At 40.0% G+C, this 124,986-nt stretch overlaps 3 protein-coding genes and 1 pseudogene across 4 annotated transcripts in view; 2 read left to right on the forward strand and 2 right to left on the reverse strand.

The window, feature by feature from the left end:
• The window catches only part of LOC139469543 (uncharacterized), a 131,607-nt gene extending 118,929 nt beyond the window's left edge, over window positions 1-12,678 (reverse strand). Inside the window, exons 1-2 of the mRNA XM_071251736.1 lie at window positions 11,494-12,678; window positions 11,349-11,397 (exon numbers count right to left, since the gene is read on the reverse strand). Of these exons, the coding sequence (XP_071107837.1) occupies window positions 11,349-11,397; window positions 11,494-12,616 (1,172 nt within the window). The 5' untranslated portion in view covers window positions 12,617-12,678. The remainder of the gene's footprint in view (window positions 1-11,348; window positions 11,398-11,493) is intronic.
• A 13,163-nt stretch (window positions 12,679-25,841) lies between these two features.
• On the reverse strand, window positions 25,842-52,936 carry LOC139469546 (E3 ubiquitin-protein ligase RBBP6-like). Its single transcript, XM_071251737.1, has 18 exons — window positions 52,271-52,936; window positions 49,712-49,814; window positions 48,621-48,651; window positions 40,498-40,548; window positions 38,846-38,934; window positions 38,246-38,348; window positions 36,671-36,813; window positions 36,277-36,452; window positions 35,334-35,892; window positions 34,897-34,975; window positions 34,700-34,754; window positions 34,049-34,163; window positions 32,968-33,170; window positions 31,868-32,027; window positions 31,372-31,482; window positions 30,107-30,835; window positions 28,291-29,544; window positions 25,842-27,806 (listed from the first exon to the last, which is right to left on the reverse strand). The coding sequence occupies exons 1-18, from the start codon at window positions 52,434-52,436 to the stop codon at window positions 26,903-26,905; spliced, it is 5,031 nt and encodes a 1,676-aa protein (XP_071107838.1). The 5' UTR covers window positions 52,437-52,936; the 3' UTR covers window positions 25,842-26,902.
• Window positions 52,937-53,526: 590 nt separating this feature from the next.
• On the forward strand, window positions 53,527-118,854 carry LOC139469549 (probable helicase with zinc finger domain). 2 transcript variants are annotated; one of them, XM_071251740.1, is made up of 24 exons: window positions 53,527-53,670; window positions 63,605-63,787; window positions 70,564-70,600; window positions 81,130-81,251; window positions 85,960-86,022; window positions 92,006-92,189; window positions 95,153-95,327; window positions 96,471-96,669; window positions 97,846-97,953; window positions 100,413-100,592; window positions 101,548-101,747; window positions 102,287-102,463; window positions 102,880-103,108; window positions 103,760-103,870; window positions 104,759-104,880; window positions 105,258-105,464; window positions 106,033-106,286; window positions 107,169-107,287; window positions 108,031-108,324; window positions 108,462-108,569; window positions 108,976-109,051; window positions 109,548-109,743; window positions 110,496-110,781; window positions 112,336-118,854. In XM_071251740.1, the coding sequence occupies exons 2-24, from the start codon at window positions 63,659-63,661 to the stop codon at window positions 113,707-113,709; spliced, it is 4,950 nt and encodes a 1,649-aa protein (XP_071107841.1). In that variant the 5' UTR covers window positions 53,527-53,670; window positions 63,605-63,658; the 3' UTR covers window positions 113,710-118,854. The 2 variants fall into 2 exon arrangements, with proteins under 2 accessions (XP_071107841.1, XP_071107840.1); XM_071251739.1 differs by having other exon boundaries at window positions 53,527-53,666.
• LOC139468835 (uncharacterized protein DDB_G0290685-like) lies at window positions 98,386-99,175 on the forward strand (annotated as a pseudogene).
• Window positions 118,855-124,986: the final 6,132 nt, after the last annotated feature.

The raw sequence follows: 124,986 nt of genomic DNA on the forward strand, positions 1-124,986 counted from the left end.
ACCTGTGAATAATCCTAAGCCATGCAATATCAGCTATATCATGGTTGCCATTAAATAATTCTGGGCCATGCAATATCAGCTGTATCATGGCAGCCATTAAATAATCTTGAGACCTGTAATATCAGCTGAAACATGGCAGTTATTAAATAATCCTGAGCCATGCCAGGGCTCGAAAAATTTGTTCATCCCCACTTGTCCTGCAGGGCAAGTACTTTTTATTTTGTACTCGTCCTGCCAAATTTTCACTTGCCCTATTGCTCAATGCTGAACAGACAATATCATGTATCATGTACCATATAACCACTGAAAACAAAGTAAATAAATTGAACCATCTGTTAAAATACTGACAAACCTACTGTTTTCCAGATCCTGAGCAGTTTCTTTCTTCAACACATCTGCTATAGATTGGGTGAATGCCTTGCAAGCATGATCATTCAAATAATTTGTACCAAGTATTACACCATTCTTAGACTGCACCTGACAAAAACTTGGAGATTTTGAAAATGGTTCCCCTTCTATTGCAAAATAGTAGGCTGTTGTGAATAGCTTTTCATAAACTTCACAGTTTTTTCTTCAACTTTTTGCATTGACTTAGCAAACAGCGCAGTCTGGGGTTTGTCAAACATTTTATCATGTTCACAGCACTGAATATGCTTCCTACTTTTAGCGTGAAATTTCAATGTTTCTTTTCTGAAATTATGATGTAAACCAGTTACGAGTCCACATTTGGGATCAGATAGTTTGCGGTATTTTCGACAGACAGTGCAATACAACTTGCAGTCATCATCGTCAAATTTTGCCCATTCAAATTCACTCAACCACGCAGATTGTACAACACGTTTATGCTTTTGTGTATCGTATTGTTTTTGACTTAGTTTTCGTTTTTCCGCCTGTGCAGTCACGACCCTCCGACAAGAAAGTTTTTCTCATATCCGCCATTTTGGTTTACCATATTTTCTGTGTAGAAGGGGGAAGCTGTGTAGAAGGGGGTGCGCATTATACACGAAATAATGAGTTTGATGTTTTTCCCCCCCATGGAAAGACATTACTGTGAGCACGTAACACCGGAAATACCATGTCAACAAATCCATACTGAAGTACGCAAATTAGTTATGTAATTACACTGTTTGGCTATAAAAAGTGTTCTTTGTATATCTGGACTTATGTTTGTAACTTATTTTATTAATTTTATTCAAAATTCCTTTTAATATTGTTTTTATTAATTTCGGCGAAGTCGTGTGTGAAGCGATCGGAAGATCGCACAACTCACCGTTATTAACAGCAACCACGGTCAGATCACCGCTATTGACGCCTTGAAACGATCTTTAGTTGACAGAGAATGGATGCATGTATCATAAATGCCATACTGTGACTTGTTAAAGGTCATATTTGATTTTGTTGGACGATTCTATGTCAAAACGTAATTCTCGCGATCACGTGCACGGGAGCCTTGACGGTGACTGGTCAGACTGGTTCCATGTAAAAAATGAAACCGGCAATAGCAATCAGCTGCTTCGCTTAGGGTTATTATTATTTTAAAATGTTATGTAAAAGCTGCACCTAAATTAACAAGATATTGGAATAGGTTATTCCTGATAAAAAAAATAGTTTCAGATACAAAAATTGCCGATTCTTGCATTAAAATCCTGTAAAGTTATATCATTGGGTGTGTCTTGACCGAATCACCGGTAGTTAGCAACCGGCCGCTTAATCAATAAATAAAGACTGGTTTCAGCGCAAAGCCTGCGCAAAGATACATCAAGAGACAAACCTCAGCCTAATTGTTAATGCTATACGCGACATAAATATCCATCGGCTGAATGGCCATGATTTCCTTGTCAATATATCGCACATCAAAACAAATATAAATTGAACTGCTGTAAGTATCTGCTCGTCCGTCAGGATGAGTATTTGATAATTTTAGCTTGCCCGACATCAGTTACCACTCGTCAATACGAGCGGACGAGTGGATTTTTCGAGCCCTGCATGCAATATCAGCTATATCATGGCAGTCATTAAATAATCCTGAGACATGCAATATCAGCTGTATCATGGCAGTCATTAAATAATCCTGAGCCATGCAATATCAGCTGAATCATGGCAGCCATTAAATACTCCTGAGCCATGCAATATCAGCTAAATCATGGCAGTCATTAAATAATCTTGAGCAATGCAATATCAGCTATATCATGGCAGCCATTAAATAATCCTGAGCCATGCAATATCAGCTATATCATGGCAGTTATTAAATAATCCTGGGTCATGCAATATCAGCTATATCATGGCAGCCATTAAATAATCCTGAGCCATGAAATATCAGCTGTATCATGGCAGTCATTAAATAATCTTGAGCCATGCAATAATCCTGGGTCATGCAATATCAGCTGAATCATGGCAGCCATTAAATAATCATGAGCCATGCAATATCAGCTGTATCATGGCACCCATTAAATAATCCTGGGCCATGCAATATCAGCTGAATCACGGCAGCCATTAGATAATCCTGAGCCATGCAATATCAGCTGAATCATGGCAGCCATTAAATAATCCTGAGCCATGCAATATCAGCTGAATCATGGCAGCCATTAAATAATCCTGGGTCATGCAATATCAGCTGAATCATGGCAGCCATCAAATAATCTTGAGACATGCAATATCTGCTGAATCATGGCAGTCATTAAATAATCCTGAGCCATGCAATATCAGCTATATCATGGCAGTCATTAAATAATCCTTGGCCATGCAATATCAGCTGAATCACGGCAGCCATTGAATAATCCTGAGCCATGCAGTATCAGCTGAATCACGGCAGCCATTAAATAATCTTGAGCCATGCAATATCAGCTGAATCATGGCAGCCATTAAATAATCCTGAACCATGCAATATCAGCTGAATCATGGCAGCCATTAAATAATCCTGAGCCATGCAATATCAGCTACATCATGGCAGTCATTAAATAATCCTGGGCCATGCAATATCAGCTATATCATGACAGCCTGTAAATAAAACTGAGCCATGCAGACCAGTGATTGGTAGCATGAGCAACAATTCAGACTGACACATATCCAGGTCACACAGTGTGACCACCAAATCCTTGTGGCCGTCATGACTGACAGCAGAAAAACAGACACGGATGAAAGTGATAAACTCCTTGTGACTCAAGGTCACTGACAAACATCCACAGAAATTCTGCAACTGAACTAAACGAGATTCCAACCATAACTTGTAGCAATTTGGAATATCTGAGATAATTTGTGTCTAGAAATCTTATCATTATCAGCTTGACTGATTGTATCATCTTGAATATCAAAGTGTATCATTTAACTAAAGTATTTATCCATGACATAAGCTTATGACATAAAACATAAATGTCATACCAAAATGACTTAGGTATGCAAAATATATAATGGGAAACAAGTACAACTTTCCCAACTGTTGCACAGGAAGTGGTGTTTATACAAACAACAGAACAACATGTAATCCTCCTCTCATGTTCTAGCTGGAAACAACGTTTTAATAGATAAAGGGGGGTAATACAGTGTTAACAGTGTTCCCAAATTGCTACTATTACCCGATTTAAGAACCATAGTATCAAAGTATATCATGTTATTACTTCATTGCATCTGTAATAACGCCTGTAGCAGTGTCAATATCTAGGTTTAATTACTGTGAATTCACAATAAGTTTTGCTTAATCATATAGGCAGAATTTGGTAAAAATATTGAAATGATTCTGATTCTGAGAACAATAAACATATGACTGTAATAATGCACCTAGTCACAAATACGCCCAGGGTCAGGTTGTGTTATTAGTCATGACGCAACATATTAAACATACTCACAGCTAACAGTTATTTTGACAAACAAAAAACTAAGATAATCGGTCAAAAACATTTACTGCCATGGATGGAATCATATCATCTGGAAAGAAAATTTTCAAAGGTACGGTCCATATGAAGAACGCTCCTGTCGCATGAAAGTACCTGGTCATGCCATGTAAGGGAGTTCAAAGTTCAAAGTTTACACCGTCTGTAGTGACTGTGTCCAATGTTGGAGGATTTGGCAGATGCCGCCAACATCACTCCTTTTCATCCCAGACATGTTTGATTGGTGATAGAATCTTACAGATTAGGGTACCATATTGTTACGCTGTTCTGAGTCAGATACTGCTGCACAAATATAGCAGCATGTAGTCCCCTGCTCCACGTCTGATGTCAAGACTGGACACCTGGTCGGGTGTCTCGAACTGATGGTGTGGTCCAGTGGTAGAGCATCAGCCCACAGAGCGGAAGGTCTGGGGTTTGATTCCCTGCCGCGTCAGACCAAAAGACGTTCCAAGATGGTACTTGTTGGCATTAAGGTGCTAAAACAAGGACTGGTCAGCTCGGAGTCAGTATACTGTGTCTGAGTGAGGTATTCATGTTAAACTGCGACATGGTATCTCAGTGGACTAGCACTATAAAATAATCATCAGTCCGGACTATTACAAGCAGCCACACACACACGTGTGACTCGTGAAGATCCGGGGTAGAACAGGTCTTCAGCAACCCATGCTTGCTGTAAAAGACAAATATGCTTGTTGTAAGAGGCGACTTATGGGATCGGGTGGTCAGGCTCGCTGACTTGGTTTGATGCATGTCAATAACCCAATTGCGGGGATTGATGTGCATGATGTCTATCACTGGATCGCCTGGTCCAGACTCGATTATATACAGACCGCCGTCATATGGCTGGAATATGGCTAAGTGCGGCATTAAACATCAAACAAACAAAAACATACATGCATGCACTTCCCTATATCAGTGCAATAACCTTAAACTCAACGTAAAACCCCATTTCATGGCACCTGCAGATTCATTGATGTCACTAGACTGTCGTCTCAAATACAGCTCTGTATAGTATGAGTTGTGAGAGTTGCTGTCTTGAACCTGTGTCAAAGATGCGTGTATCGATTCCATATGGATGTTGACTTGAAGTGCAATGTCCCACTGCAAAGTGCCAGATTCAAGCATTCCTAGGTGCGAAATTTCATCAAAACAATCCAAAGTGGTGTCTTTCTGAACTTTGCAGTTCCAAGGATTGTTTGGCAGTGTGGGTTGGGATATCTGGCCTTTGATAGAGAAAATATGAAGCTATTTCAACCGAAAGCAACATCTGTGTTTCTTCAAGCTTTTGCATAAACATTTTTGGGGCACGCGTGACCCAGTCGTCTCAGGCACCGCGATTCGCTGTGCAGAGTTACGTCCCTTGGACACAGCAGACCATACCTGTGCTCGTGGGTGGTAAACATCTGAGACCTGCATCACTTCGGGCTTTCCTCCCTCATTAAGCTGACATGCCATGATATAACTGGAATACTGTTAAAAGTGTCCTTAAATCTAACTCACTCACTCAGAGATGTTTTCCCTGTTTCAAATTAATATAAAGCAAAAGGAAATTTTAGTATGAGAACATGTTACTGTATAACAAATGGGAAAAAAATGGAAAATGGATACAACTTTGACAATTGGCAGTCAAATTTTCTCTCTGTAAGTTACCCTCTGTATATGTTGAAGCAGATGGCCAGTGTACAAAGGTCGTTGTCAGGACTGTCTCATAAAACTCATCCTAAACCGACTTTGATCTCTGATTGACAACAAATCAATATTTGACACATGTACACACTAGAAACTCCTACAGCTATATGTATCAAATATTAGCTTGCTTTCCTTTCTTCCACAAGGAGGTCAATTGGTGCTTTAACCTGGAATGACCATGGGGTACAATCCATCAATCCATCCATCCATCCCCCATCCTTCCATCATCCATCCAACCTCCATCTTTTCATCCTCCATCCATCCATCCATCCATCCATCCTCCATTCATCCATCTTGCATCATCCATCCATCCTCCATCCATCCATCCTCCATTCTTCCATCCATCCTCCATCCATCCTCCATCCATCAATCCATCCTTCCATCATCCATCCCTCCATCCATCATCCATTCATCATCCATCCTCTATTCATCCATCCATCCATCATCCACCCATCCATCCTTCCTTCCATCCTCCATCCATCCATCCATCAATCCATCCTTCCTTCCATCCTCCATCCATCCATCATCCATCCATCCATCATCCATCCATCCTCCATCCATCAATCCATCCATCCTCCATCCATCCATTCATCCATCCATCATCCATCCATCATTCATCATCCATCCTTCCATTCATTCATCCATCAATCCATCCATCCATCCTTCCTTCCATCCTCCATCCATCCATCCTCCATCAATCCATCCATCCTTCCATCATCCATCCTTCCTTCCATCATCCATCCATCATCCTTCCTTCCTTCCTTCCATCCTTCCTTCCATCCATCCTTCCTTCCATCCTCCATCCATCCATCCTCCATCTATCCTTCCATCATCCATCCATCCTTCCTTCCATCATCCATCCATCATCCTTCCTTCTTTCCATCCATCCATCCTTCCTTCCATCATCCATCCATCCTCCATCCATCCTTCCATCATCCATCCATCCATCTATCCTTCCCTCCATCCATCCATCCATCCTTCCTTCCATCATCCATCCATCCATCCATCCATCCTTCTTTCATCCATCCTTCTATCATCCATCCATCATCCTTCCATCCATCCATCCATCCATCCTTCCACCATCCATCCATCCATCCTTGATGATGATGATGATGATGATGACTATGATTATGATGAGCAATTTCACTATATCATAATGGATGCCTAAGTAGTTTAGCTATAAATAATCCAGTCTGAACCAAACAATCCTGTGATTGCTATAATCACCTGCATTCCTCACCATCAAGGTATGATGACGTGTAATTGACTACACATGATCCATTTAGTTACACAACATGTACAGGTAAGTAACGTGTCAGTAATCCCAGCTGTCTGTAGATCTTATTTCATATTCTGCCATTTCAGCGGTTTGATTCCAATTTGTGGCAGTTCTTAATTATGATAAGCATATGGTACCTACTTTATTCCCTACAAGACAAACCCTTGGACAAAATGAATATACAAAAGTCATTACATATACATTAACTATAATTTGTGATAGGATGAGGTATGATAACTTTCTCATGCATTAACATTTACATAACATAAAACACATCCCAGCTAACTGCATAACAATATATTACACCTTCCTATAGGTTTCCGGTGTTAAACGTGTTAACTGTTACACTAAACTTACCACAGCAAACTGCATAGCAACTGCTTATACATCCCTGCACATTGCCCGTGTCAAATAACTAACATCATCTACCCTTGGATATAACTCCCATCATACATAAAATCTACCTTCTGCCATGCCACAGGTTATCACATTTATCATCCTAGGGTGTTATTGGGTATAAAGCCTTCTAAATCTTCTTCTTCCAGCCTGGTTTGCAATATTGGTTAAGTGCCATAGCTATGTTTGGACATAAACCAATCACACTGCATTTTTATCCACAGTAACCAATGGGAATTGGCATGGTTTCACAGATGGAGGGGTACATGATCCACATGTAATTGAAACAATGTTGCACTATTCAGACTGTGTTACACAGGTTACACTTCGTCACCATTTTTCATAAATTCCTGATAGGCACTGAAAGATTTTATCTCATACAGCTCTCATGTCTAGGAAAAGAGTGCAAATAAACCAAGAAATTCTATTTTGCATGTCATGGGCTATCATTATTGACTGAGCTCTTCAACAATGACAAAAATGGCAGGCATACTGACACAAGAATTACTCATGTACACAAAGCCTAAACATCTTATCACAAACATAGTGAGGAACCCAAAGGCATATTTCCATTCTTGGAGAGCAACCATATTGTTTAACATTTAGGAGTTCAATTATTCTTAAAACTACAATCAGGTGTAACATCAGGTGTTCAATTACGTTTTATAAAAAAAAATCCCCCTGAAAATCAAATGTTATCATTTCTTGTTTAGGAAACACATTTCCAATTCTTAAAGTCCTGTTCACCAGAATAATCAATGATATAACCACTACATGGGTAAGACATAATGTAAAAATATCGACAGAAAAGTGCATTTGAGCGAAAATGGCAAATACACTTTATGCATGACCTTCACTGTGACTTTGAACTTATACATAGGAAACTCCTTTTCCAGATAAGCTGACCAGCACAGCCCCGACAAGTATGTGTGTAATGATTAACTGAACAGTTGGTGCAATGTCAAATTCCCCACCCGTGCTCCTCCTTACAACTGAGAATTGTATTGCATCACAACCTGACTATTGAGAATTGTATTGCATCACAACCTTACTGTTAGACATTGTATTGTGTCAAAACCTTACTGTTAGACATTGTATTGTGTCACAACCTTACTGTTAGACATTGTATTGTGTCACAACCTTACAATGTGTTATTTGGCAAAGAAGTGCATTGTTACACAAACAGATTTTTAGATTTTCAACGATACACCTTTTCGGTTTTTCAGAAGTGCAGTAATAATATTATCAATATTCTGCAACAAATATGTTGTCTACTAGACAAAAGTCTGTAAACATTTGGAGCGGCAAGGAAACGTCAGGTGTTACAAGGTGATTTCCAAACTGAGACACAAACGTTAATCAACAAATTGGTTCCTACAGAACTAAGTTATGAAATCAGTAAATGTCCACACAAGACCAATGAATAATTAACAAGTCATAATGAAACAAATCAATGAATAATTAACAAGTTATACTGAAACAAATCATTGGATAATTAACAAGTTATACTGAAACAAATTGGTTCCGACAAAACTAAATTGTGAAATCAGTAAATGACCACACAAGATCAATGAATAATTAACAAGTCATACTGAACCACAGTTTTAGGTTTACAGTTACAAAGGCAATACAAGGGGTCGTGTAAGTGGCAGCAGTCCTCTAGATGAGCCAGATTTAAGTCACTGTCAAATGTAACAGGCAGTCTCTGTTCTTGAATCCGGAATAGTGTTGTAAGCTGGCAAGAATTTGGTGTTTTCAGATACGTATCCATTCACACTTACCAAGTAGACAAGATGCAAGTCAAGTTGTAAAAGGGTTCGAATCGCCCTTGTGTCGCGAGGTTCTGTCATTTTTTCTAGTAACGGTCCCATCACAAAACTTCTCAAATGATAAGTCTGTCATGCTCAAGTTTACTCATGGCAGATGACTCTAAATCTCTAAATCACTCACTGCCAAATACTGCTAAAATCTTGCTACAACAGCACTCAACATTTTACAAACGCTTCAATCTCTACTGCCAGATAGATAACACAGTCCTTTGAGTTTGTTTCAGTGTGCCAGTCCTCTAAGTTGACTATTTGCAATTTCATGGTACAGAAATTGTTTAGAATTGTTAGAGCAATTGTACATCACACGTTTTTGAAGAACATGTTTGATAATTGAAAAGATCACATTTAATAATGTGTGTACAACTTGGAATTGTTTACCAAAACACACACTAGCAGACAAAAACATCAAACTTCTGAACCACACAGCTACAATTTTCTCTCCCTACATGCTGATATTTGGCACTACATAATAAGCCTGCATGTGACACATTAATAACAAAGTGGTTCTCATTACTGTTTTTACTGCGGTCCTTGCACACGTGTGGCAGTGACTAATCCCGAAGCCCCACCAGCACAGATGAAGGACTCAGGTTATCTCCTTCCAAACTATTGTTTGAATGAATATAACAAGACTTTAAGAGAAAACAAGACATCCTTTATAATCTGGGGGCATGGGTGGCCCAGTCGTCTAAGGCGCCGCGATTCGCTGTGCAGAGTTGCGTCCCTTGGGCACGCCAGAAACCTATGATTGTGGGTTCGAATCCCGGTTCGCCCCGATTATGTTTCTAGGTTTGTCAGCACCATACCCGTGCTCGTGGGTTTCACGGAAGTGGTAAACGTCTGAGACTGCATCACTTCGGGCTTTCTTCCCACATTAAGCTGACACGCCGTGATATAACTGGAATACTGTAAAAAGCGGAGTAAAACCCAACTCACTCACTCCTTTATAATCTTAGTGTTGGTGTTACTGTGCTGCTGTGTTCGTGTGCACTAGTGTTCATGTGTGCTAGTGTTAGTGTGTGCGTGTTAGTGTGTTCCTCGTCATTACAGTGCTGGAACATTGCTAAAAGCAGCATAAAACAATACTCACTCATTCATTAGGTCAATAAAGTGAACATTTCCTGGAAAAACAAAATTCACGCCATCTCCTTTGTCACTCAATAACATGCCTTTACCTGTCATTGATATTCTTCATGTAATAATCAATCAGGGGCATGCATACATGGGCTTCACAATGAAACATAGTTGTCATGTCTCATCAGACACATGACATGTACCGTATTCGACGTAATAAGCGCCCTGCTCTAATAAGCGCCCACGGCAATATTTGCCAATATATTGGCTAGTGAACAATCCCAATTAGCACCCTTCCGACTGATCAATGTACACAATTCATGTTCATTTATTCGTGTATAATACGCACTCGTGTGTTATATGCACCCTTAATTACGGGCAATTAAATTCTAGAAAAATATATCTGTTGTGTATAATACGCACAGACTTTTCTTGTGATCATTTCAGGCTGTCAGCAGAAACCATAAAATTTACGATCTTTCGACTCTTTCACTAAAACTATATTCTAATAACAGCCCCCTATTTCTAATTTTGAGAGCGCCCTGGGCGCTTATTATGTCAAATACGGTAATTGTTTAGCTAAATGCAAGCAGCTGTTCCTCTGTTTTCAGCAAACATTTTAGTCAGATAGGAATCAGAGAGAATTCCTTTTACTGCAAACTTTCAATCTGTAGGCCATGTTGGCAAGTTGGGTTTAACATGGCTTTGAACTGTGTTTCTGTTCTGTCATGGCGTATCAGCTTAAAGTAGGAAACAGGATTTGACCTCTGAGTGGATCCAAACAAAGCACCACAACTCTAATAGATCAAAGGGTTAACCAGCCAGACTACTGATCACCTTACAAAATACGTATTTGCTGTATTAAGTGCCCTGCTCCAAAAGCACCCACAGACCTACTTCTATTCCAGTCTGTAAGTCCTCTTTGTAAGTGCCCCAGTATAAGGCTGAAACTTAACATGACAGTCCATACTTCTTGTGCATATTGCAGATGATTACCTGAAACATCAGCGTGGTAGTGTCATATAACTGTCTGTCTAGAAACTATTATCTAAAAAGAACTGATATTGTTCACTCCCACTCAATCGCTGAAAAGAAATTTAACTTATTGTGTATGGTTTTAATACGCACCACCATTTGTCAATTTTCTAATAGCCTGGGGCAAATACATTACATGAACAAGCAGACAAATCTTACCTGACTGTGGACAAGGTAGTTTGAGACCCGTACTTGTCGGACTGTAAATCTGAAACACAACAGAGGATAACGTTAATGTTAAATGAGTTACTATTAAAAATATAAATGTTTTGAAAGACAAAATCAATAAAAGACAAATACTTACAATAATCCCAACGAGGTGCACTATGATCACGAGGCTCTGGCAGAATCTCTTGTGACCGAGATATTTTTGGCTTAACACGTTTAGGATCTTTTTTTCGACCTAAACGACTTTTAGAGCTGGCTTTGCTATCCTTACTTGGACCCACATCATTTTGAGTTTTACTTGACTTGACTTGAGACTTTGTGGCATTATCCTTTATTCGTTCTACCTCCTTCCCTGTTTTATTTGACCGTTCTTGAGGATGTGCTTGAAGATTAGCCCTTGTTCGATCCACACTATCTCGACTCCTCTTTAGCAGTTCTTGAGAATGTGATGCACTATCTGATTTTTTACGGAATTCCCCTCGGCTGTGACTTGACCTGTCTTTAGATTTGATAGAGCTGTTCCCAACTCGATGCAAATCATCTCGGCTTTGAGTTGCACGATCGTGCATATATGGCATGGAAACCCTGATCACATCATCACGACTTCGACTTAAGTAAGCATGATCTCTGAGATTCCCATCTCTGTGTCTTCCAACGCGATCTCTGGAGCCAGATCTACGATGTTGTACTGCATCCTCTCCTTTCCACCGTTCTGGAGTGGAATCATTGTAACGCAGAGGCACACGGTCGTACATCTGTGGCGTACGATCTCGAGGTCTGGATCCTCTGTGTTCCGATCTCCGTGACCTCTCACCGGATGTGTAATCATCACTGCTACTTGTATAAGACTGAAGAGCTATAATTTCAGGTCTTCGCAATTTTACATGGTTCATGCTTGGAATCTGATCCGATGTTTGAGACGAGGTGTAATCGTCACTGCTACTGTATGTCTGTGGTAATATACGATGTGTCCGCCGGGACTTATCATTGTACGAAGTTGGTATCCGATCTTTTGCACGAGATGATGTGTAATCATCACTACTGCTGTAGGCTGACGGTAACCTGTCAATAGTCTCATATGAGTGATCTCGGGATCTACTACCCTTTCGAGAATGTACATCCTGATCTCGAGGTTGTGAGTCTTTGTCCCGAGACTTTGATCTGTGTTCACGAAACCTTGGGCTATGGTCTCTATTCTTTGAACCGTGGTCTCGTGATCTGTCTTCCTGGTATCGTCCTCCACTAGCTCTGTTACTCATTATTGAGTACCTCTTGTTTAACAATCCCTTACATTCCAACCTGTTTCACTCCAGTGTCTTGAACAAACACCTGTCTGTGTAATACGGCAGATATCAACCTGCATGATGTGCTGTAAGCATTATGCTTGCAGTGTAAGAATATAGGTATCTCATAGAGCTGGTAACACATGGCACACACCGAATATCATTTCTATTCAAATTGTCAAGGCCATATTGGATAGTTTTATGTTTCATGACCGTATGCAAGCATACATGAAAATCGTGTATCTGAGATATTGATATTTTATGTAGGTCAAAAAGGAATTCCATTAGGAGAGAATTAAACACTAACAGCTTGTTCTCATAATCATAAAAAAATATTTAAAAATAAAAACTACATTTTCACACTTTATCTGGAAAGATTATATCTATTATAACAAATTTGTATGGTTTTTTTAGTGCTAAAAATTCAAACATCTTATATTCCATATAAACCTCAAATAATATAAAATTACATTTTCAATCTTTTATTCAAAACTAAAATACAAATTTGTATTTTTGTTCTAATGCTAAAGTTTCAAACATCTTAATACCCCATAAAACAGCTTCTGTAAATGGAAGTGATTATTGACATTAAATATTAATATAATATGGTTTTCTCATATGTCAGCAAATGTGAACGCACATATTCCACAAAATTCATTTTGTATTGACACACTGTTATGAATAAGGGTTGTACCTTCTAAGTCACCATACACTTGGACTATAAATTGAAGTGCTGCTGGGAGACTTAATGACACTCCCTGACTGAGCCACAAAGGCCAGCAATATTTCAGGAAAATGTCAATGTCGCACAATCATAATTCCGCTATTTATCATGGTTGGTGTTTAAGTATTGTATCCACATCTGTCAATACTGTGTATAATATCCTGAATAGCCGAGGAGATCAATTTGTCAATATGGCCATCAAACATTTGATTGACACTTCAAAGATGGCAAATCATGCTATTGATAAGTTAATAGATAAAAAACAAAACATGCGTACACTTAAGCATTACAGGTCCATTGGATTTTTAATAAATGTTCACTGCCTCAAAAGACTATACTGACATGATGTTCGACATGCAGCTCACCTGGACGTGTCAATTGTATCATATCATTGTATCACAGATGTTTACAAAATGGTTCAGTCGTTAAAGATACTTGACCGGAAAGGGATTTTCAATGCAGCTATCATGGCAGTTCATACAAAACTTTTGTATAACATTGGATAAGTCCCAAACGCACAATACCATCAACTATTACAAAGAATAATTCTGAATTTTATGAATAACACATGAGCGTATTCAATCTTATTTTCAAGGCTTGTTAATTTCCATGAACATAATTATCCTAATGATCCGCCACACACAGTGCTGATTCCCACTCCACAGTTATGAACATTAGGCCAGACCAACTTAATTACTTGTTTTACAATTTGTCATCCAAAAAACACAAAGGGAGGAGAAAATATATAACTAAAAATCACTTTTTGACAACTACAAAAACACAGGAAAAATCTTTTACTATATAGTATTTTCTTGAGTAAAAGACCAAAAGAAAAGTTTGTTATGTCTGTCAGTTCGTTATAAGCGTGTTCGTTGTAAACGTAGTTTACTGTAATTTGTTTTAGTTCCATTTAGTCAAAGTTAAGTGCCTTTTTCCCAGCGAAACATCAGTTACTGTCAATTTGTGGTCATACAATACCATAGCCTAATATTGGAAATTGATAACACCGTGAATAAAGGGTATTAACCAACATTCAATAATTTCATATCTTATTGTTCTTCCATCATTGAGAAGTAACACAATGTTTCTATTGCTTTTTTCAATCATTTTTTCCTGATGCTGCACTTTTCAGGTAATTCCAACCCTTTTTATTTCATTCACATCCTTGAGAAGAGGAGTTAGAGTGTCCTCGTATTATCTCAGTGATTAGTGAGTGAGTGAGTGAGTATGGTTTTAGGTCGCTTTTAGCAATATTCCAGCAATATCACGGCGGGGGACACCAGAAATGAGCTTCACACATTGTACCCATGTCGGGAATCGAACCCGGGTGTTTGGCGTGACAAGCGAACGCTTTGACCACTAGGCTACCCGACCCCCCCTATTTCAATGATTAAGAAGTATGGGACAGAAAAGGCAAATAACCAAAGATACGGACTGAGAGTCTTGGGATGAAAGTAGGGTTGACAGTTCTGAATACGACAATATTTCGAGTGTTGCAGTGTTCATTTTAACCCTATGATTTGTCTTCCTACACATCTGCTATCATCTGAACACAAATCTGTGTTCAACACCACACTCAGCAATATTCCAGCAATGTGATAAGATGGTGACCTGTAAACAAGCAAGTCTGGACCAGACAAACCAGTGAGAGATATCATGAGCATTTGGGGTATGATGACACGCAAAACACCACCTGATCCAATACGTCCTGGCAGGGGTTTTATACCTGAAGCTTGATTGATAGACTTCAGCTATCAACGTTTAGCCACTGATGATTGTTTTTAACTAGTAGATGTCCATGTAGCACCAAGACAGAAGGCAGGCAGCTGTGTTATACACAGTTAGATGTCCAAGTAGCACCAAGACAGCAAGCAGGCAGCTGTGTTATACACAGTTAGATGTCCAAGTAGCACCAAGATAGCAGGCAGGCAGCTGTGTTATACACAGTTAGATGTCCAAGGAGCACCAAGACAGCAGACAGGCAGCTGTGTTATACACAGTTAGATGTCCAAGTAGCACCAAGACAGCAGGCAGGCAGCTGTGTTATACACAGTTAGATGTCCAAGTAGCACCAAGATAGCAGGCAGGCAGCTGTGTTATACACAGTTAGATGTCCAAGTAGCACCAAGATAGCAGGCAAGTAGCACCAAGATAGCAGGCAAGTAGCACCAAGACAGCATGCAGGCAGCTGTGTTATACACAGTTAGATGTCCAAGTAGCACCAAGACAGCAGGCACACAGCTGTGTTATACAGAGTTAAATGTCCAAGTAGCACCAAGACAGCAGGCAGGCAGCTGTTATACAGAGTTAGATGTTCAAGTAGCACCAAGACAGCAGGCAGGCAGCTGTTTTATACAGAGTTAGATGTTCAAGTAGCACCAAGACAGCAGGCAGGCAGCTGTTTTATACAGAGTTAGATGTTCAAGTAGCACCAAGATAGCAGGCAGGCAGCTGTTTTATACAGAGTTAGATGTCCAAGTAGCACCAAGACAGCAGGCAGGCAGCTGTTTTATACAGAGTTAGATGTTCAAGTAGCACCAAGATAGCAGGCAGGCAGCTGTTTTATACAGAGTTAGATGTCCAAGTAGCACCAAGACAGCAGGCAGGCAGCTGTTTTATACAGAGTTAGATGTTCAAGTAGCACCAAGACAGCAGGCAGGCAGCTGTGTTATACACAGTTAGATGTTCAAGTAGCACCAAGACAGCAGGCAGGCAGCTGTGTTATACAGAGTTAGATGTCCAAGGAGCACCAAGACAGCAGACAGGCAGCTGTGTTATACACAGTTAGATGTTCAAGTAGCACCAAGACAGCATGCAGGCAGCTGTGTTATACACAGTTAGATGTCCAAGTAGCACCAAGACAGCATGCAGGCAGCTGTGTTATACACAGTTAGATGTTCAAGTAGCACCATGATAGCAGGCAGGCAGCTGTGTTATACACAGTTAGATGTTCAAGTAGCACCAAGATAGCAGGCAGGCAGCTGTTTTATACAGAGTTAGATGTCCAAGTAGCACCAAGACAGCAGGCAGGCAGCTGTTTTATACAGAGTTAGATGTTCAAGTAGCACCAAGACAGCAGGCAGGCAGCTGTGTTATACACAGTTAGATGTTCAAGTAGCACCAAGACAGCAGGCAGGCAGCTGTGTTATACAGAGTTAGATGTCCAAGGAGCACCAAGACAGCAGACAGGCAGCTGTGTTATACACAGTTAGATGTTCAAGTAGCACCAAGACAGCATGCAGGCAGCTGTGTTATACACAGTTAGATGTCCAAGTAGCACCAAGACAGCATGCAGGCAGCTGTGTTATACACAGTTAGATGTTCAAGTAGCACCATGATAGCAGGCAGGCAGCTGTGTTATACACAGTTAGATGTTCAAGTAGCACCAAGATAGCAGGCAGGCAGCTGTGTTATACAGAGTGTTTTTAGTGATTCTGTGATCAACAACACTGCAATGGATTGCAGTCAAGTTTTTAAGTCCTTCCTTTGTTGTCTCCAACTGCCATGACAGCTGTCTACACATCTACCGCAGTCTGTACAATGTCATACATTGCTCTTGCACATGTCATTGATTGGAAAGTATTAATAAATACACTTACAATGATCACAATTTAATAAAAACATCAACCTTTTATAACAGACAGCTCTACTGACATAAATTAAAGACAGATTACAAGGGCGGATCCAGCATTTGGTAATGGGAGGGGTCCAAAATATCGAAACCCTATCAGTCAATTTTACTGCCTACAACATACCACATTCTGTTTTTCAAAAGCTGGAGTCTGGACCCCCTGGACCCAAGCTCTGGATCCACCGATGGACTATTTAGTTTGTGCTTGTGAGTTGTTACCACCAATGACTCACGCCCAGTAGCTTTTTATCAAAGACTTGTAGAGTTACATTGACATTTTGGCTATGTTTTCTCTATGTTTACATAACAGAAAAGTTCTCTCCTGCTTATGCCAGCAGAGGTTCCATGGAGGATCCAGGTGAGAATAGATTCCCAGTCACCTATACTTGTTGTTAGACCTGGTGGTCAGGCTTTGGGACTTAAATGATTGCCTGTCATTGTACCCGACAGTGTGGATTATAGCAATCACTGCTTCAGTGACTTGATTATTTACATCATGTAGCTGGAATATTGCTGGATGCAATGTTAAACAAAAAACAAATGTTAGGAGACATTTTTTTTATGTCTTGGTTTATGGATTTTCAAACTCATTTCAAAGGTGAGGAAGGCAAATTAAATAAACAACCCAAAAAACTCACATTTTTTTCAAGACTTTTGTCCTTAAAGGGTAGTCATGGTGAAAAGCATGAAAGAACCCACCACTTTGGCAGCATGGGCGATGATTAAACTGGTGACCATTGCGCTTTGCGTTGACATGCTGTGATGGTATTAGAGAAGGATCACAGCGAGAAATATCAGAGTCAACCGTAAACCAAGAAATAAAAACAATGTCGCCTTATCATTCATATGCTAACTCTCGTGTCTTTACAAAGGCTTCCTATTGGTACAAAATGATTCCATGCAAAGTTTGGAAATATTTTCAAGAGATAATAATTATATTTGTACCCTTACTAGCAATGTGTGCTTATGTGTTCCAGCCAATGTGTAACATGAGGTAAATTTTTCAGGCAATTTATAAATTGATGCTTCAAGTCAGATTTTACAGGTGCTTCCAGAAACTGACTGATGTCAAGGTTTCATATTCCTTGTTGGAACACACGATGAGGTGGCGGTCCAACACAGACACTTTTTGCAGTGGGAGTAGATGAACTCATGATCAAAACTACATCATACTCAGGATGACTTAAACCTGAAATTAAAAAAAAATCTTGGGTTTTTTATATTTATAAGAAATATAATGCAAATACAAGCTTAGACACATATACAGCTACCTTATTAAAGCAGTGTTCCAACTGCCTTTGCCAACTGGTGGACTGCTAACTCTAAAAATTACCAGACCCCCTAATTTCTGTCAGTCCCAACTTCAACAAACGTATGTAAATGACCTTGTTATATTTTTTCAAGATCATGTTCAATACAATAATGTCATTTCTGAAGTAACTTAGTTAGATCTCCAGGTCATTCACACAAAGTTCAGTCAAACATCTCTCTTTGTTTTAATATTTATAGATGAAGTCACTACAAAAACATCTTAAACCTTGAAGAAAAGCAAAATGTTATATTTTTGCACTAACAATAGACAGGGGGAATCCCTGATGGTAACAGACAAGCTGAATTCTTTCAAACAATATACTTATATGAATATTACTGATGTTCCGTTCAACAACAAAGATTTATAAGATACTTTATTGTCACATGAATTAATAGTCCAAGCCTAATTTACCAGTAAAAAAGATTTAATTATCGGTAAACAGAAACACTGTAAAGTACATTCAGTAACAAATCACTTAGCAACAGAAACAAATATCCAGTTTATTGTTGCGTCTGGTATACTACTTAATTTGTCTTGGCATCCAAAAAAACCCCTCTTGAGTCATATCAGAGGACACTGCTGGTACAAGCACATTCATCCTCGATGTTCACATGCATTGTATGACTAGGCATGCTCATAAGCTTAGGGGTAAAAATATTTAAATAATTTGCAAGAAGAATAGGTGAAAAATAAATTTCAACATTGAATTGTTGGAATCCACGTAGCAGATAAACATTCATGGCATCCAGCGTGGCATCCAGCGTGGCATCCAGCGTACTGCACTGCATCATCCAGAATACTGCATAACAGGGATCGGCATCCAGCATACTGCACAGCATCATCCAGAATACTGCTGGATCGGCATCCAGCGTAAAGCACTGCATCATCCAGAATACTGCATGACAGGGATCGGCATCCAGCGTACTGCACTGCATCATCCAGAATACTGCCGGATCGGCATCCAGCGTACTGCACTGCATCATCCAGAATACTGCATGACAGGGATCGGCATCCAGCGTACTGCACTGAATCATCCAGAATACTGCTGGATCGGCATCCAGCATACTGCACTGCATCATCCAGAATACTGCATGACAGGGATCGGCATCCAGCGTACTGCACTGCATCATCCAGAATACTGCATAACAGGGATCGGCATCCAGCGTACTGCACTGCATCATCCAGAATACTGCATAACAGGGATCGGCATTCAGCGTACTGCACTGCATCATCCAGAATACTGCTGGATCGGCATCCAGCATACTGCACTGCATCATCCAGAATACTGCTGGATCGGCATCCAGAGTACTGCACTGCATCATCCAGAATACTGCATAACAGGGATCGGCATCCAGCGTACTGCACTGCATCATCCAGAATACTGCATAACAGGAATCGGCATCCAGCGTACTGCACTGCATCATCCAGAATACTGCATAACAGGGATCGGCATCCAGCGTACTGCACTGCATCATCCAGAATACTGCTGGATCGGCATCCAGCGTACTGCACTGCATCATCCAGAATACTGCATGACAGGGATCGGCATCCAGCATACTGCACTGCATCATCCAGAATACTGCTGGATCGGCATCCAGCATACTGCACTGCATCATCCAGAATACTGCATAACAGGGATCGGCATCCAGCGTACTGCACTGCATCATCCAGAATACTGCTGGATCGGCATCCAGCGTACTGAACTGCATCATCCAGAATACTGCATGACAGGGATCGGCATCCAGCGTACTGCACTGCATCATCCAGAATACTGCTGGATCGGCATCCAGCATACTGCACTGCATCATCCAGAATACTGCATGACAGGGATCGGCATCCAGCGTACTGCACTGCATCATCCAGAATACTGCATAACAGGGATCGGCATACAGCGTACTGCACTGCATCATCCAGAATACTGCTGGATCGGCATCCAGCGTACTGCACTGCATCATCCAGAATACTGCTGGATCGGCATCCAGAGTACTGCATAACAGGGATCGGCATCCAGCGCACTGCACTGCATCATCCAGAATACTGCATAACAGGGATCGGCATCCAGCGTACTGCACTGCATCATCCAGAATACTGCTGGATCGGCATCCAGCGTACTGCACTGCATCATCCAGAATACTGCTGGATCGGCATCCAGCGTACTGCACTGCATCATCCAGAATACTGCATAACAGGGATCGGCATCCAGCGTACTGCACTGCATCATCCAGAATACTGCATAACAGGGATCGGCATCCAGCGTACTGCACTGCATCATCCAGAATACTGCTGGATCGGCATCCAGCGTACTGCACTGCATCATCCAGAATACTGCATGACAGGGATCGGCATCCAGCGTACTGCACTGCATCATCCAGAATACTGCTGGATCGGCATCCAGCATACTGCACTGCATCATCCAGAATACTGCATAACAGGGATCGGCATCCAGCGTACTGCACTGCATCATCCAGAATACTGCTGGATCGGCATCCAGCATACTGCACTGCATCATCCAGAATACTGCTGGATCGGCATCCAGCGTACTGCACTGCATCATCCAGAATACTGCTGGATCGGCATCCAGCATACTGCACTGCATCATCCAGAATACTGCATGACAGGGATCGGCATCCAGCGTACTGCACTGCATCATCCAGAATACTGCATAACAGGGATCGGCATCCAGCGTACTGCACTGCATCATCCAGAATACTGCTGGATCGGCATCCAGAGTACTGCAATGCAGCATCCAGCGTACTGCATAACAGGGATCGGCATCCAGCGTACTGCACTGCATCATCCAGAATACTGCTGGATCGGCATCCAGCGTACTATAAGGGGGTTGGCACCCTCTATTTTTAAACTTGTATTTTAATTATGGCACCAGTGGGAAACATTAATATGAAAATAACATTGTGTTAACATGTTCACATAAATGTCATACAATACGGATTACCAACGGATTACTACCTGATTAACTCTACACTCAATATCTCATTGTGTACACAGCTACTGACAAATAGATTGCAACTTGGACGTCATCAAGCGTCGATAAGAAATGTGCTCAGGCGTAACCAAAAAGATTCCACAATGCCCGGCACAATATGTGGCTTATAGCACAGGAGACCCATTCCCGTCGGTCGATACATGGTATTAACGCCCTACGCTTCGATATTTGTCATATCTCACCTTCCACATCTTCTGGAGGGTCGACTGGCGAACTGGCAGCTCTATCTTCCATATGTGTTCTGGGATATAGTTGCAATTGTATTATAACTGTGTTTAATAACAGGCAACTAAGGAAGTAGTCGTCTGCTATTTTCGCCGAGGATGATGGGTGTTATAATATACAGCTTACGTAACGACTTCTTACAGATCAACAAGCGTGTGTGTTTTTGTTGTTGTTTTTTGAGTAATCGTTTAGCATTAGTGAATTCGGTTATTTTTGAAATATTTCTTTCGTTAACTTTTAGAAATCTCACATAGCTATGAGACAGGAGAAACTTACAATGTAAAGTTACTAAAGCTAAAATAAATGTAAAGTAGTATATACTTATAAGGAAAATACTATAAATTTCATTAATGAGATATTGTCTGTGATGTACCGCAATATTTGAAATATGTCCTCATTGTGTACATTCAGCCTTGTTGTGTGACAGCCTGCACTGGGTCAGCGGCTTATGGAGGCGACCACACAATGTCCGTGTCGGAGCGTACTTGTTGTTACCCTGCCTGGCGCTCGGCATTGCGAGGCTAAATCAAGGACTGGTTGGCTCGGAGACAGTATACTGTGTCTTAGTGGGGTATTCATGTAAAACTGCGGCATGGTATCTGAGTGGGCTCTCACTATATTTCGGCATCAGTTTGGACTAGTACAAGCACGCACACGCACACGCACACGCACACACAGACATACACACACACACACACACACACAAACGAATAACGAACCCACTAGAAATACGGTATCTTATATTTGTTACACCAAGTCTGAATAACGAACCCGGTGCTGGTATGTTTTTCGTTATTCAAAAGTACTGAATAACTAAACAGCTTTTGGATGATGATGTAAGACGAACCTGCTGTCATATATTAAATGAGTTTCAGTGTATTTGACCACATTACTCCAGTTGTTTAATATACAGCCTTTGAATAACGAACCCGGTGCTGGCTTGTTTTTTTGTTATTCGAAAAACGAATAACGAACCGGCTGCTAACTTCAGGCCCCTCAGCTTTCACCGAGTTTTTTTTGCTGTATAAGTATCAGTCAGGCAGATCACTCCGTTCTACAATTAGGAGATAAACATACTGTGTTTTCAATGTAGAGCTAGGTTACCTGTAGATTTAACCCCGCTAAATTGAATTTGAACCGAACGCGCAGCGTGAGGTTTCAAATGTTAAATTTAGCGCGGTTAAATCTACAGGTAACCTAGCTCTACATTGAAAACACAGTATGTTTATCTCCTTTCTACCATGACTAAATAAAACGCGAACTCTTTGGTGATAGCAAATATACTGAGTGAAGCGGCATGGGTTGAGTTCAGTGTTTTGAGTGGGTTATCGATTTGAATTACGGAATCACCGAACAAAATATGTTGCTGTATATACTCAAGCAGTTTGTTTACACCAATACTTCACTCGAACATATTACAGGCATTAAAAGCATACAAGCACGGCAACTTGATAAGCTAACATGAGGTGTGCATCCCTAAGGAAAACAAAGCAAGCTTTGCAAGGTTTTCGCTCTACATCGCACGTCAGCATTATGACGTCATATCGCTCATTGTGACGCAAAAAATATGACGTCGCAGTCGTATATAGAAAAGCGCCAAAATTCCAAGCTCTCTGTTGTCTCCAAAGCGTAAATACATTCCCTTTGTTGATTTCTGTCGTGTTTTTCTGCACGAAATGTATTGCCACACATCCTTTGAATATTGTAGTAACCGCATCTGTGCATTTTGTAAGCTGTAATTGTTGATATAGTTATTAAAATATGCCTGCCGACAATGACTGAAAATAGTACTATTCTATGAATATAAGCTTCCGCGGTGACGCGGCCGTCAAACCATCTGTTTCAATCAGAGGGGGTTTATTGTGATTTAATAGCCTCTGATTGACCAATCAGAATCGAGTAAATTCCAAATTCATGGTAGAATGTCAATTATCCATTGGGGGTAATACAAGTATATACATATATATACATATAGGAAATGTAAAGTATGTACAACATGTTGTAACTTAGTGTTGTTGTGACACAAAGGCAGTAAGTGGTGTAGGTGGATACGCATCGCCCGTGAAGATCCGGGTAGGTGTTATCGGCTTTTGGTTAGAGCTTGATGAAGAGGTGAGGTTTAACGTCGCGTCCAAGATTATTGCACTTATATAGCGACGTGCATGCACGTGTGTGTGTGTGTGTGTGGCTGATGATGCCTATTTATAGTGCTAGCTCACTGAGATACCATGCCGCAATTTTTACATGGATACCCCACAGACACAGTATACTGACTCCGAGCCGACCTTTCCTTGTTTTAGCCCCTCAATGCCGAGCGCCAGACAGGGTAACAACAAGTACCATCTTTTAACGTCTTTTGGTATGACGCGGCCGGGGATCGAACCCGGACGCTCTACCACTAGACCACGGGGGCGGTCAGCTTGATGAAGAAGGTGATGACACAATGTGTGTGCCTTGTACTCAAGGCGAAGGGACCCGTGAAGATTCGGGGCAGAACAGGTCTGCGGCAACCCATGCTTCCTATAAAAGGCGACAGTGCTTGTGAGAGGCGACTAACGGGATCGGGTGGTCAGACACGCTGACTTGGTTAATGCATGTCATCGTATCCAAATTACGAAGATCGATGCCCATGATGTCATTACCTGAATTGTCTGGTCCAGACTCGATTATTTACAGACCGCAGTCATATAGCTGGAATAGTGCTAAATGCGGCGTTAAACAACAAACAACATAGGCATCTGCATGGGAGTTGTATTTTCACGATGTTTGTATGTTTGTTTAACGTCGCACTCAGTAATATTCCATCAGTAAGCAAATCAGTAAGGAAACTGAATTTCTTAAAATATATTTGTCGGATTCTAAGTAAAATATTCATTGTGTTTATATTGCCATACCGATGATACGGTATTCATAAATGTTGTGAGATTGCTTTAACGCTGTTTGGTATTTCAGATGCATTGTGCTTGCGCTCGGGACTACCCACGTACACTTCACCACATAACAGGGTGTGTTCTAGCATAGGAAAAACGAACATTTGTTTATTTTACAAAATGTATCACAACCGAGTTTCTGCATATTCACGAAATGTGTTATACAAAGTATATACTTCTACGTACTCCACATACGTTAGTGCCCCGTGGGGATGCCCGGGTTCGATTTAACCATATTAAACATGCACCGGCAAGTGCAACCTGATACTGAAAAATGCAACCTATTATTTTTCTCTATAACACCCTGTGCATGTCAAAATTTAAAAAGATCCTGACTGACTTGTCAAGAAGGTTTTATTTCTATAGTTAACAGGTTCCGTTATGTGTGCAACCTGGTTTAGTCTGGTGCAGCAAGGCTGTGGTGTACATGGTTCACGCGCCGTCCGGGTACAATATGGCACGCCATTAAACCAAGTCGCCGCGCTTGATGACCATCCTATCGGTCTATTCGCCTCTTACGACCACATTTTCGTCAAATAAACACGTTCTAAACACGACAGAAACAGTTCATGTCGATGCCATGGAGAGAGTTCCGAATGAACGCGTATTTTGCAAGGATACACGTCTACATGGCACGCGATATAATGCTCAGTCATGTATACATGTAATGGACGCGCCATATGAATGTTTACAACTGTGTCCTTACAATGTAGCATTCAAAACTGAGATGCCTCGTCGTAATTCCGGGGTAGAATTGGTCCCCAGTACCATACGCTTGTCGCTGGAGTCGGACTATTATTGCTGGTTGTGGTTCCCGACGTTAAACATGCTTTGCAGACTCAATATTAAAATGCCGCCGTGACTATTGATGACAGCAGCGTAAACCATTTGCCTCAACTACAGCAATGTTCCAGCTTTATGACGACCGCCCGTAAATAATCCAGTCTGGACCAGACGATCCATTGATTGAGATTGTGAACAACCCACAAGCAGTCTGGGAATGATACAGTGACACTTAATCCAGTCACTTATAAGTAAGTAAGAACTTATTTTTTCAAACGTCGCATATTTTCTTTCAAATAAGGACTGGATCATCCAATCCAAAATTCAGGATGATCATCAATATTGACAGAGCGACTCATTTTCACCTAAAAACCCTTTTTTTCAATTCCATGATGTTCAAGTTCACATTGTCAGACTAAAGCATGAACTGCTTTAGTATTGGTTTATGCAGAATCAGCAATACAGCACATATCCAATTTTCAAGATACATCTAATGAAAATAATGAATCCTGTATGTTGAGCAACTCTCAGTAGAGCTCATGACAATATACAAAAAATAGCACAAAAAACATTCTTAAAAGATCATCTCTTTTATTATCCTCTCTGGAGTTCCATACAATCCAAGCATATCTCACACTCAGATATTTACACATCTTTCTGAACACGATTTGCCTCTCAAATATTTACAAAATATACATGTTCTATTTGAAAGTAATACTCTCTGTACAAAACATAAGCAAACAAACTTCTCAATACAAATAAATATATGCTTCAATGAGAAAATGCACCAAAATTAATACTAGAAAGAAGCATTTCAAATCATTCTCTGACCATGAACTGTTCATTAGAATTGGGTGTGAACCTGTCATATTAAATGAAATAAATTGACTTTTTTTGTTGACTAAACATTTCAGTCTTCTAAATTAGAACTGGCCAAATAGACCTAGCCTTAATAGGACACAGGTAACAATGTCACAGTATGCCAATCATTGAATGCAAAATAGAAGAAAAAACCCAAAACATTTAACTTCTTCACAGATATGTAAACAAATTCATTTGGTTTCTTTTGCCTAAATAGAATCATTCATCTTGGTACACTGTTTAGAAGAATGTAAATCCCTGGATAAGTATGTGAATAATGAAACTAATTAACTGTGTATGTTATAGTAAAATTTGTGATTCTACATGTGAAGGCTTCACAAAGACTTAACACACTGATCCATTTTTTTTAAATTTCTGCAGAATCATTGATTGGTTTCAAATTTCAAGAATGAAACAAAGCACTCAAGTGAACAAAAATTCAGGATTTGAAATTTCACACTTCAAAACTTTCACATGTGATTGAAATACTTTAAATTGATGCAGTTTATAAAATCAATGCATACACTGGATTTGAACAAAGAAATTAATAATCTACCTGAAAATGCCCAATTTGTAAACAAATATTTTACACACGCTTCAATGAATTGCACATATCAAACAGAAAGTTTTACTCAATTCATCCCATCCTCCAATAAAAATCCTCACTTTTTATCACAACTTCACCCACGTTTTTAAAGAACTTTTTTTGGTCAATACTACCGTGACACCCACTATCAACTTCATATTATGTCAACAATTCAAGATTTTCAGATCACCCAGATATTGTAATGTTTATTTTTCCTTCTCTTTCCCTTCCTTATGTTTCTTGTGTTTCCTTTTCTTATGCTTATGCTTATGTTTGTGCTTGTGTTTCTTATGTTTGCTTTTCTTATGCTTTTTATCTTCTCCATCCTTATTCTTCTTCTTTGTTGGGCTGCTGTCATCGTCCTCGTCATCGTCATTCGAGGAGTCATTCCCACTGTCATCTGCATTCTTCCTATGATCATCTGCTGTGGATGCATTATCAGAATCAGTGTCGGCTTCGTCGTAATCTGGTTCAAATGTTGCTTCATCAATCATAGATTCTTTACGATCAACAAGTTTGCCGCCCTTCTCAGATTTTCCATCTTTCTGAGAATCTTGTCCACCATCTTTTGTCCTATACTCCGACCTCTCCTGACTAGCACCATGCCCCCTGGAGTCGCGACTGTCTCTGCGTATCACCTCCCTGGTCCCTTTCCCTCCCCTCCCCACATCTTCCTCTCTGCTCTCGGTCCTCTCCAACTGACGACGGTCTCTATCCCCACTTCCCTTATCATAATGAGTACCTTCCCGCTTCCCAAGCCTGTCCTTAATACTGCCAGTTGAACTATTTCTAGAACCCTTCCTCTCATCATCTGCTCGCAGTTTGCTAACACTAGACTTCCTATCCACCCTGCGTTCCTCCCGATCCCTTCGGTCAGACTTGGTTCTCCCATCTCCCTTCTCACCCCTCTCTGCCTGAGATATTGTGATTTCTATTGATTTCTGTTTATTCATGACTCTACGGTCATCATCGTCAGCTGCCTTTGGTTCATCCTCCAGATACACACGCCGATGGGGTTTCGTAGCAACTGGTGCTGACACAGCCGAGGCAACAGAAGTTGGTCGCATCGGCTTCTGGGACAGAACTTTCTCAGCACTCTCGATGATTGATCTGGAGGAACAAGAACACAATTTTGCTAGTCATATCATGAGTGAGTAAGATTGGTCAGCTTGATGTGGAAGGAAAGCCAAAGTGTTGAAGGTGTTTCACGTTTATGACTTTTGATGACAAGCCTAAACAAAATCAGGGCCAACCCAGTTTAAAAACCCACTATCATGGGATGCAACTCTGCACTGGCATTTGCTATACCTTAGGAGACGGGGCCTCCTGTGCCCATTTATCTTATGAAACTACAGAAATTTGTGTCTGAAATCTTAGAGCATTACTAGAATAGTTACCTAATCCTACTGCCTTTTACTTTTGCAAACAGTCTATGATGTATCAAAATTGTGAATGCTACAATTTTTAATTGGCACATAGTGTCAACTAAGCATCATTATTACAACTTTTAACTTTGCCAACACCTCTTCCATACAGAACTGTATGCACTATTGAATGTGTGTTGGCAAAGTAAAAAGTGCAGAAAAATACATACTTTGGTAGCGGTTTCTTTTCATTGCCTCGCTTGACCTTCCTGGCTGGACTAGCCGAGTCCTCCTCATAGTCATCCCGCTCCCACTTGGACAGCTCCACAACAGGCACCGTCTCCTCATCCCGGCCTGACTTCCCTTGGGTCAAGACCTGCTGATCACTCCAAGAATCCTTCACATCTGCTTCCAATTTCATCCGTTTAGCCGGACTATCAATGTCCTCCTCTGGTATGTCCTCCGGGATGTCTGGCGTCATTCTTTTCTTCTTCATTGTTTTTTCTGTTGATCCATCAGATTTGCCATTTCCTTCTGACTCGGGCCCAGATGATGGCTTTGGCAATTTCTTTTTCTTGGTTTTAACTCTTAATTTACCTGGCATATTGTCTGACTGATTTCCATTGTCGGTTCCAGCCTTCTCTGTTTTCATTTTCCTTGGTTTCTCAGGGTCAGATTTCTCTTTTACTGAGCCTGGTCTCTCTACCTTTTTCACCACCTTGGTCTTTGAACTATCTACTTTCTTACCCACAGATTTCTCATTGTCAGACTTGACGTTCTTCTCCGATTTCTTGGGTACTGCGTCTTTCCGACTCTTACTACTCTCTCTACTGCTTGATTTTTTAGGCTCCTCAGGAATAGAGGCTTCAATTTTGATTTCAATAAGATTACTTTTTTTGGTACTATTTTGCCCAGCTACTGTCGAATCACTGTCAGATCCATCTTTTCCAGATTTTTTTTTCATCTTCTTAGTTCTATCATCAGCTGGTTTCTGACCAGACTCCTTCTCTCTCCTGACACTATCTCTCTTTGCCTTACCATCTGCATTCTCCTTATTATCTTTATTATTATCTCTTCCATCCTTCTTGTCCTTCTTCTCATCCCGCTTTCCTTTGTCTTTCGGTTTTCGGTTTGCATCTCGACGCTTATCAGTCGACTTACCCTCCTGGGAATTTTCATCACGTTTATTAAATTCATGGGAACGACTACCTTTCCTGAAATCGAGTTGATCCTGATTTTCAAACTCTTGATTTCCAAAGTCTGGATTCCTGTCTCTCCTGAAATCAGGGTTTCTGGTGTTGCGTCTGCCCCTACCCCCCCTGGCTGGACTTCTACCCCTCCTTCGTGGAGACTTGGCCCGTGGGTCACGAGTCATGTTACCCATGTAGCCGACTCCTTCGTAATTTGGCACACCTCCTGGAGGTGGACCCATCCCAAACCTGAAGAATTCATTATATTGGTCGTCGTATGGTCGTGGATCAAAGCTGAAAAAACAAAGAATCACATTTTGAGTGAGTTATATTTGAAATGTTTAGGGCTGGTTCTCATGTGCTGCCTGGGGCGGTGGGTTAGCCAAGTGGTTAAAGAATTCGCTCGTCATGCTGAAGGCCCAGGTTCCATTCCCCACATGGGCTCATTGTGTGAAGCCCATTTCTGGTGTACCCAACGTGATATTGCTAGTATATTGCTTAAAGCGGTGAAAAATCCAACTCACTCAAATGGCAAGGTATCATGGTGTATTACAGCAGGGTTTTATCTAGGATTCCAAACTAAGTGCCCTTGGCAGGCAATTTGGGGGAAAAGAGTGATTTTGCTCATATTGGTCATTGAAATACAAGTCACTCGTACAAAGCCATAACTACACAAGAATTTGGGAAATTTGTAATGTAAATTTGGGAATATTTACTGACATATTTACAAAATATTGGCTTCTGACAGGCCTAGATAGGGTTGCAGATGCAGTCTGATCTCTCTGCCACACTGTACACTGAATGCCCAGTAGAATGTGTACTACTTTAATCATGAACATATTATCCATATACTTACTTATTAAAATATGGATCTGGTGGCATTCCTCGATCAGGATAAGGGTTGTATCCATATCTGTCTGGTGGTGGGGAGAATCGCCTCATAGGAAGTCCCATCAGTGGCGGAGGTCCAGTCTCTCCTGGAGGTGGAGGGGGAGCCTCAGGCTGTCTGTAGTTTCGGAATGGGGGTGGGGACCAGCGATCACGTCCCGGGGGCAGTCTTCTTGGTGAAGTCCTCACGGGTGATCTTGGACGTGATGTTGATCGAGATCTGCGATAATATGGAGAGCGACGTCTATACGGACTCCTTGAACGAGATCTTGAATACCTAGGAGAGCGTGAGTATGATCGAGATCTGGACCTTGAATATGATCTGTACCTTGGGCGAGAACGTGACCTTGACCTTGATCTTGTATATCTTGGACTCCTGGTTCTCGATCTAGTCCTTGGTCGAGGCGATCTTGATCGAGATCGCAAGCGTGGAGACCGAGATCGAGACCGAGACCTCCGAGGACTTCTGGTCCGAGACCTAGTCCTTGATCTAAGTCTGCTACGCGGAGATCTGGATCTTGATCGTCTTGGTGATCTTGATCTTGACCGGGACAATTTTCTATTTCTGGACCTCGATCTTGACCTTGATCTAGTCCGGGACCGAACCCAAGACTTTGACCGGGACCTTGAGTGAGATCTTCTGACGTTTCTTGGAATACTTCTAGATCTGGAACGTGACCTTGATTTGGATTTTGTTCTGAAATAAGGCAAAACCCATCTTTAAACCTAAGAAAATCATTAACATATTTTTAGAGAAAGGTTTTGTTTGTTTGTTGTATAATACTGCCTTCAAGCAGTATTCCAGCCATATGACAGCTGCCTGTAAACAATCAAGTCTTACCAGACAATCCAGTCACTGATATTATGAGCAAGGACCCACAATGTCAGGGAACATGATACGCTATCAACTAAGTCACTGAGCCTGACCGTCTGATCCATTTTTCTCCCAATTTGACCAGCCTAGGTTGCTGGGAACCCATTTTAACCTAGACTGCCCAAGGGGGTTACAGAAAAGTAATATACTTTATTATGTTGTTAGAAGTAATGCAGCCATGTCAAAAGAAGGAATTTCAACAAAGAAAGAGTCATTCAAAGAATTTGAATCAGACTCAGTATATTCAGCTGACAACTGAATACACAGGGTAGCTCATTTTGATGGCCATATTCAATAACAAATGAGACTCAGGTGCCTGACCAGACACCCCATCACTGTTGAGAATGGTCTCTATTTACCTGGACTTTGACCGGCTAACTTTCCTTCTCCTCTGATCTTTGCTGTAAGCTAGCAGCTCCTGGGTAAAGTCATCCATCATGTCACGGCGAGGTCTGGGGGCAGGCACAGGCCTAAAACAAAACCTTCAGGTGTTGAAGCTGCACACAGAGACACAGGACTTATCCATCCTATGAACACTTAGTTTAACATAGGCATGTTCCTGACAGTCTTCAACTGGCCTGAAAACTTGAAGCTTTTTGTCTGGGACAGTAAAGAGTCTACTTTGCCACAGGCTGAAGCACTTTGTTCCGATTGGTGTACCAGTTTACCTCCTTGTAATGAAATCTATTTTTGCGACATGACGGTATATTTCTCAATTCAAAATGTGGATACCGAAGGTAACATTTTAGGACTTTTGTTTTGAGTTCAGTTCAAAATGAGAAGTGTGTAATAATGTGTCAAATTGAGCTAGTGTTATCAGACAGAGAATATTAACCTCCAGCATCGAATACTCACAGACTCTGCTGCAGTAGTCTGGCCTTCTCCTTGTAGAACTCCGCCTCAGACAGGGGCTTGAATGGAGGGGGAAAGCTTGGGGGCATACCCGAGGGGTAAACACTAGGGGGGAACCCCCCCGATGAGGGGCCCAGGACTGGGATGGGGGCTGGTGGGGGTCCTGCAGAAACATGCAAAACATTAATTCACATTCATGTCATTAACTTCAGTTATCACAGTTTGATTTAGCTGTATAAAACATGCATCAGTGCAATCCGATACTGATAAATACATCCCTTTATTCTTGCACCCCAACATGCCCTATGCATGTCAACGTTTACAACATGTGTCTGACAGACTGCCAGCAGTTACACATCTATCAAAGATACTTCATGGAGCAGTGAGGACAGGTCATAAGTCAGTATGGTTCATCAAGTGGTTATTAACTTGACTGAATATTAAACAAAATGATCTGATATGAATTGAGTTTTTTATCCGTCTTGTTGAGAAGGTTATGGGTGCAGCCTGTTTTAATCTACTGGAACAAGCTTGCATCTGAACATGCACTTGATGCAAGTTATCTTTGGTTTCTTTAATCTTTGTTTGCTGTTTAGAAATATTTCGCTATACAATGGCAGTCTGTAGATAATAAAGTCTGGGCGAGACCATCCAGTCAATGACATCATCAGCAGATGGATCTAGGCACCTGGTTTTTGATGACAGGCAATCAACCAAGTCATCATGCATGTCCACCAAATCTATTTAGTCAAATCTTAAAACAGATTGCTTGTGACCTATATTCTTACAAAGAATTACCACAGGTATATAAATATGAAGTAGTTGTGGCCAATTTCTAAACTTCATGGGTTTCTTACTGGTTATTGTTGCTATGCTTGTCATTCAAAGTTTAATAGGTTCTGCTGCTATTAATGTTTAAAGCTTCAGGCAGTGTGATGGTCATGTGTTTTGTTGGTACACTAGAAGCATGAAACAACATAACCCTATATACTTCCCTAAAGTACATGTTCTTTGTTCTTAAAGCGCTTGTATACAGACCTAACTTACCGGACACTAGTGTGGCACAACATTATTGTAGTTACAATGAAAATATTGAGACAAACCTGTTGGAGGAATCCTTGGCGGCAGCCCAAATCCTGGTGGAGGGACAGCCATAGAGGGAGGGGGGCCAGGGAAAGGTGGGTAGGGAGTGGGTTCATTCTTCACTTGTGGGATGTGGGGAGGGGGACCTGGAGGGCCAGCTGTTGGATCCCTGGGAGGGGGGTGATCAAAGTTGCCTCTTTGGAAGTTGTCCTTTCTTGAATAGCTGTGACAAATAGGGATGGTTGAGTGATTCTTCAATGTAAGCTCTTATTGAATATAAAGGTCTAAAAGTAACAAGAGTCATCGGAAGATGACAAACCCCCTCTGTCCCCCACAAATTTGAAAGAACTAATCATCTGACTGTTACTTTAAGTCCAACTTAATGAGAGAATTTCAATCTAATCTGTCGGTCCGTATACAAGAGTAGTTTTGGGGCTATCAAAACAATACCATGGAATTGGTAGTCGGAACTTTGTATTTCTATATCAGGTACACACCTCTACCAAAGAGGGTAAAAGTCAAACTTGTTGCCATGGAAAGAGGGAAAAATATAAATTAAAAAAAACCAGATGACAACCTGACCTTTGTGTGGGCAGTGTTTCAAGAAAGAGTGCCTATATGTTTTAGAGATTGACTCTGTTCATAGCGGTGTGTTTGTCCAGACTCTAAGTCAAACTTGTTGCCATGGAAACAGAAAAATCAAATGTTGAAAAATTCCTAAATAGCAAAAAGCACCACTTCAGCCCTTGGACAATACATATACTAGATTTGGATAAAAAGTCTTTCACAGTCTTCAAGTTGTGCCCGGGAAACGACACCTACCCCACCTTTGAGACTATGTCCAAATTGTTTCCATGAAAATCAAGAAAAATATGGAACTGTTTACCACGGGTAACAAAATGATTATTTACGGACGGATGAGGTGTTGACTATATCCCCCCGCATTATATGAAGGGGGGAGTAAAAAACCATTCTATCCTGCACGTTTTTCATTCTTCCTGTGTTTCAGTCCTTGTGTTTAATTTCTACAACCAGAAGGTCATATTATAGAAAGGAAAAAAGGAACAATTTAGCGTTCTAGTGTCCTTGAATCTGACTTACTGGTCTGGTCTGTCATGATGTCGGCTGTATTTCCTGTCCCTGTCGTCTCTTCCATCAAAGTGCCTGCCTCTCCTGTGATTGGGACCATGATCAAAGTCATTGCTGGTATCTGTTCCTGTGAAACATTTAAGAAATGTTGCAAACTATTCAACTTAACATATGACAAAATTTACAACAAGCAGTTGTTACAAGCATTCACTGCATGGAAGTTATTGAGGCTTATAAAACCTATAAAGAGGGGGTTTACAATCTGTGTTTGAGTGAGTGAGGGACCTGGTTTTAATGCCACTTTGAGCCCTAGGACTATTTAGCTAAAATTCATGTATACTCATGGACCAAACCATCCTTTCGGACCAAAGAGTGGTTTTGTCCATGAATAAGCATGAATTCTGCTAATAGACCTGTGTTGGACCAGTATTCCAGTAATACTATAGCATGTCAGCTTGGGAGGAAAACTAGACGTGATGCAGGTGTTTGACATTTACCACTGAACACAATCAGGGCAAACCAAGATTCAGACTCATGATCAAAGATATCTGGTATAATCTGTTTCTGAAGCACTAAAACAATTCAAATAAAACTTGGAAACAACTCTATTGGATTCTAAATCCAGGTCACCCAAAATAATTGTTAAGATCATTTATTTCTTACCTGTAAGTTGTATGGAGTTTCCAATTCTAGTTCCGACCACCTGTACAGCCATACCCTGCAACACAGAGACAGTTCAATATAGTGTACAGTGATCAATCCACTTCAATTCAAAACTTTATCTATTAACAGATGGTGACAGTAGTACTATACAAGGTTACATAATGTCCTCTTCTCTGAGGGTTTCAATTTTGGCTTACCCGGGGTTCTTCATCAGAAGCAGCAGACTGGGAATTCTCATCTCTGGTAGGAGTAGATGGATGCTCACCAGGTGACAGACTGGAAAAGAAATATTACAATATTATAGTATCTGAGTGAAAGTGTGAAAAGGGCCCATTGAGAAATGCAGATTGAAAATACTTTTTTACTTTGAGTGTACTAACGTAACCCCATTTTCCATGTGTGCTCAGAGTGGGATCAAGTCACTTCTTGTTTCATAGCAACATGTCCTACCTAAGGGATTGATTGATATTCCTCAATGTATGGAAAGTTAAAATATCATATGTCATAAAGGATGCTATGTGTCAACGTGTTGCTTGTGATGCAACAGCAGAAGAGATATCTACGTCATGAGATGAACCACAGACCTCGACCATCATAAGGGTCTGAAAATAATTACAATCCCTATTTTACTAACCTCCCTCTTGCAGTGCTGTCAGGTGGCTCTGACTTGACAATCGACACCTGTGGTGGTGGGCGTGGCTCCACTGGCACCATGGCAGGCGGCGGTTGTGTTGGTGGAGGCACTGTGGTCTGGGGTGGTGGCACTTGTGGTACTGGGGCAACATTCGATGCAGGGGTTGCGGTCCTGGATACAGGCATTAGTGGGGTGTGAATGTTGCGTATTGGTGGAGGCCCAGTCTGTATGTGCGGTGGGCCTATTGGTGGTGGAGGCCCAGTCTGTATGTGCGGCGGTCCTATTGGTCGAGGAGGTCCAGTTTTTATGCGAGGTGGTCCAATCGGTGGTGGCCCTGTCATTATATGAGGTGGACCAATCGGTGGATGTCTTGGAGCCTGAACATGATGTGAAGGGGGATGCCTTTCGGGCTTCACTTGGCTGTGGCTGCTGTCATTGACAAACCTGCTGACGGCATCACGATGGAATTTGTTTGGAATGAGTTGACTTGGTGACACATCTGTTTCGTGGCACACAGGGCATTCATGATCATCTGTCTCAAGCAGACCATTTCTTATACCTGAAAAAATATGATCAGTACTGATGAGTCAATAATTCTTGGCACATTGGACGTGAAATAATCTTCCTGTATCCCTTGGTTGGATGAGCTCAACTACCTTTAGACCCTGACAATATTTCACACAGATAGCTCTTATGTACGAATACAGTAACATCAGAACCAGAATGTCAAAAAGACAATGTTCTACAAGCAAAGTTGCAGTTTTCAAATACATAACGGACAGGTTTAGAATTAAACTCAAAAGCTTTTACTAGCCATGGTAAAGATGAAATGCCCTTGTAATGTTAAAACAATGGAGAAATTTTGAACAGGAAATCGTACTAGCATTGACCTTGCAAGCTTGTTAAGTTCTAACGAACTGGAAAATGCAACAATATAACTTACATTCGTCACAGAAACTGTTTCCGCAGCATGGGGTGACTACAGCATCTCTCAGCAGCTCCTTACAGAGTGGACACTGCAGGGCTGGGGGTATCCGAGGCTGCTGGGGCTCCACAATCTCCTTCTTCGCCTCAGGCAGGAATGGCGGACGCTCCTTCTTCCCAATCTTGTACGCCGTCCTGCATGTACAAACAGGAAGAGACTGGTAATGGGACAGTAAGAATTACCCATATGCCAAGGATGCTTAAACTTCAGGATGTGACACATACATTCAATACATTAATATATTAAGGCCTGCAGCATGGCTTATCATGCCCATGTGGGCAATTCAAGCATGGCACCAAGTGTCAAAGAGCTGCACATTGAACATTATCTCATGTAACCAAGAATGACATACGCATCAAGTGTAGGGACAGCAAAGTGGCCTGTGTGGGTAAGCAGCGCTCCTGGCTGTGTGGGGTCGTCCGTCAGTGTCAGGAAGCTGTTGGGAATGCCTGTACTTCTCTTAAACCGGGGTTCTATCACGCCAGGTGTTTCAGACTGCAAGCAGAAAGCAGGAACACACGTGAGACAAAAGTAGAAACAGAACAGATTCCCAACAGGCAATTATAAAACTTACTTCAAAGCTAGAATCAACATCAGTGTACTGATCAGTGTTGAGAGTTCATGAGATAAATAATACCTAGTTACCGAAGAGTTTCTTTCCAATATTTACCATGAACTCAACAGCTTAAACTAATGACTAGCTTTCAAATAGTTTCTCAACTATTATCTCACATTTGAGCTAAAAATCCTAGTATCATGAATTGTCTTGTAACATATGTTACAAAGCGTAGTCACATTCAGAAAATATATTCCCATTATCTATTGAAAAGGCATTTCACTTGAAACTAACTCAATTAGGCTTGAAAAAAAGAAGAATTTCTCAGGCAATGGCTTTTGAAAATACAGCGTGTTTTTTTTCTTTCAATTGTTATGTACTAATATGCAACAAAATAAACAGTTGTGTACAATCAACCTTGAAAAGGGCCTCCTTACATATATGCATTTCGTGATGAGTAAAATACTGGAATACAGTATTGGACTACCATGGGACTAACAATGTGTGCATAATACACACATACAATGAGCTTGGATTTTATTTCACAATGTGAAAATGTTATCGTGAGCACACAACACCGGAAGAAGCAAGTCGACAAATCTGTACTGAACTACACACGTTAGTCCTGTTATTACACTATCGGGCTATAAAAGTGTTCATTGTGTATCTGGGCTTACGTTTGTAATCCATACTACTTTTCTCCAAGATTTCTTTTAATTTTGTTTACATTAAATTCGGCAAAATTGTGTATGATCTGATCGGCAAATTACATCAACTCACCATGAACTCGCCTTGAAACGAACATTAGAGATAGTCTTTGCTCTTCCTATCAATTCCTATGAAATGTCAGTTTTTATCTTGGCCATGACATATAAGTATTTTTTAAACTAAATCACCCATAGATTTGGGAGAAAAAGTGTAAACAGCTGACTGCTATGTCCAGCTTATTTTCGAGACAAATACACGTCATTTTAATCTCTGCATACGAAACATTGTCTGGCATACAGTACACAAACACCATTGAATTTGTAAATCATCATGTCTAGTGACATTTCATTGTAAACTTCATGTTTTCATTGACCAAATTCGCAAATGGCAAAACAAGCACACAAGCTCCTATTACCATACGCCACGACCACAACACGAGATGTGCAGTAAATTTGCTTTATCCAATTTATCCTAACTGCAGTTGAATCAGGGGTCCGGAAACCGTCATATGCGCCGGACATGTCCGATTGGGAATCTCAAATGTCCGGTTTAAAATATTGCTTACCGGACATTTTAAAAAAGTATTGTCCGGCCATTCTTAAATTTTGACCAGACATGATCAACAGTTAGGATGTATCAAAGTGTGTCAGTTTGTTCACTTACATCTTTGAGAGGGCATGCATGGATGAAGTGGCCTGGTTTGCCACACTTGTAACAGGTGTAAGTGTTGGGTGGGGTGCCAGTTGGCAGCTTCGACTTGGCATAGCTGGAAACAAAGTTGCAATCATCAAGAGATTTCAGGGATAAACCATGAGCGGATACAGCTTTTTTTAAAAGGGGGGATACACAATTAAGATCTATTTATTGTCTTTGGTGGTAATTTATACAGAAATAAAGATTTTTTTCGAAATAAAAAGGGAGGGTGCGCACCCCCCTCTGTATCCGCCCATGTAAACCATAAACACCAGCCTTTTGTAGGTAAATTTCTAATGTCCGAGTCAACATTATGCCCGTTCATGCGGTACATATCATACCGGAATCTACTTTGCATACAGGAACAAAGACTTCCTGAATGTTGGAGGATTCATCAATTCATCTATTACTGTAAAATAGGTAAAAAAAGACATTTTGTAATGTGTCCTTCAAATCATACTTCTAATTATGATCTCAAGGAATTAGGAAAACTTTCATGAATATTTCACTGGACTTTTTCATCCAATAAAATGATATTTCTATTTGTAAGAATGGAATTGAAACACTTACTTGGATGGATCAAAATCTCTGGTAGACTGATTTATAGCTGCTTTTATTTTGTCCATTTCTGTGGCTCGAGCATTGACAAGATCTGCTGTCTGTAAGAGGTACAATTATGTTCATTTCATACCTGCTGTACTTAGAAGAGAACTTGCCAAAGATAATCAATCAATTAGTGATTACTGATTACATTTTGGTCACTCACAAGAGCAAGATTGTTAAGGGCTAAAACTGGACTCTGCAACTTGTACCAATGTTTAGTTTAGAATTGAGCCTTGGTGTCAGTACTATTGTTTAGGGGAAACAAAATAACTATGTTGCTCAAACTGGTCAGTGACACCCAAGTCACCTGTACAAAGTCATAACATTAGCTATTAACGTATAACATTAGCTACTACTGTAAAACATTAGCTACTACTGTATAACATTAGCTATTGCGGTATAACATTAGCTATTGCGGTATAACATTAGCTATTACGGTATAACATTAGCTACTACTGTATAACATTAGCTACTACGGTATAACATTAGCTATTACGGTAAAACATTAGCTATTACGGTAAAACAGTTGGGAAAGGTGGTTTCACAATTTTTACTATCATTTGCTTTGGACTTGGGGCCGAATACCAGTCTTTGAGCAGGCCCAGCTAGATCAGTACCTGATCATCAAAAGTACATGTTTGGGAAACTGTATTAATATAAACAATCAATAAAAAATGTTTTGATCCTTTGAATTGAATCTTATTTCTATAGTTGTGTCCTTTGAGTGAAAGGAAACTAGACATAAGGACACAATGAGTAGGTAAAAGGCCAAATACTCAAGGGGGGTTATATTATGTCAGGTACTGCATACATTCCGTACTTTCTCGACATGATTACACCTTGAGGTGCAAAGTGCAACATCAGATTTGCATATTTCTCTTCCAAATACGAGTTGAGAATTTTGATTTTCATTGTTCTTTCTTTAATACTTCACATGAATATTTAAATTTTAAGGTTCAATTTAACCTGAACATACACACCCTCATTTAAAATTTCTCAAACAAACTCAAACCTAGGCAAAACTTACGATTTGTTTTTATGAACAGATTTTTGGCCTAAACATTTGTTTTGAAGTATAAGATAATTTTCTTTAAATATTTATCACAATAAATGAGTTGGGTTTTTTCCACATGTTCTATGTTTCCTCTCTTTAGAATTATAACACATATCACTGCAGTCAGCCCTAATCAAGTCAATTATCTGTGAACCATAAATTATAAGTGTCATTGTTCTGTTAGTACATCAATTGCATCCTGTTGGTGGAGAAATTCCTGTTGATCTACTCATATTTTACTATTTGAGACGAATGGGATCACCTGTTCTGTACACCTGTCTTGGCACAGGACAGAGTTAAAAAAAAATACCACAGAGTTATCAAATGCCATATGTATTAAGTTTGTCTCCCTTAACAAAATAAACTGGGATAAAACTAGAAATCCGATATCAGGGCCCTGTTCCACAAAACGACCTAAGTGCCTAATTGATCGTAAGCCCATGATGAATATGCGAGTTGCGATCACCTTAGCGCTAAGATCACTTTGGGGGAATGGGGCCCAGGAACTTTAATCAGCAGAGACTTATCTGTGGATTCATGTCAGCTCAGGTGTACTCAAACTTACATTTCTGAGCTGATCTAATGACATCATCTCTTTCGCCTTCTCCTTCTGGATCTGAAAAACAACATGGTTGAGCAGGTGAACAAGTGTCTACCGTAACCACTACCGACTCCCTGCCACCACTTCACTCCAAACTGGACACTTCCAAGCCTACATACCCGAGAAGACCACAGCCTCACTGCATGAATGTTAGTTTAACCGAGGTCACCTAGTGATGAGTGTTGGTGTGATGTAACTGAAGCAGATTATTGCAGTTTCAGCAAGATGAAGCTGTCAAGCGTCCTACTCTATACCTATATACTGTTCTTGGTGAGAGAAGTGCTGCTGCCATTCCACTGTGACACAGGACTAGTGTTTCTTGGTGCTTGTTCAGGCTTTGGAACAAGTCTGCAACAGCCTCTTCCATCTCCAGGATATTGAAGTGTTTCTTTCAACAATTTCTCTCAGCTTCCATTTGATGGTTTCAAAAACATACATTGACATACTCTAATCCTACTTTCTGAAGAAAAGAGCTTATGAAGAATTCTTTTAGGTACTCATGTATTCCCAGCTTTTTCACGATGATTCTATTTTCTGAAAGATCAAATAAATCCCCAATTCTGTAACATGAGAATGTAATCTACAGTTACATACGTGTGTGCATGTATGTTATTTTCTGTTTGTCTTTTGTTTTAATGAGAACTTGTAGAAAGCTGGTTCCTAATGTCACCTGCACACACTAGAAAGAAATGCTTTTTCTTAAAACTGCTTCATGAAGTTGTAAACAGAGTATCCTGCTCATACCCTATATGATAACACTTTTGTTTTCATAAAGAGATAAACCAAACAGCATGTTTTTTTATTCAAATCCTAAGTTGATTTGTTTTTGAAAAACTTGATCCATGGTATGTCTGGTTGGCCACCCTCAGTTGAAGTGTTTCCTCAAATCTCAGCACCCATCTTCTATCAGCCAATCACTGTGAAAGATCTGTCAAATCTTGCTCCATCTTCCTGGACACTGCATTTAACATCTCTAGCTGTGTAAGTGAGCATTTCAGATCAACATTCTTAAAACAATTTCAATTAAAATAAAATTGAAGTGTCTTAAACTTATAGTAGAAATGTTATTCATGTAACTGCATATGTGCTGTATCCCATTTTATTTCTGAACAATCCTACATACGACAAGAAGTAAGGAACTGGAATGAGCGAGTGAGTGAAGTGGTGGTATGGAGTGGCTACTAGTGTCACTATCAGAACAGCAGCAGCATCTGCCATCACCTCCTGTCTGCATCTCTGTAACAGCAAACCAAGGAGTTCAGCCTCAGACATCACCTGAACTTGTCACTGACATCTCTTATTACCAAATGAGAATGTTATCTACATTCATCCTTCATATAATCCCTAGACTAACATCCTTTCCTGCAAACTACATCCAACTTCACTGCTGTCAGAACCAGCAACTAGAGCAGGTCCCAATATCTGCAGCAATCTTAGACCTGTAATTTGGAAGGTCATCTCATATAGATTGTCATAAGGACACATGAGATTATTCCAACTGCTGTAATCGCATCTATGTATGAATACTTTCACTATTGTAAAATGTTAATCAGAAAGTCAATAAATCACCCAGCCACGCAAACATTTTCTGTTATTTAGTTTACCACTTTTTCAACAGCAGCATTGCCCTTGCAGCATTAAAGATACATAAGTATTGTCTTAACCATAAAATTATGGCAATTCAGTTCAAAACATTTATTTTTCCTGAGTAAATTTTGATCATTCATAGATTAAAGTGATGGATTGATTAACACAGGGCAATCAACATATTCACAACAAACTAATGATACAACTAAACATCTAACTTTCACTTGCACACTCATTCATTCCAATTTCAATTCAGGCACATGTATTCAAAGAATACAAAGTCATCATGGACTTCACGATTTATTTTCAATACATGAAAACAAACCATTAGAAGTTTCATCACTTTGGTCCAAGAAAATATTGAACAAACTTTCAAGGAACATGCTGTGTTTGTCTCAGCATGAACAAAGCTATCGGTTGTCTTGAACGCGAAAGTATCCTGTACTGATACAGGAAGCAAGATCTCTTCCTGCTGTTACAGCTTTCAGCACATCAGGGTGAGAAACTGGGCCTTATCAGGGTCATATTTGGATCACATGCCTTCATTTCTGGATAATCTGCATCAGGATCTGCCTCAGCAACACATGGCATCATTCAAAGCTGCCATCTGAGCAAGTGCATACACACTTGTACCAATACATACCAAATAAATCAAGTCATACAGAAAATAAGAACATAACTACTGGCGTGTTTGTTGTTTAAAGCCACTCAGCAATATTCCAGCTACACGACGATGGCCTGTAAATAATCAAGTTAAATAAGACCAGACAATCCAGTGCTTGATATGGCAACGATCATTGCAAGTTGACAACCATCAACCAAGACACCGAGCCTGACCACCTGATCCATTTACTGCATCTTTAGGGACAAATTTTGACGGAGAATCCCTGTGTATAACTTTTGGTATATCTCATGAGATATCCATCAAGTGACTGCCCACACACAAAATGTAAATACAAATACAAAACATATGACAATGTAAAGAAACCATTAAGTTGAATGTCAGAAACACAGTAAATGAACAGGACTAGTTAAAAATAAAAATGATGGATCTGTTGAACGAAACTTTTCAAACAAACCTTTCATGTAAATCACGTTATTGTTTCACATAATGAATGATAATGAACACTTAACACATGACAAACAGACATATGCTAATGTTATATGATGGATACAATACACAACTGACATGGTTTCGATTGTGATTGTGGTGAGTAAATGAAGCAAGCATCCCAAGTATTAACACTAAGAGTCTGTTCATACACTTCTTTCTCTTACAGAATCTTTTCATTATTCCGTACAAATAATGCACCGCTTGGGTCATTGTATTTAAAGTATCACAGTACCACCTGCCAGGTGTTAAAACAAGATTCTGTACATGTTCATTGCTTGTTTTTAAATGCCACACTCGGCAATATTCCAGCTATATTACGGCAGGCTGCAAATAATCAAATCTGGACCAGACAATCCAGTGATTGACATCATGAGCATAGATCTACGCAATTGGGATATGATGACATGCATCAATCAAGTCAGTGAGTCTGACCACCCAATCCTGTTGGTTGTCTCTTACAACATTCAAAGACCAATTCTGACCCAAAGCTTCGCTGAGTAATATACAAGTAACAAATCATGATGCAAGTAGGTGAACTTTACACTATATACTGAAAACGTAGAACATTCGCTTTGACATGTTTGTTAATATTTCTAGTGGTTTGGAAACGTGTATTAGTTTATACCACAGGGGAAAACAATAATTCAGATAACATGGCACCACATATGAATATTCACAACGAGGTCCATTATTGGTGTGTATATGCATGGTTGGATTACATTCACAATTCTATGTGACCAGATATTGAAAGAAAAAACAATTACAAAATGACTGAAATAATGAATCAAAAACATGTTTGACATGCTGTCTAAAAGTACATGAACTACAAATATAATGCAAATATCACCCCAAAAATAAGCTGTAAATGATATTCTGTAATTTTATGATTATTGTAGGTTCCCTAAAGATCAGTTTTCCTAAGTGTTTAGTCATGTGAATGCCAGACAGACAATCCGCAACAGAAAGAGGCATAGAAGGTGAGCTAAAACTGTTTAATAAACCCCAGATCTAATGAAATAATGATGTATATAGATAATGATAACAAAAATCATCCAGACCCCTGGCACAATATGACATGATGAACTACATTCTATCAGCTTGAATTTCTAACCATAAACCGTCTACAAGAGACAAGCACTGAGCTCCAGAATCATACTTCCTAATCAAATAATTAGATTTACAATCATATCAAAACCCTAAATAATTGACACAAAGGAATGTGTTTCTGACAAAGCATTATGTTCTTGTAAAACAGCTTTGAACAAAACAATGATGTGTAGGTTACCTTCTCTTGTTAATAATCTCATATTCCAGATCACAATAGAAAATTAGACATTACACAGAAATCTAGTGAACAATGAATGGCAGCATGTATTTCTATTTATGTAGATTAATTTCTATGAAATTATTGACATCACAAAATTCAATGTTGGTCCTGGCATGCCAAGGTCATATAGGCGAGTATTACACATTCTCATTACTATCATCAGTGATGATTCAAATCCAGGGCCTCAGACAGAGTCTGTGCTCAACTGCCTGTCAGAACAAACATTGACTTCATGACATCAACAAAGGGATATTTGGCCAAATTCAATACAATGGCAGGACATAATCTACTTCCAGTCAACACTTACGTTCATTGAATGTGAGACCATGTTATACATGGTACATCTGACATACCAGTACTTCATTCCTGAAGATGTTTTAGTTCAAACAATGCAAATTAAAAAGCACCAAACAGTTCAAACTGTTTGATAAATAAATCTTCAAAAACTAATGCCAAGACTATGTTTTACAGATGGGCCATATATCCCATATTTGCTGTATTCAGTGCTCAGCTCCAAAAAACAACTCACGGTGAACTTCTTTTAATTTACATAAGCGTCCTACTAAGGCCAAAAAATTACAGGACAGTGTACAGGAAAACCTATTTTACCGGTAAATTACTGGCAACAGAAACACTGAAATAGTCTTTACAACTGATGTTTGGCAAATAGTTATGTTGAGTTCAAGTGTTTATTTCCACCAAGTATAACACAATATTTCACATCTGTCAACCATTCTTCAAGAGAACACTATGATCCAACGATTGCACAGGACATGCATTCATGTGTTCAGGCTTGGAAGAAAACATAAATAAAAATGCATGTGCATGTTATTGAAGGGATAATATGATTTCTTAAACAATGCCATGATTACACAATGTAGGCATACAAGATCGGAAAAGAACCACTGAATTTGAAAAATTTGGCCAGTAATATAAAAGTGAGTTACAAATCAGATCTTAACTTATGTTAATGATTCAACAGATGTAAGAAGGCAAATATTCCATAATAAAGTACATTAATTGTTAACTTAACATCTGTACATATATTAAATAATTTACATTTTTTAAATTCTCATCTTGTGCATAAATATACTCCACAGATCTTCAATTATATTCACAATGGCATATTTAATAAATCCATATAAAAAAATGCAAGACAAAACAGGCATTAAAGCTGAAATGATTTTTATGTGAGGTCAATAAACTGATTTGGTAGTTAAAACATTAAGTAGTTGATACAGTTCAAAAACTTGTGCAATATTCCCAAAAGAACACATTCTAAATAGATTGTTTGCCAACTATTCCCACCAAAGCAATCTCAGAGTGCTTACCACTAACACTACACATCTCCACACCCACTACATATCACAGAGATAAGAGCGAGTGAGTGAGTGAAAGGGGCTTAATAACAGTTTGAACATTATTTCAGAAACACCAGGATGTGTTAGCCTTACGTGCAAGGGAAGCTTGAAGTTTCGCATATTGCCATGGACACAGGTGAGGTGCTGACAAATCGAGGTTCAAATTCAGGGTGAACTTCGATTCAAACCCACAATCAACCGATCCTAGCTGTACTCGGGGGCTTTTCTGCACAGCAAATTGTCCACCCATGGCCTGCTGCGAGTCGAGATCTCCACAAGGCTATATATTACCAGGGATTCGTTGGACAGATACGAGACAATCTGATTTGTATTGACTACCAAAGATGAAACCCTCAGAAATATGGAAATGCACTTTGTCTGGTATTTCTACATGAGTTATGGCAATAATATGGTTGGAAAAATCTAAAAAGAACTGTTGCCATTGTGACATCATATCATAGAAGATCTATGCACTGATGTTCCATTCACTCCTGAACTTACTATTCAAAACAAGACACAATTCATTTTGTGCTACACCAAGCATTATAAAATGGGTTGGTATGTCGAATGTCTTTGCTGGTGGTAGTAGTAGTAGTAGGTGTGTAGTAATAATGATGTACACAATCTTCAGTGCAGCAACTACACTAGACAGGACATCATTTATTGTGCAGCTGAATTGACTTAATATGACGGCTAAACTAATTATTTAAATTGGAAATAAAAACAGTAAAATGATGCCCATCCTACTCAAAGGATGGAGGGTTGGTTGTTATGATCCTTAAAATGCCTTGGTGAGCTAAAACTGACACCGCAATATTTCAAAAACAAACAAATTCTGTTCTACAGCTTAATTTTCATTTCTTCTCATTTTTAATTTATTTCTGTTAAACATCTCATACTAACTCTTTCTACAATTATCATGCATTGATTTACAAGGACATGGGGGTTAAAAATAAATGACATTCCCTAAGTGATTGAGGTTTGTTCCTATTATACCGGGTATTTGAATCTGAGGAGTGAGGACCTCTAAATCTTTAATTTTTTAACATTAGGGTTATGACAAGCACTGTTTTCATGCTGTACTGTATCGTGGCAATCTTATAAATAGGGGATCTCTTACTTCGATGCTATACCATTCTGCATGAAGATATAAGAACACCTCCATAGGAGGTTGTATCAAGTGAATATCCCAATGAGTCCATCAGTCAAGGTATCTAAATTCTCAGTGCAAGTGAGAAAAGCATTCAGACCAGCATATCTGATTTGCGTACCTCGAAAACGAGACAAAGACTTTATGGGATGTATCTAATGAAGGCTGCGACATTACTTAGTTAATATTTGCTACACACCATGCTTTCTAAGCTCTGTGGCATCAACACCATTGATTTGTTCGTTGTTACTCAGCAATATTCCAGCTATAAAACAGCCGTCTGTATATAATCAACCTGGGACTAGACAATCCAGTGATTGACATGAGCATCAATCTATGCAATTGGGATACAATGAATATTTGTGTACTGGGTGGGTTTCAATTTGTTAAAACAGAAATTGTAGAATTGAAGATGTTAAGAAAGGAAGTCAAATTATTCTAGAAAGCTGGCCATCAAGAACCCATGCCAGCTTCATTTAGACTGGGAGGCCAAAGGTCGCTCAGGATTAACCTCACACAATCATCTCAGAGGTATTACAGAGTAAAAGACCTTATTTTAATGAGATTGGTGTCATGATAGAAATACTTGATAGAACATATGGACTTTTGTTATAATGTTAGATACCTCAACATATCGACTTATTGTCAGATAACTTAGCTGACTGAAGTACATTTGAGTTGGACTGTGGACTCATGGCTGAAGTTGCAACCTGGTAGAAAGATGACAGAACCAGTCTGAAACTTAAGTCACAACTGCAAAGCTTGAGAATAACGAAACTGCTTTTAGTTTAATAACATCAAATAATACTTGTATCAGTACTCTGGAAGTTAGTATGGTGTCTGAATACTAAGGAAACAGAATATATATCTCAGATATGACAATGACTCCTCAAATATTGTTATTTGATTATTTGCCAAGCCTCCATATCTCTATCTAATCACACTTATGACTTGGAATTAAATTCTGTATATCAATTAAGAGGATTCTGCCTTAGGTTCACCAAAATAAAGAAATTAGGATATTACTTTAAAGGGTCCCATGTGAAGTATCTGCTTGCTTATCCTTGACACACAGCAATAATAAAAACAAAATTAGCATAAAAGCAATTTATTTCTGAATATATTCACAACTTCATTAACACAATAAATGTCAAAATGACATACACAACAATTCATAAACATGGCTCTAAAAGGAGCACTTCAACAATTGTAAATACGATAAAAATACATTATCAAAAGAAGGTGTAAAGTTTGAATATCACAGGTGCAGTGTAAATTCACTGCAAAGGTAAATGCAACAGATATATTTTTCATGAAGGAAAACCAACAATGTCTGGGAGACATTCTTGGAAATGACACATACAAATCTATGCATGTCACACAAGACAGACATAAGTATGTTCAGTTATATGTCAAACGATTATAAAGTCCTATTTTGAAATCATAACCATGATAACCAGTGTTTTTTTATTTAAATGTTTTGGATGATTATTATTTTTAAATATTCTATGATTAGTGTTAACCATACAAAATTGTAAAGACACATACTGCTTTGGCACAATCCTGCTTGAACTGCTCCCTGAAATAGAAATAGTATCATTTAAGAAACAATATTAGGACAGAGAACTTCCAGGGACTTAAAATTTAAGAACAGTAATATTTACACATCTGACATCCAAGTGAATCACCAATCTCATTAAAATAAGATTTTAGTTCTCGCTACCGCTAAAGGAATCAGATCTTAGTTCTCGCTAACGCTAAACAAAGATCTGAGGACATCTCATTACGGGCCACATCAGACCAAACATTGCGCGATCTTTGACCGACCCATGGAATGACCAATCAGAAGGCAGCTTCCTTGTGCTTTACAGCACTATTTTCAAATTGGCGACAACGCTTCCAAACATATTTTGACAAATTCTCGATTAAAAATTTGAAACCTGAACAAAATAACATTCTGGAATCGCTAATAGATGGTCTAGATTGTATGAATTCAGTCAATAAACCCGCATCGTTCGGAATACCCCCTGTTAAAAGTTTTTGAGGATGCATGATTAGAAATCACATTCCGACTGTCACTTTCATGATCTGGTAAGTGACCCTCTGATTGGTCGGATGAAAGGTCGTTCTGACGTGACTTCTACAGGGACGTCCCCAGATCTTTGTATAGCAGTAGCGAGAATTAAGGTCTGATTTTAATGAGATTGAGTTAATCACTGGTAACTGACCATGGTCCAGTGGCATATATTGAAAGAAAAGAAAAGAATCTTTTACTTTTGTTGAGATTTGATAAAACAAGGGTCGGCTAAGAATAACACTTTTAAATAACTAAATGTTTGGGGTCACTCTGTTCAGTTTTATTATGTTAATGTTCATGATTGTTATGTTACAGGTGGTTACATGAGAGTTTATAAATAGATAAGCAAATAAGCGCACATGACAAATATATTAAGCATTGAACTTACGACTTACGCTTCATAAGTGACCCACCATATTTCAGCTGACAGCAAATTATTAACATGAACAGACATGAACATCTGTTCTTACGTGTGCCACTCAACTCCTATCACAACGCCCCCACCCTAAAATTTTGATCCTGCAGAACAAAACAGAAATATCAAACATGGCAGTAAACTCACCATGCTTTACTGGTACTGTTAGTGGTTGTAGTTGCAGCAACAGGAATCCTGGACACTATCACGGATGAGTTCTTTGGTATGAGTTCATCATCATTCTTGTAAACTGGAGAGAGAGAAACATCTTGGTAAATAAGATTTCGGCCATGTAAACATAATTAAACATTAGTTCAAGTTTAAGTTTCTGAAAAAGTACCATAAAATACCACAAATTTAATTGCTTCAATATTATCATCTTCCCGTTATTACCAAAGACAACCAGTGTTCAAAATATTTAAAGATATCAAGCTGCCATCAGGACCCACAGACATTAGAAGCTGTAGGCTTTGGCTTAACTTACCAGACGGAGACTACCCTACAAATTTGAAACTACGGGAACTGACACAAAATCTATCCATCACGGGCCTACTTTCTAACACTGGTCCTAACAATGCAGAGTTTCAGATGGCCATCGGTCACCGGTCATAGATCAATAAGATTCCGATTTGACAGATGGTTTGTTTAAATAGTCAGACTTTAGACTGACAGAAATGCTAAGCAAGGCTTCACACGTTTCACAATTTCTAAATTAAACCATTGTAAGGATTAGTCCTATATCCAGTACCAATTAAATAAAACAATACAAAGCCATCAAAATTTGTAATTGAAATTCTGCACAGCACATGTCATTGAATCATACTTTCTGTATCAAAGGGAAATGCTGTCAGGAGCTAAAGTGACTAAGTCAAGGGCTTTTCTTTTCTCAAAGTTTTATTGGCCAGATGGCATATATTCATCCAATAACGAATGATAAAGCATTGATTTGTTCACCATTTTTGTTGATTTGACTTGTTGACTTGTCACAATTCTGAGTCCCAAGTCATCAAATGGTCATTGACCAATGTAGTTTTCTTGTGCCAAAATCACTGCTACATCTGGCATAATTGCAGATAAGGATATACTATATTCTTTGCATTAATGTATTTTACAGAGAATTCATGTGTATCTTAATCGTCATGGAGTGTGACCTCTTATTTGTCTTGTTTCTGATAGCAAATGTTTCCACGGTTAAATTGTTTAATCATCCTTTTCACCACTATACTCGTGGATATAATCTGTACTTTTAATTTGAAATTATTAATATTTGAATCAAGCATTACTCTGAGAAACATCCCTACTATCATGCACTGTTTGAATTAATCAGTATCATGTTTATTGCGACCATTTCCATATCTTACAAATGAGTACCACAGAAGACATAAAAATACATATTGATTATACAGTATGTAGAATGGTTTTAGAGATGAATAGGTTGTTATGATACGCCTAACTCATATTGTGACATGTATCTCAGTATTTGGAAGTTCTTTGATCATTGATGTTCTTAGTGAAATTATAAATACCTACAGTACATTTGAGTCCATATTGGCCATTGTCCATGTTATTTCAGAATCATTCACAAATTTAAGTTTATTGTACTACAAACTTAAATTTTTGTGAAATAATAAGAAAATGTGCTAATTTTGTTATATGGACAAGAGTCGATTAATTAAATATACCCAAATGAGAGAAACACTAGAGACGTAATGATCCCTTAGGGATTGTGATACCATATATATCCCAATACCAGGGGAATATATGACTCATATCCTGATTCTGCACTGTTACTGGTTGTTGAACAGTTTCGTTTGGTATTTTAAATCTCTTATTATTCACATGTTTTTAGAACAACTTGTAGTGGAATGTATTGTGTATTGAGATACAAGGGTTGTAAATCAATGTATTGTACCATGGGCCTTGTATCGGGATACAATTCCTCTTTCCTGTTAACAGTGCCAGTGTATTGCCATAATATAAACAGCTTGTGCGATGTCATTTGAAACACTTCAGTTTTTAATAATATTGTATGACCTTCATACATTTCATCTATCACAATAAGGAAATGTGTTCATCAATTATTCCTTCAAGGGTCGCAAACCATGATTATCCAAACTGTTCTTCAACACATGCATACCCACAGAATCTTTTTAATAGGCTTTTGTGGTATACTGAGGTTATGCATACCATGCTTGACAAAAATTTGTCAAATTTGTTTAACTTTGTAGTTCCTTTTTTCCCCCCAAATGTTTCTTTATTATTATAAAACTGTTGAGTATTAGTAATATAATGGAGAAAAAAACAACGGGGGACAAAAGAACTTGTACCACAAATTGTCCATATTACAATATATGGACATATGTGATGCTTGTTGTTACGCCACCATTCAGCAATATTCCAGCTATATGACGCAGTCTGTAAATAATGGAGTCGGGACCAGGCAACCCAGTGATTGACATAATGAGCATCGAAATATGTGATTGGGATACGGTGATATGCATCAACCAACTCTGCGAGCCGCACGACCGATCCTGTTAGTCACCTTTTACGGCTAGCATGGGTTGCTGAAGACCTACTCTACCCCGGATGATACATATGGACATATGATCCCATCTGGTGTTACCTGGAGAAGTTAACATATGGACCATTCGTTTTGGTCTCTAGGCTTGTATCAACGAAATATGATTTATCACAATTTGGATTTACCTTCTCTCGTCTGGGCATTGGTGATCACCAAGTTGTACTCTCCAGGTTTCAATCTCTTCTGATGACTGATCCCCCTTTTCAGGTCACCAAGTGATATATGGATGCCATCAAAGGTTACAGACTGGTACTCAAGACTGCTCTTGAACTTGTAGTGCACAGTTGACATCTTTGCACAACCTCACTAATTCAAACAAACTTGAAGAAACCAAACTCTTCCAATTTCACGACCATGAGTTCATTGTTCAACACATGTGCGCCATTTTGTCTGTGTCCTGTTTACAAGCTCTTGCTCTGCTTTAGGATTTTGTCTCAAAAATTAGCATCAAACACACACACATGATGTACTCAATCATGACATAAGCAACTTAATACGTTAAGTACAAAACAGAATCTGCTTTGTAAATGTTTTTTCAGTCCTTTTCACCACAGAACAAAATCAGGATGGACGCGCCCGACAAGACAAGTTAACGTTTCCAATTTCACGACATGTTTGTACTTGAATAATTTCAAAAGTAACTTATCACACTTCTTGGTTATCTATAGAAGTTATAACAATGTTTTACACAATTCAAATAAGTGAAAATGTCCTACAATTACCAAGAAGACAAATAATGCAAAATGACACAATACACTGTTTCACCAATGGCCTCCTTCTTGTCTCGTGCGTTCACGTTACTCAAGCGAGTTTTGGTTTTACAAGTGCTACTATCAACGCAACTTATAACATATATATATGGTGGCTGGTGCCCGTCCTCATTTAATCAAGTTTCCCTAGTTCAATTTCAACACACTCTTCTTTGAATATTATTTATACCTCCTTAGAAAATTCGACAAGGGAAATATTTTGGGAATTCATATATTTTTGACATTTTGAGTCGGTCTGTATGAAGTCCCTTGTGTGGTGGACTTGTGTGGGTTTAACCATTCTTACTATCTCCCAAAAGTACGTACCGTACATCTAAAAGGAACGTTCTTTTCTATAACTACATATATTTATCCAAGCAAAGCGTTTCACGTCACGTACATAACTATTAAACTATGGACGTATCAATACATACAATTGATAATCTAGATTCTTTCTGCATATGGACAGAATTTACTCTAATAGACAATGTAACAATCGAACACAATATGTACAAATCAGACAGGCACGACAAGACAAACATAAACATCAAAGAGCATAGGCGGATGCACAGTAATACTATTCAGCTGACAACGTATTCTACTGTAAGTAGTCTTGAGGAAAACATGCCGGAACCAACATGACATCATTGTGACATCGCAGGAAGTCTAAACAGGTGATTGTAACATCAAATTTAGACCAGGATACCTCATTCCGGGAAACGTAATCAAGAACTGACTGCAACCATAAACAATGACAAAAGCATAACAACAAGTAGGTACGCAACAGAACGGCTCGCAGATTACTTTGCAGCTTGCTGGGAACTCTGAAGTTCTCCAATTATGTTGTTAACCCTGCTTGTTTATGTTTACAAGATCAAATACCCTTCCTCCCGTTCTTAGAAATTACAATGAGGATGTTCCTCCAACGTGTCTAATTCCAAATATTATTTCAATATAAGACTTGCATGACAGTCAAAAGGTCTTTGTTAGCAGCTGTCAATTTAGTTTTTCCTTGATATTCTCATGTGTAGAAAGTATTTGAGAACACATGTCAGAGATTTGTTTTTTCCTCCCAAAGCGGTAATATGTTATTTTTACTGCTTATGGCATCATATTTACCAAAGAGCAATAATAAGTTCCTAATTGTGTTATTTTCATAAATTAATTATCAATAGATCATATAATAACAGCATGCCCTTTTTTAGTTTAGAGAATTTTATTCTTCAAATATTTAAGCATAGTCCATTACATTCCTGCTTCTGCTACATGTCATTACAACTAACACATAAAGAATTGGATTAAGATTATCTTTTTTTTCTCTTTTGATTTTTACTCATGTTGAACAAACCCCAGATCTTGCCTACTGAGAAAGTATTTGTCATATGATATCTTGGTGTGTTCAGTGATGTCATTAATTTTAGATGAGGTACTCTGGAATGCTTGGTCATCATATATATGCATCTTGCAATGATATACAATTTGTTTTCACAATTCAATACCTGTATACTGAATATGAAGATGTCGTCTACTCAGATTGGAGTGCTCTTGTTTGTTCCTGGTGTCTTATTGTTATTAATGTCTCTAAACTGATAGCTGTGTGTAAATCCTATTGGCACTTGACCTGGGCAGTTTTGCTTTGGAAACGTTTGGAAAGTTTCAAGGTGTGCCTCTTCCCGAGGCAAGGGAGTTAACTGACTGTGAATTCCAGTTTCCATCCTTGCCGAAATAGGCTGGAATTATGATTATGGCGTTATATTTTGACTGGACTAACGAGTCTATACACAGTCCGAGGAAAACCGTGCAACCTGACCGACATCTGGTTTCATAAGCTGCAATGCAGATTTCGGTCAATGGATTTGCAAAGCATGTGTACAGCTAACTCGGCATCAACAGATATTTTTCAAATCTTTTCACGTTTTCAGTCTGGGTGCTCACATGATTTTGCATTTGCAACTGCAAGTGATATGAGATGGGGAATCTGTAATAGCCACTGGTTGCACTACAACTGAGCCCAGAAATTCCAGCCAAGTTCGGCTAGTTTGGAAACTGGACTTTTATAGTCCATTAACAAGCTTGCCTCGGGAAGTTGAAGCTGTGATACATGTCAATAACTTCAATTTATATCCAAACTATAATTCTTAAGTGATATAAGAATTTCAATAATAGAGTGGAGGCGAGTATTACCAATGGTGTGGCTTTGACCAATGGATTTATAAATCTCAATCACATTTAAACAAACACATTTTACCATCATAACTGCGCATGTCAATTGTTAGTATACATCCTCTTCCAGAATGATACATCAACAGAATGATACATCAATTGCTCAGAAGTATGTATTATCAATCCATAACAATCAGTGTGTGACACAGCCTCCCTGAACCATAACTCACAAAGTGACATCAATATTCATGACCTACATTGCCGATGGTCCTAGTTGTATATACAGATATTCAGTGACTTGAAACAACTGAGATTTGAGCTTACTTTACTGAAACTGAACATACCTGAGATGTATTTACACATAACATACATCTGTAATATATGCAGAATTTGTATAATTAAAAGAAAATGGGCTAAACCCATTTAGTATGAAGTCTTCATACAGACCGACTCAAAATGTCAAAAGTATATGAATTTCCAAAATATTTCCATTGTCGAATTAGATAAACTTACAAAGTAGACACAATTTATGGATAACAACTTCTTTAATACTGTAAAGGCGACGTTTTGGTATAGATCCTTATAACAATCATCAAACAATAGATGAAATTATTTTCACATACATAAAGCTAATATGAATAAATTGAAATAACAAAATACAATATACACTATAGTTTACCTACATATGTTAAAAATAGAATATATTCACCAAAATTACGATGAAACATCAGTATGTCACATTGATAAAAATTAATGAATAATGTTATAACTTTAGCATCATGTGTGCTGACAGATGAAGAGATTAAAGTGCTGCCATTTGAATGTGCCGTCTGCTAAAATGTTACTTTGGCATGTATTCTTGGTGGCATTTTGCAAACAGTTACATGTTGATTTCACAAGTGAAACTGGACTTGATGCATTTTCTTTCATAAATGAGTATATTTAAATATATATTTCTGCTAAACATTCTGTGGTGTTTAGGTTACTGCAGCTGCACTGTCCCTTGTGCAATATATATTGTGTGAGATTTAACTCCATTGTCAACAGTATACTTTATTTTTACATAGACAGACAGTTTTCAGGTTGCTTGAGAATTTGGGAATAATCGCAATATACCTCATTGTTCATCACTGCTTAATACAAGTATGCCTATGTGTGTTATTAAATAAATGTAAGTTAAAACAAAGAATGTGTTGAATGCATATATCAGTAGTTTTGTTGTAATTTTAGGAATTTTGAAGCAAGCTATAATCTGCTGCCGTCTTCCATTATTTTGGGTCTTGCACAGTTATGGTTTCATAAATATATTTAGTACTACACACAGGTACTAATTACCATAAAAACGTATGAGTTCAATTCATATTATCAGTAATTGCTGACCAAAGTCATCGGCAGATTGGTAAATGCCAAACATCCGTTTTTAAGTTCGCGTGCCGTATTACGAACCCACAACACAAAATACACAGCCATACTGTACATTGTGGTAATAGAGTTGACTGAAACCCCATTTGTGAGAACACGTCGCCCGAAGGCACTATCCTCTTATTTGCCTAGGGTTTCCGCCATACCATATTGATAATACCTATTATATATATTTTGAGTTATAGAATATGAAAAAAAAAGATCAGATAACAATTTTGTTTCCAATGTTTAATATTTATAAATTTTCAGAGCTCCATATAAGCTACATTTTTATGTGAAATGCCCCAAATCAATAACCCTTGCCCAATGTTTTGTTTGTTTGTTGTTTAACGCCGCATTCAGCAAAATTCCAGCTATATGATGGTGGTCTGTAAATAATCGAGTCTGGACCAGACAATCCAGTGATTGATATCATGAGCATCGATCCACGCAATTGGGATACGATGACATGTATCAAGCCAAGTCAGCAAGCCTGACCACACGATCCTGTTAGTTGTCTCTTACGACAAGAATAGTCGTTCTTGCGACAAGCATGGGTTGCTGAAGACCTATTCTACCCCGGATCTTCACTGGTCCATTGCCCAATGAGATCAATAACATGTGTACAGATTCAATGGCTCAAAAAGGTGTCAGGAGCCCCAAATTTCATAATTTACCCACTTGCTTGATGATAGGCTCATGTTGGTACTGACGCGAAGTGCATGTCTAAGTCATAACTTGATGAAAACTGGAGGTCAAATACACTAAAGATGTCTGCTGGTATGGTTTCAGTCCACTGCGGAGCTCGAAACTGTAATGTATCGGGAGTGTTTTTGCAACATGTTTGCATTCTTTATAAGTTATGCATTGAGCTTCTACAGACATTATATAATTGAGCTATATCCATTTACAATCTACGACTGCCGATCAAATCGATCGAGGGTCCCTATGAGCGTGAGGCACCCAACCCAAGAGTAAGTACACGTATATTTAATCAAAATCTTTGAAACGTTTTCATTGGCATCAAATCAATACCACAAACCTATTCGGGCACCATGTCAACATACAAACATCGATTCATTGTGCAATCACGCCGACTGCTTATTTATATTTCAGGTTTTGATTAATGTTTTAAACTTAATTTATAAAAAGCTTGAAACGTTATTATATTTTTAAACTTAAATTTGAAAGCTATTGAAGTGGACGAGGAGTAGGCTATATTTAACATGTTTAATACAAGGAAACAGTAGGTTAACCTTTGCAGGTGAAAGGAAGAAATAATATTGAATTTACTGTACAATAACAAGTAATATCTAGATTACATGAAAGAGAAAAATCCGAAAATCTGAATTACCTGGTTTAAATTATTGTTAAAATACACATTTTCTTTGATATTATTTTTTGTAAATGCGACTTTAGAATTGTATTTACACCTTGATATGTACATGTACATTTAAAGACATATGCATCATTCCAGTAAGGTTTCCTATTTTATTCCATTCTACAAAAGGAAAAGTTTGCAGCAGATAATGATCATAGATCAATGAAAATAATGGATATATGTCATTAAAGGAAAAGCAGAATATGAAATTGAAGTACGAAAACAAAACTCACAAAATATGATATGACTGGTTTTCAGTATTTACATCTTCTTTTTTTTTTCTTTTGGCCTAGCTACAGAATGGAGGGAACATATATGATTTATGATTGTGAAAAAAACTCAATCTAAATAAACACAAGAAATGCATGCATCTTGTTCCTAGACAAGATTTTCTTTTTACAAATTTCGTTTTTTTAATATGGGTACAATAAATATAAATCCCAGTCCTATAAAGCCTCTAGAAGAGATAGGCACTGGGGTTGCTTTATGTCATCAGAAAAACTGATGAAATGTGAGATTTATACAAAAACAAAAGGGCCCTTCTCAGGGGGAAAAAAATTAAGGCACAAATTGAAAAGTATCTCTTTATAGATAGACATGCACACTTTCATTCATGTATGCAATCAGTTTAAAAGCATGGAGCAAGGGCCATTAGTCAGTGAAAAATTAATGTACAACACCAATTTTCGAACTCATTTGAGATTGTGACCATAACATAATTTCATTTCTCTCACTCAAATAGTTTTAGAGAAAGTTTGTCCCTATTGTCGAAGAGGTCTCCTTCACGTGTTGGTCGCTGTGGAAAAATCTTCCCTATTGTAATGTAGGTACTACATCTACGTTCTAGTTCAGATCAGTTCTGTCAAAGAGAATATTATTATTTGGAAACTGAAACCATGTTTCTACATAACATTAGATCAGCCACGTCACAACATGCAAGGACAAGTCACTCACACCTGTCCAGACGACAGGTTCACAGCAGCGAGAAATCACCGACCATCTGTTAGCCTACACAAATGAAACAGCAAATAGTAACATCATTGAACAGAAAAAAACCAAAGCTTTTACTTACAGCTGACACTATAGATAACAGCAAATAAAAGGACTTACAATAATCGAGAATATCCTCGACATCAATGATTTGTAAATCTAAAAATAAATTTGATCTCATATCCAATGCAGAATGTTGGAAATACGAAACACATCGTGTTATGATTTATAATGTATATTTGATATTATATTTACATACACAATTAGTTATCAATTTTATAGTACGATCACAGCACTCACTTTTAGATGTTGTGGCCACACTTCTTTTGAAATCTCATCTTAAGCAAAATGTGAAACGGTCAGGGTATTTCCTTCGCACGGTGAGGGGCGGTCGGGTAGCCTAATGGTTAAAGCATTCGCTCATCACGCCGAAGACCCAGGTTCGAATCCCGATATTGGTACAATTTGTGAAGCCCATTTCTGGTGTCCCCCAACATGATATTGCTGGAATATTGCTAAAAGCGGCGTAAAACCAAACTCACTCACTCATTCGCAGGTAGTTGGAGCAATCACACATGACTCTTAATCATTTCATATGGAAAAAGCAGCATCAAAACGAGCGAGCATGTAGGACTACTGTTAGACAAGAAATCAGGGCGCAGCTATGATGTGAACGCGCCCTGTTGATCACTGCGGGCTTGGCCATTCAGTGTTTACGTGTTGATCATGAAGCTTAAGCCTATAAATATACACTATACCACTTTTATACCACAATTAACAATCATAGCTATTTTTACATATCATAGATTTCAATATTTTTTGTAAATCAGCATCATAAACAGAACGACAATCTGCACTGTTGTTTCGTCTCTATAACCATGCTAAATCGCCATGACACGCAGTGGATAAAAATATGCAATATTTGAACAAAAAACCTACGTTGCAGACTAAACCTCTGTAGTCTTACCCCAATAACTGTAGAGTGGGGAAAAGTAAATCTTTCTGACCAGTCTGATCAGATTTCTGAATAGTAACGTGTATGTGACATGATCAAAATTTGCTGTCATTCTTTGAAGTTCAAACATGGCAGAAAAAGGTTGAGAAGCGGGGTAACCACTTTACTAATCTCACCATATTTCGCAATCCGTAGCGCTGTATAAAATATTAGTAACACGATGTTAAACCTGACAAGATTGGGGTGATGATGGTTATGATTTTGATTTTGCACACTCCCTGTTTGACATCTTAATTCACAGCTGAAAAGGACATTTTCACATCACATATGGTCCCAAGGCACTTCCCGAGAGTTAACTGACTATAAAAGTCCAGTTTCCACCCTTGCCGAACAAGGGTGGAAACTGGACTTTTAAAGTCACTAAATTCTCTTGCCTGGGGAAGATGATGGCACTAAGGAAGTGTTAAAAAGTCAGGGACCATATATGGTCCCGTGGCCCCAAGAGGGGTAAATGCAAATCTATGTTACTAGTTATTTTGCTGCCCATTGATGACAGTTTGTAGAATATGTATAGTGCTTTGCCTTGGCACAATATGGCTGAAATATTGCTGACCTGACTATAAATGTTAATTCACTCACACTATAACAAGGTTGAATGTTAAGGAAATCTGTATCTCTTTCTGAGAAAATCCATGATGAACACAAATGGAATATTTTGTTTGAAAATGTTGAAGTGGTGTAGAACCACGCTTGTGTTTCAGCACTCACGTCACTCAGCACTGTAAATTTCTAGGTCACCAGAAACATTTCGACTTCTGTTTGAAGAGCATCAAGTATATAAGTATTAAATATCAATCCATTGTGTATTGGAATAGGATACTGGCATGAAATTAGAATGCTGTATGCATGATGCGTATTGACTTGACGGAATGAGACATGTATGCCATACAAACGTGTATGATTGACAGCTGGTGACAGCCAGCATGGGTCGGTATACTCAAGCTCTTGTCCTAAGTGTGCATGTGATCAATGCTATGGAGTGAGGAGTACAAACTTATCTTGGCTTCAAACCCATTTACCACAACTTCAAACTGATGGGGATTCAAGGTCGGAGTTGTCCTCGGCAACTTAAGCTGGTCATAAGAGGCAATTTAATGGATCAGCGGTCAGACGAGGTGGATTTGGTTGATTTTATGGCAATGTTGGTATATTGCTGAGTGCAGCATTAAACAAAAAACAACTTCTGTGATGGTAGAACTCCTGCTGCACAGTTAAAGCATCATTGTACACATTCATTCACCTGCTACACAACTTTTGATAAGGATGTTGGTGTTTAATTAAGTATGTTATGAGCTTCATCAGTTAGATCCCGTGAAGATATGGGTTAGAATAGGTCTTCAGCAACCCATGCTTGCGGTAAAAGGTGACTATGCTTTTCGTAAGAGGCGACTAAAGGGATCGGGTGGTCAGGCTCGCTGACTTGGTTTGATGCATGTCATTGTATCCCAATTGCTTGGATCCATGCTCAATATGTCAATCACTGGATTGTCTGGTCCAGATTCGATTATTTACAGACCACCGTCATATCGCTGGAATATTGCCAATTGTGGTATTAAGCAACAAACAAACATCAGTTGGATGTGGGATGGACTGGTGAGAATTTCCTTGTTGAGAGGTTGAGTGGTGTTGCTTGTGGTGGAAACAGAGATGCTTCTGATGGAACTTACATGCTATTCTATATTTAAATCCATGGAAAATATTGATTTGAAATAATAGCTTGTGATGTTCTTAATCTTAATTAATAGGCTTGGTCCCATTCGACAAAATGATCATAGTGCTGTGACTGTTTTAACTTTTACATAGCAATAGTATCACCAAAGCTTGCTTTGTGAAACAGGGTCCACAAAGTGATCTAATAGTACTAATAGGATCTTATAAACCTACTGTCACTATTGCCTATTGTATTGGAGGTATTGTCCTATCTCATCGATAACCTTGTTAGAGGTACTACTTTCAAGTGTGACCTGCTTTGAGGTTTAACACTTGAATTGTAAGACCTAGATTTTGCAATTGAATTTTTATAAGCAGGCCTTTGATGTGAATCTATTTTTGATTTTTGATTAGTTAAGTCACCAAAAACAATTTCACATAAAAATTCTGTGATATGAATGAAACATACAGCCTCACATAGGTTTTAAGTATTGTAACCTACTGTTTTCTCACTGAGCCACTGGGGCAGGTCATGACAGGTTGTTAAATCTTACATGATAGGACTTCAGTTGTGTGCATGTTGCTACATGGTCTTTTATTATGCTTTCATTCAAAGTTCAATTTTATTTGACAGTTTGTTTTAGCAGACTGTCATATCAGACTATTTGCTGTATTAGACATTATCAAACTTTGAAATATCTTACTCAGTGTTACTGGTGGATTTATGTCCGCCAGTCATGGAGACTGGCACTGCAAGAAATACTGGACATTACTATATTTTTCAAATCAGAATAATTTCCATAGAATCCAACTCGGATACGATGAGGCCACTATTTGTGTAAGGGTTGGTATTGAACCTGTTTTGGATGGCCCCAGCTGACCACTCCATGCACCATATGCCCTCCGACTTACCACATTGTATTCTACTATCAGGCCTGTGAGTCCTTCTGACAAGGTAACAATGATTGATACATCTACCAGTGTTAAAATACCCATCTGCCTGACAGTCCGAGATGGTCTATTTTGCTGACAGACGATCAATGTTGCACGCCTGATGATCGGGCTGTTATTGTATTCCCTCAGGGTATCTAAGCATTCTAGTTTAAATTCAATGTAAGAGGTAAATAAACAGTAAACGTTTAACATATTATTGATGAATAAAATATCAATGAGTTAAAGTTACTTAGGAGACAATCCACCAGTTTATTGCTATTTTCTGAGGACTAACATTAAACGGTACTATTTTTATGTTTATCCCTTTGTTATTTTTTGTTTGTTCGTCAAGAAAATTCTGTACCGGCAACATTATGTCCGGTCTGGTAACTTTGCAAAGTTGCCAGTCCATTTGTCTGACTGAAATTTTGGGGAATTCAATACACTGCAGCTACCCCAATAAACACAGAACGACCATAGTATTTATTTTATCTGCACTTCCCGTTGATTTTAAGAACGGAAATTCCTGTGTGTTATTTTAATATCATTCAGTATCCTGTATTTAATACAATTATTAGGATGTCACACTGTTCTGTTGATTCTGAGTCAGGAATTCAATGGCCATTCTGAACAAAGATTATACAAGTAAAAACTAACACACTATTGATCATTATGCAAAATTATAGAAAGTTATATACTATTCCACTTGTGATAGTGTTACAGCTGGTTAAACGCCAAGGGTGAAACATCACTCGCTGTGGGGTTGTTGATGAAATGAAGAAATGGCCCTAAAACAATTACAACAAAATAGCAACAGCCATAAATTATATCAATTATACGTAAATATCACAAGAAACTTACATAAAAAATATATTCGATATTTATATCTTTCCATGATACACAAAATGGATTCTCATAATATGTCAAGTATATTTAAATATGATGACATGTTTGATTATACCTATGAACACTTGGGAAGTATATATCATCCATTACATGATTTAAGTCATAGAAACCACTAGAATCTGTTGATTACGGATGACATGATGTCTCCTGTACATGTACCGGCCGACTGAAACACTGTTGCTATTTGTTATGGTTTCCTATTGGTTGTAAGACTTTGCTGTATGTTCCTGTGATGTCACTGTGATGTCACTGATCTGATGTTTGTTTGCAGGTAAATGCCCACACCAGTACCTCCCCATGGTTTGTCCAAGTCATGTGACAGGGGATGGCTGACAGCACGTCTGAGGCCGACAGAAAACCAACCAATCATGATACGGCAAACTCTAACGATACCTGCGAACATAACGAAGAACTAGGGGACGTCATCAACAATGTTAATGCATTTATAAAGCAGGTGAGTCGCCTATGTCTCAGTGTTTCTGATGATTTTATATGACAAAGCTGTCAGACATAATTACTTCATACTGACAGTTTAATTTTTACATTTCACATGATCATCGGTTAGGGTATTGTTTTTACATTTCACATGATTATCTGTTGGGGTATTGTTTTTATGTTTCCCATGATCATCTGTTGCTTGTGGGTTTCACCGAAGTGGTAAACATCTAAGACCTGCATCACTTGGGGCTTTCCTCCCACATTAAGCTGACACGCCGCGATATAACTGGAAAACTGTTAAATGCAGCGTTAAACTCAACTCACACACTCACACACTCACTCACTCGCATGATCTTCTGCTAGGGTATTGTTTTTACGTTTCCCATGATCATCTGTTGGGTATTGTTTTTACGTTTCCCATGATCATCTGTTGGGGTATTGTTTTTACGTTTCACATGATCATCTGTTGGGTATTGATTTTACGTTTCACATGATCATCTGTTGGGGTATTGTTTTTACATATTCCATGATCATCTGTTGGTGTATTGTTTTTACGTTTCACATGATCATCTGGGCATGAATGGCCCAGTCATCTAAGGTGCCACAATTCGCTGTGCAGAGTTGCGTCCTTTGGGCCACCAGAAACCTATGATTGTGGGTTTGAATCCCGGTTTGCCCCGATCATGTTTCTATGTTTTTCAGCACAATACCTGTGCTCGTGGTTTTCGAAGTGGTAAACATCTAAAACCTGCATCACTTCGGGCTTTCCTCCCACATTAAGCTGACACGCCGCGATATAACTGGAAAACTGTTAAATGCAGCGTTAAACTCAACTCACACACTCACTCACTCGCATGATCTTCTGCTAGGGTATTGTTTTTACGTTTCCCATGATCATCTGTTGGGTATTGTTTTTACGTTTCCCATGATCATCTGTTGGGGTATTGTTTTTACGTTTCCCATGATTATCTGTTGGGTATTGTTTTTACGTTTCCCATGATCATCTGTTGGGGTATTGTTTTTACGTTTCACATGATCATCTGTTGGGTATTGATTTTACGTTTCACATGATCATCTGTTGGGGTATTGTTTTTACATATTCCATGATCATCTGTTGGTGTATTGTTTTTACGTTTCACATGATCATCTGGGCATGAATGGCCCAGTCATCTAAGGTGCCACAATTCGCTGTGCAGAGTTGCGTCCTTTGGGCCACCAGAAACCTATGATTGTGGGTTTGAATCCCGGTTTGCCCCGATCATGTTTCTATGTTTTTCAGCACAATACCTGTGCTCGTGGTTTTCGAAGTGGTAAACATCTAAAACCTGCATCACTTCGGGCTTTCCTCCCACATTAAGCTGACACGCCGCGATATAACTGGAAAACTGTTAAATGCAGCGTTAAACTCAACTCACACACTCACTCACTCGCATGATCTTCTGCTAGGGTATTGTTTTTACGTTTCACATGATCATCTGTTGGGGTATTGTTTTTACGTTTCACATGATCATCTGTTAGGGTATTGTTTTTACGTTTCACATGATCATCTGTTAGGGTATTGTTTTTACGTTTCACATGATCATCTGTTAGGGTATTGTTTTTTCCCAGGGATTTATTAGATTTCAAACTTAAGTGCTCTTGGCTGGCATATTGGGAAAACGCGAGGATTTTTTTAATTTCAAATTTAATAATTTATAGGTGTATTAATAGTGTAGTCTATCAATAAGGTAAAAACTAAACCTCTTTCTCTTTACTGGTCCTGTTTTCACTGAAATACAGATCATTCTGACCAAGCCATCTGACCAGTGATGTAGCAACCTTAGTTCAGAATAATGTTATCCACATTTGGGAACTTGAACTGACATTTGCTGTAAACTTGGGGCCAAATATTGGCCTCTGATCAAGTCTAGAGACATTTTGACAGTGAGAGTAGACGGTCCGGGGTTCGATCCCCAACCGCGTCATACCAAAAGACGTTTAAAGATTATGATACTTGTTGTTACCCTGTCTGGTACTTGGCATTAAGGGGCTAAAACAAGGATTGGTCAACTCGGGAGTCAGTTTACTGTGTCCGAGTGGGGTGAGGTGGGGTATTATGTTAGCACTATAAATCGGCATCAGTCCTTACTAGTACAAGCAGCCACACACGTACATGCACATTGTTATAAGTGCAATAATCTTGGACGCGACGTTGAACCCCATTTCATCTCATCTCACCTCTGAAACTCTGTTAATGGAGCTATACATCTCACCTGTCTGCTTTTACATAAACACTCACATAATTAGCAGCCCTTATGTTTTTTTTCTGTCAAGAAGCTTGCCTCAGTCATGGAACTATATACATGCATATATCCTTACAAGTCCTACCACAAGTTGAAATGTTGACTTAATGTTAACAGTCCTTGAAATCATTTATTAAACAATATAGTTCTCTACTTTAAAGAAAGAATTCTTTTGATGATGCTGATTTATTTGGAACAGAGCTGGCTAGACTTGCTTTTTTGCAACCTCGATAAGTTTGGTTTCATACAATACAGTCATGGACTAGTTGAAATGTTGGTGGTTAATCTTTCAAAGGTCAAGGCCAAACTGGAGAGTATTGGGAAACATGAATATGTTATTCATTGGCAGTCAGTGAGTTACTGTGGTTCCTTTACTTGCATGGGGGCACGGGGGGCACAGTCATCTAAGGCACCACAATTCGCTGTGCAGAGTTGCATCCCTTGAGCCACCAGAAACCTATGTTTGTGGGTTCGAATACCGTTTTGCCCTGATTATGTTTCTAGGTTTGTCAGTACGAAACCCTTGGTCATGGGTTTCACAAAAGTGGTAAATGTCTTAGATCTGCTTCACTTTGGGCTTTCCTCCCACATTAAGCTGACATGCCATGATATAACTGGAATACCGTTAAAACACAACTCAGTACAGTACAGTACATATTTGAGTGAGTGAGTTAAAATGTAGCGTCACATCGTCATTATTGCAACCATTTAACGACTACAATCCTGTGACTTGGGAAATATTTTCTTGTCATAGAAGTGAACTTGATAAAGTCATGGAAGTCATGTCTCGGACAGGAGGTGCATGGTATGCTAGAGAGTGCCAACCCCCCTTCTAACCACTTAATTTGACTTGGAATCCAATTTAAGACTGCTTGAGTCTCATCAGTGTAGACAGCTGGTACAAGTAAATTAGACTTGGAGTTTCACACAGCATGCAGGACCATGTGTGTGTAGAAGCAGGGTTAATGCTTTATTGATTTGACACTACATGTATTTGCAAGAAACAAAGATTAAAATGTAGTTGGTGGCGAGCCTTTAGTTATTTAAGCACATATTGTTAAGACACACATATCGTTGAGTCACACATATCGTTAACTCGCATATATTATTAACTCACACATATCGTTAACTCACACATATCGTTAGGTCATACATATCATTGAGTCACACATGTAATTAAGTAACACATATTGTAGAGTCACACGTATTAAGTCACACATATCGTTAAGTCACACATATCGTTAAGTCACACATATTGTAAAGTCACAAGTATCGTTCAAGTCACACATATCATTATGTCTACACATATTGTTGAGTCACACATCTTGTTGAATCACACATGACCCTTGAGTCACACATATCGCTGAGTCACACATATCGTTTAGTCACACATATCGCTGAGTTACACATATCGTTGAATCACACATATCATTGAGTCACACATATCGTTGAATCACACATATAATTGAGTCACACATATCGTTGAGTCACACATATCGTTGAGTCACACATATCGCTGAGTCACACATATCGTTGAATCACACATATCATTGAGTCACACATATCGTTGAATCACACATATCATTGAGTCACACATATCGTTGAATCACACATATCATTGAGTCACACATATCGTTGAATCACACATATCATTGAGTCACACATATCATTGAGTCACACATATCATTGAGTCACACATATCGTTGAGTCACACATATCATTGAGTCACACATATCGTTGAGTCACACATATCGCTGAGTCACACATATCGTTTAATCACACATATCATTGAGTCACACATATCGTTGAGTCACACATATCTTTGAGCCACACTTATCGACTGAAAATAGTAGAAGGTCTCCTTTCAGGAGCAGATCTTTGAAACCGTACAATATTTCTTCAACAAACTTAGCACATAAATAGGTCTAGTTGTAAACTGGTGCCTTTTGATAGTGTGGGATTTTTTAGAAAAAATAATTTTTTGAGTTTCAACAGCAACAACTTTGACTTAAACCGAAAATGGTGGTAGTTCTCCTTTCCGGAGCAGATCAGATCTTTAAAACCAGTCAATATTTCTTACAACTAGACATGTCATATTGGCAGGGGGTATGAGTATTTCATGCTTGATTTATTCAACTCCGATGTGACCTTTAGGTAAGGAAACTAGGCCCCGCAAAGGTAAGCTCAGCAGGGTTGGGTACAGATGGTCTAGCCACCTGTTGCTCAGTTCAACCATGGAGCTCTACTGTAAAATGACGTGTCATGTTCTCTGAACACATCAAGTCAATAGAAAGACAACTGGAGCTCAAGAAAAGACTGACCATATGATACAAACAAGGCCAGACCAATTATTCCTCGGTGGCCATTTTGTCGTGGTCAATTTGTAATAGTTCTGTTAACATGGTTAAAACCCAGTGGGGGGTTACGAAATTCATGCATTTCTAATTTTGTCTACAATTGTATGTCACAATTAATCTTTGGTATATGTGTTTTACACATTCACATTATGTTGTTAGTTGTTCTGTTTTATTCTTAACATAACCCTTAAATCAATGTAATCTGTTAGAAACTATGTCACAATAATAAAAAAAGAAGACCCGAATAGTCTACTGCTTCTATTCCACGTGGTTCAAACGGTGTAAATGAACTCAGTAGGGGAGGTAACTGCATATGAAACAAAAACAATTGTGAAACTGTAACATATAAAAGTGGAATTAGGTAACAAATATTACATTCGATTGAGTATTTTTTTCTTGCGTATTTTATGTGTCTGTATTGATGTGAAATTCTGAAAAACTTTTTATCTATTTGCAATTGTTTTCTGAAAAGTCTTTGGGACTTATGGGTAATTGAAATATGTGAAACACTGCCACATGGGTACAATTAACAATTCCTTTTTAAAACTGTCACATTTTGTTTTAAAATTCTGAACATTTTGTTAGATGTTCAGTTGTAGTTAATGTAAACCATGAAATGCATGACACGTATTGGAAAGTTTACCGCAACAATGGTTCCTGACAAGCGGAATGAGGCGCCTGCACTCATTTACTGTGGGAAGACATTGTTTTTCAAATTCAGTATGTAAGGGAGGTGACTGCTTAGCCGTCAAAAACATGGTAGATATAAAACAAGAAATGCATTGAAACCAATATGGTTCATATTGTTTAAACATGTCTGTGTTGATTAAATATTTGAGGGAATTGTTTTATGGTAAATATGATTTGATGAACGAAGAGTTTGCTGGCATGTTGATGCATTACATCAAAAGTTTTCTTGTGCTCTTTATTTTACAAATTGTCTAAATTTATATGTACTACCAAACTTTTGCTAGGGATAGATCATCAGACATGTCATTCTATTTAAATATACACTTGGCATATAGCAATTAATTTTGGGTATGATGGAGACATAAATATCCCTACAGAAAGTGGAGTAGTATATATAGCCTTTGAGGCTGGGCCCTGAGGTGAATCTAAACATGGGAATCCCTAGTGTTTTTCCAAACTTACTGTTATTAGAAAGAAGAAAAAATCCATCATTCCAATTAAAACTGCAACTTCAGCAGGAATGTTATGTAGGTCCATCATTATGTATATCTTGAGTAACTGTTTCAGACAGATTGGTCATAGGTGAGAAAGAATTACCTCCCCTAGAATGTAGTTGTGATGGGGAAGACTGAGTGTGAAGGAACCGCACCTGTATCTGGATGCTTCATGTACAGCATCACAAGTCTTATCTGTTTTTCATCAGCACTGTATTGATTAAGAACAGTTAGTATTCCAGGTTTCTTCCAATGATCAGACTTTGGTTTGCATCCCAGGGCCCCGTTCCTCAAAGCGCTACGATGATCGTAAGCCTATGTTAAATTATGGGACTTACGATCACCTTAGCGCTAAAATCGCTTTCAGGAACATGGCCCTGTTTTTTTTCCAGTTATTGTTTCTAGTGGCTTGTATATCTGCCAGTCATTGGGGCCGTATCAAGGAAAATACTGAGCTTTTCTATATGTTACCGTTTCATGTTTATCATTCACATCTGTGTTTTATGTTGTGTACTATTTTCCCCTCAATATATTTTGAGAGCAGTGTCTGACGTTTTCTTGTAGCAATGCTCGCGACTCGTGTCACGCATGACACAGTTGTGTTAGCATGTTTTATGAGCAGCTTGTCGGGTCATCAGGCCAGGAGACCTACACTCATCAGAAATATACATATACATACAACATATACGTCAACTTATAATCCTCTAGAATACATGTTGTCACTAGAATACAAAGAACATGTTTAAAAATGGTATTTTCAACCAAACAAACCATTAAACAAAAATTTGAATTTTTTTAAAGATTAAGGCTGGGTTTATCTTTCAAACATTAATATGATTGGTCAGGCCTGTTTGTGAAGAGTTTGTGGGAGTTATGCAACGTAAACCATTTGAGGTTTAAATTAAAGCAATGTTCCCGTTTCTCAAGTATTTTCCCCATGTTAACTTATGTCTGCTTGTTTGTTTGCAGAGAAAACATACCGAGGCACTAGAAGCATGTAATAAGGGTAAGTATCCAAGTCAAGATCCGGGGGAGAATAGGTCTTCAGCAACCCATGCTTGCCGTAAAAGGCGATTAACAGGATCAGGTGGTCAGACTCACTGACTTAGTTGATGCATGTCATCGTATCCCAATGTCGTGGATCCATGCTAATGATGTCTATCACTGGATTGTCTCGTCCAGACTCGATTATTTACAGACTGCCGTCATTTGGCTGAAAAATAGCTGAGTGCAGCGTTAAATAACAAACAAATCAGCATGGATTGTTGCTCACAATATCAAAATTGTCTGGTCCAGGAGCTTTTATTTACAAGCCTCCATCATATAGCTGGAATATTGCTGAGTGTGGCATTACAAGAGTCACATGGGCACTACTCACTGGTTTCACAGAAGCGGTACCGTTTTTTCTTGAGTATAGTGTAAAAAAGTATTTAAAAAAAAACAGCTATGTAGAAGGAGGTGCACATAAAACATGCCATTAGGAGTTTTGATGTTTTTTTCGCAACGCAAAGACATTACCATGAGCATGTAACACCAGAAATACCATGTCAACAAATCCATACTGACGTATGCAAATTAATCATGTAATTACACTGTCAGGCTATAAAATGTGTTCATTGTATATCTGGACTTATGTTTGTAACTTATTTCATTAATTTTATTTAAAATTCCTTTTAATATTATTTTAATTATTTCGGCGAAATCCTGTGTGAAGCAATCAGAAGATCGCACAACTCACCGTTGAACATGCCATGACCTTCGGACGCACTCATTCATGCTCAACGCTATAGACGCACACACTCATGTGCGTCAGTATAGAAGAGCAATAACCTTGCGTAAACCCCATTTCACCTAACCTCATCACTGATCAAAGCAGCCTGTTATTACATCACTCACTCACTCACTCACTCACTCACTCACTCACTCACTCACTCACTCACTCACTGTTGCTGATACACTCTGGTGTTGACATTAGTTTGTTCTCCAAACTTCACCATGGACGTCAGCTGTCCCCAGGTTATATGGTATGTAGTGTTAAGCCACTGAGAGTGTCCATCTGGCCAATTGTAACTGTGGCGTGACAGCTGGAATTGTTGAGATGCATTGTGATGGTGTGCTTCTAACCTGCCATGTTATGTCATCAGCAACTGACATTTGTCCTGGGAGAGCCAGCCATAGTTTTGATAGAATTAATTAAATATCATGAATATTTATGGAAACTTAATTAAGTGAATATTTTGACAATGTCATTCAGTGCTATAAACTTTGTAGTCTGCTTTCCGAAAAAGTCCTGTGGAACTGTTAAAAATAGATTTTATCTGAATATATGGACATATTATTAATTAAGCTGTTTGGATTGGAATAAACTTTACCAGACTCCTGTTTTGGACTAGTAACTTATGTTCAAGAGTGCCATGTTGAGGGAAAGGTCCAGAATCACATTCTTCCTAAAGAACTTCATAGCATTGATTAAAATGTTTAAATTGTTTGCAAAATTGATGACCTTTCACACAAAAGTGTATATTTCTTTATTTTGGTAAATATGTTTTATATGGGGGATAAATTAATTTATTTCTGAACAACACAATTTCTAACTGTTCTATTGATCATTGCTCCAAACTGCTTTGTTACTCATGCTGTAAGCACTTGTTTGCCGTCCCTGTGTTGGAAGTGTACAGGCGGCTGTGATGTGGCTGAAGTAGTGTGAACTATGATGTAAACATGCTCCACTTACTGGCTTTGTTCAGTGCATGTCAGGGCCTAATAGCTGGCAGTATGATAATTATCATCACTAAACTACTCGGTGCGCTTGTGAAAGAACTGCAGTCTAGTGGAGAGAGCATCTGAGCAGAGGTTTGGTGGTTTGATCCCGTCTGCGGCATACCCAATGACATGAAAAGATGGTACTTGTTGTTTCCTTGCCTGGTGCTGGGCGCACAGGTGGCCCAGTCATCCAAGGCACCGCGATTTGCTGGGCAGAGTTGCGTCATTGGGCACACCAGAAACCTATGATTGTGGGTTCGAATCCCAGTTCGCCCTGATTATGTTTCGAGGTTTGTCAGCACCATACCCGTGCTTGTGGGTTCCAATGAAGTGGTAAATGTCTGGGACCTGCATCACTTCGGGCTTTCCTCCCACATTGAGCTGACATGCCGCGATATAACTGGAATACTGTTAAAAGCGGCGTTAAACCCAACTCACTTACTCACTTGCCTGGTGCTCAGCATTAAGGAGCTAAGGACTGGTCGGCTCAGAGTGTGCATAAGTGGAGTTTCCATGTTAAACTGTGGCATGGTATCTCAAGGGGCAAGCACAAGAGAACCAGCATTAGTTCACAGACCACACACGCACCCACGCACACACGCACACACACATGCACGCACACCCACGCACACATGCACACCCGCATGTCTGCACATTGCTATATAAACATAATCTTGAACGCGACATTTAACTCCATTTCACCTTACCGTCTTATGACAAATATATGAATCGGCTGTATCAGTTTCCTGCACTGTTGTAAAAAGGTTAAATAACAATTATTCTTGAGGGAACAACTTTCTGTAGGTTATGCTCTTGAGAGGCTTAAATTCAGCATTTGGTCATATGCATGCTCACTCTCTTAGTTTGACTGTAAAATGCTTATTTTGGCAACAATTATAAGCTGTCTTTTTTTGTACTACCAGAGTATGGGGATATCCTTCCTGGTACTAAGATATGTGTTACAATAACTTTTTTCCCACGACATGTATTATGCTGTACAGTTGTTAAAACTGTGTTTACTGAAATCAGTTCTAGAATCGATTGCCGGAACTTATGGAATAGAGATTCACCTTTTATTTGAACAGTATTTAAGTTATGTAATGGCAATAATTGGCATGCAACAAGACGTTTTCATTTAAGGAAAAGCGTTTTGATTTTTTTTAATCCAAGACAGTATCAGGAACCTTGTGACTTTATATCTGGGAATTACAAGGTAAAAGTAACAGTTATTCATCATTGTAACATATTAGTAGGTATGTTCTCTGTTCTGATTGGTTAAAAAGTCTTCTCGAATGAGCATAACATCACTGAATGTTTTAGCTCTTATCACCATGTATGAAAACATTAATTGATGTAACTATTTTTGAAATCGTCAACAGAGTTGTGTTCAAATGAAATTTCCGTACATCTGTCCAGCATAACATCACGTAAATCTTACCAAACGAAATATTTATCTCTCAATTGATTTTTTAGCTGAACATTCATAACATAGAATGATGAAACGCCAGCTGACATGTGAGCTTGTGTTTTGTAGTATTGGACACTGTGAAGCCTTTTGATTTAGCTGGTAGACATTAAACAAATCTTGACCAGGACACCGGTCCACAAAATGATCTATGCAGTCACAGAGGGGATCGTAACTCCCATACTTTAACATAGGTTCACAAGCATTGTAGTTCTAAGAATGCTTTGTGGAAGGAGGCCAGGTTCTGTTAGTTTATCATTACAGGATGACCCGTGAAGATCCGGGGTAGAATAGGTCTTCAGCAACCCATTCTTGTAATGCGAGCAACTAACATGATCGGGTGGTCGGGCTCGCTGACTTGGTTGATGCATATCATCGTATCCCAATTGCGTAGATCGATGCGCATGATGTCAGTCACTGGATTGTCTGGACCAGACTCGATTATTTACAGACCTCCGTCATATAGCTGGAATATTGCTGAGTGCGGTATTAAACAACAAACAAACAGTACAGGGTAGAATAGGTTCAGTAGCCAATGCTTGCCAGAAAGGAGGTTACATTGTGCAACATGGCCGATTGTGTGTCAGTTTACCCCAATTGCATGGATTGTTACTCATGCTATTAACGTGACCCAGACTTTATTCTAGATGCCATGACCAAATATTGCTGACGTCAATGTTGACAAACGATCCGTATTTTAACATCAGTGAGACAGTAGGCACCATGTCACAGCAGAAATACAGCAAACCTGACACTTCAAATCAATGTTAGAAGTGTTATGTTTTAAAAAATGAGTCGTCCATAGCAACACCAGTTCAGTAGATTTCAAGGCCAGTAGTTCTATTGATGTTTGTGTGTATATGTCTGGTACCTCATCTCCTCTGCCTGCATTGAGCATCAGCCTTGACAAGACACCCTGCATCTCAAGACATGAACACAGGCAGCATGTGTACCTATTGTATGGACCTAAATCTGTATGCAAGCACTTTCAAATGTGTAGCTATGGTGGTCACTATTTTCATGTCTTGATTCTTTACTTGTTAATAGCTATCAATGCATGATCGTAGTTGAAACCATTGTTGTTTAACAAAAAAATCCCTGTATCACATTTATCTTTCTGCAAACTGTACAGTTCCGTCTTTGTCAGCAAATATTTGATGCATACCAGAATAATAACATCTCTGTGTGTTTCTCCAGATGAAACAAGGGTATATATGCATATTTCATGATTATGGATTTGTCGTGCAGTAAATTTCAGAAATTTTGATTGTAACCATGGTAAGGATTACATTTTGAAAAACACACATGCCATCGATTATTCTGACGATGAACCTTATTTTGAAGCATAATAGTCAGTCATTAAGTATTTAGTATATATTTCCAGTTGTCAGGAACATAGGAAGACCTCATTGGCTGCAGCTTTGTACATAATTCATAACTCTACCTGTTAATCATTCCTAGTAATTATTGATATGATTGATTTTTGACTGGTGACACTGGTATTTACAAAGTCCCATCGTCACTGGAGCTGTGAGGGATGGACGATATCGTGGTGGGTTAGGAAGATGGTGACGTATTTCAGGGGGTTAAGGGGTGGCTGACGTACAGGACCATGAACCAGTTCTGGCCATTATATCAACCCAACCTTCGACCCGGATTTGTGGTCGTGTCCTACCCCGTAGGTAAGCTTGGCATCACTGTGTCGTGTTAATCCAGCCATCACGGACCGAGCTGAAGCTAACAGAGATGTCCAAATAGCCTTGTCTTCCTTCTTGCTTATCTATTTCTGTTTTACAAATTTCAGAAACTGCGTCTCAAAATTACAATGTATTGATTTACTTGTTTCTTTCAATGAGTCTTTGAACATTTTGTCACATGAGGGTAAGAACGCTGCATTGAAAACATTTGTTTTGCACAGTGTTTCTGTTCAATTATGGAAGAAAGCCTGTGGGCAATGGTGTTTGGATAGTGGATGGTTTCTGTAGATGGGAACATGCGGCAGCCAGTGAGAGCCGTGGGGAGTCAGCTGATGGAGGACTGGCCTTTAGTGGTGGTATGGGTTGATGACATGGAGGAGAGCCGTGGGGAGTCAGCTGATGGAGGACTGGCCTTTAGTGGTGGTATGGGTTGATGACATGGAGGAGAGCCGTGGGGAGTCAGCTGATGGAGGACTGGCCTTTAGTGGGGGTATGGGTTGATGACATGGAGGAGGGCCGTGGGGAGTCAGCTGATAGAGGACTGGCCTTTAATGGTGGTATGGGTTGATGACATGGAGGAGAGCCGTGGGGAGTCAGCTGATGAAGGACTGGCCTTTAGTGGTGGTATGGGTTGATGACATGGAGGAGAGCCGTGGGGAGTCAGCTGATGAAGGACTGGCCTTTAGTGGTGGTATGGGTTGATGACATGGAGGAGGGCCGTGGGGAGTCAGCTGATAGAGGACTGGCCTTTAATGGTGGTATGGGTTGATGACATGGAGGAGAGCCGTGGGGAGTCAGCTGATGGAGGACTGGCCTTTAGTGGTGGTATGGGTTGATGACATGGAGGAGGGCCGTGGGGAGTCAGCTGATGAAGGACTGGCCTTTAGTGGTGGTATGGGTTGATGACATGGAGGAGAGCTGTGGGGAGTCAGCTAATGGAGGACTGGCCTTTAGTGGTGGTATGGGTTGATGACATGGAGGAGGGCCGTGGGGAGTCAGCTGATGAAGGACTGGCCTTTAGTGGTGGTATGGGTTGATGACATGGAGGAGGGCCGTGGGGAGTCAGCTGATAGAGGACTGGCCTTTAATGGTGGTATGGGTTGATGACATGGAGGAGAGCCGTGGGGGGTCAGCTGATGAAGGACTGGCCTTTAGTGGTGGTATGGGTTGATGACATGGAGGAGAGCCGTGGGGAGTCAGCTGATGAAGGACTGGCCTTTAGTGGTGGTATGGGTTGATGACATGGAGGAGGGCCGTGGGGAGTCAGCTGATAGAGGACTGGCCTTTAATGGTGGTATGGGTTGATGACATGGAGGAGAGCCGTGGGGAGTCAGCTGATGGAGGACTGGCCTTTAGTGGTGGTATGGGTTGATGACATGGAGGAGGGCCGTGGGGAGTCAGCTGATGAAGGACTGGCCTTTAGTGGTGGTATGGGTTGATGACATTGAGGAGAGCTGTGGGGAGTCAGCTGATGAAGGACTGGCCTTTAGTGGTGGTATGGGTTGATGACATGGAGGGGAGCTGTGGGGAGTCAGCTGATGGAGGACTGGCCTTTAGTGGTGGTATGGGTTGATGTCATGGAGGAGGGCCGTGGGGAGTCAGCTGATGGAGGACTGGCCTTTAGTGGTGGTATGGGTTGATGACATGGAGGTGTGATAACTTGAAACTCAGTCTTTGAAAGGCATTTAGAAGTGATACACATAAGGAAGAGAATTAATAAATGTCAACTTCTTTATTATGAGGAACACAACATTTCGGAGTATATGCTTACTTCTATAGAAAGCAGAATATGTAGCATCTCCTAACAATAATCATCTTTGGGGCAAGCGTGTCCACTCACCTATATGAAAGCCTAGTTTCTACCCTTGCCACATCAAGGCCACTTTTCTTGGCTCGACCCTGGCGCCACCTCGCTTAAATCACAAGTTGTGCCCCTTGTAATGAAAACGCAATATCCAAATCAGATCACTGTTCTTATCTGATATAGCTTCCATAGACAACCATAGGTGACGACTTAGTCCATCAGATAACGAAAACATTCGCGATTTCACCCCTTACACAAAAACATAGGCAATTGTTGTGGTGTTTAAAAGATGTCAACAAAGACAGGCAGCGGTAAATCACTTTCATATGAGGTGTACCAGTCATGGATGTTGATTTTGTGAAAAGTTCTCTGATTGGACTATCGATGTGTGGGATACTCCAATCATATTTAGCACAGGAAGGTGGGCTTGATGTGGCAAGGGTGGAAACAAGACTTTGATAAGAAGGCTAGCAGACGCTCTTGCCTCAGTCATGTGTTGATGGAAAGATATGCTGCTTGGCTTGTGCCCTGTTGAGCACAGCTGTCATCAGGTTGACAGCTGTGTGGCAAGTTGTCAGTTTATAAGCTATCCCAAAAGCAGTTACTAGAAAGCAAATGTCATCCAAACTTTAAAAAACTATATATTTAAATATCTGGTATGTTTTGGGTTGATGATCCTGTTGCACCAGCCCACGGCCATCTTGGATTTACCAGTGTTACGTCTGTTGTATCTCTCTGTCATCAACCCAAACTGACTCAACCGCCAAGAGTCTTTACTTCCCGCTATGTGACTACAAGTGACGTAATAACATGTCATGATAGAACATGATGTCACAACCTGACCTAACCTCCGGGTCACAGTCAGCTCATTAACTGACCTTGACCTCACAATGTGGCTCATCAATAAAGAAGGACACAACAACCATTTTCTATGGGGGGGATAGGGCACCTTGTGGTTTAAGCTGTTTGATTATAAATACCTGCACCAACTTGCTCCCAAAGGTTCATACCCTGTCCAGTTTGAGGGACACAATGCTGAAAATAACTATCCAATCAAATCACATGCACTAGAAATTCTGTGGGAAGTTGCTGACAAGAGAGGTATTGAATGGTAACCTACCTTTTGAATATTTTTGGTAAAAGTTGCACTAAAATGACACGATATTGGATTATATTGTTTCTGATAAAATTATAAAGAAAATGTGTGTACACGTGATTGCTATTTCCGGCAATGGTAATTTGTATTTCTTCATTTAACACAATCCCAACAGAACAGGAAATATAATTTAAATGGTAAATCATCTTATCATACCTCCATGTCTGAATGATGTGATCTGATTGGTCCATGTGATGTTGAAATTTTCTACTTGAGGACATCATATTTCCATTTTATTTCAATAACACCATTATAGAATAGTAGGGAGAAACAAATACAGAAAACTCACACCAAGAACATCACATGCAGCTTAATAGCTTAGCACTTCTCAGTCATCAGTTATACCTGTGAAGATCTGGAGTAGAATAGGCCTTCAGGAACCCATGCTTGTCCTAAATGGTGACTATGTTTGTCGTAAGAGGCGACTAACGGGATCGGGTGGTCAGGCTCGCTGACTTGGTTGATGCATGTCATTGTATCCCAATTGTGTGTATCAATGCTCATGATATCAATCACTGGATTGCCTGGTCCAGACTCGATTATTTACAGCCTGATTCTAAGCTGCGTGCATACAGAGCCAATCAATACTTCATATCAATATTTTGAAATACAATGTTGTCAGAAAATTACGCTGTAAGTAATATTTTGTTAAAGTGACATTATTTCATTAAAATATTAAGTAAGTTTGCATGTTTATTGTTTTACTTATGAAATCATAACAATTAGATGTGAGCTCTGGCAAAACAAATGTAATGATTATTAATCTATTTGTTGTCAGCCGATAAGCACCACAAAGAGCTATCAAATTGATTGTCAATTAGTGAAGATGATATTTTCCGTTGTTTCTGTTGACACTTTAAAAAATGTGTATGAACAGAGTATGAACTGTTTCTAAGATAGATATTTTCAAAATCTAGATGATTGAATCTAACTTCCCAATTGTAAAAATAAAGGATGCTGTATGGTGCTGGGTGCACTACCACGCCAAATTCACACTTTACTGTAGCAGTATGTGGGGAAATCAGTCACTGTGATAACAGTTTCACATAACAGGATAATTAGTAGTGTTTAACACTTTAAAATATATTTTTTTCAATATTATTGACCACAAATGGATGAAACTTTTATCTGTAGCCATTAAAATTCCTACAGGTTAATTATCTCCCGTCACGAAGTGGAAGGGGGATATAGGAATGGGTGCCGTCCGTCTGTCTGGAGCAGAACACAAAAAACATGAGAGATATCTTAACCAAACTTGGCACATAGATAGGGCTAGTGGTGAACTGGTGCCATTTGATAGTTTGGGATTAAAAAAAAAATTATTATTCCAATTCCATGGCAACGACTTTGACTTAGACTGAAAATGGCGATAGTCCTCGTTTCCGGAGCAGATCTTGAAAACCGTACCATATTTCTTCACCAAACTTGGCACATAGATAGGTCTAGTGGTGAACTGGTGCCTTTTGATAGTTTGGGATTTTTGAGAGAAAAAATGTTTTTCGAGTTTCCATGGCAACCACTTTGACTTAGACTCAAAATGGCAGTAGTCTTCGTTTCCGGAGCAGATCTTGAAAACCGTACCATATTTCTTCACCAAACGTGGCACATAATGTCATCTCGCAGTATTGAATGCATTTACTTTCTTGTTGGCAAGTTCTGCATTGCTTGTGTGTATGTTCCTCCAAAAGTGTCATGGACACGGTTGTTGCATTCACTGACTAACTTCGTGCAGAAACTTCAGGATCTCTCAGATGATTGATGCTGTACTTCTCACTTCACCTCATGGCGACCCTGCTCTCATTGATCTCTAAGTAAAGTAAGAACTCCCTTACTTCTCTCATAATAACATAACTCATTACAATTACAACAGTGTAACTGCCTCCTATCCTGTATATATTCTTGTCAACCATACTCTGTACTTCACTTGCTTGATAACAGTGTTAGAACCTACCCCAAAACGTCGCTCCTAATTGTAATAAAGAAGTTGTTCGTCCATATGTCTCATCCTTAGTCATTACAAATACAGTTACATATTCTATCATAATCTGCAGATGGCAAAACAACACCAGTAATAACTTTTTTTAGTGCTGCAATTAGACCATTCACACCAGGAGCTAATGCATTGCACACAATCAGACACGTCATATTGGCGGGGATATGAGTATTTCATGCTTGTTTTTTTAGCAATTTTATAAATAATGCATGTGTTTCTCTGAATTTCTAAAGTGAAGTGACATTCCATTGATGCAAAGATGTAACAATGTACCAGCATAATAGTTTATGGAATGTTGCCGTGCTGCTCTCATAACACACACCTGTGGTAAAAATGGAATTAGTTACTTTTTGTATGGTATATGGAGCTGTATCTTTGATTTCACTGTCAGTCTATGATATTCAGCTGCATCGTTTCATGTAGGCGAGTGGAAATGGGTAATACTATGTGCAGTGTTGTGTCCCTTGAGCTGGCCAGAAACCAAATATTGTGGGTTCGATTTGTGTTTTGCCCTGATGATGTTGCTAGGTTTATCAGCTACATACATACCCATGCTTGTGGATTTTACCACATTGATAAATGTCTGCATCACATCAAGGTGCCATGCTGTGATGTAAATGACATGCTGTGATTTGTTCAAACTATTGTTTGTTCCAGGTTTGCACAACAATGTGAACAATGACAAGCTGCTGGAGAAGAAGATCAAGGTGCTGTGTCATCTCGGCCAGTTCCAGGAAGCATATGACCTCGCCTGCGACTGGAAGGTCCGAGATCCACAGGTAGGTGATATCTTGTTTTAATCCCTGGTTTGTAAGACATATCACACACTTCAAAGCATTTGTCAGTTAACTTGAAAACCTAAGATCCAGAGGTAGGAAACAAACCATGTGTTTCCTCTGTGGGAAATAGGTCTCAAGCAACCCATGATTGTCGTGGGAGGCAACAGAAGGAATCTGGTGATCAGGATCACTGACTTGGTCTTAAGATCACTGGTTTGCCTGGTCCTGATTTGATTATTGACTGGTTGCTGTGAAATAGCTGCATTATATCTGAGTGTGGCAGTAAACAACCCACAAAAACCCAAACAAACAATTCTTTCTAATACGGCCTAATGGAACCACCCACACAGTCAGCAAATTCTAGGTGTGTATCCATAACCTTTCTTCTTACTTCGTGTGACCAAAACCCTTTCCTGTAGAATAATTATGTTAAAATTAATTTTGGGGGGTCCCTGGACCCCACTTTTCAAGTCAAGGTAAAACACAGTGAAAGAATGTTGATAACTAACTGGATCCATTACAGAACAGTATGTCACCACTTGCGTCCAAGTGATGACCCTGGCTGTAACCACAAGATCTGTTTACATCTGTCAGTCATAGTTTGAGTTCGCAAGTCTCTTCCTTTTGGAGTTCACCAGGTGCATACAGGTCATTAAGTAAGCAGGTGATGTAAGCAGTTCTGACTGCAGAGTAGGTGGGTTGGCAACTGTACTCAGCAACCAGAACCACTCAGTGTATCGAGGACCAGCTCTGCAATACTACTGCTGGGACGGGTAACTTGGGTACCGGTGTCAGGTGGGCCCTGAGTAGGACCCCGGTACCCACAGTACTACCTGGACCCGTGGTTAGTCACGTGATATATTGTTAATGTCAAAAACTCACTGTAGCTCAGTGGTTACACTACAATTTGCTGATGTTCGCATTTCTTTCTGACCATGCACACATTCCTTTGACTTATGTATGTTTGAGTGAAGATAAAGCTTCAGTCAACTTTAGTGTACTCGTGATTGTTTGATGCATGTATCTTAATAGTTTTTATCAGGGCTGACAATAGCAAAGCAGACATTTTGTTCCCAACTCTTGAGACCTACATCAGGAAGGGTCGGGTAATAGGGGGATGGGTACCCAGGTAGTAAATTTGGACTTGTCCCGGCCCTATGCTATACACTTCAGTGTCTCTCCTCAGCCAAATGACTTTACTTGAGGTCACTCTTTGTTCACCCAGCGGTGATATGGGTACCAGGTAGGAACATTGGTGATATTAACTGGGTTGTATGCACACCGATCATTTGACCAGGGTAATAATGTCCTGCACTTTCAACATGTCCATGTATGGTTGACCACACTTTCCTCATGACTGTGCTGGTGGAAACATTCTCTCGTCACACTGAACATGCTGAAGACCCAAGTTCATTTCCCCAGCCGTGATGTTATAGGAATATTGCTAAAATCAGCTTAAGATCCAACTCCCTCGATCTTAGCTGTATGGCAGGTTGCCCACAGTGACCTGAATCACCTACAGCCCAAACCATTGCACAATTCAATGACATCATTTTGCCTTCTGCTGTGACCCTCTGTACACTCTCCTACCCAGAGCTTCTTGTGGTCAGCCTGGTGGTACCTCTACCTCAGGCAAGCAAGCACACTGGGGTGACTTATCACATCTTCCACAGCCCATTCAACAGGTTACACACTTTTGTCATCCATTTCATTAGGGGAAAGTCTTCACATTTTGTTTCCTAACAAGTAACAAGTCTGGTCACCTGACATGTGAATGTGTTTGTGTCAGCAGTGTAATGCTAAGTCATCGCTGCGCCAGTTTGTGCACTCCTTGTAGACTGGCATACCACAAGTTAGCATTCCACACTTTATCTACTTCAACTATACATAGCTGTCTTTATCAGCAGACACTAATTAGGTTAAGAACTTCAAGTTAAACAATCTGTTTGTCCTAATTGCCACAAGCCAACACACATCAATGTTTACATCAAGTTCAGTGGAGCATGTCCGTAGAGAGCTGATTGCAGAAGTAAACGTTGAATACAGGCAGCCACCTGTGAACTTGCAAGCTTCACTGTTAATGGTTCCTTCCACTCTGTGACCTCCACCTCCTCCAAGACTGTGGCACTGATAAGGTGCCATGGATCAGTGTTTGTTGTACTTCCCAGTACACTGTAAGTAGGGCAGTGCACATGCTTAGTCAAAGACCTGCTGGAGTATGGCACTGAAGGTATATACCCCGGTTTGTGGGTTGTTAAATATGCACAGAGAATATATGTACACATGCTTAGTCAAAGACCTGCTGGAGTATGGCACTGAAGGTATATACCCTGGTCTTGGTTGTTAAATATACACAGAGAATATATGTACACATGATTAGTCAAAGACCTGCTGGAGTATGGCACTGAAGGTAAATACCCTGGTTTGGGGTTGTTAAATATGCACAGAGAATATATGTACACATGATTAGTCAAAGACCTGCTTTAGTATGGCACTGAAGGTATATACCCTGGTTTGGGGCTGTTAAATATGCACAGAGAATATATGTACACATGATTAGTCAAAGACCTGCTGGAGTATGGCACTGAAGATAAATACCCTGGTTTGGGGTTGTTAAATATGCACAGAGAATATATGTACACATGATTAGTCAAAGACCTGCTGGAGTATGGCACTGAAGGTAAATACCCTGGTTTGGGGTTGTTAAATATGCACAGAGAATATATGTACACATGATTAGTCAAAGACCTGCTGGAGTATGGCACTGAAGGTATATACCCTGGTTTGGGGTTGTTAAATATGCACAGAGAATATATGTACACATGATTAGTCAAAGACCTGCTGGAGTATGGCACTGAAGGTATATACCCTGGTTTGGGGTTGTTAAATATGCACAGAGAATATATGTACACATGATTAGTCAAAGACCTGCTGGAGTATGGCACTGAAGGTATATACCCTGGTTTGTGGGTTGTTAAATATGCACAGAGAATATATGTACACATGATTAGTCAAAGACCTGCTGGAGTATGGCACTGAAGGTATATACCCTGGTCTTGGTTGTTAAATATACACAGAGAATATATGTACACATGATTAGTCAAAGACCTGCTGGAGTATGGCACTGAAGGTAAATACCCTGGTTTGGGGTTGTTAAATATGCACAGAGAATATATGTACACATGATTAGTCAAAGACCTGCTTTAGTATGGCACTGAAGGTATATACCCTGGTTTGGGGCTGTTAAATATGCACAGAGAATATATGTACACATGATTAGTCAAAGACCTGCTGGAGTATGGCACTGAAGATAAATACCCTGGTTTGGGGTTGTTAAATATGCACAGAGAATATATGTACACATGATTAGTCAAAGACCTGCTGGAGTATGGCACTGAAGGTAAATACCCTGGTTTGGGGTTGTTAAATATGCACAGAGAATATATGTACACATGATTAGTCAAAGACCTGCTGGAGTATGGCACTGAAGGTATATACCCTGGTTTGGGGTTGTTAAATATGCACAGAGAATATATGTACACATGATTAGTCAAAGACCTGCTGGAGTATGGCACTGAAGGTATATACCCTGGTTTGGGGTTGTTAAATATGCACAGAGAATATATGTACACATGATTAGTCAAAGACCTGCTGGAGTATGGCACTGAAGGTATATACCCTGGTTTGTGGGTTGTTAAATATGCACAGAGAATATATGTACACATGATTAGTCAAAGACCTGCTGGAGTATGGCACTGAAGGTATATACCCTGGTTTGTGGGTTGTTAAATATGCACAGAGAATATATGTACACATGATTAGTCAAAGACCTGCTGGAGTATGGCACTGAAGGTATATACCCTGGTTTGGGGTTGTTAAATATGCACAGAGAATATATGTACACATGATTAGTCAAAGACCTGCTGGAGTATGGCACTGAAGGTAAATACCCTGGTTTGGGGTTGTTAAATATGCACAGAGAATATATGTACACATGATTAGTCAAAGACCTGCTGGAGTATGGCACTGAAGGTATATACCCTGGTTTGGGGTTGTTAAATATGCACAGAGAATATATGTACACATGATTAGTCAAAGACCTGCTTGAGTATGGCACTGAAGGTAAATACCCTGGTTTGGGGTTGTTAAATATGCCCATAGTTAACGGTTGAATAATTTCATACTAAAAAGTTTATACTGTTTCTTTCATGCTGATTGGCTGAAAGTGTTGTCACATGATCCGATATTTGGAGTTCACACATCCAAGTCAGGAACAGGGTATCCAAGTCAGAATAGGGTATCCAAGTCAGAGCAGGGTATCCAAGTCAGAGCAGGGTATCCAAGTCAGAGCAGTATCCAAGTCAGAACAGGGTATCCAAGTCAGAATAGGGTATCCAAGTCAGAGCATGTCCAAGTCAGAGCAGTATCCAAGCCAGAATAGGGTATCAAAGTCAGAGCAGGATATCCAAGTCTGAACAGAGTAGCCAAGTCAGAGCAGGGTATCCAATCCAGAGCAAGTTTTTGCACAGACTAAAAGTGTTGTTAAGTATTCAGCAATTAGAGGGATTTGTGTCAGTTGTTTGACAGTTCTGCCCTAAAGGTCTCTCAATTCTGTTCAATGTGCAATCCTGTATTGCAGGGGCTATTGTTTAACATATCTTCTATATTCCAAACTGAAAGCTCAATTGATACATTGATATGTTTTCAGCATCCCGTGGCACAGAAAGAAGTGAACCGACTGAAGATTGTTTTGAATGCGTTACGTGATCAGGTACGTCTGAACATGCTGCGGCACTTGTACTGTGATGTGTGTTAAGTTTGTTACTCACTCGATGAGTATACCACTGTTTAATAAACATCCTCCTGTATTTCACCACATTATGTAATTGTGTGTTCAAAACCCTGGCTCACCTCACCTCACCTCACCTCACCTCACCTCACCTCACCTCACCTCACCTCACCTCACGACTTCCACTGAAGGTATCCAATGACAATGAACCAAAAGTGGGTTACAAGTAGCCAAACATTTCTGAATTGCACCAGATCGGGGGGATATGTCATCTCCTGATGACTCTTGTTTGAATCGGGCATCAATAGCAACTGTACACTACTCTTCTTCTGATAAAATCTTCTAATTTTCAGATGACATGCATGGACCTAAAATGTGTACATCTTAGAACTTGCTGAATTGACATATATTTAATTGAAACTGTCAGGTCCATGCTCTTTTTGCAGTGGCCTTTGATTTTACACAGGAACTGATATTTGGTAAGAGTATAACTCTCAACCTTGTGTCGTAGTAATGCAAGCTCTGTGGAATAATAATGGCTCAGGGCATCAATGAAAAAGGAAGCATTACGTTACATCACTACAATTAGCCTTCATCACCACAGTGCAAAGGACCTTGAGTTTCCCGTTGCCAATGAGAGTAGCCTCCCATGGGTTAGGTGCAGAGGGGTTAAGAATGTCAACTGATGCAATTCTTTACTATGTATTGTTGGTAATCGATAATTTGCGTTTCTTAAAATTACAACAAATTTCATAACTTTCAGGCTACCTCCTTGCTTGTATGACATAAAATAGACAACATGACTTGATATAGTGACTGTCGATTGTCTCTATGATCCCTCTGAGGTACATTGAACTGAGTTTATTTTATGAAGCTAGATGTTTCAGTTGAATGCAGATATGGCTAACTTGAAGATATGTGTAATTAGAATAGCATCTTAGAATCTGCATTGTTTTGATTGATCTTCAAGAAAGTTACACAGCTTTTTAGCGAGATCGTACATTGAGAGAACAGGCTATGGTCAAGTCATCCTCTAACCTATTCATACGCCATCCTGACACCAATGACGTCTTTTCTATAAGATATATTCAGATAATTTGCTAAGTTTATGTGAGTAATAAATTGATAACCACACTTGTACCTGTTCGATACCAGTTTTATTTGCCCTTTAAGATACATTTAGAAATACACTCGTACTAAAAACAGTATTTAGCAGGGACTCTTTGGCATGTTTAGATATTTTCATTTTCATATCGACTGAAGGTTGTGTTGAATGTTCTACATGATCAGGAAAGTCAGAGAATGTTGCGACATCACACATTAGCGTGTGTTAATTATTCATGCCAACACGATAATGCCTGTCTCTTGTCTACCAATGTATTGATCCCCTACACCAGGTATGGAGATTGATATTATGTAGGACTATTCCCTGTTATGCATCGATTGACATTTCCCCTTGAGTACTTTCACTTACCTGGCTGAAGATGTGCTGAATTAATCTTGTTAGTGTCAATATGATTACTTACAATTTCAATAATTACTACAGAAACAATACAGCGCAGTTGTAGTTCAAGAGGTTTCTGGGGTAGAGTGAGATATCATTCTCCATGTTGACTGAGAAATGTTGCCTGTTTCAGTGAAGAATAAAAAAACAATTTGATTTCAAAACTAAAAGGAAGAACGCCACTAAGTCTACCTGAGAGCTATGTATCCATATGTTTAGTTCACCTGACTGAAAGTTAAGTCAGCTTATGTCATTCACCTGTTTGTCCAGCGTCCGGCTTCAGTCATGCTTCGTGAACATCTTATCCTCAGCAACTCAGGACCAATGAAGCTGAAACTTCTCATGCTTGTTCCCATCAATGGCACACCAATATTGTTTAAGGGGTCTCCACGGTAACTATATATATTGAAAAACACATTCATGGCCATTACTCAGTCAGTTTTGTACAAAACGTAATGAAATTTGGTATGTGTTTTGTTAATTATAGGCTTAAAACATTGCTTCCGATTTTTTTCAATATTTTTAAGTTGACGTTTTTATGTCCATGTTCTATTATTCTATCAAAATACATATGTGGTTTGTAAACTTTGAAATTGACAGACTCTGGGAGCAGAACTGTGGCATGTTAGTTTTTATTGTTTGATAAATACTTGAAGAAGTCGACGGATGACCAAGTAGACACAATTCATGGATAACAACTTCTTTAATAATGTAAAGGCGACGTTTCGGTATAGCTCCTTATACCGTTGTCAAGCAAGGGAAGACAATTGCATAAGGATCTTGACAACGGTATAAGGATCTAAACCAAAATGACGCTTTTACAGTATTAAAGAAGTTGTTATCCATAAATTGTGTCTACTTTGTCATTAGTTTTTAGTTTCAGTTTTAGTCTTGAATGTGAACTTTCATGAAGGAGCACTCTTTGTTGATGATATTTTATACAGTTGACTAAGTATGCAGGTGAGCTACAGTGATGTGGTACTGTTTTAAATGTTATGGTGACTCTCCAGACTCTATTAGGTTTCAAAGTTCCCTATATTTTGTTAGTGTCAATGGCACAATTAAACTAGTTTCTTCCAGTTTCCCTTGCCCACTTAGAAATAAACTGTTTTATACAAATATATATTGACACAAAGAAAACGCTTTATCTCAAAATCCATTTCAATACAAACACATGCCTAAATACCCAGAATAACTTACTTCTTTTAAATTGAGAAATTAGATCTATTATGTTTGAAGAGATATTTGTATTCCAAGTTTATTCCAAATTCCCTGTTGTGCCCTACAAACTGGGGGCATTCACGCGTCACGCCGATGGCTGATATGAAGCCACTTGTTTACTCTAAATCCACTGAAATGATGCAATAATGCAATTTTGGGCAAGTATCCTCTGAACGTTATGACACAGATGTCAATTGCTCACGACTGACTTAAATGATATTTTCCGTTCTACTGTTTTGTGTTTCATGTTTCATGTTTCATAATTTATTGAGAGTATTGATCTGTTTACCAGGTAATTTTACTGTGGTACTGAGCTTAAATATTTAATTGCATTTTGGAAGTAATGTAGATTAGTTTCCATTTGACATTTTAACACACCCATGCCTTTCATTGGAAACAGAAGCCTTATTAAAGTTAAATGATTTGAATGTTGATCTGAGCCAGCTTTGCATAGCCAAAGTCTTTGTTGATCAGTGTGAAGTGTTCGCTTCCTGTATGTAATATGTTGTCTGGGGAATAGTCCTCGCTAGTATGATGAAGTGGAACTAATCACCTGTTCCACATATTGCTGGCACAATCATGGGGGTATTAATAGTTTGGGCGTTGTTGCTAATCAGGCTGGACAGTGCTGTCAACTCAAATTCATCAGAGAAGTATCAGTGTCCTGGTGTGACTAGAACAGACCGGCAGAGATGCTAACCTTGACATTAGTGGAATCATTGCAATATCTTGAAACAAATTCTGCCCTTATGATTTAGTTAGAAACCATACACTGAGGGAAGGGCCTCGGGGCCAGTCCACCGTTCACTGCCCCTCGAGACCAAGCAACACGTTCATTTGAGACTGTGTGAGATTCAAAGATTTACATATGAAGGTTCCATGAACTGACTTACCGTATTCGACCCATTAAGCGCCCCTCCCCCAATAAGCGCCCCCTCCTTCCCGGTTCGGAAAATTTATATAGTAATTATTTCGTTTTAAATGAAAATCGTCCGGGAACCGAGGTTTCCGGATATTTGAAGTCCATATAAGCGGGGCATGACTATATTCTGTTTATTTTAGATATTTGTGACTTTGAATATTATGCGCAGAAAAAAATTACACCGTACCCCTTCAGCGAAGTCCGGCAAACGAACAGGTGATGATGATGAGAAACTTCGTCAGTATACAAATTCGAAATTTGAGATAAAAAAAATCACCAGACATGTTGATTTACCGTTTAAATTGTATTTTTAGTTCACCTAGGCATCGTTTTATATCCAGGGATTAAGATTACCTTGTGTATTTTCTCGTAAACTAAGCCGGACACAGCAATCAGCTGTACACACGTTTTCTTGGAATCTACCGGTGATTCGGTCAAGACACACCCAATGATATAGCTTAACAGGATTTTAAATGCAAGGATCGGCAAAAGTTGTATCTGAAACTATTTTTTTATCAGGAAAAATATATTCCAATATCTTGTTAATTTAGATGCAGCTTTTACTAAACATATTTAAAATAATAATAACCCTAAGCGAAGCAGCTGATCGCTATTCCCGGGTATTATTTTTTACATGGAACCAGTCTGACCAGTCACCGTCAAGGCTCCCGTGCACGTGATCGCGAGAATTACGTGTTGACATAGAATCGTCCAACAATAACAAATGTGACTTTTAACGAATCAAAATATGGCATATATGATATATGTATCCATTCTCTGTCAACTTAAGTTTGTTTCAAGGCGTCAATAGCGGTAATCTGACCGTGGTTGCTGTTAATAACGGTGAGTTGTGCGATCTTCCGATCGCTTCACACACAATTTATTTTTTAATTAATTAAAACAATATTAAAGGAATTTTGAATAAAATTAATGAAATAAGTTACAAACAAAAGTCCAGATATACAAAGAACACTTTTTATAGCCAGACAGTGGAATAACATGAATAATTTGCAAACTTCAGTATGGATTTGTTGACATGGTATTTCCTGTGTTACGTGCTCACAGTAATGTCTTTCCATGGGGTAAAAAACATCAAAACTCATTAATTCGTGTATAATGCGCACCCCCTTCTACACAGCTGTGTTTTTTAAAAAAAAAGTGTGCACTATTCTCAAGAAAATACGGTAAGGCTTACTGATGAATTTACGCCAATTTGACCTGAATTGTCCCCAATAAGCGCCCACCCTTTCTGTCTTTTTTTAAGCGCCCTGGACGCTTAATGGGTCAAATACAGTAACCAGTTTTCAGCCCCTTATAAATGTACAAACATTGAGTTTTTTTAATAACTATTTTGCCGCTAACATTCTTGTGAATTAATGAACGATTATTCCATTGTACACATTGAAAATTCACAAGTTATCCATTTTCTGGTACATATTACCCCACTAAGTATAAAACAAGTCCTCAGTTACTAGAAACAATCAAAAGATTCATAACATTTCTTTGTCATGGTATAATTTGTTTGACATGTAAATTATTTCGGCACTATATCAAAGTGCTACGCTATTGTTATTATCATTATTTTAAATATGTGTAGCAAAAGCTGCAACTAGGGTAACACGATATTGGAATATACTCTACCTGGAATAATAATAGTTTCAGGTTCAATTTCTCCTGATCATTGCATCAAAATATCTTTATTTTTAAACCGATTCACCAGTAGATCCGGGAGAAAATGTGTGTACAGCTGATTTCTATTTCCAGCTTAGTTTACGATACAAATACACATGGTAAGCGAAATTTTTGCATAGAAAACAATGGTTAGCAGAACAGAAAATACATATGAATTGGTAAATCTAGTGATTTTTTAACGCAAATGTAACATTTTCAATGACCAAGTTTGTTATCGATCTTCTGTTCGTTCCTCTGAAGCAATACAATGTTGTTTTTGACTGCGCTTGAAATATCAGTATAATGTCAGCATGTGTGCTTGAGGGGACATGAAGGGAATTGACTGCTACCAGGATCAAAGCAGCAGGGTGCCCCAATGTGTCGGTTACTCATGAATGCGGCTGTGATTGTTTGTATATGGTCTCGGGATTTAGTGAAATATATTTTAAGAAATTACAAAAAGAACATACACTGTAACCTTTCTTCCATTCATTTATATAAAATGAATTATCACAGTTTCGATTATAGTAGATTTTTCCCAAAGCAGTTTTGTGACCAGACAAAGTTGATTTGTCAAGTGTTGTGGAGTTTTTGTGCAGCAATATCCTCTCTTCATTAATCATTGACCATTAACCATTCTTCTACAGGACTCCGATGATGATTCCGCGTCTCCGACTGTGCAAGGGCCAGCCCAACCAGACGTCAGGAGTTCCCCTGATGGGAGGGAGGAGGGGACGGAGGCGGTATCCCCCCAGACCAGGCCGGCCACCAACATCGTCCTCACTCTCCCTCCCATGCCAACAAAACCCCCAAAGTCAGAAGTTAAAGCTGGTACGTAGAGCTGGGCCTACCTTTAGAATACAGTACCACAAACTTTTAAAACACGTGACAATACCTTATGACGTAATTTGTTGTATTTTGTTGCCAGTCAAACCGGCGAAACAATGCCCTGTGACGTCAGGGGTCATTGAGTGTGCATAAGCTCCTCCCAGTGATCTATCATCTCTACACGAAATGTCATTGAATACGCCAAGCGCTGTGGAGAGTTTTGAATATTTGTTTACTGAATATAGCCTGCGGTGGTGCATTTTATAGCAAGCGCTAGTTTACGAAAGCACTTTTATTTTTTATATATTTTTTATTTCCTTTTTCTTGTATTTCAAGTGGCTAAAAGGGTTATAAATGGGAACTAATATACATATATTATTTTTATCGTTGCATTAATTGTCATTATTATGCACAAGAATGTAGTTTATTAGGGATATTATATTGGTGCTGAACACATCCAAATATCGCTTGTGTTAGGGTAGGTTACCCCCGAACTCTATCCTTAGCCCTTGGATCCCCTTTACGATCAATCACCCCTATACGATCATTAAGGTTAGGTACCCGTTTAGTGGCTATTCTGTCCTTAGCCCTTGGATCCCCTTTACGATCAATCATCCCTTCACGATCATTAGGGTTAGGTAGATCTACCCATTTAGTTTCTATTATAGATTCTACAGCGGCTCCTAATATTCTTCACACAAAAACATCGAGTAAAAAGAATGAAATGGTTTTGTGTCGAATACTTTGGCTACTGGAAACTGTCCTGGAACATTCACACAAGCCACTTTCACCTGACGAATTATTAAATAACACATCATTCATGCGTACTCGCGAGTTCAACGTCTGACGCCTTGAGCCGTTTTCAGTTCGCGCCATATCGGATCATTCCTAGCCACTGGGTATCTTGTAGATTATGGAATGGAACGAGTGTGCCAAATGGCATCGGGATCATTCGTAAGTGTCCATAGACTAAAGTCTCGAGACACCATACCTACATGTAACCTTCGTAAGGGTCCGTCACCTATTCAACCCTTTTCGTTCAGTTCCATAACGTCGTAGGCATTACTTGGTAAATTTGCACTTCGTTTAACAGTGTGGACGTAGCGCAGTCTGTTAGCTGACAGGCTAACAATCCGTAGGTCGCGAGTTCGCGTCCGACAAATTCTCACAAAAACTGGTTGCTTGTCTTTGAGACATGTGACCTACGACAGAGACCTCACGAGAAGTTGTGGTACTGTATTCTAAAGGTCTGTATTCTTTAGTGAAAAAGAGCATTAAGTTATTGGTTGATTTTCCCCTTGAGTTAGGATGGATGGCCTGCCTAATGGTAATGTTGTGATAATTTGTCCACCACTTACACACAGACAATATGTTCACCACTTTCACAGGGACATCTGATTGGCTTAGGTTTAGGGAATATCCCTTCTGGGTAATTCCCATTCTATTTTTAGCAACTCCAGTCGTTCCTGTGAATGATCAGATCTCACTTGGAGTCAATGTTTGTTTCTGTTGAATGACATGTGATCGCTTCTTGGTCAATTAATATGATGGAAATATATTATATATATTATAATCACTGTAACCATATCATGAATGATGTTATCAATATGATGAACTTTAGTTAGCTTCATGCATCAATACACTGTCTGTCTGTTCAGTGAACTATGTACAAACATTGCCAAACAGTTTATATGTGAGAGTGATTCCGCAGAGAACCATACCTCCAAATTATAAGGCACTTCATCATAATTGGGGCAGTTGGCTCAAAATATTGTATTCATACGCAGTTTCTAAAGTTTCTAAAATTTCTTCATTGAGTGAGATTACATCTATTATATGACTTTATATGATAAAGAAATTATTACACAAATACATTGTGTTTGACACACTAATTACATCGTGACCAAGGCAGGAAGTAGGCTCACCATGATGGGGAAAAGCCCTTCAGATAAGCTCCTTAAGCGCTAGTGTCATAACTCACTGTGAGTAGTTTGTTATCATCATGGCTATTTCTGTACCCCAAATCAGCAAAGCTCTTCTCTTCTCACAAAACATTTCATCTTTGTATTGTTAACATTTGACCAAATTTGTGTTTATTTAAGGCATGATGTTAATATTTACTGTATATATTTTAGGGGAGGAGGGTACAGCATCCACCATGCATAAAAAATTCCTATCTTATCTATTTATAGAATTCTCAACGGATTAAATCGGCATGATAATGCCCAAGAAAGATTTCATTTTCTGTTTTAGCCTTAGTCCTGAATGATTTGAAGGTGTTTGGTTTGTTTGACACTTGTTATCTTTGTGTACTGATCTAGGAAACTATATCCAACCTAAAAGAATGTTTATCTTACAGTGTAATTCAGCTTCAAAAGTTGAATTCATCCTATATTTCTCCTTGGATGCAATTCATTTTGGTCACACTTGAAGCTCAACACAGTTAGATCAGCAATTCTGGGTTAGAATTAAATCCCATTCACTCGTGTCTTCTCCCCATTCGTTTCCAACTTGTGTTATTCCAGGACAAGTCAAATAGCGACTCATGCCATTTTTGCGACTGGGTTCTTGTCCATGTGCAAACAGGCATAGTTAAAAGAATTGTCAACTCGTTGCATGATGATTCACGTATATATACCCCATGTCATATATATTCCAGATGCTATTTAAAACACATCGTGACTTACAGTACTTATACATTATGATTGAACACATTTAACTGTATCTGGGGTATATTTATAGATGCAAATGTAAAATAAGAAATTATTCCTTAGGGATTCTTTGATGGGTGTACTTTACGTCATATGCGCATTCTGATTGGTTTGTCGTATTTTCAAACATAACATTGAGTTGGTGATGAATGAAGCATTCTGATAGGTTTGTCGTATTTTCATACATAACACAGCGAGTGGTGACGAATGTTCCTCTCTCCATTCACTCAATTCTTCTTTCCATTCGCTCCACAGTCTCGGAGTTTGTGTGTACGTTCTGCGAAATCAAGTTCACGCGGCAAGATGAGTTGGACACACATTGTCGTAGTGACCTTCACAAGAAAAGATTGACCTCTGATGAAGGTCATGGGTGGAAGTTCCGAGCTCCGCCCCGTGGCCTCAGCAGTGAAGAATATGTCCTGTGCCTCAGGTAAAGTAGAAACACAACTGGTAGAATCAGTTTACTGGTAGTGTTTCCAAATGAGGTGGATCACTTTGTGAATGGAACGTCTTGTACATGTCGTGTTTTGAAAGTTTTCAGGAATTTGTTGGTCTGTGTTAGTACCTCATTTCACAATCCCTCTTAGTGCTATTTGTGTTCTAAGTAGGATGGTGCACTATTTTATTGGGGTAGTTAATTTATAATGGATCGTAATGGCGCACACTTACTAACCTATTAAATATGTCATACGCAAAATGTTTAGTTTTCTGTGTTCAACCTTTATGACACATCAATTAGGATTGATTGATGCTGATTTTCATTTCTTAGTTCAGTAAGCAAAGTACAGGGTCCCATTCCGCAAAGCGATCTTAGTGCTATGTTGATCGTAAGCCTATGCTGAAGTATGGCAGTTACGACCAACTTAGCACTAAGATCGCTTTGTGGAACAGGTTCCTGGTCATTAATGACTCAAGGGCAGGCAACTCTATATTATCGCGGTATGGCGATTTTGTGGTGTGATATGTGTGGATTATGTGGTTTACATTACTTCCTGCTTTGGATTATGTTTACCATGTCTAAACAAATGGGTTCTTTTCTTATCAATTTCGAATGGAGGTAGGGTAATTCCACTTCAAAACCATCATAACCAGAAACTATCATAAAAAAAAGTTAACATGTAAACTTAAGAGTAATCTTGACATGCCACAACGAGTCCTGTATTCGATCAAGCGATGAAATATCGTGCTTCGATTTGCATAAGTAAACAGTCGACGGGGGGTGTGGATTACGAGATTTATTGATACTGCTATAACACAGAGCCCGCGATAATATAGTCATACTATTTATGTATATATATGTTGGGGTAGCTAAATGGTAAAGGATGTTCGCCTGTCACAATGAGTTTGATGATGCCAAGATGGGTAGATTGGATGAAAACCATTTTCACTCATCCCTGCTGTGATGTCGAATTTTTTTATTAGTTATTTTATGTATTAAGGTACAAGAGTTCTTATAATCATAGTGATAAGAACACTTCTGGGCCGGGTCATTTGAGAAATAAAACTCTGTCTGCTTCAGGATCTTTTTAAGGATCTGATGTTTCATTGCTGTTTACATCTTCCTTCTGTGCAGGTTTTCTGAGATTGGGCGGTGTCCCTTTGGGGACAAGTGCACCCAGGCCCACTCAGAAGATGAGCTGAACGAGTGGAAGGAGAGGTTCAAGTTCCGGAAACAGCAGCTGCAGAAGGCACGGGACAGTCAGCTTCATGGCAACACCTACACGGAGCAACTGATGGAGAGGCTGACAAATGCAGAGAGTCCTAAAGCTGTGGTTGGTATTGTTTCATATTATTTCATGTTGATGCCAGATAGATCATCAAGGTTATAAAACTGGGCCCACTTGTACAAAGCAGAGTTTTCAGACTATTGTAACTCTATGTTAAGTTTTGGAATAACAATAGTTGTGCAAGGATGGTTTTCGTCCAATGGACCAAAGGTTATGGGCTGGGAATGCCAAATTAGAATATCAAAAAGCCCAACACTGATTCTGCTGTTTGTACCATGAGTGCCAAATCGATGGATTTACCATGAATCTGGTGAATGTGAGTGAGTGAGTGAGTATGGTTTTACGCCGCTTTTAGCAATATTCCAGCAATATCACGGCGGGGGACACCAGGAATGGGCTTCACACATTGTACCCATGTCAGGAATCGAACCCGGGTCTTCAGCGTGACGAGCGAACGCTTTACCCACTAGACTACCCGACCGCCCCCTGGTGAATGTGAATGCATTTATGATGTAAATGAAGCATACCCAAATACATTAGGAGAAACACACTTTGTCGTATAACCAAGTTAATCAGAAAGAGTACAAACACATAAAATGTAATAAACAAAAATATGTTTAATTTAAACATAGATAACGAAATCATCAGCTTACAGGCATAGGTCTACTCTCAATGCGGAGGTGTTTACAGATAAAGTGCTGAAGAAGATCAAAACTATTAATGAGTTATTGACACAAGGCCAAGGGACCAGTTTCTTATACTGCTCTTACAGTGTATGCTCATGCCTGACAATCTTAAGTGTAGCGAGAAATTCATAATGTTCATAAGTACTTTTACATAAAGCTACAGATAAATATTAGTAATACATGATGTGTGCTTCCATAGTTATAAACCATGCTGAATTAGTAAGACATTGATTCTGTGATGACTGTTTGATGTAATGTATGATGACTGTCCTGGCAACATCTGCTTAGATTGTTATTTGTTTTGGAGGTAACGTTTCTTTGCTTGCTCAAAAGAACAAAGCTTTTTTGATTACCTCCATTATCTTCCTTTGACGTCCATTAATTATTTCAAGGTGTTTGTGTCAGCTGAGATTCATCAGTGTTATATTCAGACTGGGTATTTATCTGAAGTATTGACTGTTAATGCCGTGTGCTAGGGTTGACATGACGACCTCCGTAAGATGCACCTCTCATTGCTCACCTTGTTCTGTTGCAGCTGGTTCACAACTTGGACTTCGTAAAAGTGCATGTCAACTCGGACCTCAAGGTCAACATGACAAACAAGAAGTGTACCAACGCCTGGACCTTCACCATCACCTCGAAGGTAAGGGATGGCAAACACATGGACTGACACAACAGACAGGAGGACAGACACAACAGACAGGAGGACTGGAACAACAGACATGAGGACAGACACAACAGACAGGAGGACTGACACAACAGACATGAGGACTGACACAACAGACACGAGGACAGACACAACAGACAGGAGGACTGACACAACAGACATGAGGACTGACACAACAGACAGGAGGACTGACACAACAGACAGGAGGACTGGAACAACAGACATGAGGACAGACAACAGACATGAGGACTGACAACAGACATGAGGACAGACACAACAGACACACGGACTGACAACAGACATGAGGACTGGAACAACAGACACAAGGACTGACAACAGACAGGAGGACTGGAACAACAGACATGAGGACTGGAACAACAGACATGAGGACTGGAACAACAGACATGAGGACAGACACAACAGACAGGAGGACTGACACAACAGACAGGAGGACAGACACAACAGACAGGAGGACTGGAACAACAGACATGAGGACAGACACAACAGACAGGAGGACTGACACAACAGACAGGAGGACTGACACAACAGACATGAGGACAGACACAACAGACAGGAGGACTGGAACAACAGACATGAGGACTGGAACAACAGACAGGAGGACAGACACAACAGACAGGAGGACTGACACAACAGACATGAGGACAGACACAACAGACAGGAGGACTGGAACAACAGACATGAGGACAGACACAACAGACACGAGGACTGGAACAACAGACATGAGGACAGACACAACAGACAGGAGGACTGGAACAACAGACATGAGGACTGGAACAACAGACATGAGGACAGACACAACAGACAGGAGGACTGGAACAACAGACATGAGGACTGGAACAACAGACATGAGGACAGACACAACAGACAGGAGGACTGGAACAACAGACAGGAGGACTGACACAACAGACAGGAGGACTGACACAACAGACAGGAGGACTGGAACAACAGACATGAGGACAGACAACAGACATGAGGACTGACAACAGACATGAGGACAGACACAACAGACACAAGGACTGACAACAGACATGAGGACTGGAACAACAGACACAAGGACTGACAACAGACAGGAGGACTGGAACAACAGACACGAGGACTGGAACAACAGACATGAGAACAGACACAACAGACATGAGGACAGACACAACAGACATGAGGACAGACACAACAGACATGAGGACTGGAACAACAGACACCAAGACATACACAAGGACTGACACAACATACACCAGGACAAACACAACAGACATGAGGACAGACACCAGCACACAAGGACACAGACATGAGGACAGACACAACAGATATGAGGACAAACACATGGACAGACACCAGGACTGACACAACACACACTAGGACTGACACAACAGACACCAGGACTGACACAACAGACATGAGGACAGACACCAAGACGGACACAACAGACATGAGGACTGACACAACAGACACGAGGACAGACACAAGGACTGACACAATAGACATGAGGACAGAAATAACAGACACGAGGACAGACACATGGACTGACACAACAGACACTAGGATGGACACAACAGACACCAGGACAGACACACAACAGATATGAGGCCTGACACAGCAGACACATGGACAAACAGACATTCACCTACAATAGACAGGGCAAATATACTATCTCTTGGGACCGCCTCTGTGGTCTAATGGTAGAGCGTCAGCCCGGAGAGTGGAAGGTCCGGGGTTCGATCCCCAGCTGCGTCATACCAAAAGACGTTAAAAGATGGTACATGTTATTACCCTGTCTGGCGCTCGGCATTAAGGGGCTAAAACAAGGACTGGTCAGCTCGGAGTCAGTATACTGTTATCTAAGTGGGGTATTCATGTTAAACTGCGGCATGGTATCTCAGTGTGCTAGTACTATAAATCGGCGTCAGTCCGGACTAGTACAAGCAGCCACATACACACTCATACACACACATGTGCATGCACGTCGCTATGAAAGTGCAATAGTCTTGGACGCAACGTTAAACCCCATTTCACCTCACCTACTATCTCTACTAGTTATGTTTTTATTCTCAATGATGATTAGAGAAAATTCATTTACTTGGAACAAACTTCCACTTGAAAGCTTGGAAATGGGTTTTTGAGACAGTCAGCATTGATCGGAGAAGGGAGCCTTCTAGTAATGTTGTCTTTTGGCTAGAGTCTGACAAAAAATAATAGCACCCTATTCACACACTCATTCACCCTCCTGCAGAACAACTGGTATCACTTCAATCTATGTGGTTGCATAGAATAGAAACCCACTCACCCTCCAACAGAACAACTGGTATGTCTTAAATCTTTCTGGCTGTATAGAATAGAAACCCACTCACTCACTCCTACAGGACAGCTGTACTGGTGTAATATTGGTAGCTCTCTCACACCTCCTCCTCCTCCTCCCACAGATCTGCCTGCACAGCGTAGCCCTTCTTGACGACGTGAACCGCAGCTACTTCTACATCTCGTCCATCTCCGTGGGCCCCAAGAAGACCCAGAAGTACCAGAACCTGGAGCACCAGTGCCAGGAGTGGATCAACCAGGACACGGCCAACAAGGGCCACGGGGAATACGTCTACAGGGTCAAGGTCAGCCACTCGCACAAAAGTTAATCAAAATTTGGCAAAAACAATTATCCATTGGTGGTCATTACTGTTAGTTGAATTGTGCCCTGGCAAATAGAAATTACTGCATAGTGAAAGTAAAATACTGTATTAAACCCCTGTGAGACCACCAAATGTAACCAGGGACGAGGATCTCCCGTGAATCCGTGAATTTTAGTGACATCAAATTTGTGAAAATCTGATGCCTTCCCCCATTAACACCCCCAAATTATGGACAACGCTCCATTGCAAAGATGTTTCAGCTGAAAAGGAAAATATCCATTCTCATCCCCATGTAACATGTAAATTGACATTCATATAAATATCGTAAGAAATTGTTAAACGTACAGAAGAAAACAGCATTTATGAACTTATTTCCAAACTAACCAATTTGTGAAAGTGATAATGAAGTAACATGGTCACAAAATTTTTAGACCCATGAAGATCCAGGTTACAAAAGGTCTACAGCTACCTATGCTTGCCATAAGTGGCGACTATGCTTATCGTAAGAAGCGACTAACGGGATCGGGTGGTAAGACCAACTTGATCGATGCATGTCATCATATCCCAATTGCGTGGATTGATGCTCATGATGTCAATCACTGGATTGTTTGGTCCAGACTCAATTATTTACACACTGCTGTCATATAGCTGGAATATTGCTGAGTGCGGTGTTAAACAACAAACAAACAAATACTCATGCTTGATTGTTGCATGTCATGAAGGATGCTTCCCACTCAGCCTGCTCAGATTGGATGTGCACGAGTATGTTATGTTGTGACACACGTCACTGCTGGGATGCTGTCAAGTATTGGTTGTGAAGATTTCCCATGATGACGACTAGACTTACAGTCTGACATTGTGCACACTAACTCTTTCCTTCCTGGGGCAGAACTACTGTTCAAATAAGCGTTAAACCCAACTCACTCACTCACTCCAGGTTGTATTCAAGACCGACCTGTATGGCACGTTCCGGCAGTCCATTGTGTTTGACTTTGGCCTGGAGGCGGTGATGGCGCGGGAGATGCAGGTGGAGTCTGCGCCGGTGATGGACACAGAGAAGCTGACCAAGGACCTCATCCTGACCGACTCCAGCAGGTGGACAGACGAGAAGGTGGAAATTACACCCTTTGAACCTATGTAAGTTGGACTGGAAGTGTAAGATGTGATGGCAATGTTGTTTTGTGTAGGCCTACAGACTGCCCCATTTGTTATGGGAAGGTTTTGTCATGATGGCATTTTATGACAGGACATCATTCAACATCTCCTGCCTTGGTCTAGTGGTAGAGCGTCCATCCGGAGAGTGGAAGGTCCGGGGTTCGATCCCCAGCCGCGTCATACCAAAAGACGTTAAAAGATGGTACTTGTTGTTACCCTGTCTGGCGCTTGGCATTAAGGGGCTAAAGCAAGGACTGGTCGTCTCGGAGTCAGTATACTGTGTCTGAGTGGGGTATTCATGTTAAACTGCGGCATGGTATCTCAGTGAGCTAGCACTATAAATCGGCATCAGTCCGGACTAGTACAAGCAGCAACCCAAACACACAAACAAGTACATGCACGTCGCTATATAAGTGTAATAATCTTGGACCCCATTTCACCTCACCTCTCCTGCCTTGTGTTACGACGAAAGTCATTCTCTCATTTGCACTCCTAAATGGTTGAAACATTGTCTGTTTTAGCTCCAACCCGTATTCTGGCACTGAGAAGAGCCTACTGTCGAAGTACACGTTACCTCGGCCAGAGAAGCTCTCCATGTCGGAGACCATCGTCCAGACCCTCAGCAAGGAGAACTACCGCCTGTGGATGCATGAGATGCTCTACCTGGAGGAGATGGCCCAGCTCAGCTTTGTGTCCAGGTTAGCCATGACAGATACTTCCCCATATTCCTCCATTGTGCTGCTGAGCCAAATTAAACAAAATATAAGTCACATCACGCAGATTTGAGTGTCTTGGTCAGAGCAGCCAAGGACAGACACATCACAATATACCTCAACTGTACTGCTGTAACAAATTAAACAAGAATATAATCACATTCACAGAGTTGGGCCTCTATGTCATGCACTCAGACTGTCACTCCTGAACTGAGGTTATGGATTTCACTTGAAGGATAAACGTTGATGATCTGTATCAGTCCTTTCCATCCACAATAAACAAACATGAGGGTATATCTGTACTGTTCAAGGAGAACATCACTACTCACTGAGATCACACTGAAGCGTTACTAATGCAGACTATGGCATACATTGTGCTACAATCTCATTCTTCCTCACAGATTCAATGTAAAGACCTCGCTCCAGCTGGTGAATCGCTTTCTTCTGATGCCCGGCGCCCTGTCGACTGCGAAGTACGCCCACGATGGCCAGCTGTTTGCCCGGATGCTCCTGGAGGATGACCTGTCCGAGGACTCCATGGGCGGGCGGCTCATCCTGATGAACTCCCAGATGGCACTCATTGCACCTGCCGTCGCTGATGCGGAGGGAAAGCTGATGAAGACAGACCAGGTCTCATTCCACATTATCTTGTCTGTTTGAGAAAGAAAAGGCCAATCTGATGTTAAAGCCAAAAATGAAACTGTTTGTGTAAGGGATTTGTTGCCTGAAAGCATTTATGTTGTTGGAAGAATTAGTATCCAGCGTCTTCTCCATATCTATTGTAATCAAAAGCATTCTTTCAGTGTTTTAAAGTGGGGTGGAGTAGCCTAGTGGTTAAAGTGCTTGCTTGTCACGCTGAAGACACAGGTTTGATTCTCCACATGGGCACAATGAGTGAAGCCCATTTCTGGTGTTCCCTGCCGTGATATTGCTGGAATATTGCTGAAAGCAGAGTAAAACCAAACTCACTCACTTCAGTGTTTTACAGGGGCCGCATGTCCCAGAGATGATACAATTCATTGTGCAGAGTTGCTTCTGGTTATCATTGTTCAAATCCCAGATGTTCCTTCATTATGAGCCGCAGTTTGTCATCACCATACCCCTACTTTGGGTTCCCCCAGTACAAGGAACATCTTGTCATATTTTGTCAAACACACTGAAACTGTTTGAATCAGGGGCAAACTCACTCACAAGATGCAAAGCCTGTCAGGTTTGTAAGCCATGATATTATTAGATGTATTGAGTGTGTATTATATCCAGACTATATGGTTTCTTCCGTAGGTGTATGAAGCGTTGATAGAGGACAAGGGAAAGAACTTCATCTTCCTACGACTCTCTGCTCGCTGCATCAGAGAACTCAACTTGTCATGTGACCAGGAATTTGAAGCTCAGGTAGAGTTAGTCAGGGAAGGCAGGAAAAGGTTGAACAACAGTGATTGGTCCACAGCTGTCAGATGACTGGCGGTCAAGTTGATGAAATAGTTAACTGTAATGCCATCACAAGCTTAGATAGGAGCGTGTTGTGTAGAGTGGGATGGAGAAATATCGCAATAAGTTTTTATTCATACACATTCTTCAAAATTCATGATAGTCTGTTCGCCCAAGACTACTAAGATGTGCTGATGACTAGGAAAAATCCAGTGATGGTAATCCCCAATGACTAGCAGCATTTGAGGGCTATAATTCTGAACCATTTTTCAATGATTCATTTTTTATATAAAATGGAACTGAATAAAACTGTAAACATAGTAAATATTTTTGCTTCATTGAAGCAGGACTAGCTACAAAATCTTGACAACTGGTGAAATGTGGTTTCCACTCGTCATCTGGAGTAGTCTTTAAAAAGACTGTATGGGGTTAAGGTCTCAGGGTGCCATTGTACAAAACAACCTTAGCACTACGACTGTCGTAAGTCTATGTTATAAGTCTATGTTAAAGTATGGGAGTTTCTATCACCTTAGTGCTAAGATCGCTCTGTACCACAGCACCCTGGCCTATAGAACATTTGAGTGTGATAGAGAAATGTGTATTGACTGTATGGGTTAAGGTCCCAGGCCTTTAGAAGATTTGAGTGTGATAGACAAATGTCTATTGACTGTAGGGGTTTCAGGCAGACTGTGCTCCATTATCATGTCTCATTTTTGGTCAAGGTCGAGAAATTATAATTATTTATATAACATCATACATATCATACCTCATCATCTGTCCATTCCTGGGACTGCCAACTGACCCAAGTCTCCCTATAGTATCTGTGTCAGTCTGGGGTCTGTGTTGTTCCAGGTCCAGTTCCAGCTGAATCGCCTGTCCAAGTGTGAGATGCACTCAGCTGTGGATAAGCTGCCCACGCTGGACATCGTGTTTCCCCCCAAGAGCGATCCAGCCATTCCGTGGACTCCAAACAGGTACAGTACTGATTGTTTACTGGCAAGAGGGTGAAACTGTGGATGTTCATTTGTGACAGATGTAGCACACCTGTCTCAGGCAAAGGCCTGCTTGTCCAACTTCAGCATCGGTCATCTTTCCTCTAGTATAGTTGGGCTCAACCTTTGTGAACTTGGGTTGACCTATGCACTGTGGTGAGGACCTCTCTGTGCATTTTGACCTCTCTGAACATTAATGAAGCTGAAACGAAACATGCCCGCTCCTCTGGATGCGGACACAGTTACAGCCCCTTGTTCCAAACATAACACATCACCCAATATAAACTTATTGTAATTCCTTAAACTTCTACTTGAGAGGGTCTTGTGGGGCATTCACTAACAGCATGTCTCTCTTCCAGGCAGTGGAACGGGGACATGGACAACAAGCTGAATGTGAAGCAGAAGGAGGCCATAGTGGGTGTGGTCACCGATCTCAATGTCAAGCTGCCCCCACTCCTCATCGTGGGGCCATTTGGGACCGGGAAGACATTCACCATGGCACAAGCAGCCAAGCAGGTCCTCAAGCAGGATGACACCAGGATCCTTATCTGTACCCACTCAAACAGGTGAACTGCCCCTCTCAGATGCTAGACAGGGGCCACAATATGTTTACTCCTGTACCCACACCAACAGGTGAACTGCCCCTCTCAGATGGGTGGAGCAGAGTTACTGGGACTCATAGGGGCCACAATGTTTCCTCCTGTACCCACACCAACGTATGTTTTTGTCATTTGCACATCAATCTACACACTGAACTGCCTTCCTTGACAACAGTATATGGATCTATACCGAAATGTCGCCTTTACTGTAAAATAAGAAGTTATCCAATTGTGTCTACTTTGTTAACCTCAGTGTTGGGTTTCAGGTCAGGGGATTTCAGTAATCAATTGATAATATTAATAATTTATATCTTTTCATTTACATCTATTAATATGCAAGAAAACCTTAGCCCCACATATTGATTGATAATTTACAGACTGCTGTCATATAGCTGGAATATTGCACAGTGCGGTGTTAAACAACAAACAAACATCATTGTTAATATGCAAGAAAACTTGACCGCCCATATCAATTGATTTTGATATAGTACTGGAGTGAGACTGATCCAGGATTCTTCTATTGCTTTGCTTGTAGTGCGGCAGATCTGTACATCCGAGAGTTCTTCCACCCGTATGTGGAAGACAACCACCCAGAAGCACGGCCACTGCGTGTGTTGTACCGGCAGCGCTGGGTGCAGACAGTGTCCGACATTGTCCTGGACTATTGTCTGTGGGACAAGTCCGTGGGGCTGTTCCGGTATCCTGGGCTGGAGGACCTCGAAAAACACAGGATCGTCATCACCACACTCAGCACGTCACGATACATCAGTGACCTTGACCTACCATCAGGTGAGAAGGAAACATGTCAGCACTTGCCTATTAAACCCAAACAGTTTGGCACAGTTAAAGCGATATGCGTGGGAAATTCTTGTTTTGATAGTTTTTCTCTTGTGATATACTCTTCATAAAAAGTAGGGGATCATGCCATATAAATGTTAAGACCAAGTATGTCATGTTAACTCCAGTAATATGAAACAATCGGGTGGGCCCTTAACGTTTTTTGAGTGGTACAGGAACAGCCCTGTGGCTCTTGTTCAAAGAGCTGACTAAAATGGTGATTTGGTGTGAGTGAGTGAGTTAACATTTATAGTCACATCGGCTGTGTTTCAGCCATATAGTGACCAGAATTAGTTAAATACTACTCAAGAGACCTGTGATCTTGGGTAGAATCGGTCTTCAGTATCCCATGCTTGTCGTAAGAGACGTTTATGCTTGTTGTAAGAGGTGACTAACGGGATCAGGTGGTCAGGCTCGCTGACTTGGATCAATGCTCCTGATGTCAGTCACTGGATTTTTGAGTCCAGACTCGATTATTTACAGACAGACGTCATGTACCTGGAATATTCCTGAGTGTGGCGTTAAACAACAAACAACAAATATAGTGATTTAGTTTGCATATTTTTCGCAAACATGCAGCTTATCTGGAGCTGTGTCCTATAGAGTAGCAACAAAGACAACGTTTTGACCTTCTCCAACGTGGAATCAGCAGGGAAGACAATGATGTAACAACAGTTTTTCTCGCTACAGACTTGTTGCTTTGTCTAGACTTTGTTGTTGCTGGCTAGGATGTGAGTCATTATCTCAGCGTTTGCTTGTTCATATCTCTGCATAATATATTTATGACGTGTGAGTACTAGTGAGTGATGTGGTTGTTGGTCTCTGTCCACCAAGGTTTCTTCACCCACATCTTCATAGACGAGGCAGCACAAGCTCTGGAGAGCGAGACTCTCATCCCTCTCGCCATGGCAGGAGAATCCACAAGGATCGTACTGGCGGGGGATCACATGCAGGTTTGTCACTACATCTTTCACTAAGTCAGAAACTCGCTACATCTTTCACTAAGTCAGTCACTCGCTACATCTTTCACAAAGTCAGTCACTCGCTACATCTTTCACTGAGTCAGTCACTCGCTACATTTTTCACTAAGTCAGTCACTCGCTAAGTGGACCATCTTCATGGTCTAGTGGTAGAGCGTCCACTGAGAGAGAGCGGAAGGTCCGGGGTTCGATCCCCGGCTGCGTCATACCAAAAGACGTTAAGAGATGGTACTTCTTGCTACTCTGTCCGGTGCTCGGCATTATGGGGCTAAAACAAGGACTGGTATGTTGAGTGAGGTATTCATGTTAAACTGCAGCATGGTATCTCAGTTGGCTAGTACTATAAATTGGCATCAGTCCGGACTAGTACAAGCAAGCGCACACACACACACACACACACACACACACACAGACACACAGACACACACACACACACACACACACACACACACACACACACACACACACACACACACACACACACACACACACACACACACCGCTATATAAGTACAATAAGATGCAACTTTAAACCCAATTTCACCTCACCTAACTCTTTCACTTGCTGAATCTTTCACTAAGTCTGACATGAATACTTTCTCCCATTAAGTCCCTTGTACCTGCTAAGTCACTTGCGATATCTTTCACCTGCTAAATCACTCACTAAGTCAGGTAGAGAATTGCTAAAAGTGCCGTGAAACTACTGACTGTTCCAGCTAAGTCCTGAGGTGTACTCGGACTACACCCGGCAGCAGGGTTTCCACTCCTCCCTCCTGGAGCGTCTGTACGAGCTGTACCCAGCCGACTCCGCCTGCAAGATCATGCTGTGTGAGAACTACAGGTCACACTCTGCCATCGTGGACTTCACGTCCGAGCTGTTCTACGACAACAAGCTGATCGCCAGCGGGAAGCTGACTGCCCACAACAGCCACTACCCACTGACCTTCTACGCAGCCAAGGGGGAGGAGATCCAGCACGCCAACAGCACAGGCTTCTACAACAACTCCGAGGTGAGACAAGGGAGATAACTAGTGGATCACTGAGATATTACCATCTGAAATATATTTGAATAAAAAAGACACATTTGTAATGAGATACACAGACAGTTGACAGATAAGATGTAATGCTGGGTTTTTGCGTCCACCAGGTGTACGAAATTGTTGAAAGAGTCGATGAACTGGTGAAGAAATGGCCAGAGGACTGGGGACCCATTGAGGATAGTGGGATTGGCGTTGTAGCTCCCTACTCTGACCAGGTGAGCCCAACAAACTTTAGAAATTGAAATGAAATCAGGAATTGTAATTAATGGAATGTTAAGTTCTTTTATGCTAACTGAAAACAATTGTGCAAAGTATTTTAGCTTGTGCATGTCAAGACAGTAACTTACTTGCTTGAACATAATAATACAGCCACGTTCAGAAAAATAGAAGAAACATAGTGTAGTTACTTTATAACCCTGCCTTTAATCATAGAATTACATAACCCTGCCTTTAATCATAGAATTACAGATTTGACCTGGCCACATGCCAACATGATAATGATTGCTCTCATAGTTTTGAGAAAAGTTGCTAAATGCTGAGCCATTGAATTACCAGCAGATCTTAACAAGTCAATTTTGTAAGAGCAGCCATTCCAGAATACTTATCCCATTTTGATATTAGGTGATCCGTATCCGAGCTGAGATGAGGAAGAAGAAGATGTTCAACATCTCTGTGGAGCGAGTGCTCAACGTGCAGGGTAAGCTGCAGCTTCCTCTCACCTTGACCTTCCTCTCACCCTGACCTTCCTCTCACCTTGACTTTCCTCTCAACTTGACCTTCCTCACCCTGACCTTCCCCTCATCTTGACCTTCACTGATATTGTGATGGAAGAGGAAGTTAGGAGAATGAGAAGTTGACAAATAGACGTCTGCTGTCTAATCTTCAATAAACACACTCTCATGTAGTTCATTCCACAATGAGGCAACTGTAATTTTTTCCACCACAATTTTGTATGCTGATATATGAAAAAACATGAAAAGCTTCTACTCATCCTCTGAATGTGGTTGTTGACAATGTTGAACCGTCGGAATAGTGCAAGCTTCCTACACTGAATCTTGTTCCTAATAACCTTGTTCCTTTGCTTCACTGGATAATGGTGAACTAAATGTTGCAATGTTAACATTGCTTTGCAGTTTATGTTATGATCTGCCTTATACTGTTTTCGTGTAACACTCTTTTATATTCTTTTCCAGGCAAACAGTATCGTGTGATCATCTTAAGCACAGTGCGGACACGCCACACTTGCCGTTCAGACACAAGTGTTGAGGACCTAATGGACTATGGCTTCCTGTCGAATGTGAAGCTCCTCAATACAGCAATCACACGTGCTCAGTCTCTTGTCATCGTTGTCGGCGACCCAGTTTCCCTCTGCCTTGTTGGCAAGTGCAGGTATATAAATAAATAGATTGGGTGATTAATAGTGATTCAGTGGCTTTTGATTAGCGAAACAAAAAAATAAATGGCATACATGTTTCCATAAACCAGAAAAACATTAGGTCATGTCTGATTGGCCGATAGTAGAATAGGCAGGGCTAGTGTGGTATTATTGTGTTAAACAATGTCCCTGATTGAGTACTGTTGTCTACATTTTTTTTTGCACGTGTGGGTGTGTATGTGGCGGCTTGTACTAGTCTGGACTGATAACAATTTATGGTACTAAGCCACTGATATACCATGCCGCAGATTGACATGAATACCCCTCATTACATTCACAGTCCCATGAAGAATCATGGTTAGAATTGAATACCCCACTCAGACACAGTATACTGACTCCAATCCGACCAGTCCTTGTTTTAGCCCCCTTAATGCCAAGCGCCAGACAGGGTAACAACATGTACCATCTCTTAACGTCTTTTGGTATGACATTGTCAGGGATGAAACCCCGGACATTCCGCTCTCCGGGCAGATGCTCTACCACTAGACCACGGAGGCAGTCCACCAAAGTAGTAACTGGCTTGGACCTGCATCACTTAGGGCTCTCCTATTCTAGCTATGTTGCCATATAACTGTTCAAGGCAGAGTTAAACACTACTCATTCACTCACTGAATGCATGTTAAACATCAACCTTCTGATGAACTGATATCCAGGTGTTTTAGTTGGAGAGTGAGCCATGCTGACCACCTCCTGATTCTCTCCCCAGGAAAGTGTGGGAGTACTATCTGGAGATCTGCAACAAGAGCAGCAGTTTCCACGGCATGACCTGGACGAGTCTCCGTTCACAGCTGGACGGCGCGGAAATGACCAAGACGTATGTCCTGAATCCCCTGGCACCGGAATTTGTCCCGAATCGTTTGTTCCACAACACCCAGTCGGCAGCAGACGCAGCGGGCCAGTTCCTCCAGGGGATGCCCCACAACATGCCCTGGCAGCACCTCAGTCCGTACCATCCCATGACAACATCGTATGGACACTCCGTCATTCAGCCGGTAGGTGCACATGGATGCAGTAGGGCTTTACTTTGTTACAGATGTCTCAGTGAATGTAATCACTTTAACATGTTAATGAAAAAGACTGCAATATTTGCCTCACTCTGTCACATTGTTGATAAAAGGCTGCAGCCAGAAAAGTTGCTATCTGTTCTCAATAAGATTTCGTCAGTTCCAGCTGTTAAGGTCTTTTCACATAAAAATATTTTGTTTGGGACAAAAAGGATGCATGACTGTCGATTCTAAATTAATTGCATTATCTTGCTTTCAACTCTCTTTTGAGGGAGTTAAAAGTTAACGTTGCATCAGCATTATTTTTAGAAACAAATTTGTCAAACATTTCGGCATAACAATATTATATTTGCCTCTTATGGGACTGATATGACTATGAAGTAGAACCATTTCACTCATTCATTCATTAGCTCACAGACTACAATCGCAGTCATCTGCTGTTTTACTCACCCACTTTCTCACACTATTTTTATTTCACACCCTCAGACTCATGGTCTTACATTCACTATCTCACCCTCTATCTGACACTCACTATCTCACCCTCACTATCTCACCCACTATCTGACACTCACTATCTCACCAACTAGCTGATGCTCACTATCTCACCCATTATGTGACACTCACTATCAGACATTCACCATTTCACCCACTATCTGACACCCACTCTCACCCACTATCTGACAATCACTATCTCACCCACTATCGGATGCTCTCTCACCCACTATCTGACACCCACTATCTGACAATCACTATCTCACCCACTATCTGACACTCTCTCACCCACTATGTGACCCTCTCTCACCCACTATGTGACCCTCTCTCACCCACTATCTGACACACTCTCAGCCACTCTGTGATACTCACTATCTCACCCACTATCTGACACTCACTCTCACCCACTATGTGACCCTCTCTCACCCACTATGTAACACTCTCTCACCCACTATCTGACACTCTCTCAGCCACTCTGTGACACTCACTGTCTCACCCACTAACTGACACTCACTCTCACCCACTATCTGACACTCTCTCACCCACTATCTGACACTCTCTCACCCACTATCTGACACTCTCTCACCCACTATCTGACACACTCTCAGCCACTCTGTGATACTCACTATCTCACCCACTATCTGACACTCACACTCACCCACTATGTGACCCTCTCTCACCCACTATGTAACACTCTCTCACCCACTATCTGACACTCTCTCAGCCACTCTGTGACACTCACTGTCTCACCCACTAACTGACACTCACTCTCACCCACTAACTGACACTCACTCTCACCCACTATCTGACACTCTCTCACCCACTATCTGACACTCTCTCACCCACTATCTGACACTCTCTCACCCACTATCTGATGCTCTCTCACCCACTATCTGACACTCTCACCCACTATCTGACACCAACTATTTGACACTCTCTCACCCACTATTTGACACTCTCTCACCCACTATGTGACACTCACTATCTCACCCACTATCTGACACTCTCTCAACCACTATCTCCCTCACTATCTACCTGTCCCCGTTACAGATGTACCAGCCTCCAGTGATGCCGTACTACCCGATGCCCATGTACCACCCCGGCTTCTTCAGCCCGATGGTGTACCGGCCGTACATCCCACACCGTCAGGGCAGCCCAGTCAGTGGAAGGTCCAGCTCACCCAAGACAGTCACAACCAGAGCTACACCCATGCCCCCAGCCAATCACGGCATGCGTGGTCGACCCGAACACGGCAAGGCTTCACCAGAGGGAGCCAAACAAGGGGATCATCCTCCATCCCACATGAAGACGTTCTACAAGCAACCCAAAAGTCGCATGATGGTGTATCTGCCGCCTCGGATGCCGATGTCTTACCCACCCTATTACCACCATCCCATGTTCCCACATCATCCCTACTTCTACATTGGGGATGAACACCACCCTCACAGAATGTCTCTCCATCAGCCTCCATTCATGCCTCAAGGCCCCCGCTTCGCTCCCTATGGTCCAATGTTACCCTATGGCCATCCCTCCGGGCCTCAGGCAGTGGAGCGAGGTCAGAGCTCAGGGCCGTCGTCTGGGTCCAACTCTAATGTGTCCACTCCAACACCAATGGAAGATGCTGAAATGAGGAGCAGATCGGAGGATCGGTCGTCGCCATCTGTGTCGGGGCAGAAGATTCAGCTGATGCCAGGAGTCAAACATGTTCCAGCTCACCTTCTTAACACAGAAGGGAAAGAAGTGGGGTCAAAGAGTAGCACATCCGCCAGTCCGCCCCCTGAGGACCGTCGGGAAGAGAGGAGGTCGACCCCACTGTCAGAGAGACCCTACAGTCCGGCAAACTATGGGAAAATGGCAGACAATAACAAGGTGGAGAAGATTAACAATAGAGACAACTTTACTGTCGTTTCAAATAAGAAACAAGCTAGAAAGCAGCTAAAACTGAAAACAGGGTTCAGTCGTCAGTTCAGCGACGACCTGCCAACTCCCACCGAGATCACGGACTTGGTGAGGATGATTGAAGAAAGCATTGAGGAGAAGAAAGAAGAGGAGGAACCACTGCCGAAAAACAAACCAGGGGAACTCAATGGACAGAGTCGACTGTCCTCACTCACAAAACTCCAGCTCAACCTGAACAACGGGCAGGACCAGTCCGACAAAGGTGCAGAACCTTCATCTGCTGGGAGTCAGAACGGAGAAAAGTTGTCCTACGCAGGAGTTCTCAGGAAGCCACCATTGCCTCCTGCACCAGTGTCCAAAAATGGGTCTAGTATGGACACCTCTCCCTTGATCGAACCTCAGACCCCTCGGACTCCGTCTGGCTTCATCACCCCAGGCACCGAGATGGAGATGGACCCGTTCGGCATCCTCAAGAGTCTTAACATTGAGTCCTCCCCACAGCATCATCGCTATCCTCGCTACTAAACCTCGGCTCCTGTGTTCTGTGACCAGGAACTCATCAGTCCACCATTTTACATTTGCATATAGAAACTGACTTAGGAGATCTTTAACAAGTATGGCAGTTAATCACCGACGTGATTGATCATGACTCTGTTCAGACCGCAATGTTTCGACTCAATCACCAACACATGTGGATAGTTTTATTTGTTGACTGTCGGAGACAGGACCATGGGAGACGTGTAGATTTTGCTTTGTAGGTACTGCCCTATGTTCTCTGTTCTCTGTGTTCATGTTAGAGCAAGGGTACGTCCAAGTGCTTGGTAGATTAGTTTCCTAGCTTCTCACTGTCTTGCCTCAGAGATGTAGTGCAGTCTATATATTTTCTCTAGTTTTTTTCCTGGTAGGTATGTCAGTGTGTTGTCACCTAGATGTTGGTTCTGTGAAACTAATCATCCAAATAGGAGTTGAGTTGGATACAAGTTAGATGATCATTAGATACAATTGACTGTTATGTTTAGTGTGGAACATGTTCTTTATCTATGAAGAATTACACCAAGCAGGTTTTACACCAATGGTTTCAGACTAAGTTAGGAAATGATATTTTGACTCATGACTTCTATTTAGGTTTCTATTTATTAACAATTATGTTCTCTATGAAAACGGTGAATAGGAATAAAAAGTTCCATGAATTACTGGTAAAAGTAATTCTTAATATATATACTGATGGAAATTAATAAGGGAACACTCAGTTTTAGACAGTAAAATGATGTGCTGTCATGGCTTCCCAGCCTTGTCTACCAAAATGCTTTGGAAACAATGCACACAAACACGTCTTAACATTTGATTCAGATGTGAGTTATAATTTGTGCGTGCTATTTCAAATGTACAGAAAAGCTGATTTAACTATATTTTTCATTCTTCCCTTAATTGTTTCGATCAGTATATTATGGTGTTTATATGAACCACCACTATGAGTTTATCGGTCACTGTTTTCTCAGAGCATGGTGCAATTGTTATATTATCTGTCCATGAGTCTAAAAACAAGTGATTTTAGTATTGCGGTATTGTGTACCCCGGTATCTGCTATTTGGATGTGTAGGTTACCTGGATGGGACATTCATGTTTATCACAGTTACTGATGTTGTTAAGCAATGGCTGTGAATATCTTAGTGACATTTTCCATTGTCAGAAATGAATTGAGTGTGATCAAAGATTAGATTTATTTACTGTTGTTATGGAAACCGCAAGATTGAAACATTAAGTTTCATTTTATGTTGGGCACTTAGCAACGCACAGAAAACTCCCCAACTAGGTTTGTGTTAGAAGTACAGTTAAACATGTGATAACTGTTTCTGTTTTTGTGAATCGAACTGTGTGTTAAGTAGCCATCATCTTGACCCGAGAGTATCTGTTGGAAACAACCCAACTTGGCGCAGTGTAAGTAATAATATTTCATTGCTCCTTTTCGTGCAATGATAGAATTGGGTGTAGCTTCATTTGTCAATTTCTTCTTTCACCAGTCGCACATGTAGTTAAGTATCCTGCGAGAGAGGAAGAGCAACACCATTTGTTGGGTTGCTCATTGTAAGAAGTAGCTGTGAAAAACTGCCTGATACTGAACGAGTACATGGGAGACAGAATGATGTAAGGGAAGACAAGTATTTTGATACCTAAAACAAGAGCAAGTTCATCTTGATTATCAATTTCAGTGTGACTTTATCAAAAGGCAGCTACACAAATCAACATGGTATCAAATCAGTTTTGCATCAATAAGAGTTGATTGGTCTAATTGTACATCATGAGACTAAAGAAATGGCGTTATTTACGTCCAGTCATGTTGGAGATTTTTTCATCGTCAGATATATTCTCGCAGTCACGTTCAGCTTTCAGTGTCGTCAAGTAAAACCGTGGATTGTGTAGGTTTGTGAATGATGCAGCGAAAGAAGAATCATGGCGTTCAGGACATAATAGCATAATAACATGTGACTCCTTCTTTAGCTTGTAGAGGGTTAACTGGGCTCTGGGAAGGAGAGGAGTTACTCTGAACATTTCCTGTGTGTGGGCAAGATGGCGCGACACCCCTGAGGAAGATTTATGACTTGTGAGTGAGTCAGTCAGATATCACAGCCAGGGAATACCAGAAATGGGCTTCAAATTATACCCATGTGGAAAATTGTGGAATGAACGCTTTAACCACTAGGCTAGCCCACTGACCCTGACCTTGTGAGAGGTATGAGAATATTTCCCTAGCAACTAGTTTAGTGTGTTTTGGTTATATGTCAAATTGAGAACATTGTGGACAAGCAGTCAGGTGTTTGTTTTGACTCTGAATAGGCATAATCTATGGCCTATACACACTTATTCTTCCAGTCAGATGCCACACAAAAATCATGGCTATATGATTACTGTAAGTCTGTGTTCTGGTATTGGAGTTAGCAAAGTCTCTTTGTTAATGGGAGATATCTTTTTAACAAACACAGACCAACAAGAGCTTGTGAAATAACGTAGATAGTAACATAGCTACACAGTTGTTCTAAGGTGCAGTTTTATTCACTCACACTAGGCCATTTGTATATCCATTGAACGCCACACTTAGCAATATGCGAGGTGAATGACGGCAATAATCAACTCTGGGACAGACAATCCAGTGATTGATATTGTGAGCAATGATCACGTTGTCAGGGTACGATGATGGCCCAAGTGATCCATTTGGTCGGCTCTTACAACCAGAATGGGTTCCTAGGGATCTCTATAACCGACACTGGGCTCACCGGTAGTCTGATCTTGAGATGTTGTAAACCATGTGTAAAGGCCCTTCAGAGCAGTTCAAGTGTGTGACACTGCAATGGCTGATGGGGTGTTCAGCAATAAATCACTGATTTTGTGGAGAGTTGTACAGTGACCTGCCGAGACAAACAAAGGATGTTCAGAGGGCCCTCTCCATCAGGGAATATTCAGGGGATATTGTCAAAGTCACTGCAAAGCTTATCTGTATAAACCAAGAGCTTATCTGATCCTTGTCTCACTGCTTTGATTTTCAAATACTATTGTATATTTCTTGCCTCGTATACCACTTGGCCCATACTACAGATCCTGGCTTCAGAATGTACAGTCAATAAACATGTTTACTGCCTATTTGGTAAAACCTATCTGCATGTACATTAGGTCCTTTATAGCTCTACTGTATGAAGCATTTCAATACATCTGCAGTAAGATTGTTTACGATGTTTTTCTTATCTGAATATATATTGATATTGATCCTGGTACATATTTTGATCTGGTCAGTTTAAGAATTGACTGTTTTATTATAATTCTCCTAACATGACAAAATATTCTTTAAAAAAACTTTTTCTGTTGCATTTAGTAATGCAAACACATGATTCAAGGGAGATAACTCCATATATTTGGCATATGGATAAGGTCCCTCGGACAGACTTCAGTACAGCGAGACACAATGGATTAATTTTACTGTACTGAATAATACTGTGCTGGACTACGACCAGGCAGAAAGCATTAACAGTGAACTACAATATTTAAACCAATTAAATTATGTTATAGTCAGTACTTCTTATGTTAAATAGGACTTTCAGTTTTGGCATCAGTGTCAGTTTATGAAGCGACATATTTAGTTGTAAGAACATCTCGGATATTTCACCAATGCTGTACACATTATAAAGTGTACTGTTTAATCTGTGTTGAAAATCTTCTACTTGTGATAGCATGAATATATTTAATGACTATTTCAAAAGTATTTTTGATACATTTGTCCAGTTAGGGTGAAGAGTTTTAAGTGTAATAAGTTGAATGTCACTAAGGACTGCAATTTTAGTTACTGAAGGTACCGCAGACTGTTTGCATGCATTACAGTGAGATGACTGTTTGAAAAGTACCAATACTGAATTCTGCGTCTCATATTGGCCTGCCCTCTTGATTTAACTAGTTGCATTTTTAGTAAAAGAAATTTTAGATTTAAGAAGGCCCTTTTGTGGATGAAATTACACAGGCAGAATTTATGTTAACTTATTTTATACAGTCATCTCATGTCTGTCTTGGAGACTCAGATGTAATGAATTCAATTTAGCAATAAGAAAAGGTTGAGAGATTAGTTGGAGACAAAGGCCATGCCTCTCATCATCCATATTCAAATCACAAATAACATCACCACCTTATGTAACCCCTGGCAACTGATGCTGGTCACCATGGAAACTGGAGGCTGTCACCATAGAAGTGAGAGGTTGAACTGGATAAGCCCTTATTAGGGTCCATCATTTGAATATGAAGACAGGCACATTATAAATGCTCAAGATATGGCCTATCAGTGTGTGAACTGTTAAAATCATGGCAGTCAGCAGTTAGTATGGAAACTTGAGTGTCATTTTTTGAATGTATTATAAGAGTAATATTAATGACAGTCACATTTTCCCCTGCTGTTGATTGGCTAGATTCTGTCACGTACATGTTTGATTGGCTGAGAGGCTTACAGGAATCATTCCGGAGTGGTGTGTGTATTTTACTGTTGGGTTTAATAAGAGTGTTGAACCTGTGGCAAACCAGATCCGATGGTATTAACCATCCGTGGTCTTGACCTACGTTACAAAGAGAACACTAATGGTTTGGGTTTGTTTTAACCTTATCTATACATATAACCTTTCAGATTTGCTTTTAGGTGTGGCGGCCATTTTCCTGGCTCCTCTGTTGGGTACAAGTCCCAAGATACTGGTCAATATGTAAGGAGATAGACAGCATTTGCAACCATCTGGTTACGGTAGTGTAAAGAAGTTAATGACGTCATAATCATCTTTGTCTCGGTTTTATGGCCATGGTATGGAATTAATCAAATATTCATTCCAAATCAGAAAACACTTGAAAATTCAACATATTGTTTTTGAAAAGACATTCAAGTCGAGTAAGTCTAACTTTTGTTGATGAAAATTTCATGTATGGCAATAATTATTGAGGCAGGATAGCACCACATAGCCCAAGTTTATCTGTAGAGCTTAGAGAGTAGTTCCTTCATACGGCCAGTGGGAAGTGGATTCAGCAGAGAGTGCTGGGGAAAATGTTAGGATTGCTGCACCATCTTAGCTTGTAGTTGCTAATGTTAACATTACTGTATATTCCTACCTATGCTATTATATGGAGTGGTATTAAAGTGTTAAACTCTGCAATATTAAACATGTGTTTTGTTGTTGCGTTACTTCAGATTTGTTCATTCACTCATCTTGGAGGGGGGCACAGGTAGCCAAGTCTTCTATGGTGCCACAACCTGCAGAGTTGTGGCCCTTGGGTATGCCAGGAACCTATGATCGCGTGTTCGAATCCTGGCGCACCCTGATTATGTTACTAGGTTTGTCAGCACCATTCCCATGCTCGTGGGTTTCACGACAGTGATAAACATCTGCATTACCTGAATCACTTTGGGGTATCCTCCCACATTAAGCTGACATTCCATGATATAACTGGAATACTGTTCAAAGGGGCAATATAACCAACTCACAAATACTCCATTATGTGATTTATAATTAAGCATTCCCATGTAGAAGAGGCGGCTTCAAAGTACTGTCAAAATCTTAATGACAATCCTGTTGCTGTTAAACCATTCAGTGCAGTGGTATAATATGAGTTGTACAAGGATCACAAGGGTTACATGGGGATTTATGTGTTAGGTTATATACCACTCCCCTCCAACATGTTTCAGCATGACATTGTAAAAGAAATAAAACAAATTCAAAATTGATTGAAAACAGCTGTTCGATTGAGCTGGGGTCAACTTATGCTGTCACGTGACTTCCACTGACTCGGAAAAAGCTCGCTGATATTTGCTTCAAAGCAGGGTATAAGGCATTTATTCTGCCTCTCAGAAATCCATGAGCAGCCTGACTTGCTTGTGGCAGGGTATAAGACATTTATTCCCCCACTGGGAAATTTATTTTCCTCCAAGGCCAGATACATTGTATTTTATCAAGATCACATGCACCAATCAGACCTTATCATCTGACATGGAGGTATGACATGTATAACGTTATAGACCTAGGAACATTTTTTATCATTTACCAGTCATGTCAAGGTTATCCTCAAGGTCTGAAGAAATGTTTGTTTAAACAGTAACTCGAGAAGCACTGACTGTGTCAATATGACTTGGTACATGTCATTCTTGGAGAGGAGTAGTGAAGAAAATGGTGAAGAAGGACGGTATAATAAAACACAATCTCATTAAAACGAGACCTTAGTTCTCGCTACTGCTAAACAAAGATCTGATGACATCCCATTAGGGGTCACGTCAGAAAGACCTTTCATCTGACCAATCAGCATCGCTTACCAGATTATGAAAGTGACAGTCGGAATGTGATTTCTACTCATGCTTCCTTGAAAACTTTAACACGGGGTATTCCGAACGATTGTTTCGGGTTTAACGACTGAATGCATACAATCTAGACCATCTATTAGCCATTCCAGAATGTTCTTTTGTTTAGGTTTCAAATTTGTAATTGAGAATTTGTCAAAATATGTTTCAAAGCGGTTTCCATTGGTCGGTCAAAGTTCGTGCAAGGTCGGTCTGATGTGACCCGTAACGGGACGTCCTCAGATCTTTGTTTAGCGGTAGCAAGAACTAAGATCCCTTAATGATTTTAATGAGTTTGAATAAAACACCAAGACAGTTGAGGATCTGTAAAATATGTAATACTGGTTGTGTGGAAAAGGACTATCACTTTTTGTTAATTTGTAAAGAATACGTTAATATAAGGCAACAATATATCCATGAAAAGTATTATGTTCATCCTAGATAAATTTAATACTTTAATGTGTGACTATAACCAAACTACAATTAGAAATATTGCAATGTATTTGTATTTCACCTTTAATCATCGTGAATCTGTATTATATGCCGTGGACCATTAAATGTACCATGGGCGGTTGGCCTACACATGTACGAATAAATAAAGATAAAGAGTGTGTATACATAGGTCAAGGTCAAGGTCACAGTGAAGGTTATTCAACAAGTATGTATGATCAATCTTTTGCAATATGAATTTCTACCTTGATTCAATCAAGAAACTATATAATCTATTGTATGGTCTCTGTTCAACCTAAATAATAAAATAGTTGGTGTCAAAAGTGAAAATGAGGTCAAGGGCAATAAAAATCAAAGTAGATGCAAAATTGAAAAAATACATATTCTTGACCCCACTGCAGACTAGCCTGCAAACAATTTTCAATTTATTATATGTAAACATTGGGGAGCAATGGCACAATGAAGGTGTTTGTATATGGTTGTCATGGAAACCAAACGACTTCAGGAAGAAATGATTTGAGTGACTTTGGGAGAGGCTGTCGGGAAGAAAAGTCCAGGAAAAGTTTCACCATCCTACACCTTTTGATATAGGAGACAGTAGGCCAGTGTTTTTGCCAATATCATAAGTGTGTCTGTCACCCCTGGGCCCATGCCTAAACAGTCATTGCTAAGGCTGTTAAGGAAAGGGATAGGGACATCACTTTGAAGGGGGTCCCTTTCGTGTGACGGACTACTTAAAAAGGTACATCACCCGTGACCCCCTGACCTTTGCTGTTAAAAGACCCTTGCACTTTTACCATGCTCTTAAATGTCCTCTGATACTGCTTGGCGGATTAAGCTGAACTTTGGCATGCAGATTCCTTATGAAGACATCTTTATCTTGTCAAACTCAATGTGATTTTGTGGTAAGTTTATCAAAATAATCTAATTTTACGAAAACTTTAAAAGTCATGTATATGACCGTCTCCATGGTCTAGTGGTAGAGCGTGTGCCTGGAGAGCGAATGTCCGGGGTTTGATCCCTGGCCGCGTCATACCAAAAGTCATTAAAAGATGGTACTTGGTTACCCTGTCTGGCGCTCAGCATTTAGGGGCTAAAACAAGGACTGGTCGGCTCGGAGTCAGTATACTGTGTCTGAGTGGGGTATTCAATTCTAACCCTGATTCTTCATGGGACTTCTGTGAATGTAATGACTATATGATCCAAGTTTTTTTTGTTTCCATCAGCAATTTTTGCACCAAATTTTGAATATATTCATGCACATGTATTTGTACCAAAATAAGGATGAAATGTCATAAAATTATTACTTCATTAGCCAGGTGAGCTAGAGAGCCTTGTAGCTTCTATTTTGTAAACCATATCATGTATATCTCCTTTATGACCCAGGGAAATCATTTTGGCACATAGATATGTCACGTCAATGGTCAAAGTCATCCTCCAAGTCATATCCTGAATAAATCTGTGTTACCACCTAACTCAAGAATTTACTGTAGGTCATTGAAACTTGGTACGTCATCCCTAGGGTGGGGCCCTGACCAGAAACGTTGAGTTACCTACCTATGTGTAATGTCAAGGTCATAGTAAAGGTCATTCATAAAGTATGTTCGCCCTTTTCAATTTTTATAAGTCTTGTTTATGTAGCAGTTAGATCATTTGAATATTTATGTATGACAAGTGTCATCTCATCTCATGTCAGAGGTAGGTTACTGTGACCCACTTTTAATGAGAAGCATATGCTGTATGTTCATTGATAAGTTGAGTTCCAAGGAACACCTTATTTGATTTATATGCTGACGGCCTTTTAGAATGTCCTTGAAATACTTGTCAGTAAAAAGTGGGTCGTCGTGCTCATGACCGGTGGTGTCTGTAGGAACAAAACGTCTGGATGGACTTTCCGAGTCAAAAGGAAATGTCAAGAATATATTTGTTTGTTTGTTGTTTAATACCGCACTCAGCAATATTCCAGCTATATGACGGTGGTCCCTAAAGAATCGAGTCTGGACCAGACAATCCAGTGATTGACAATTGGGATATGATGACATGCTTCAACCAAGTCAGGGAGTCTGACCACCCAATCATGTTAATCGTTTCTTACAACACCAACTGTAACCTGGATCTTCACAGGTGTCAAGAATATAGCATGAATGAAAGCAAAATGCAGAGTAAATGTATTTATTCTCTCAATGAAATAATAAGTATTCAAACCATCTATAGTGTATAACACTGTATATATACTTTAGCTAAATCTCAATAAAATCAACACAATGACATAGATTGACATTGTCAAAATATAGCTGATACAAGCAAGGAAATAGGTAAACAAGTGGTTTTCATAGTAAATCTGCATATATCTGCTGTAAAAGTAACATACAATATTATGCTGTGATCAGTTACAGGGATGAATATGTTCAATACTGTGGTCTCATTACTGATATCGGGAACTCAATATATCATGAAATATATCATGATATGTGTACCTATCAATCAATAAACACCAACAACTGACAGTAACTGACATCTGTTGTGATGTTTTCAAGTTTGTTCCATGAATTCTAGATTGACTATATAGTTGGGGGTCTGGTCAATTACTATATGGAGTACGCTATGGAGAATTGAAGCATCACACGGCAAACATGTTCGGGGGGGGGGAAGGATTATGAATACAATGGACGCCTCATACAGCTAAAATGCTGATAATATTGGTGTCATTTTACTGATAAGAAGTAACTTACTGGGGCATATTGGTTTGATTGCATTTGGGGATGGTCTCAAAGACTCATCTTTTCAATAAACATGGATTAAACAAATTACCAGCCATAAACCCTGATTAAAAAAGAGCCAATCCCTTTTTTAATATTTTGATGTGTTACATGGAATGCCACTGATTCTGCTGTTTGATAGAATTACCCCTTGACCATGGCTCAATAAAAAATCAGGAAAATGTTACAAATACAGATTTTCTGGTCCATTTTGTTCCACTGACTGAGGAAATGGCAGTGATCAGTTCAAATGAGCTTCAATCTTTATAAATATCAAAATCCTCGAAATAGTCTGGGTTATACAAACTAATTAATCTTCTACAATTCAGGCTGTGGATACAAATGTAGAATTCCTAGTTGCTGAATTAACTCCATTCCCCCTGTACTGACCTTTTGGCACTGTGGACTTTGGAATAGGTCAGTACATGTATACACTCACAATGCATATCTTTCAACCACGCACAAAATCTAAATAAATGTACAAATGCCAAGTTTCCTCACTCATCTTTGGTCGTCTGTATTACCAGATTACTTCCATGTGGAAACAAATGCAATCTGAGCACCAAATCATATCCAGTCGCCACTGTGTGGAGCCATGGCAAATCTAGACACTAATTACTCCTCTATAGGACACAGCTCCAGATAAGCTGCATGTTTGCGAAAAATATGCAAACTAAATCACTATATTTGTTTGTTTGTTGTTTAATGCCGCATTCAGCGATATTCCAGCTATATGATGGCGGTCTGTAAATAATCGAGTCTGGACCAGACAATCCAGTGATGAGCATTGATCCACACAATTGGGATCAACCAAGTCAGTGAGCCTGACCACCCAATCCTGTAGTCGCCTTTTACAACAAGCATGTGTGTTGAAGACCTATTCTTCCCCGGATCTTCATGGGTCCAAATCATTATAACCCAGATAATGTTAAGCAACTTGTATACAAATATGCATGAAGAAATTTGATAACCCATAAGCCACCGTAGCTTAATCAACCTGCATACACATTTGCCTTTACAGATTTTGTCTCCCTGACTGAATGCAGACATCACATAAATTACCTGAACTCTACCGCAGTGCATAATGCACAGATGTGCAACATGTTCATTGTAGATGAGATATGTGTCAATGTTATGGGGTAATGGGACGTCGGACTCACTTTGGCAGCACACAACATGTGCTAATCAGGAGGCACCTGAACAGGAGACAAGTTGAATTATTTCCACAAGGTCAACTCATCATTTCAGAAAACTCACCAGACTGGACCCAAGAGAGTAAAAATATATTGAATACCCAAAGTTGTTTGCTGGTTAACACTGCACACTGCAATATTACAGCTATATGACAGCGGTTTGTGAATAATCTAGACTGGACCAGACAATCCAATGGTTGATATCATGAGCATCGTACCACACACATGGGATACGATGACATGCATCAACCAAGTCAGCGAGCCTGACCACCCGATCTTGTTTGTTGCCTCTTACGACAAGCATAGTCACCTCTTACGACAAGCATAGTCGCCCCTTTCGACAAGCCGAATACCCAAAGAAAAGTATCAATTACTGATGTGAACACTGACATGTGAGTAAATTCAACTGCTCAAAAAATTATCTGGAAGTGGAGACATTATCCTGGCCTGATTAGTGTAATCATTCATCAGCAGACAAGCTAAGCACTGGTCTCCTGAGGTGGTTCCAATGAGCCGACCTCCTCTCCAGTGATGGTACATTTGCTTGAAGCTTCTA

Source organism: Haliotis cracherodii, unplaced genomic scaffold (assembly GCF_022045235.1).
Source record: "Haliotis cracherodii isolate W230 unplaced genomic scaffold, xgHalCrac1.p SCAF_2, whole genome shotgun sequence".
In the NCBI taxonomy this organism is placed as follows: domain Eukaryota; kingdom Metazoa; phylum Mollusca; class Gastropoda; order Lepetellida; family Haliotidae; genus Haliotis; species Haliotis cracherodii.

Coding starts and splice junctions, on each gene's coding strand:
- LOC139469549 (XM_071251740.1), top strand. CDS start 63,659: ATGGCTGACAGCACGTCTGAGGCCGACAGAAAACCAACCAATCATGAT. Junction 100,593..101,547: donor AATACGTCTACAGGGTCAAG/GTCAGCCACTCG, acceptor CACTCACTCCAG/GTTGTATTCAAGACCGACCT. Junction 108,325..108,461: donor GCTTCTACAACAACTCCGAG/GTGAGACAAGGG, acceptor TGCGTCCACCAG/GTGTACGAAATTGTTGAAAG.
- LOC139469546 (XM_071251737.1), bottom strand. CDS start 52,436: ATGTCAACTGTGCACTACAAGTTCAAGAGCAGTCTTGAGTACCAGTCT. Junction 38,349..38,845: donor AGAGATTTTGATCCATCCAA/GTAAGTGTTTCA, acceptor CTTTGTTTCCAG/CTATGCCAAGTCGAAGCTGC. Junction 31,483..31,867: donor AGACTACTGCAGCAGAGTCT/GTGAGTATTCGA, acceptor GTTTTGTTTTAG/GCCTGTGCCTGCCCCCAGAC.